This window comes from Amphibalanus amphitrite, unplaced genomic scaffold (assembly GCF_019059575.1).
Source record: "Amphibalanus amphitrite isolate SeventyFive unplaced genomic scaffold, NRLGWU_Aamphi_draft 001770F_arrow, whole genome shotgun sequence".
NCBI classification, from domain to species: domain Eukaryota; kingdom Metazoa; phylum Arthropoda; class Thecostraca; order Balanomorpha; family Balanidae; genus Amphibalanus; species Amphibalanus amphitrite.
In genome coordinates this window covers 1-108,197 of record NW_024883263.1, presented here as the reverse complement: position 1 = coordinate 108,197, position 108,197 = coordinate 1, and the positions used below count along the sequence as shown (strand labels likewise).

Genomic DNA, 108,197 nt, shown 5'->3' with positions numbered 1-108,197 from the left:
TGTGTGTGTGTGGTGTGTGTGTGTGTGTGTGTGTGTGTGTGTGTGTGTGTGTGTGTGTGTGTGTGTGTGTGTGTGTGTGTGTGTGTGTGTGTGTGTGTGTGTGTGTGTGTGTGTGTGTGTGTGTGTGTGTGTGTGTGTGTGTGTGTGTGTGTGTGTGTGTGTGTGTGTGTGTGTGTGTGTGTGTGTGTGTGTGTGTGTGTGTGTGTGTGTGTGTGTGTGTGTGTGTGTGTGTGTGTGTGTGTGTGTGTGTGTGTGTGTGTGTGTGTGTGGTAGGCAGCCTGGAAATGTTATACATGAGACGGACTTGTGACAGGATTTATTTTCTGCAAGAATATCTTCTTTTTACTTTGATTTTCACTGAATTGCCTACCACAGCGCCCGTTCGCGCATCCCACAGTCTGATCCGACTGCCTTCATCTGACCGACCCATTTCCTCGCCTCTCGCAGGCGCTGCACCGTTCCGCCGCCCTGGAGAACCAGCTGAACGTGCTGTCCGAACAGCTGAACGACCCGCAGCTCTCCAGCAAGGAGCTCGTCAGGCGCATAGTGGAGCTGACCGACGAGATCTCACAGGCCACCATCCAGCAGTGGAAGAAGGTGGGAATCGGCTACAATTGAGATGGGGAGGGTGAACTGACACAAGTTTAACTGAGAAGTCTGGAGACTAGAGTGACCACACCGATTCCTTACAGTGGGTTAATGTATTGTTAGGAGCAGACAGGCTTGTTTTCTCACTCAGCATTCCTGTGCTTTACAGCTTCACCCAACTATCGCTTATTAGCTGCTTTGTATCCCACTTTTTACTATCAATTTATGATCGGATCAATACTCTACTTATTTGACTGCGGCTTATTAAAATCTTCCACCAACGTGTGTACTTGTACTGCTCAAATTCGTAAGATAAACATCAAGTAGACGTTTCGCTCACCAACAACATTTACGACTCCAACGCTCCACAAAAGTGTTTTGTTTTTCGACCCAACCCGGTACCGGCTGCTACTGGATACAGTAATGTGCGCCCTGACGACTGTCTTTCCTCCGCTACAGGATCAGCTGCGCGCCGAGCTGACCAAGATGAAGAAGCAGTTGGACGACAAGGACAAGGCGAGGAAGGCGGCCGTCATGACCTCGGTGGTGGAGGAGACGAAGGCGTTCGTCACCGCCAATAAGGAGCTGCCCTGGATCGTGCGCCGGCTGGAGGCCTACTCAAACACAAAGGTGAGCACAACAGACACTGGTCTGCTCTGCTAGCTATGTTGCTTAGCTAGTTAGATGTTCACTTGTTGGACTCAGGCAGGGTTGTACTGAGACTTGTGTTATGTTTCAAGCTGATTGGCCGTCAGCGTCGCACTTGTTCCGTCGAGGCTAGCTCAAAAGCCTCTGCGCCAGTTCTTCGTACGCCGCTCGCCGGTCGTCGTTACCGGGACAAAGAGTCCTCCCCTGACGTGACCTTTTTGTGCCCTTAGGCGCTGGATGCTGCCCTGAAGCAGGTCAAGGCCATCGCGCCTCAGATGTCGGCTCTGTTCCTCTCCGTGGACGAGGATGCCGGAAAGATCGTCTGTCTGAGCGCTGTGTCAAAGGTAGGATCCTGTGGGTTGTGAGCTATGGTCGTAGTGCGATCTAGTGCTGAAAATATAAGGTTTTAGGGGTGAGTCACCTTGGATCTGTGTGATTATTGCCTTACCTGCTAAGATATTTTATCCCGCTGAGCTTCAAATTGATTTGAATACTCTTGGTGGTAAGGCTGTTCTTTGTCCTACAGGGTATTCCTGTGTTAGTCGTATTCCGAAGTTCGCTGTCATGCTTGTGTCCTGTTCTGTCCTGTCATCCCTTGCTCAGTGGTGACGCTGCCCGCCCGCCCCACAGCCGGCGCTGGCGGCCGGTCTGAAGGCCAACGAGTGGGTGACAAAGCTGACCGAGCTGATGGGCGGCCGAGGAGGCGGGAAGTCCGAGTCAGCTCAGGCGGCCGGCACCAACGTCACCGCCGCCAAGGCCTGTCTGGAGGCGGCCAGGCAGCACGCGCGCACCACGCTCGGACAGGACAGCCAGCCCGTCGAAGTCCAGGTGAGACCGGTTGGATAGGCTATTGAGCATAGGACGTAAGGCGGGAGGTAGAGGGACTGTTTGGTCGAGGGAGACGGACAGAAAGGGCTGATGGGTACAGGTCAAGCGGGGCAGATGGGATGTGTGAGGTCGGAACGGATGAGATGTTGAGGTGTGAATATGGTGGTTATAACTACAGACGCATTGCTGAGATCCGTTCGTGTCGGAAGTGGAGTGAGGAATGGGAACGATCTGTGATGTTTTTTTTTTGTAAAGAATTGACTGCAGATACGTTGACTATGTTACCTTGCTACCGTTTTACATGTACTTCCAGCTCAAGACCTATTAATGCTCTTGTATTTGAAGGTTCCTCGTGTGTGACGATAAGTTGTTCCGCTCTTCGCAGGTACCCACCGCCAGTAACGCTGCCCCGTCGCCAGCCTCCAAGACTGCCAAACCCTCCAAGGCGAGTGCCAAGTCTTCCTCCAAACCGCCGGCCGCCAGTTCCGCGGTGCCCAGCTCAGGCCCGGTACTGTTCTGCGGCTCGGGCGACCCGCGCGCGCTGCTCTGTCGTATCGCCGCCGGCTACTCGGGCCTCTCTCTGCCGGTGACGGAGGCGCCGGCGCCGGACGCGGTCCCGCTGGGTCGCCGTCCGACGCTGCGCACCGCCGACGGCACGCTGATCTGGGACGCCGCGGCGGCCGCGCTGCACCTGGCGCCGGTTCAGCTGCGCGGAGGCGCCGACCCGGCCTCGGAGGCGGCCGTGCTGGCCGCGCTCTTCCAGGCGGACGAGCTGCGCCAGCTGGTAGCCGGCTGGCTGGCGGCGGGCGCGCCGGCGCAGCAGTCCGCCGCCAGCCGCCAGGCGGTCGTACACTGGCTGGAGCGGCTGGACGCTGTACTGCGAGACCGCACCTACCTGGTGGGCGAGCGGGTGACGCTGGCAGACCTGGCGCTCTGCTGCGCGCTGCTGCCCGCCTTCACTGGAGGTCTGGACGGCCGGCAGCGCGCGCGGCTCGTCTGTGTCACCCGCTGGTTCCGCACCGTGGTCCACCAGCCGCCGGCCGCCGCTGTACTCGGCGAGGTGAAACTCCGCGAGTAGGCCCGACCGCCCGGCCGCGCCGCCCGGCCGCTCACCGGTGGGTTATTTATTGTTTCGGCCGGTGAGAGGCCGTTCGGGATGGTCAGCTGCCCAGCGCTGCGGTAGGTGGACCGCCCGGTCCCCTCTCGTTGCCCATACGCTCAGAGCGCACTATGGTGGGCCTGTCTAAAGGTGATAGCATTGCGTCCCGGTTTTGGAAAATGAATTTTGAACGACATGCTTGTGGCCTGGTAGTTCGTTACGTGGGGAGCGAAGGTGGTGGATGTCCCGGATGCTTTACGAGCGGTGATGTTATCTGGTATTAAGACACTAAGTGCAATTAATTATTTGCGTATGCCTTAGTGATGAACGCCGAAATGGCTCAAAGTTCAGTATTGTGGAGGGAACAAATGCTGCCTACGCCTATAAATTGTCAATATAGCGGAATGCAGTTACATAACTCTGGTTTCCACTCAGTTGCTTATATATGCTACATTTTGCAACAACAATTTAATACTCCGTTGCTATCTGATCTGGTATGTATAGGGCCTATGTTACCACTTGCATCGCTACAAGATTTTGTTCAAGTTGATATTTTCATCGGCAGGGATTTTCATTGATCTGAAAAATACATATTGCAAGTCGCTGAATGAAGGGAAGCTTCAGAGCAGGATTGACACGCGTACGACGAGGCGGTGCCTTTGGCTCACAAAGGGTCTGGCAGGGTAAACAAAAAATTGAAGGGCATACGAAGGCGACGCTGGTATAATTTGGATGTTTCAGCAACGCACCCGAGGCGAGAGATGTGCACGCTGCGTTGCAATGAAGAATTGATCATAATTATGCCGAGTGTGGTGAGAGAAATAGTCAGGGCCCACCCGGATCGAGGGGTGTGCTCCGTCACATGGGAGGGCTTGTAATCAGAGGTAGAGGGGCGTGTCGTGTTTACTTTGGACATCGACATTGGTTTGTAGGGGTAGTGACTTGTTTCGCTGGTTAGCTAGGTTCTAGCCTTATCAACACCCGCAGGATGAGGAAGGGTGTCGCCAGGAGCGAAGGTCGCGCCGAGGCACGAAGTAGCAGCCGCAGTGTCAGCCCAGGTTTTTGTGCAGGTGACTCCTTGATCCTGGGTGTGGGGGACGAATTTCAACCATCTCTCATTTCAGAGGTCCTCGCTTGGTGCCCGGCTTCGTCCATACCAGTGCCCAGTCTCTCATGAACGGGGACCGCTACCATTCAAACCGACACAGCCATCCTTTCACCATGGTGCTTCTTCTACAGCGATCAATAATTGTATATCGACCAGAACGTTGATGAATGAAAAAGAGTTGTATTGTAATATGTACAGTATGGAATTGAACATGGAACAACAGTGAAACTCGCCGCTTAGCACCGGAAATAAGCACGATAATGGCTATCGGCATACAACGCAATATCACAAGCTGAGGCCGGTCACCCCTGCCGGAACAGTGCGTCAAGTCTAGTAAAATTGAAAACTTGTAACATGAATTCTAAGTGCTATAAAGGCATGGCAATACCAAATGTCTGTTTTCGCCTGAATACACTAAAACATACTACGGCGGCACCCGCGGCCCGGCCGATAACGAAAACGGTGTCGCTTAGTATATATCCGTTATCTATGAGTGCACTAATGCCCGGGAGTGTGCGGATGTGCGATCCTCCATCCCCGGTGCAGAGTGGGCCGACGGCGACGGTCGGCGCTGCTTGAAACGCAGCCTGGCCGCCGCCGCCGCTGAAGCGTGGGTGCGCGGTCGAGTCGCCGCTGGAATGTGCCGCCGCCCGGCCGGGCAGCTTTCTGCCTATGTTGAGCGTCGGCGCGCGGTCGGCGCCGCGCCACGCCGCGCGCGCTATTGCTGCACCGCGCCCGGAGCGCGCCCGCGCCGCAGTATCACAAGCGGCGCGTCCGGCAGCCAGCCGTATCACCAGTGGCGCCGGCGGCCGTCACACGCGTCACGTGCCGCGTGACGGACCACCAACACGGGTGTAACAAGTATATAACACTTCCACCGCGACGGGCGGCGCGGTGGGAGACCGCAGTCCGGTCGGTCGGCGCCGCCAGCTCCGAGCCGCCGGCCGGCCGGCCGGCCGACTACTCTCTCACTAGGGGACCGGGCGCGGCGGAGGACCGGCCGAGTCGGCAGAGCAGTGACACGCGTACAAAACTGTGAGGGGAGATTGAGCGGTGTGTTGCCGTCGGAGCGCCGGGCCTGCACTGGGGAACACCCGGAGCACCGGAGCACCCGGAACACGGCACGTCGGAGCACGACCCAACACTTGAGGACACCGACAGCCGACCGCCAGTTCGTTGTCAACACCGGGCCTGAAACAGAAGAGAAGAGGCTGTTAGAATGAGCGAGAACGGTCGAGCTGCTGGATGCAGACGTGGGCCGATGTTATTGTGTGAATGAAATCACAGAGGTCGAGACAGCACCAAATTGCAAAATTTATTGATGCGGTACTTTTGAATCAATGAACCGTATCAATAATTGCAAACAAGCCAGGGTGGCCAACTGAGCGCCGTCCGTCTGCTGAAAACGGTTCAGGGTAGGCCGGTTTGATCGTTAGCCGATCGCGGTCCGTATCTCTGCGGCCGCTATTTTATAGAGCCATTTCGGATTTTCCGGGAAGGCCGGCCTATAAACCGCAGAGTCGATCCGGGGTATGAGGAGTTTTGGGCTCGGCAGTCCGGAAACTCATTCTCGCGGCCTGGGACCGAGGCGACAGCCGAAGCTGGTCGTCTGTGTAGAGACTAGAGAAGGTCCAGGCCATCTCCCAAACTTGCAGGCGGGCTCTGAGTCGTTTCGCCGCCTTATGTCAGCTAGAGTGTTATGCTATCACTAAGAATGCTCGAGTAGGTTCGTGTACATTGTGCGATGTGCATTGTGCATGATGTATCCTGTGTTGGTGACGTTCACATAGCCCGGAACGCCAACGGGGTGGTCTTTGGATTAGGTTCGTTGACCTACGGTAGGTAGTGGAGGCAAATTTAAATGTTACCGGAGAAAACTTTTCCAAACGGGCGACTCCATGGAATCCGAATACAAACGCAGTTCCGACGTGAATTCCACGATAGTCTGTAAAATGGATTTAACGTGAGATACTTTTCACGTTTTACTATCACAAAAAGATGGCCCACGATGAAGAGTTTGACGCTTAGGTCAAAGGGTTCAAGGAAGCAGGAAGGGTACCTACCTAGCCACTGCCCCTCTGGGCGTTCTGAGAATGCCGGCCGGAACATCGACTGACACGAGGTACGAGTGTTACTGACGAACTGAGAACGGTTGGAACGGCCGGCTTCACGGAATTTATACGACAGTAGGCGTCATGTCCGGTTGAGGTGTGCATTCACAGGTGTTCAGATTACGTGCCGGGACAGATTCTAAAGACAATGGAAATTGTGTTCGCCGACGTAAAAATGCAAATGTCATAAAACAGAACTAAATGGAAACGGAGGAAAGCTTTGAACTCAAACTGAGAACAAAGTTTTCTTGGCCGCTGACATTCTGCTTCAGTTATAGGTGTCTAAGAAGAACCACGGATGCGCGAGAGCCATGCTTTAGTTACCATCGGTAACCACTATCAGACCTACCCATCGGTTGGTAACCAGTCTCAGGAGCGGGTAACCACCGGTAACCACCGGACTACCACCGGCACTGAACTCCCGCCGGCTCCGATAATCCCATCTCCAGTGAGACTGTCGGACAGTACCTATCCCGTAATAGGGATTGATTACGGCCGCTCCAATCGATACGCCGCAAGGTCAGCCGGAAACAAAGGACGTTGCAGGGCGAAACGGTGGTGGGCAAAGCGAGCTATCGTGCAGTGTAGCCGTCCCACATATTCATACGCGCGATGAGCAGGCAAAGGCAGAACGAGGAACCATTGCGATCGTTCATTTCCGTGCGAATGCTTCTTCGTCCTTTTCCATCCATTTTCACTTCTCGTCAGCAGTGCTTTACAGCCGCCCTTTCTAAACGAACTGCCGGTCCCATATTGTTCATGCACGTAGCACATGACCCGACCGGGAGTTTACTGCTCCAGCCCGTCAGTCTCCGCCATAGCGTATATAGGGCCTTGGCCTCAGGCAACCCTGGCACTGGCACGGCTCTGCCGAGCGCCTTTGGCGCGGCCTTCATTGGCACATGCCCGGCCCGGGTGCGCGACAACCGGCGCAAAAAGCCGGAACATGGCATCTGGGTCAGTGGGCCGCCGACGGCCTCCGAGGCAGATCCTCACCGACACAGGCCGATACGGAAGGAAAAACACGACGATATGTCACCATTTACACGCCGGCCAGACCCATTCGCTAGATCTGGCGCTCGTGTCGGCACGGCCGCGGATAACTTCATCTGGCAGCCGCGCGGCGACGCCGGTGACGGCTGCCAGACGGGCCTGTTGCGTGTTGACTGTTTATCTCCGGCAGGCGCGGAGGGACGATGGAGCGTGAACGGTGCCGGGGTGTAGGTAAGGGGAGCCCGCGGCGTAACCGAGTCGCCGCCTGGGGGAAAGACGAGACAGTGAGGAGAGCGGCCTCTGAGGGGATACGTGAGACGGGAGGGGGAGTCGCTCCACGCTCAGCGACCTGTCGGCAGATAGACGTAGAATAGATAGGCTAAAAACGGAACGAAGATGTTACAATGTAGACGGATAACAGCGCTCGCTACAGCGGACGGCGCTCGGGAAGGCCTACGGTCCTCATGAGCATAAGAACACTGAACAATAAACTACAGGTTACCCAACCAGTTGCATTCTCAGTGACGCAGCTCAGCACTCGTGGATCAAGTATGCACGCATCTTGCAGTTCATGAGACTATTATCACGACAGTCAGACCAACTAGTGAGGAGCCAGGACCATTGACGACTGAATAGCTAGGAGAGAAATGACAGCTGTTCCGCACCATTACGCCACGCGGAGGAGCGCCAATCGATTTGTCACTATAATTCACACATCGTCTGATGCTATGTACGGATCCATTATGGTGAGTTTTATCGGCCTCGCAGCTACTCTTCAGTAGCCACCTATTGCGAAAGTGATCGCTGTATGCAGTTTTGAGATTATGCCGCCCTGCTTGTTGCATGCAAGTCCCTTTTGCCGTTTTACTAGCTACAGGTAACAGCATTTGTATGATGTGTTCGTTCATGGAGAAGGCCATTCATTCATTCAATCATTCGTTCGTTCGTTCCGCAAGACAAAATCCTCTAGGATTGTTGCCGCATAGAAGCAGCACATTCACTACATTTCTGTCGCTAGATGGCAGGAGTGACAGGCGCCGTAAGATAGGCTGTCCCGCAATACTTCAATATCTCGCTCACAGATGGCGTTGCTATAAAGCGCCTGAACATACGCTGTGCCGCACGGCAGAGTTACGTTTTGCCCGACATAGCTGGGGCTTGCATCCTTTGTCGAGTTACAGTCGGAGTTTTGTTTCGAACTATAAGTTAGGTATGACACCTATACCTATCATGGAAATATAGGGTAAATGTCAATGCTACGTTATCTATGCATATGACAATCATTTGGTCCGATAAGCAGCAGGACACTGAATCCTTATGCCTATGGTCTACATAGATCGTTCAAGAGCGCCTAATATTAACTTGAACCCTTCCGATGGAATTGGATGCATCAGAAGTCAAGACGTCCAATCAAATGCTGGAAACAAATTTAACATGCATTACGCCAGGGACAGCACAAGGTTGTGATGCAAGGGGACTTACCTACTGAACTGCAGCTTAACTTAGTTCCCCATGGTAGTTTACCCGTTACTTCTGAAGCACGTTGGGTAACCTCGCCCTATAGCTAAACTAAATTTGTATTGTTTCACAATTCTTTTCAACGGTTTATTATCATGCATCTCTTTCGGGCGGCCCTGCTCGCCACCAGTCGCTTTGAGCCCAGTCTTCTCTCCGTGTCGGCCATCTTGGCCCTAACCGAGCTCCAGCAGCACGGCGCGGGCGGCGGGGTGGCCGCTCTCTCGGCTCTGCCTCTGAGGTCAGGCACCATCGGTCAGCGTCGCCGGCGCCGGCGGCGGCCCGGCTGCAATATCGCCGACTGCTCCACAGCGCGCGGCGTATCGATGGCCGACGGCTGAAATTTATCGCCGAAGACGGCCGGCCAATAGCCGAGAGTGAGTGGCGCCCTGAAAGAAGCGTCCGCCGCCCCCGCCGGCGGCCGTTGCTCGTTTGGGGTGGCTCCGAGTGGAGGGCAGTGACGCCGGGGCCGGCGGCGACCCCTCCCGCGGCCGTCGGCCGTAGGGAGAGAGTGGTGAGCCCGGGCTTTGAGGACCCAGCGAGCAGACCTCGTGGCTCGTCTGAGGGATCGTGTTGTCGCTCGACCTTGACCCTGTCGGTGCGGTCGGCCTCGACGGGTCACGGACGGTGGGAAGCGGTGATCATGCGACGCTAGCATCCGCTCTTCCCAACCCACCCCGACCTAGGCTGGCGGACAGTGTGAGTGGCGGAGACATCTGATCACTGGTTCCTGGGTACCGGTCATGGCCCTCAGCCGACACACTGCAGGTCACGCTCACAATCTGAACAGTGCATTCATCATTGAAAGCTGTATCGTGAATTGAGCCCGGTCGATATACAGTTGCCATGGCAACCGGGTGCCGTGAGGATCAATGTGGAGACGCGCGCAGTCGGCCGGTCGGCGAGCGGCCGCCGGCCGCGTGCGTCCCACTTTGGACGTGGCTTCTCTGACGTGCCGGCACTGCAGTGACATTGGCAGGCGGGCATATTTGGCGCCGGTCGGCCGCCAGCGGCCACCCCTTCCCGCGAAGGTCACTGGGACTGTGACGTGGATTGGCGGCGTCGCCAGCTGCCGAGGCAGTCTGACAGACATCGACAGCAAATCCATTGACCCGGACAACGGGTCACCGGGGATGAATGGCAAACCCCTGTCCGGATTACTTCCCTTTACTGCCGCGACAAATATAAACGACTAATGAGACTAGTCCGGATAAGATGGAACTAAAGTTTCGAAGTCCTAACGTAGGTGCATGATGTTAAGAATGACTTTTAAATGACGTCTTGGGTTAAGTGATGATCCAAATGAACTGTGTCATAGTTCACTACCAAACAAACTTACTCCAGAGTCCAGACATGAATATGAACGGCGTTCGCCATTATTTATTACTACTTGGCTCTCGAATTTGACAGGCCATCTATAACTGGATCCTATTTAACGCATCTGAAGTCACCGAAGCGAGTGGATTCCCCAAATCCTAAGGCGTGCCTTTAACACCCATGAAATTGTCCTATGTAATTTGGAAATTAGTCTCTGAATAATTGGCCGCCAGCCAAATGCCGTCGTGGTATCTGCCCTCAGCCATTCAACCAGTTGTAGCTTCAGTTTGTCACGCAGAAGCGACGGAACGCATAAGTGAACCGGGCCATCTCACGATGACACTAATGCTGATTTTTGTAGGCTATCGGGTAAGGTAACCAGCGTCCAACCAGCGTCCAGCTACAAACCTTTTTTAAATCGTGATGATCATCTGTGCCATGCCTACATAAGTCTTTACCAAATTAGCCAATAGCCAGCCTAAAAAAAATGCGGATACGCGATGTCTGTACTTGGCCATTGGTAACGCGTTAACTTCCACACCACGTTCCATTGGATGTCATGCCACACTGAGCGTCTCATCTCTCGGTTGTGAAGAGTGAGCCGCCACCCTGCCCTATGTCCATGTGGGTCAGTAACACTAGCGTCGGCAGGGCAACGTTAATCGATGAGGGCACCATCCGCCGGCTTCAGCCCTCCGCGGCCTCTCCCTCACGCACCAGAGCGGAGATGGTAGTCGCGAACGTTGCACGCACGTGCGTTCAATGAATGGAGTGCTGGCTGCTCAGTCAGGCGCGAGAGTTAGAGAGTTGCATCAGGCGCGGGAGTGAGAGAGTTGCATCACAAAGTGTACGCCTCGATAGAAGCTAGGAAGTGGTTCAATCTGAGACGAGTAGCCAGCGCGGTGAATTATTTCACTCGGCCGAGGCTCTGTCCACTCCTGGAGCTTTGTCACACACTACAGTGATGTCGGTAATTCTGTCAAAGCGGAGTCATTGTGCAGAAATACTACTGGCTCCGTCATATCCGAGCCCTTCTCATGACATTCCTCTGGTCTTTTCAGTTGGAGTCCGAATACTTCACAGACGCTCCTATTTTCTCCGACTGTCAGCCGTTCCTTTCGCCGGGACTGTCGAAATGGCCGCCATTCCGTCACGACTGCGATGATTTTGCCGGAATGCCGGTGGCTCCCGTGCTCTACCCACAGGGGAGGGAAGAGCAGGAGGGGAGCCATGTTCGGGTCGGATACCCGTCGGCTTCATTAGCGGCCGCGGTGCTCGAGGGTGTTTGCCCACCCAGGTAGCTCAAGTGGGCACCGTCGATAGGGGACGCCGCCGGGCTGCCGAGCCATAGCGGGCCGTACTTCCGCCATCGGAGCCGGCAGACACACTGACCCCGCTGGGCTTATAGGAGAGAAACACTGGTAGGTGACTGCTGCCGTTGCAGAGCACCTCACATGCTTCTGTTGAAAAGCCGAAGCTTAGTAGAAACAACTGTTTCACAGCTGGATGTTTACGCAAGGCTTTGCACCACGGGTCTCTGGACTGTGTAACAAATTTAAGCGAGCAAAATGCACTTCTAGTCGCATTTAAATTTTAGGGTCACATACTGCCTTCGATATTCAATGCAAGTCGCCACTGCAGGGTGGACCAAAAAGGATGGAAACATTTCGAACTCGCATAAAACATGCATTATTGCATGCATGTGACTGGAAATGGTACCAAACGAGAGTACATTTCGTGGAAATTCATAATGGAATCACTCTCATCTGCTTTCTCTCGTTTTCAGTCTCTCACAGCAAATGTTCGAAGAGACCACTTTCGCGAGACAGGCACAGAGCGGCCGGTCTGGTGGCTGACGCGATAGCCCGACGACACATGTTCGCTGGTACGGCTCACACAGTCTTGATGATCGCTCTCTTCAGGTCACAGAGACCTTCCTTGTAGACCTGGCCCTTGAGATGAGATGATAAAGAAGTCACTGCACAGCAGCAAGGTCACCAAAATGGTGTGCCTTCCATAGAGTGCCTTCAGCGGAAAGGGAATCGTGGGTCCACTTTGGTTCGAGGAAGGGAGCGGCGACACCGTGACCGTCAACCAACAGCGCATACCAGGCGGCGCTGAGGAAGTTCTGAGAGCGAGTCCAAACGAAGCATGGCAGCCGTGGTTCCAGCAAGACGGTGCGCCTCCTTACATCGCAAAAACAACGCTCAAGTGCATCGAAAACCACTTCGGTGACCGGCTGATATCCCGCGGTGCCAGTCGGAACTGGCCTACCTGCTCATCCGACCTGACCCCTATGGATGTTTTACTGTGGGGTCATCTCAAGGGCCAGGTCTACAAGGAAGGCCCAGAAAGCCTCTGAACTGAAGAGAGCGATCAGCAAGGCTGTGTGAGCCATACAAGCAGGCTATCGTGTCAGCAGCCAGGCAGGTCGCTCTGTGCCTGTCTCGCGAAGGTGGTCACTTCGAACATCTGCTGTGAGAGACTGAAAACGAGAGAAAGCGTATGAGAGTGATGCCATTATGAATTTCCACGAAATGTACTCTTGTTTGGTATCATTCCCAGTCACATGCATACAATGATACATGTTTTATACGAGTTAAAAATGTTACCATCCTTTTTGGTCCACCCTGTATGCAAGTAAAGTAACTGTAAGTCATAAAGAGTGCCCAGGAATGCTGAAGTATGCACATTCCACATCGCTCATGGCCAGTGAGTAACCGGGCCACCGTTGCTACGTGTCATACCACTTCAGCATCCATCTCCATTAGCTGCCCTTGACGTATCAAAATAGCAGAATGCGTACTTCTGACACCCTTTATAAATATGACAATGGTAAAAGTAAAGATAAATATGACACGTGGCAATGCTGTGAAACCATGGACCACTGACTAGAAACTCATGGACGCATTGTTCTGCATCGCCTTCTCAAAGATCCGATCATGTTGACCCATGGAAAGACGCAGGCCCCTCAGATCTTGGTCGGCCCGCTGCAGCCGGTCCGATGGCGGCGGCTGCAGCTGGCTGGGGCAGCTCAGACCGTGGGGCGGGGCGGGGCTCCCGGGAGGGGCTCCAGTGACGTCATAGGACGGTAACGATCCGGCGTGTCGGCTCGCAGTGCCCCCCCCCCCCCACCCACCCGCCGACCCCCGGCGAGCCGGCGGCAGCAGCCGTAAACATTGTACACCGCCGACCAATTAGCGATGGAGCTGTACCGGTATCAGCGGTACACGCCGGGACAGGAGCCGCCTACAGCCGCCAGCCAGAGAGCAGCCCGATAACTTGCTATGCACAGTCAAAGAGGGGGCGACGAACCGACAGAAAGGCAACATGGAGGAAGCGAGCCATCGAGCCAGCCAGCACGTTCTTACATTCAAAGACAACGGAATGCCGTCTCCATGCGAAAGAAAGCTAGCTTATAGCTATACCTACTGCTAGAAGGAAATCAATCTTGCTACCTAAAGTAATGAAACGGAATATCCATTGAACTATTCGAGGATACATCCATATCAAGATGTTCCTTTAAAATCTGATGAACCACCAAAGTAACGAACACTGCACCCTTGTCGCCGACGCAATGCGTTCGGCGGGCCGGGCAATTGCATCTATACGCAGCAGAACGGGTCGCTGGGGCTGCGCGCGCGCCACCGCTCGATAGCACTGGCGAATATTGCCACAGGACAATCGCCGGCCAGACAGTGCATGAAGCGGCCGACCGGCGGCCGTCCATGGAATATTTATCGGCCGCCGCTGGCCGCCGGTTACGGTCGGTGCTCCAAAGCCGCGCGCCGACGCCCGGCGGTCGTGACTGGGACATGGCACAGGCCTCGCCGCGCGCCGGGCCAGGGTGGCACGGAAATAATGAAGGAAAGCGCAGAAAACCGGAGAACGTGTCACACGCGAGAAAAGGATAAAAGGTGATGCATTCGCTTTTTATGCTGCGATTATGCAACAAAAATATTTCATTATTTTAGCTGTCATTGATCTTTTTATGATTACAACTTGTCGAGGTCGACTAACTAGTGATGGAGCTGCCTCGCTCTAAAAGTGGTTGATCATGTGCATGGGTTCGCTGTGTCAAATAATTCTTGAAAGTGTGAGGCTGTTTTGTCCTTTCTGTTGAATGTTCTTTATCGTGGCGCAACGGCTTGCGACAGTGAGAATACTGCACCGCCCGACAGTAGTGTAATGCGGCACAGCATCAAAACCGCTGCGGTGACTCGCATCTAAGTTTTACCGGCACACTCTGATTTGCTCCAGCAAAGTCTATCGTGATTAATCGTTTCACGTTCTCCGGACTCCTCTCAATGAACGAGGTACTCAAGATTGACCACGGGCCCTCCCCACTCCCCCTGTCGTGGTGTTTCACCCACCTGGGGCGGACGGAGGCCGCTGTTAGGAGCTGCTCTGTCGCGGGGGCGGACGGTGCTGCAGCAGCGTGGTCTCCTCATCCGGCGACGACTCGGCGCTGCGCGAGCTGGGCGCGTGGTTGGCGGCGCCGCGCACCATCTGCGCGCCGCACAAACACACCTCGCCGTGCGCCGGTGAGAGCAGCGCCACCGTGTTGTACAGACAGCCGGCGTTGGCGCAGCGCAGCGCGCCGGGCCGCCGCCGCGCCGAGTCCGTCTCGGCGCGGCAGCAGTCGGCGCGGCGCGGCGCCGCTGCCGGGGGCGACGCGTCGGCCTCCACTCCGCTGTCGGTCACCAGGGTGGCGTCCAGCAGCTTCTCCGTCTCCGGGTCGGCGCGCACCTCCGTCTTCTTCAGGATGGATTTCTTCTTCTCGGGGCTGCGGTGCCGGGTGTCGGCGACGTCGCCGGAGAGGGAGCTGCGACTGCCGTACTTTCCTGCGGCGCAGAGGGTGGCTGTCAGTGGCGCTGGTTCACTATACGGGCTCTGAGGAACGGCAGTGACAGTGAATAGAGGCGAGGCAGCGCCGGACAGTTGGCACGTCGATTGCCTAAAAAAAATACTTGAAGTGGGCCTGAATTCAGTTGCTGTTAACGCATGCAGATATTTCAATTATCACTCAGGACTCAGCACTTGTGATTCACTTGTTACTTGGCATACTTGATTGATTAACGACAGATAAATAGCCTATATAACACATCTGAATATCTAGATGTTATCTAAAGCCAATCGGCTTCAACTTCCCAAGATTTACCATCGAATAAGCAATACCTTCCGTTTCCGCTACTTACATGAACATGCACATCAATATTTTCACAAACTATAAAAATGGGGCATTTGAGTGACGAATAGGGCCATCCAATGTCCATATCTGTGATTCTAGCTGCATCTATCTTACACTTCAGTGTGAATGAGTCTAGAAATACATTTCATTAAACTACCTAGCCATAAATACGATGGCTTCTTGGTCTAACACCAAGAACCGTTCTATATCTATCTCTATTCTTTGATATCGGCTTAAAGTAGAGAACACCGTTACTATAGCTATTGCTAGCGTTCGGTATGCCTCTGTGTATGCTCTACGTTACAGTAACTAATAGCCTACTATCAGATACCTATATTGGCTATATAATATATCTATTAATGGATATCATTCATCAGAAATTTCTAATCCGATGACTAGAAAACTAAAAAATGAACTACATAGGTAAGTATTGTAAATTCTACAATGGTCACAAGGATGAAGCAAACAGAAGAATGACCTTTACGAAGATCTTTTGTATAACATACGAGCAGAACTGTGGTGGCATCTTATCGACTCACTACAGTCGTTAATCGCTCATTCCATACAGCTATGGTTTATCCGTTCTACAATTATGTTTGCTAGAAACATTCTTTCTAAACGTCTGGATACCAGTAAAATACTTACATTCCTCATAACCACAGGTAAAATACTGAGAATGATTATGTGTTAGTAGAACTTTCTTGTAATCACACTTCAATCCTAGGTATTTTTTCTTCTTTCCAACAAAGTCATGCTAGCATGGTATCCATCTTATTACAATCCACACAACTGTGTGTCATCACTGCATTGTTTTCAGTGAGCCGCCTTACACACACCAGGCAACTTTTACATTTATGTACCGTTTATATTGCAAGCTACCTGATAAAGAACGCACTTGATAGAGGTCGAACCCCAACTACTGACCTACGTTTTCCTAATTTTGATCCATTGCCGTCAAGTGGGCTTAATTCAAATTACCCGAATGTAGCTCGCAGCGTTCAAACTTCTGCAAATTTGCAATAATACCTTTTTGAAAACGGCAGTGTCTTTCTTTGCCGGAAACATGCCAATGACAATTATATAGGTAGTTCGACTTAAATAAATTTCACTTCATCTGGCGAAAAAAACACTGCTTAAACATACAAACATCTGAATGGCGTAAGCGAGCAGGTGTTACGCTAATGCGTATAATTATAGTATTATAACCTAGACTGTATCATTAGATGAATGATTTTCAGTCGCGCACCACATAGCACACATACATTATTAACACGCAATTCTACACACCGGTTTTCTAGTGACGAGCGACATAATAACAACAATCATTCACAAACATTCAGGACAGTGATCATCCATCAGGAACTACGAACAAGCACGACACACTACTACTGATACAGAAACGAGTTGGCCAAACTGAAAATACACATATAGAATATGCGTAGAATGCGAGGCAGCATGCAGGAAGCATGAACGGGTGCGAAGGAAGGTATTCGACTACAAACTCGGTAACAAATGAAACCAAGGGAGCTGCTCACAGCTGGGCTGTTTCATCGTCTTAGCGAGGCGAGACAGTCAGCTGTCACTGCGCAGCGAACGTCGACACGGCGCCAAGTTTGCCAATAACTTATGCTCCGTTCGTATACAAGTTGAAGTAAATAAAGAAGCTGTCTGGACACAAAGAGACGGTTGCTAAACCCAGATTTCCATGCATTCTAGCGACCAGTATAGCGCCTTTTGGGGCGACTAACGGAGCGAGCGAAGGGGTGAATCTTGCACGTGCGAAATTTCGAGGGGGTACCTCCAACTGACTTGTGCACGGCACCCTAATGACCGGTTTCTAGCGATGTGCCAAATTTGAGCACAATCGGCCCAGCCGTTCTCGAGATCTGGAAGCGGCACCCTGCACGTGCGCACGTGCAAAATGGGTCCCAACTGACTTTTGCACGGCACCCTACTAACCGGTCCCTAGCCATGTACCAAATTTGAGCGCCATCGGTCCAGCCGTTCTCGAGATCTGGAATCGACCCCTGCACGTGCGCACGTGCAGCAGCACCCCAACTCTGGCACATGGATATGCAGTGCCTAGTGGGTGCCTACCTACATGCCAACTTTCAGCGCAATCGGCCAAGTAGTTACCGAGATATTGCAACAATTACAAAACGGACACCTCTTCGTTTTGCACGTGGCACGTGCATAAGGGGTCACCCACATGCATCGGGAATAGTCCAATACTTGGTAGAAGGAATGAAGCTACCCTACAAAAATTACCGCATGTAAATCGGTCAAGTGGTTGCTGAGATATAAGCCTCGCAAAAGCGTGACCACGGCTGGCCGGCCGGCCGGCCGGCCGCTCATACTCAGAAATTTCCGTTAAAGGGACCCTCCCACCTTCAAAAAAGTTTATGAATTGGCATGAAAGTGATGTCGCTCGGTTCAGAAAGAACGAAAACGAATATCTACCAAATTTCACCGAAAAATATTCACCGGTTTTCAAGATATTAGACGTTTTACTTTTGTTTACTTTTTTGGGACCTCCGCTGTTTCTAGCGACTTTATTTTAGAAGTGCGGCGTTTGCGGCAGATGTTGCGCGCAAATAGCATATACCACCGCGTGCTACAAAACGTTTTAGTCAAACATTTAAAAATCGTTTGATATTTGCGCTGACGTCACACATTCAGAGGGGTATTCCTAAGCATTAGCCCCTCTGAATCAAAATGCTGCAATTTTGAAATTCAATATTTCCGATTTAAGGCATTTCTCGATGTTGTGGGTGCCGAAACCGGTAATTGTGAGCCAGGGACCCCATTTTGGCTATCTCAACTCAAATCTAATGTTAAGGTGGGAGAGTCCCTTTAATCTAAGGAAAGACTACGCTCGCTTCGCTCGCTCCGTAATAACTTTGATTCCGTAACAAATTTAATAAACAGAAAGCTAGCTGCAGTTATAATAGAAAAGAACACTAATTATACATAAAACGAAAGTTGACGAAGCATCAAGCTCCGCAACAACCGTTAGGCAAGCTTCTTTCAGAGTTTCTTATTTCATTTAGCCACATTTCAATGGTCAGGAGGTGAAATAAATAGAATCAATTGACTTTTTTAAGACGATCTTAACCACAATCCAAGCATTTTTAACATCTCTGAATGAAGCTTTGCCGAAGGCAAAACATAGTTTTGAAAGGCGTAGTACAAAACAGGCTCAATAAGAGGAAAGATTCCCTGGGCTTAGTCCTCTATGTGGGTTCCACATAGTCCACGGACGCCATCGATGATACAGCGAACGAAATGAGCTCGTAAAACTGAACGGTAAACAAACGATCGGAATATCTGCCACAGGACGGATGGCTGTGTGATCAATGCGTTGGCTCTACTTCACCAAAAATAACCGGCACAAATAAAATGACTCAGAGCTGCGGCTTCTCTGCAGCAAAATAAGGAAATACTGCCCATAAGTGGATGGTAGATATCTTTGAACGATTCCAGCTTGCTTGTCGCATTTTTCACCTATCAGAAATTGCTTAGGTTTCCTTACAAATAGGTATACTCTGATAGTTTATGCTTAAAACTCCTGCAATTTAGTAAACTTTTTAAAACATGTATCGCAAAACATTGTACCAAACAAAGTGTTTGCATACTTAGGAGGTGTATAAGCTGACCGGTCGGTGTCATCCTGGAAGCAGTCGGCATATCAGAGGCAGTCGGTGAGTGAGTAAGATATGAGGTGAGTGAAAAGGTGAGTGAGTGAGTGAGTGAGTGAGCTGTGCGTGTCCGGGCGGACGGCGGCCACCCGGCGCGTGGGCAGACGGCGGTGGGGCGGACAGCGCCACAGAGCCAAAAAAGCCAGAGACAAGAGAGAAAAAGAGAGAAGTCGAGACCAACAGAACGAGAGCAGAGGCGCGCGCGGCCGCCAGCCCCGGCTGGCGGACAGACTGTGGTGAAGGGCCGCGGTGAACACAATAAACCAAACGGAGCTGCGCGCGCGGCGACCGCAGATAGCCGATCAGATAGCCAACCAAGGCCGCAGGAGCGGGCACCAACGCACCAACACAGGAAAACGGCGCACGCGCGCGCGCGGAGCCAGTCCGAGCAAAGCCCAAGGAACCTCTCCTTACCGGCGCGGGCCAGGCGGGCGGACGTGCCCAACAGTTTGATGGCAGAGGAAATACCTCGGGCGGCCGAGATGTGCGGCTTTCGCCAGCGTTCGGCCGTCTCCGGGTCCCGCCGAGCGCCGAGCACGCCGGCTACGGCCACCTTGGGGTCCGGCTGGTAGAGAGGTCACAGCGGTTAGTCGGCGTTAGATGTGCAGGCATTGGAGCGGCGAGTGGGCGGTAGAAGCGAGGCAGAGTCATGGAGATTAGTGATGACGAGAAGGGAAGCCGGGAAAGGAGGCGAACCAGGCAGGTTGGATGGTAGTGGTGTCAAGGAAGTAAGCAAGAGATAGTCACCTTCATGATGGCTGTGAACATTCATGGGCGAGATGGAATAACGATTAGCTTTAGCCAGGTTTGCCTGAGAACCTTACAGTTCAAAATATATGAAAACAAAAATCGAGCTAATGTTCAATGTTCAATGTTCAATTGAATGTTCAATTGGATGTTCAATGCTGTTTTTAAACGCTCACACTAAATCCAGTATATCAACGCCCATATACCTTCCGTACAGATTTAATCAGCATACGCATTCATAAATTCACATACACACATACATGTCCCGTAACTAATGCAGCATATGCATTCCAGAGCGTCGGCTTATGGAGGGCCGGGGTGCGCTGTTCGGGGGTCAGCGGCGAGGTCAGTCGATACGACCGGCCGGGGGGTGGAGGACCGCCACTTGGGACCGCCCGCAGCCGGGAATTGGCCCGAATAATTAATGCAGTTGGGTTATTCGACCCAGGCGGCGCGTGACTGCGACGTTCGAGCACCGGCGGCGGCCGCCCACTGAGGACGGATACAGCGGGGCAGCAGCGGCAGGAGCCGGAAGGCACAGACACAACGCGGAGGAACTGAGGAGCGCGAAAGGGCTCCACCGACGGCTAAGTAATTCATCTGGAAAGAAAATTTAAGAGGTTAAGGGCTTTGTGAGACTGCAGTGACACGTTATCCAACATATTACTATTCACAAGGGAAGGTAATTTTGCAGGCGAGCCATTTAGCGTTTGGAAGTCGCCTTAGCCTTTTGGACACTAGTCGGGAGCAAGGTGAATGATTTGGCCCTGTCAGCCAAGTAAAACTGATTAGGATTAACGAGGTGTTAATGGTTGGCACGAGACGGAAGGCAAATACTCACTTGTCGAAGACAATTGTGAAACAGAAGAACAATGGTGCTCCTAATTTTGTTCAAACAATAAGTCCTTGATTCTTTGATTTTGTTAACGACTTTAGCATGAACTGCTTCAGATATCTACGCTTCTTTTTCACAACTTCTGATAAATAAGTAGCAATCGGAATGTGTAACGTACGAATGTGTAACGTACAAATAATATTAGACAAGTTATTTTCACAACGAAATCGTCAACTTTCTTTGAAAAAAGTAGCTACTAGATACACCAGGGCCCATTGCTTATAAGCCACTTGCATTGTATCCATGTGACCAGTGATATATTTAGAGCAGTCCATCGCCACCGCCCGTGGGTCATTAACTTCCATCAGTACGCAATGTGCTGTGTGGCCTTCCTAATAAGCCACATGGACTCGTCCTAAGGCCGAGCGCGCACACGCACGGCCTAATTGCTGGCATGGCCGGCCATCGGCGAGGCGCATGGCACCATGGTCCGACATCAAATATGGATGTCGCTCCTATTAATCGTCCAAGGCTAGAGTGTGGATCCGGCGGAGGGCCAGGAACGTCGAATTTGAAGGAGTGAGGAAAAGGAAACCGCCATTGGGTGCGTAAAACCTTCCTGCTTCGGTATAGAGGTGTTTGAGGTCACTGGCGGAGTCACACGCGGCGCTCGAAATCGACAAAAATGTTGCGGTTTTTCGAGAATAAAAGTAAAAACGATTAAATTATTAGTAAAAAATGCTTTTAACTGTTCAGCAGGGCGTTAGAAAACGAAACCTGGAGAGTTTTGGGACATTGGAAAAGCTTTCTGGGGGTATGTCCCCTCCTCGCAGCGTCCAAGACCGCCTTTCTGGATCCGCCAGTGCTTGGGGTTGACTTTCTCAGTGGTGGTCTCGCATGATGAACTGCTGATTTCATGAGTTGCTAGCATGGGATTATTTACGTGTCATTCGGTTAGTCGCTATGATAAGGGGTTACTATTCAGCCTCATATTTGTTTTGCAGGGTTGAATACAACAGGGGTTTAGTCAAGGGAACAAGCTTGACGATCACCAATCCAAACAGTGCAGTTGCACCTGTCTAAAAAGGTCAGTCTCAAGTCTCAACTGTTTACTTCGTCACGTAACGGCTCTAGACAAAATACCAAACAACGGTAGGACTAATATCGTGTCAACACGAGCACGGGGGGCCAGGGGCACGCACAGATATAACAACATATTATGTAGATGTCTTTGGAGGGTGCCTATCAGAAAAAAACGTCAAATCGCATGCACATTTCACCTCGCTCATCAATCCTCAATCCCTTTCTACGCCCCCCCCCCCCCCCGTTCAGCCGTGACAAACCTCCTGGAAGCGGGCGCGCCGGTGTTTGAGCAGCGGCGAGCCCTGCTGGCTGACTCCACTCTCGGCCGGGTCGCCGGCGCTGGCGATGCGCGGTCGGCGCCGCGGCGAGGCGCGCGGGCTGTCGCGGCGCACATCGCCGTCCAGCGGGTTGACGTAGAGGTTGCTGTCGGCCGTCAGGTCGCCCTCCGAGGGGAACGGGTGCGTGGGGCAGCTGGTGAAGGTGTCACTGCTCTCCAGACTGAGCAGGTCCAGGTTGGTTTGTGAGAGCGCCTGGAGCTCGATGGGTGCGGCGGCGGCTCGGCTCGGCTCGGAGCTCTGGCGGCGTGGACCGCCGAGCGGCTCCAGGAAATCCTGTGGTGGGACGGCGGTCAGCGACTCGCACAGGTCACCGAGGGCACGGGTCAAACGACAGGCCACCAAGGTCACGGTAGGGGTCAAAAGGGCACACATATATCACCAAGGTCACAGGTCACGCGCACAGGTCACCGAGGTCACAATAGGGGCCAGAGGGCACGCGCAAGTCACGAAAGTCACGGGTCGGGGACAGAGCGGCACACATATGTCAAATGTCGTTACAGAAAGGCGCGCAAAGGTCACCACAGTCACATGTTGGGGTCGAGGATAACAAAAACATCAAACAGCAAGAAATCGAAGAAGTGGCCGATACGATCTTAGTAAAAGTAACAGAGATGACCTAAGAAATACGATGAAGCAGAAGTCACATGTGCGGGATGGGAAATGATCGGGAGAAGGATTACTTGTCGGTTCAGCATGTGTGACGATACCTACCTCTAACTTTCCCGCAGTCTAAGCTAAAAGGCAGCCTGATTACCCCTCTCATTAATGTTTCTTCTTCTTCTTCCTCCTCTGGTATTTGATGATAGGCCGATTACGGTTAACTTGGATGAGGCATCATATATTTTCTACGCCATATAGGGATGCATGTTTTACGTGAATGCATGCCATTTTGTGAGAATTTGTGGTGTAAGATCTGTCTTTTTTACGTGGCTCATACTTCAAGAAATGTAAAATTTACGGGTCTTGGAAAATTTCAACTGCTTATAATCTGCGAGTAAAATATCTTGATTTAGGTACTCTGCTGCCTATCACCATCCGAGATACAAGCTACTTGATTCAGGAAGCTCCCTACTTGATTCAGGAAGCTCCGTGTTCCGGATGTACTATTCACCGGGCTGGATCCGGGTCGTTCCCGGAAGCAGCTCCTTCAGCTGACGGTATCTCGGCCCGCTAGACGCCTCAGTGCGCTCGCCGCCCGTTCCAATCAACAGCTAATAGATGGGCCGCGATAAAGCTCTGGCTGGAGGCTCGCCACACCACCAAAGACCAAAGCACTTGCACAGGTCCGGGATAGTAAGACACTGCCGTATGATTCCGACTGTAGTTCTTTCCACGTGAGGAAAGCGGTAATAATTCCGCCAATTCCGGTCACTGCTTGGGAGAAACAAATTCTCCCAATGTCCTGCCCTCTCCCTTGAGCCCGCTAGTGAACGATAAGACAATGAATTTCGGCGGGGAAAGTGACGTCGATTCATTTGGCACGTCATCTTTATGACATCTCTGTAAGTGCCTGGCTGGCCCTCCTGCCCGGAACTGCCATTTCGACTTTGGCAGAGAGTCACTCGCAAATCACCACTCGCCTGACACTAATGCTTAGTGAATTAACAACGTATCAGCGAGACATGAAATATATGAAATCCTGATGTCTCAGCCGCATTTGTGGCAAAAAGTAAGCGTGCCCCGGCCACAGTTTCCAAAAAGAAAATGGCATTTAGGCACCTGTCACACAGAAAACGAACATGTCCGCTAATTCCTGCATTGTTTGCTCTTTTGTTTCATGCAAGAATATTGAGCTGAAGAGCTGCACTTAAATACTATAATCACAAAGTTCATGGTTTGTCAAAGTGAATAATATTTTGGAAGCTGCTTATCTGGTAATTTCTACGAACAGCACTACCTTTAGATAAACTTATTGGAGAATGAGAGTGTAATGCCCACTATTTTCGACAATGATGATGCTCTTTTTGCGTATTTACGACAACTTCTTGCAATCGTAAAGTCGCAACCCTTATATAGACGTGGAATGTTCATTCATTGCCGCCCACCCTGGCGACCTACGCAATCAAAGAAGACGCACGTCCGCCCACTGACATCGTATTTAAACAGATAGCAGTCAGTGACAGCGGCCGCCGTCCTCCCGCGCCCCACCCACCGAGGAAGCCCCTCCCCTCCCCCCCCCCGACCCCGTGTCGACAGCGACGATCTGTCAGGCGACACGCCCACACCGCGCCGGGGTCTCCGGCAGGCGGCGCCACCGGCGTGCTCATCCGTCACCGGCCCGTGTGCCGCCGAATATCGGCCATTAATTCCGTGTCGGCCCGTCACGGCACTCCATTGATTGTCTGACGGAGGCGGCACTGTCCGGAGGGAGGCTCTGTCCGGCCTGTCACATGACCAGCGGGCTGTCCGGCCGGACAGGCTCACGGCAGGGGCAGCTCGGACCAGACAGTGGACAGTCTCAGGAGTCATGGACTGTCGGCCGAAAATCTGACAGCAAGGGCAGCAGGGTCAGGGATATGGGAAACTAAAGCTCTCCCCTCTGCTTCAAGGCTCATGTTCATCCCCATTATCAACAGTAGCCGATTCCTGTGACAGAAATCGTTATCCGTTTCATACGGTCACGTACTAATTAAACACAACCCCAATATCTTATTTCGGTGAACTGAGCCAAGCCACCCTATCATGGCGGTGCACTTGCGAAATTAATAACCACTTAAATTTAGGAGGCCGGCGACAAAGGCTGCACCACACTGTCGTAGGACAGGCCATTTTCCGCCGCGTCCAGCTCTGTTGTCTGTGAGCAAACCGATACCGACCGAGTAACGCCGGGGCGTGAACAAACCTTTCACGGCGTGTCGGGCACATGTCTGTTGGGGGGCACACGCGATATCGCGGCGACACTTTCGTCATACCACTCCGACATTTGAAGAGAATCATATTTCTGGGTGACGTAACGATCCATAGCATCGCCATCCACAAAGAGAAAATTTAATCAACTCTGACACGAAGTTCATTTGATCAGTGGGAATAGTACTGGCCCTAATAATTGCACCCATACTGTAGGCACACTTACCATGGGATGATTAATTAGGCATCTTCTAATAACAACCTCACCATTTACCGCCTGCGACATTTAGTCTCGAAAAAAGCGAACAGTTAAGAATGGGCATTCCAAAAATATCATGGAATAAGGCACCACGATGTTTTATTATTTAAATCTGCATTGCACTGTTCTTCTTATGCAAACAAAACATTTTTAAGACCGAAAATACATTGTAGATCTACGTCTTGATAGTTATACATTTTATTGGAATAACTCTTATTCGAGATTGCTACTTAAAGGTGACATGCCATCTCTGATAACAGGTATTTAACCCGCGCCCCACTGGGGGGCTATTTATAGCCCCCCCTCCAGTTTTTCTGCAATAACTTCCAAACCGCTTGACGTATCAACGCCAAACTTTCAGTACCTTTGGCTGCATCAATTTGACACCTTGTGTCAAAATTTTATGTTCGTAGCTGCCATAGGTCGGCCGGAAATGACGTCAGAGTGACGTCATGTTCGGCCGATTTCGACGCAAAACATTGAACCACGGCAATCGCTCCCAAGAGCTCAGTTTTTAAGCTAGATCCAATTTCTTTGCATGAGAGGACTCAGAATAGACTGCGCTATCAAACTGCTATCTCGGATTTTCGAAATTTTGAAAATTTCGAAAATTTGATATAATAAAATCCAAAATTTATATTTTTACATTTTTTTTCAAAAAGTTTTTGACTTTTCGAAAAAAAACGGAATATATGTGATAAAACGCATTATCATGACTAACTCTAGCAAGTTTTAGCTAAATATCTTCAAAAATGGCCAAGTTTTACGCATTATTGCAAAAAATTCACAATTATTAATTTTTCAAATCAATTTTTTAGCACGTATTTGACATCGTACGCCAATATAAATAGCACCATCGTGTTCCTGAGCTCAAACTGCATCCAATAGACACCTTTTTTGTTGAAAAATTTCAACTTCAAAATTTGACCTTTTTTGACCTGAAAGTGACCTGACCTAAGCTAAATTCGACTCAAAATGACCTCGAATGACACAGACGACATCACATTCGAAATCTCTGGACTAAATGGACCATAAAACATGTGTCACGTGACCGACGCATGATATAATATTTTCGTGACCTGTGATGACCTGACCTTGACCTGAAAATCAAAGTACAAGTTTGGTACCCTCGGGGTATCTAGAGCATCTGTTCACGAGTGTGTGATCCAAAAATGAGCCTGATCTGCCTTGTAAGACGGCGGCCAGAGCCCAAAACGTGAACAAGCAAAATGCTAATAATTTTTACTTTGACCTGACCTGTGACGTCATCGGTGACCTCGAGGTCAATGAAATTAGGTTTCGCTCGACAGTTTTTCCGGGGCTATCAGACGCCGTTTGAATTTTGACGATCGGCCCAGTAGTTTCGGAGTTAGAAGGGGGGGCCTTGAATAGCCCCCCCCCCCCCCAGTAGGGCGTGTTATACGCAGACCCCAGTGGGGCGCGGGTTAACAATCTATTACCAAAATATCAACCATTCACTCATGCAGAATGCGCATGGTCGGTGCCGAATCATGTTTAAACAGTACCTATACCCACATACATGTCTTTATGGGACCAATGCAATTTATGCCGCCCAGATAAGCTTGAACTAACTCAGTTATGTATATAATCACTCGACAGTTAATGCCCAGAGCAGAACATCTTGTTCGTTAATGGCCCATTTAAATGTTATGTGAATCCCTACGAAGACCCATCCGCGCAAATCCTCGAGTGCCTGGCTTTAGCTATGCGGGACAGTATAACTTCAGGCGCTCACTACCAGTGCCATCTATTGGCAGCAATGGAAGCGATACTAACGGTGTCTTTCTAGGTGGACTGGCTTGGCTGAGCAAGGAAAGGACACGGGAAGAGACCGTTTTTCAATGAGAATTACAAAGAGTCAGGCACACCGTCACACTAAATACACTATAGGTACGGGGCGGTCTGGGAAAGACTAACAAGAATGGTGCGGACAAGCAATTAGTGAGATCTATCACCGGCCGACTAATGACGTCATCAGCACGGCGTCTTACCGTAATGACGTCATCAGCACAGTGGCTTACCGTCTGAGCGTCTGGCCCTCTTGGCCGGGAGCGCCTGTGTGCACCGTCGTCGTCCTTCGAACTTACTGAGTTGCGTGACTACGCTTACCTGAGACGAAGGTGAATATCAAAATATTGAGCATTTATTCGGTTTTCTGTTGCAGAGGGATCTGCTCGCCGTTGTGGGCGGCCGCGCTGTCTGCCACGTGACGAGCCTGCAGCGCCTGCCAGCAGCACGGGGTCGGCTCCTGTCGGCTCCTGAGCGCACCCAGACCGCTAACCGATTGCACGAGATCCGAGCCAGAGAAAGAGAGGGAGTCGGGCGGGCGGGCCGCCACCGCGACCGCCAGTTAGTAGTCGTGGACACACACCAACTAAGCGGCAGAGATAGAGGAGAGAGGAGGGGAGCGAGAGAGAGAGCGCCGGAGTGGTCTCGGCCGGCGGTGCGCCGTGGAGCCGCCCGAGCGGATGCCATGCAACGGGTTAGCCGCACAGGAGCAGACAGGTCCCGACCGCGCGCCGCTGCCGCCGCCCTGGCGGTGACCCCCGCAACCAGCCTCGGGCCGGCGACCGGCCAACGCCCGAGGCGCAGGCCCGAGGGGTTCGTTTAGAAGTGATGGCAGTGACGGAGAGTGATAACGAAAGCAGCAGGCAGATGGTAAACATATGTCAAATATGTGATTAACATGCAACTGATCAAAATGGTCACGCAGTTATTTATATAAACAAACCATTATAAATCATGAGGAGTTATTTATAATCAACGTAAAAAATGAAACCATTTGAAATTAATGTTTACCTCGTAAATCAAAGCTCAAACGACATAATACACAACAACGTATTTAAATCAAAATACCATAGAAAATAACTAAGCCCAGAAATCTGTGTGTGAACCCTCCACCAATGTACCGTGTCCCGGCATCCACAGTGAGTAACTGGCACGTCTCTGTGATATCTTCCTCGCCCTGTGACCACCGGAGGAGTTGCGGGGCGTGGCCAAAGTCCTCGGGGGCGTGGCCAGAGTGAGGGAGGACACGCTACTGACCGTAACAGGCGACGTCCGACTCGGCCGGCAAGGCTGGAGATGACCCGACGATGACGACTGGTTCCAAGAGAGAAAGAGAGAGAAGAGAGGGTGGGCAGAGCGAGAGGAGGGAGACAAACAGGGGTCAAGCTGTGAAATACATGCAGGAAGACCAGGCAGAGAGGCGGCAGAGCGGGTGCATGCAGCCAGCGGCTAACTGGGCGACGGTGGCGGGCGTGCGTGCGAGGCAACTCTACTCTCGTGCGGGACGGAAGCAGTCGTCTGGCTCGGATCTAACGCGTCTCATGCTGTCTCATGACTGTCTATCGGGCGGCAGTGACGTCGCTCGCTAGTATACGCTCTAGTTACTCGCTAGTACGCTACACTCGGTGCCATCTCTCCCTCCCGCCCTCCTCTTCCCGATGGACGGACCCCTACCGTGCTGCGCTTTCTAACCTCGCGGGCGCCGCGTCACCTACAAGACGCTCCGGCGCGCGCTTACAGTTGACTGAGAGCCTCAGTCCATGCCAGCTAGGTAGACCGACTCCAGCACATACTAGTCAATCTATTTATATCGTTCGCTCTCGACTACGACACCATCTGAGCTGCGTCCGATACACGACGGCGGGCGGTCCGCGCTGGTCTACAGCGCGGAGCCCGAGACATGCCGGGAGGCGGATTTACAATCGACCGTGCCTCTCCCTCCCATTAGCTGCACGGACCGATCGGGGGCTTCTAACAGCAGCGGCTGCGACAGGCACCCTCTGGACCCCGGCGACTGTCGGGGCGGCGCGCACACTGTTCTCCAATCAGGCAGAGTACACTCAGTCACAGCGACCCGGCGGCTAACACGGAACGTTACAACGGCAGCAGCAACAACGGCCAAACGACAGAGACGCGCCGGCCCGGTACCTTGCCGCAGGTGCAAAAGCAACACTCTACGGACACGCGCTTGGCCGTCCGTCGCTCCTTGCTAGGCCTGTCCTTGGACAATCGTGTCCAATTTCGCAGCGTGACCGCCTAGGAAAAAGACGCAAAGTGGTCCCAGTTGGAGTGGAAACCTCCTTCAGACAGTATTGAACAAGCCAGGCGCTGTGTAAAAATCGATATGAAAGCTTAAGATAGCCTGAGAATGTGACATGCTCAGTCGTGATTTGAAAAAGTTGCGTTTCACAGCCAAGGAAGGCTTGCCGCAGCGAAGAATTTCTGGCGGAAGCTATCGAGTAAAAAGTTTTCAAAGCAAGATGAGCCTAAACAAATATGATGTCTTACAAAGTTAACACACAGAGATAAAATTTCATCATTTCTGAGCATCCGTGCCGACACATTTTATAGATGCGTCACTGACTGGCCCCATCATCTTTTCTCCAACCCTAAACACCCTCACCTCCGAATTACAATCCCCCCCCCCCGCCATCGATCATCGAACACCTGTCTGCCCGGACGGGTGCCCGGAACGCGTGCCCCCCTTTCCCGACGACCCTGGCCGCCTCACTCACCGCTGGGCGGGGGGTGTTGAGCGCGTTGGCCGCACCATCGGCCGCCGTCTCTGCAGGCTCGGTACTCAGCTCCGCCGCATGCGGCGTGCCGGGCGTCACCAGCGCGCCCTGACTGTTCTTCCTGTAACACGGTCACATCAAACGACCCAATGAGAAAGGGAAGATGGGCAGAGGCGTCACTAGCGATCCCTGGCTACTCTTCCTGCAACACGGCCAGGGCAAATGACCCAATCAGAAAGGAAAGACACAGGCAGAAAGACGGTGGTGTCACTAGCGATCCCTGGCTGTTCTTCCTGCAACATTTAGAGCAAATGGCCGCTTCAGACAAAAGACATGCACATGCGCGTCGTCAGTATTTTTGGCTGTTCTTCATGTAACAATGTCGGACCAAACGACCTTCTCAGACAAGCAAAAATAAAGCAATACTTTTCGCGAGAAAAGAAATAACTGATAATGTGTGCATCGATACATTACTTTATGCAATGCATTAGATCTATTCCGATGGTGACAGAAGCGCAGGTAGGTAAAACAAAATAAAAGCGTAAGTAACAAGTATCCCCAAAAGAAATGAATGCAGTTTCCTATAGCAGAAGTAACCTCGAATAATACCTACAGCCTTCGATGATCAGCAATTCACATAAGCCAAAATGCATGGTACAGCATCGTAAGCATTCGTTATTGACTTCGATGGAATTGCTTAGTGTATCAACTCGACACCAAAGCACGTCAGCCTACATCGTAACCATCAATTGATATTCTGCATTCTATATAGGGTGACGATCTGCAAACTCCTGAGTACCTATGGTCCAGCTGACTCCAGCCGAGTATTGACATACAGTCGTCACATGGCTGACCAGAGCTGCTCGGAGACCTTTCCAAACAGGATGTCAATTCGTATCAACAAATACTGCGCTCTCAGACGAGGGAACCAGCTGGCGGGTCCATGGGTTACGGATGACTGACCAACGACGAACTGTTCCGCATACTCGTATAGCTGCCAGTGTGGTGATACGGCGCACCGCACCTGTGGCTAATTTGTGGTGTAATTAGAATGCAGATGGTGCAGCAAGGTAACTAAGGGAAACAACAGTAGCAAATAGAAACTGTAACTACGAATTTGTAGATTGATAATTTGCAAATTCGGACCGAAGTAATAAGGAGCAGTTACAATGTAGAGGGACGGTTACAACTAGGAGCGGGACAACAGCAACTTTAGCCTGGGTAACTGTGTTCCGCGGACGGGGTAACTGCGGTCCGTGGACGGGGTAACTACAGACACGGACGGGGTAACTGCAGTCCGTGGACGGGGTAACTGTGTTCCGCGGATGGGGTAACTGTGTTCCGCGGACGGGGTAACTGTGTTCCGCGGATGGGGTAACTGTGTTCCGCGGACGGGGTAACTACAGCCACGGACGGGGTAACTGCAGTCCGTGGACGGGTAACTGTGTTCCGCGGATGGGGTAACTGTGTTCCACGGGCGGGGTAACTGTGTTCCGCGGACGGGGTAACTACAGCCGCAGATAGGGTAACTGTGTTACGCGGATGGGGTAACTGTGTTCCGCGGACGGGGTAACTGTGTTCCGCGGATGGGGTAACTGTGTTCCGCGTATGGGGTAACTGCGGTCCATGGATGGGGTAACTGTGTTCCGCGGATGGGGTAACTGTGTTCCGCGGACGGGGTAACTGTGTTCCGCGGATGGGGTAACTGTGTTCCGCGGACGGGGTAACTGTGTTCCGCGGACGGGGTAACTGTGTTCCGCGGACGGGGTAACTGTGGCCAGAGACACGGTCGCTCGATGGGCCAGTCGGCTCACCGACGCTCGCTATAGGAATTCGATAGCGGGCCGCCAGCTACAGCCGCCGCCGGCGGGCTGACGGACTGGGTACGATGCGCACATACACGGCCGTTCGCCGCCCATTCGCGGGCGGGTGAGACGTCAAGGAACGTCTGATGTGCTAGATCTGACGCAGAAGACTGCAGGGGGAAGGGTTGCTATGGCTCCTCATGGATCGAGGGGAAGGTCAAGGGACAATGGACAGTTGGACACTGCAGCAAGTGCAGATCGGATAGTATTCACAAGAAGAGCGATCTATGACAGTCCCGTGTTCGCATGGTTTAAAAATAGAGATGAATGGGAATTAGCAGGTGCAAAATTTGTTGTTGGAAAGACGGAACAAATGGCTTAGGTAGGTCGGGATTGTCTTACAATAGTTATTTTCTGACAACGGAGCTGTCCGTAACAGAAAAATAAATGATTATTCAGCCAAATGTGCCGGCGGAACTAAAGCAAACCTGGGTGACATCAGCTCCGGCCTCCGGATACAGATTGCATAAACGGTGTGTGAGCAGGACAGACAGATCACATTGCAAGACTCACACCAGCCAGCACGACTCATACACAAGAGGCATGACAATCGTCCACGGGTCAGCAGGGCTGCGGAGTCGATGGATTTACGGCGACTCCGACTCCGACTCCGACTCCGGCTTTCAAAAACCAACTCCGACTCCGACTCCGACTCCGGGCAGAAATGTCGACTCCGATCGACTCCAACTCCCGACTCCGACTCCGCACACCTGGCAGGGCTGCGGAGTCGACAGATTTTCGGTGACTCCGACTCCGACTCCGGCTGGGGTTTCCAATATCGACTCCGACTCCGACTCCGACTCCGGTCACAACTGTCGACTCCGACCGACTCCGACTCCGACTCCGACTCCGACTCCGCAGCCCTGCGGGTCAGTATCACCACCTCCAGCTGGCACAGGAGACAGAGGACGGCACAGAGGACAGAGGACGGGATGAGCGGGCCAGGAGTCGGGCCGGCTGCCAGGCCACCCAGCTGTCGGGTCATTCCAGTATGGCGCCCGCCGCTGACGGCGCGGCCTTGGAGCTCTCCCCAGCTCGTCGTCGAGCCATCTCAGTCGGTCTCTCTAACAAACTGCAGACACAGCCGACAGACAGAAAATGGGGCCGGCCGAGGACACCGCGGCAGTAAAGTGAGAGCGACGAGACGAGCTCACTTGGCCGGCTATATATAGACAGGGTACGGAGCATGTGAAGTCGTGGGATGTGAAAGACATCACGTCCGATTCCCCTTTTATACAGCTAAAAGCTTATCATTCACAGGCCACAAACGCATATTTAGCCATGTTTCGTCATCCCGTCTGGCATTAAACGAAGGCGTATTTTTCTTACTTCGCATATGCAATACGCAACTGCAGCATGCTGTGGTGTTCAGTGAAGAATAGCCTGACGGTAACCCTGTGTTTATATCCAGACTGACAGATGACTGTAGTGGCCTGTGGGCGGCTCACCATCAGCTAAATTACTGATAATAGCTGACCTCAGGGGGTTTCATCGCCCTGACAAAGTGGCTACCAACTACCATTACCTGCATTAGACGATGACTAATAATGAAGCGTGAGGCGCAAAGGATATTTACTGACGGACGGTTACAATTGGGTAACAATCTGTTCAATAGCAGAATAAGGAGAGGTGCTTTTCGTCTCTGGGTATTTCGTTAGTGGACAGACATAAGCTGAAGTATATTCTCTACGTATGTGTATCACGTTGTTCAATAGCTGACAAGCGTCCGTTAGCTCAAGCCCCGGCCGTTTCTCTGTAGGTGTTGCGACCCTCACCTTGCCGTCAATTTGTTGATGACGTGCTCGTGGTTGCGGAAGCAGCCGGTGCCTGTGTCACCCTTGGTGCTGTTGGTGACGCTTCCTTCACCGATGCTCATGTTGTGCCCTGAAGGTAACAGATCAAGGTCAGGTTGGTGACAGCCTAGCAACGCAGAATTACAAGTGCTCCTGAGAACACTACTCAGCACCAAACGGATTGAGGTCAACAAACATGGCTGACGTACGACTGGTCGCTATTTTTAAACACTGGGCTTCCTCGTGACCATTATCCTTGATCGTAACGTTTATTGAAGACGTGGTTCTGGCAATATACTTCAGACCCTCAAAAACTTCTCTGGCGAAGAAGACCAATTCAGACGGATTCGATTTCAGGACTGGAGCCGTTCGGCCGATGGTTTTGTGGTTTCGTCTGCGGAAACTGCTGTGGATGACATAGCGACTCGACATCAATTTACGAGGAGGACCGAGTCGAACTGTTCTGTATGGCCAACTCGTTCCAGCCATGGCTGATGGCTCTCTGCCTGAACAGATATCACTTGAATAAACGACGGCAATACATTAACTGGATGGGATTATGTCAAACGAGAAACAAGCATCACTCGATACAATGAGTGTTAATTGCATATATCAACCATTAATCTCAATTTATGACATTTATAAGAAATTAATCACTTCGCAAATGAGGTACTGCTCTCAGCAAAACAGGCGAAGGAAAAGCCAAAAGGTACGGACTCAGTTGGATCGAACACGTTATGATTGCAATGACATGAATGGGCAAATTGCAAAAGCCACATATGTTCATTGAAGAGACATTAATGGGATATGCATGAATAAATGATTATGAAGTAACATATCAAATTGTAAAATGATAAAAATGGTAGGCGAGAGTGGGGTATAAGGCGGACCGCTGGGCAAAGCGAACCACCCCTTCTGAAACCCCAATAAATGGCCCCTTTCAAAAACAAAGATAGCTATTAACAATGCCTTATGTTGGCACGTTTCTTGTCACAGTGGCTCGGCTCTAGGAATAAAAGTTTTCAACCCAGGGCCAGAAATGTGTTATTTTCAATTCCCCTTCTAATTTTAGCATGGAATGTATACCAAAATTAAGTTTAGATACGGAGCTAAGTCAACATCCGCACTACCGTCACAGAAGCAAAATGCATTTCAAATGCATTTCAAATGCAAAATGCAAGCATTTCGGTTTGGCACGAACCCGAAATGGCTCAGCACACTGTGCTGTCGGCAATGCCTACTCAAATGCAGAATTTGAGAGTAAGGTAAAGTGGACCATTAATAAACACACTCGCCCCTTTATCGGAAAGTTCAAAAAAGCGATACGCTAAAATCGAATTCGTTGTAGCTAGCAGTTGAATTAAGCGGACGTAAAAAATGTTTTGGAAGTAAGTGGCTCTTGAGGGAGAAAGAAAAATTGCGGTGGTACACTTTGCCCCACTAGTTTTTTCGAACTCAAAATGTGTCGTAACGGAGTGAGCGAAGCGAGCGGAGTCTTTCGTATAGATTAACGGAAATTTCTGATGAGCGGCCGGCCGGCCGTGCGGAGGCTTTTGCGAGGCTTACATATATCTCAGCAACCACTTGACCGATTTACATGCGGCAATTTTTGTAGGGTAGCTTCATTCCTTCTACCAAGTATTGGACTATTCCCGATACATGTGGGTGACCCCTTATGCACGTGCCACGTGCAAAACGAAGAGGTGCCAGTTTTGTAACAATTGCAATATCTCAGGAACTACTAGGCCGATTGAGCTTGAAGTTGGGATGTAGGTAGGCACAAGTTCGCACGTGCAAGGCCCACCCTCTCGCTCGCTCCGTTAGTCGCCCCCAAAGGCGTTATAATGGTGGCAATGTTCCACGAAGAATTAAACCACTTTGCCAAGTATCTAGACAAAGCTCGCCTACATGGAAGTTTGTGCTGAAAGATTAAGCTTACACGTAGGCTGTTTAAACTAACATTTTCACTACCCCTTAGCAGCTATCTGACGCTGTTTCTTAGCTAGTCCGCTTTACCCCACTCTCCCCTAAAATGGTGAAAAGTGGTCAGAATGAAATGGTAAAAAAGATGTGACAGCACGCGGGTAACCATGATAGGATTGATAGAACCAAGGAGATAGCCGGTTTGAAGACTTAACGGACTCATATGATCATAGGATACTGACACATTCGTAGGCCATACAACATTATGATGCGGATTGAACATGCGCTTTTCTTATCAATTTAATTTTCTCTATACAGTGCTTTCAAAAATCGAGTTGAGTGCTAGTTTGTAAAGCACGCTCAGTTTTTCTTTGTTCCATGTATGCAAATAAATCCCATAAAAAGACGCATTGTCGTGAGATTGTTCGTGTTAACAGAAATTTATAGCCGTCCCTTTCAGACTTTGTCATTAAATATCTAAGCACTCACGCCGTTGTTCATCAGCGTAGTTACACATTCACGATGGATACCTACTAGCCGTTTTCACGACGGGCTATCCAGCGAATGCACCTGATTTGACCAAATCTGCACCTAATTTCTTTTACAGCAAATATTTTCATTTTATGAATTTATTTCAGTGTTTTAATCGATGATACTCTCTGATAATATGACAAAGCAGCCGTATAAGCAAATAGTGCAGCCCTAGCTGCACCAGATGTGCACCAAATGTGTACCAGATGGCTGTCGTGAAAACGGCTAATATGTAGAATAATATTTAAGGCAATCTCACACTAGGTGCACTTTCTCAATCATGTGCAATGTACAATAGTGTACATCATTCTTCATTCCTTTGTAAGTACTTCTTCCTCGCATATCAACCCTTATAAGGTGGACACCTTCGCCAGCAGTATACAGTGGCCGACAGTGATTCTCCAAACACCACCACTCGTTCGCGGAACAGACGGCCTGTTCTGTGAACACTGTCAGCAACGTCTACTTGCATTGATCGACAGAGTAACTATGTCGGCCGGCGTGCCAGTACGACGCTTAGCCGATTTTTAATGGTACGCCGACTGACACTGCGTCCGGGACCGGGCACACGGTTGTCATGGCAACCGGCTGACGGCTCGTACACAGAACTCGAACGTGCTCGAACGCCGCCCAGAAAACCCTGGAGACACGACCGCATATAGGCCTGGAGACAAGCCGGAGCTATGGAGGAGACGCTGCTAGCGCTTTGACTTTGAACGGTGTGGACATATGGTAACATTCCACCAAATGGACTGGGAGAGAAACGTCTACTCGTAGCGCATAGCCCAGCTCTACACGTGTCCATTGCAGCATTTTACGACTTGCTTTATTGCCCGGAAATCAACGGATGCTCCGGTAAAGTTGACTAACTATAGAATATTTTTTACTAATCATCCAATCAGTGACTTATTAGCATTAATTTACTCAAGACAAGCCATAACTTAGCCAGTAGTGGTAGATATGGGCTTTTGGTTGCACCGAAACATTACATTCCTTACATTTGATTGATTGGATGGATGATTTGCTACTAAATTATCTGCAGAATGACGAATTTGACCCCTGGATCCTCAATAGCTGATTAACCTGAATAAAAATAAAATAAAAAGATAATCCATGTCTTATGTTCTACAGCACTGGCGGATCCAGGGGTATTTAGGTCGAATCCCCCCCCCCTCCGTGCAGCACCCAAAATCGATGAAAATTTGCGGTTTGTCGACAATAAAAAGATAATTTAACAACTTTTATGAGGAAAAGTGTGTTAAGCACTGCACAGCAGTGCGTAAGTAACCGAAATCCGATGAATTTTTGGAACATGGAGAAACTTTTTGGGGTATCCCGCACCCCCCCCCCCCCATAGCGTCCAAGACCGCCTTTCTGGATCCGCCAGTGTCCCATAACATTACGTTGGGAAAAAGCTGGCTGTAATATACCGCCTGGTGCACAATACATTGCTTTGGCCTTCAACATTTCGGGCATGGGAAACATCTTGCACTGTTTTTGTCCGTAGATAACTTTACGATTAACACGCTGACTGCAGCAAATCACGTAAAAGAAATTAAGTGAGTGCATGCGTCTAAAAACGCAGAGCATAACGAGCATAACAGTCATCCCTCACATGTTTTAAATCAAGCTCTTATCAGATTAGTTGGTATCGATTTCAGCTAGTGCTTGATAACAACAACAACAACAACAAAACACATTTATTAGACATAAAATGGAAATAAGCAAATAGTCCAGGTGGTGGTGCAAAAGCAGATGCTTAAATCGAGGCACCACCACCTGGTAACGTAAACAGAATAAATGAATATGGTACAATCCAGGGCCGCGGAGAGTCAGGTCGGCTGCCGCGACAGTTTGTATTGATAAGCGGTGATAGCGGGCCGGCGCCAGTCCACCGAGACGGGGCTATATCAGTCTGGAGGTGTTTTTGAGGAAGGATTGAAAGGCAAGGAGAACCTGAGGTGCGTTTTGCTTTGTCGTGTTGTGTCCGTGTAGAAGTGTGTCTAATTTCATGGTGTCTGATTGGTTGTTGAAATCAATGTTGAGGTGTGTGGATACTTGTGCAAATAGTGTAGACCTCGTCAGTGCGTAGTGTGGGCAGTGAAGGATGAAGTGTTTTGTGTTTTCTTGTGTGTAGCCACAGGCGCACTCGGGGCTTGTTACTTTTTGTATAGAGTACTGGTGTGCGTTTAACTTGGACATCCCCAGTCTGATTTGTGTGTGCAAAGTGTTCCCAACCTTAGTTCCTAGTGCGTTGTAGTGTGGGGGCTGTGGTGTGCCGAGTAGTAGTTTAATGCTTTGTTTGAATTTTTTCATCTCTTGGCAGTTACGTATGTGTGTAGGCAATTGGTTCCAGTGCAGAGATGTTTTGGGAATTAAGGATCTCTGGTAGCAGGATTTTGTAGTTCTCGGGACTGTGTGGTGGTTTTGATTTCTGAGATTTCGTCCTGCTGTGCGCCCTCTCTCCTCTGGGATCATGTTTGTAATGTAGTTTGGTATGCGAGGTGTATTGTCTATGACCTTTTTGTATAGAAAAAGCCTGTGGATTTTTCGTCTCGTCTTCAAACTGTCCCAACCGAGTTCGTCTCTAAGTTTGTCTGTGGATGTCCGATGTAGTGTGTTCGTCACGAGTCTAGCGGATCTGTTTTGTAGTCTTTCCAGTCTTAATTCGTCGTGTGCAGTGATGTGTCCGTCGTAAATGCAGTCACAATAGTCGAAGTATGGTCGCACGTAGGTCTTGTATATGGTGTTTAGTGTCTGTCGTGGAAGGAATTTTGCAATTGGGTAGAGGGGGCTGAGGGCGATGTTTATTTTTTGAATGATTGTGGTAACGTGGGCCTTGAAACGCAGGTCTTCTGATAGAGTTAATCCCAGATGCTTATGAGTGTCCGTTTTTGATATTAGTTGCCCATTGAATTGAAGTTGAGGTGAAGTATAGTTATTTCTTGTGCTGAATGTCTGAGTTATGGTTTTTGATGAACTAAAAGTAATGGCCCATTGCCGTGCGTACTGCTCAATTGTGTTAAGGTCTTCTTGAAGTGAAAGTTGTGCTTGTGTCATGTTGTCGGGTGTGTATGATGCGTATAATGATATGTCGTCAGCGTAAAATAGGGCGGTGTTTTTCAGTTGTCCAGGGAGTCCGTCAAGGTACAGGAGGGCAAGAAGTGGACCTAAAATTGAGCCTTGCGGGCATCCAGAGTTTAAAGTCATTGTCGTTGAGTATGAGTTCCCTATTCTTACTTTCTGTCTTCGGTCAGTTAGGTATGATTTCAGCCAGTCAAGAAGAGAGCCAGTGATAGAGAAGTCGTTTTCGCACTTGAACAGGAGACCTTTATGCCAAATCTTGTCGAAATATTTTGTCACGTCTAAGTAAACAGCAGTAAAGTCTTGTCCTTTGTCCAGTGATTTGTAGAGGCTGTCAGTCATGTAGGCTAGTTGTAGTTGCGTGCTGTGGTGAGGCCTGTACCCGCTTTGATTGTCAGAAAGAAGCGAATTTTCAATGAGGTGGTCGTAAATATGTTTGAATATGATTTTTTCTAAAATTTTAGAGCAGCAACATAGAAGGCTAATGGGTCTGTAATTCTGCGGGTCAGCTGCCGATCCTTTACGTTTGAAAATTGGTGTGACATTGGCTTCCTTCCAAAGATTAGGAAATTTTGAAGTTCTGAGAGACATATTAAATAATTTTGCTAATGGTTCTGCTATGAGAATTGCTATCATTTTTAATATTTTCGTGGGGAGTTGATCAGGGCCAGTAGATTTGTGTGGGTCGAGAGGGTCAGAGGTGATTAAAGGTCGGAGTTCGGGGGCAGTGGTCAATAGCAGAGTAGGTGCTGACCCAAAGTGCACTTTCGTAGAAAATGATTTTATTGCAACTAAGGGCAATGAGCTCACATCCTCATTCATTCAGTATATGAGCTGAGTATATGTGTTCGTCGTGTGCGTGAGTCGCTATGACAGTTACATTGTCTCTTTATAATAACATGCATGCCTGATCATTAACCCGCGCCCCACTGGGGTCTGCGTATAACACGCCGTACTGGGGGGGGGGGGGGCTCTCCATAGCCCCCCCCCTCCTAACTCCGAAACTACTGGGCCAATCATCAAAATTCAAACGGCGTCTGATAGCCCCGGAAAAACTGTCGAGCGAAACCTAATTTCATTGACCTCAAGGTCACCGATGACGTCACAGGTCAGGTCAAAGTAAAAATTACCAGTAAAACGCCTTTTGGGCGAAGAACGAGCGAGCGAGATAGTGAGCCCTGCACGTGCGGAAGGGCGAGAGGGTGCTTCCAACGGGCTTGCGCAAAGCACCCTTCTAACCGGTCGCTAGCGGTGTACCAAATTTGAACGCAATCGGCCCAGCCGTTCCTGAGATCTGAAAGCGGCACTCTGCACGTGCGCACGTGCAAACGGGGTCCAAACTGACTTTTGCACGGCACCCTACTAACTGGTCCCCAACCGTGTACCAAATTTGAGCGCAATCGGCCCAGCCGTTCTCGAGATCTAGAAGCGCCCCCTGCACGTGCGCACGTGCAGTAGCACCTTAACCGCAACACATGGGAATGCATTGCCTGGATGGGTGCCTACCTGTATGCCGTTTCAGCGAAATCGCCCCAGTAATTACCGAGTTATTAAAATGGGAACAAATTTGACACCTCTTATTGTTGTATTTTGCACGTGCACTGGGGATGACCCACATGCATCGAGAGTATCCTATTTTTGGTAGAAGGGATGCTGCTACCCTACAAAAATTACCGCAAGTCAATCGCCTAAGCGGCTGCTGAGATATGAGCCTCTAAAAATCACTACTTTTGAAAAACAGCTTGAACACCCTTGACTTTTCACGTGGCACGTGCCACGACGGTCACTGAGGTGTATCAAAAGTAGTCAATTACGGGGTAAAAGGGATGGGGCTACCCAGCAAAAAAGACCGCAGGCCAATCGGTCCAGCGGTTGCTGAGATATAAGCCTCTCAAAAGCGTTACAGGCCGGGCCGGGCCGGGCCGCTCATATTGAGATTTTTCCGTTATATTGAAAAGATATTGAAAAGACTCGCTTCGCTCGCTGCGCTCGCTCGCTCGTAATAAGCATTTTGGCTTGTTCATATTTTGGGCTCTGGCCGCCGTCTTACAAGCCAGATCAGGCTAATTTTTGGTTTACACACTCGTGAACAGATGCTCTAGATACCTTGAGGGTACCAAACTTGTACTTTGCTTTTCAGGTCAGGGTCAGGTCATCACAGGTCACGGAAATATTATATCATGCTTCGGTCACGTGACACATGTTTTATGGTCCATTTAGGCCATAGATTTCGAATCTGATGTCGTCTGTGTCATTCGAGGTCCTTTTGAGTCGAATTTAGCTTAGGTCAGGACAGGTCACTTTCAGGTCAAAAAAGGTCAAATTTTGAAGTTTAAATTTTTCAACAAAAAAGGTATCTATTGGATGCAGTTTGAGCTCAGGAACACGATGGTGCTATTCATATTGGTGTACAATGTCAAATACGTACTGAAAAATTGATTTGAAAAATTAATAATTGTGAATTTTTTGCAATAATGCGTATAACTTGGCCATTTTTGAAGACATTTAGCTAAAACTTGCTAGAGTTAGTCATAAGGATGCATTCTATCACATATATTCCGGTTTTTTTTCGAAAACCCAAAAACTTTTTGAAAAAATATAAATTTCGAATATTATTATATACAATTTTCGAAATTTTAAAAATTTTGAAAATCCGAGATGGCAGTTTGATAGCGCAGTCAATTCGAAGTTCTTTCATGCAAAGAAATTGGATCTAGCTTAAAAACTGAGCTCTTGAGAGCGATTGCTGTGGTTCAATGTTTTGCGTCGAAATCGGCCGAACATGACGTCACTCTGACGTCATTTCCGGCCGACCTATGGTAGCTACGAAGTTCAAATTTTATCACAAGGAGTCAAATTGATGCAGCCGAAGGTACTGAAAGTTTGGCGTCGATACGTCGAGTGGTTTGGAAGTTATTGCAGAAAAATGGGAGGGGGCTATGAATAGCCCCCCCCCCCCCCCAGTGCAGTGGGGCGCGGGTTACCCAATTATATCGCTCCGCATAAACCTGCCTGCTTTCTATCGACTCTGTGCCTATTTGCTGCTTCATAAGCCGCAGCAGTTTATTCTTTTAGATGTATAATCGTAGAATAAAACAAAACAGAGGGCTTTGTTCCAAGCAGGAAGCTTTGATCTTGCAAGTTGTGTTTATTTGTGCTGCTATTGCGCTCGCGGTCAGCTGCCGACGAATGACCTCTGCAATAAACCATGCCGCCTGATATTGCCCAAACAAGACTCTTAACGCGAACTTTTACGACAGAAGCCGCGCATATATTACATTGAAGCGGTTTTTACTTTTTGACCCGAGATGACTCATTTCGAATGGTAGCAAAACCAAGTTCCGAGTGAAGGAAAGGTTAGATGCCGTATATAGAACAGATACAATAGAATGGTATAGGAGCTGTGCCTTAAGCTCGGGTTTCCAATAGGATTTTTCTACAGACATTTTAGGTCTACGCAACACGGGTTGTCCTTCATGCAGTTACAATAATATATAAACAAAAATTTCAATACAATGGATTATACATAGGTACAAGAATGAATGAACGGAGTTGCATTTTTTGAGCTCATCCGGGTGTGTATTTGTCTTATCGTAGGTGCCATCTGCACACATAATGAGCACAACAAAGCCTTCCAGCATATATCACAGAACACTGAGAGCAACCGTTTCCTGGAACATCCAGCCCCAGACCTACTGACGCTGACCAGTCCGGTCTCAGGGCAGCCGGCCAGCCCGTGGATACAGGCCATGAGCATTCGGATAAGCCGGACAAAGTCTCCATAGAATCTATCATTTCACTATACCAAAAATATTCTAGGTTTACACAATTATCTCGTCTGCCAATGGGATCTCTCAACGACTGTAATAAGTAAATATAAGTGTTAATTAAGAAAAATAGCCTTGAGGCGGCCAGCTGGACCATCTGGTCTCCAAGATCACCGGCACAGACCAGACCAGTTGCTATTCACATGGCTACCCGTATGAAACTCTTATCATTCTGACCAGTAAAACACTACGGGTCAACCAGGCCAGCCCAGACGTTGCTCCAGCTAACCAGACTGCGAAACGGCTGGTCCATGATCCTCTAGATAGGTTCCTGAGTCATTCCACACCAGCCTCTCAGCAAGCCCCAGTACATACACCTGACAAACTCCAGCGCCAAGTCGTCTCCATTTCTGCGCACTGTCACCGCTCACTGGACGAGCTCCGTATGTGCGCACTACACCCATCTCCTGCCAGCGCGACGGTGTCTGGCTCGCCGCACCCACCCGTCTGACGCGCTCCGTGCGCGCGTGACCGGAGCCCGACGCGCCCTGTGTCATCTCACGCCGCGCCGGCCGGCGGTCACAGAGCCGCTGCTGGGGTGGTGTTTGCGCGTCTGTCTGTTTGTTTTTGCTACGGCCAGTCGCCGGACCGAGCCGACCGGATGTCGAAACGCCCGCTCTCGGCTGGACGCGTCGTTACACAGAGCAGGGCGTCGGCATCGGGCATAAAATATGAAATTTGAGAACAGGATCTTTGTTGACCGAAGAGAAATGTGCTGAGCTTGCACTTACTTTGGCGTGCAGCTCAGTCGCTCTACATTCACACTTATAGTTGTCTGAAAACCAAACAACGTAGTGAATAAAGACCCTATCTACAGCCTTTGCTTTGGGAGCCTCTGTTTCCGCTTGTTTGTGCCGAATGTTTCATTGAATGGTCTTCTGTCGTAACACCATTATGGTGCGATAATGTTTCCGGTGTCAAAGTCTACCTATGAATTGAATACTGCACTATTTTCCAATAGAAAACAAACGACCGCTGTCATTTTCAAAAGCAAATTTACCTTTCGAACGCCTGTCTCATAGTGACAAAGTTACTGCCAGTATTCAGTGTGTAGAGTGAGCTTACAAAGTGGTCTTTTCTCTTTCAGTTTGAATTATTCTTTCAATTCTCTTCACCACAATAGACAAATGAATGGAACGCGCGGCATACGCGCAAACTTCCATTAGCTCAATTTCCATTCGATTTCAAAAACTGCGGAAGGCGCCGCCCTCCACAGAGACAAACAAGCGTTCAATTGACAAACACCGCATTGGGCGTCGCCTCCAAAACGCACCTAGTGCCGTCCTAGGGTACTGCCATTATCGTATCACCCCACCAATGGCTCCGTTACTCGGCCCCCGTCCCTCATCACACCACACACGGACCCGGCGACCGGTTCCACTCCGCTATTGAACGCTCCACTGCCACAATGCGCCTCTGAAAAGGCATCCGGTCCTTTGGGTGGCGGCCACGCGGCATTGGCCACCCGAGGACCTCCGTGCTGGGGTCTGAGCGGCGCCAGCGACCGTGACCCCCTGGGCGGCGCGGGGTTTGTCGCCGCTCTGGTGCGGTGCCAGCTCACGGACCGCTGCGGCGGAGCCAGCGGATCGCGCCGCTCGGACGCTGTTGCTCCGCCGCGCTGCCGGCCCGCCGCCGGTGACGGGAGGATGAGCCAAGACGCGGCGGCGTCTACAGAACGCAACAGTTCGATCCAGATCGAGCGACAGATAGGCGAGAAGGAGATAGCCTCCGACCCCGCGCGACGGCTCGGTGCCAAATGGTGCGAAAAGGCCCGCTACCCAACGGAGATGCATGCTCTTTCGAAGAAGATGTGATATTCTCGAACTGGGAGATGATCTATTGGCGCGCCCAAGATAGAATCCTATTTCTGTCCACATAAATAAACATCACGACATCGATAAAGAAGAACCGAAATAGGCTTGATTGTTGCTCAGCTGGTTTGAGAATTTCCAAACGCGTCGCCCCGGAATCGGAACAGTGCTATGACTGTCGGAAAAGATATGGCAGATTGTACTGAGTATGTAATAGCCGTTTTCACGACGGGCTATCCGGCGAATGCACCTAATTTGACCAAATCTGCACCTAATCTCTTTTACAGCAAATATCTTTATTTTATGAATTTATTTCAGTGTTCTAATCGATGATGATCTCTAATAATACGACAAAGCAGGCATATAAGCAATTAGTGTAACCCTAGCTGATAGCTACTAAGAGACACACTGAACCTGATTTAACCAAATCTGCACCTGATCTGCACCAGATGTGCACCAAATGTGTACCAGATGGCCGTCGTGAAAACGGCTAATGCCACCAGTATCACCAAAAACGTAAACACCGCTCTGATAAGGTCGTGCCTCTCTCGTATTTTACAATTTTGTTAATTTTTCTGAAGTGCTAACCGCCAATTGTTAAATCAATCCTTTTGGACGAACATTTTTACATTTGGACTAATTTATACCGGAGAGAAAAGAATAAGGAGACGAATATAAAAAGGAAAGCATAGAAGCCAAGCTATGCGATAGTCAAGGAACCGTCAGTTAGACTTTCCATTCGTATTTCAGTTAGATTGCCTACTGGAAGTTGGTGGAGAACACCGAATTCTTTGTGATGGTCATGGATGAGGGCTTTGGAAGGTTTACTTGTTTTGCAAGATAAAAGGACCAATTCAGCAACACTCAACGTTATGCAGCAATCAAAATGAGGCCATTCTTAACGTTTCTAGACCTTTTAGCTGACAGAATAGTCAGCTGAAATACAACCAACACTGCATAAAATGCTCTTAAATACAAGCTTTACTTCTAAGAAAGCATGAAATGTTTATGGATGCTCTGATCATTGATTATGCGTATAGCTTTTTGTGCATTGGGTGATATGTATTGGAAAGAATATTCACATAAAAACAGTGCATTTTATGCGAAATATAAAATGGACACAAAGGTGTGCATTGTGTTTACTTCTTTCGTAACATGAAACCATGTTTCACGCAAAAAATAGCCGTCGAAGAAAAATTGGATGAAACCGGCCAACTAGCTGGGCATTATTTCCAATTTTATACGCATATTCAATGTCTGTATGAGGTCCTTCTTCAAAAACGTGCTTGTGGTTTTATTATGTTAGCAAAACAATATTTTTTTAGGGGACAAAAAAATCACACACAACATTAGGTATAGTAAAAAATTGTTAAGGTATTTGGTAGACGAAAGTCACGACACGTCCTGGCGCCACCATTCATCCAATTATTTCTGAGCTGCTTAAAGGGACCCTCCCACCTTCAAAAAAGTTTATGAATTGGCATGAAAGTGATGTCGCTCGGTTCAGAAACAGCGAAAACGAATACCTACCAAATATCACCGAAAATATTCACCGGTTTTCAAGATATTAGACTTTTACTTTTGTTTACTTTTTGGGATCTCCGCTGTTCCTAGCGACTTTATTTGGAAGCAATAGTTTGGCAGCTGAAAGTGCGGCACTTGTTGCGCGCAAAGCAGCATATACCACCGCGTGCTACAAAACGTTTTAGTCAAACATTTAAAAATCGTTAGATATCTGCGCTGACGTCACACATTCAGAGGGGTATTCCTATGCATTAGCCCCTCTGAATCAAAATGCTGCAATTTTGAAATTCAATATTTCCGATTTTTTTTTGATTTTTTTTAAAGGATATAAATTTAGTCCGAACCTTTTGATGGGAAGGATTCACAAGGACAGAGCCACCGCTAAGCGAAGCTTGTTGCGATGACCCTGCCCTCTACCCTCCGATCGCGCAATTCCGATTCTATGGCAGAATTTAGAGTCCAAAGTTTAACGTGCGCACAAAGCCGCGCACGGACGGTCCCCTCGCTGACTTCGCCTGGCTACGGCCAGGATTTACAAAGCATTCTCGATGTTGTGAGTGCCGAAACCGGTAATTGTGAGCCAGGGACCCCATTTTGGCTATCTCAACTCAAATCTAATGTTAAGGTGGGAGGGTCCCTTTAAAGGAACAGTTCACTTCCCGAAATTGTTTTTTTTTGCAATAGATTTATGGTTTCTTATGCTCAAAATGATCAGCAAAGAAAATAAAACCTTTTTATAAAAATATTATTTCCTATAAATATTTCAATAAAGGAAAAACTATATTATATACAAAATATTGCTTGCCCCAAAAGCTTATTACGCGTTGACCAATCATATTGTGCAGTACAAACCCATTTACTGTAAGCAGCATGGTGATTGGCTGACGATGACGTTTCTGCATTCCTCAGCAGGCACTTATTCCTCTGCAAGTCACCCTTTTCGGAACGAGAAATGAAATATCTTCGTCTAGGGGGTTCGTTGGGCCGTAAAAGATTCTGATTCCATGTTAAAAGTGAATTAATACATTTAATCTAAAAACTTTATGGCACCCAATCCTCGCACAAGCTTACAGTCCTGTCATAGGCGGCAGACTGTGCCCCGTATTTAGCTCCGTACCTATAGAGAATGTTCTCTCTGATTCAGGACTATGGTAGGCGCTGGGACCCGCCATGATTCGTCAGTTATTCAGTAGCACTCACCTGTATCTACAATGACATCGATGATGTCCATCGACTTGGCGAAGGCGTCCCTCAGGTTGACGTCGTGGAAGCTGACGATGCTGCCCTCCCGCTTAGCGCGTTCGAGCGCCTCGCGTCGCTTCATGGCCTTCTCGCGACGCATCTGGTTCTTGTAGAACTCGGCGAAGTTGTTGACGATGATGGGGATGGGCAGGGCAATGACCAGCACGCCGCAGATGGCACATACGGCGCCGATCATCTTGCCGAGAGGGGTGACGGGGTGCATATCACCGTAGCCCACGGTGGTCATTGTGATGATGGCCCACCAGAACGTCTCCGGGATGCTCGTATAGAGCGTCTTATCCGCCTCCTTCTCGGCAAAGTAGCACAGGCTCGAGAATATCAGGACAGTGATAGCTAGAAACATGAGCAGGAGACCGAGCTCCTTATACGAGTTGCGCAGGGTGAAGCCCAAGCTCTGCAAGCCCGTCGAGTGGCGAGCTAGCTTGAGGATTCGCAGTATCCTCATAATGCGAAAAATTTGTACGACTCGCCTCACGTCATCAAACTGCGAGTCCTTCTTGTTCGAGTTCGAGACGAGGAAGAGAGACACATAGAACGGCATAATGGCCAACAAGTCTATGATGTTCATGGCACCTTTGAAAAACTGCCATTTGTTTGGAGAGGCAGCGAAGCGCAATAGATACTCCAGAGTGAACCAGGTAATACACACGATCTCCACTTGACTGAGGTACCGGTTATCGTTGCCCCCTTCTTCTTGGAGCGTTGGTATGGTATTCAACACGAGCGCGGTGGTTGAGAGAACGATGAAAAGTATGGATATAATGGCCAGTATCTGGAAAAGACCAGGTGTCTCGGTCACCGCTGCGGCGACGGACAATGAAAGTTGGGACGGAGAGAATACACAACTGAGAACAACGATAACTAAAGTCAAAGTGAAGGCAGAGAAGAAGAGTGAGAGAAAGACAGAGCAGGGATAGATCGCGCCGGAAGGAAGTTGCCTGTCGGGGCGCGCGGGTCCCCCCGTGCCCGTGGCCAGAGCAACAACCATCGGCACACACCGATACAACCAAACAGAACGTGAGACAACATAGGCGGCGAGAGCAGCCACATTGCCAGCTCGGCTACATGACAGCAAACAGCGAACAGCGAAGGCGTGCGCGCGGCGGGGCGGCGGCGGCGGCGGCGGGCGGATCGGGGCGGGGGCGGGGGCGGCCCGTCTCGGCCAGTGAGCGTCGCCCGCCGGCGCCGCGCCGTCGTCGTCGCCATGGCGGCGGCGGCGGCGGCGCGGCGCCGGCGGTAGCGGCGCGCTGGTGCGTTGCATCTGCCCATCCTCAACATCGTCACCCACGCCGAGCATGCTGCCACCTCCTGCGCTAGCGACAGACGCTAAAGAACGTTAGTACATTCAGGCAACGAGCGAGCGGCCGGGTGTCCGAGCTCTGTGGCTCGCCTCTCGGTCAGGCCGACGGCGGCGCTCGGTCCCACTCATTCTCACACGCAAACACACATACAGTAGTGTACACTGGCAGTTGGATGCACGTCAGTTTGTCGGAGGACGGTATGACGTCCCGCATCATTGATTTATCAGGCGGTGAGCGGCGCGTTTATTCGTAACTTATTAACGTGCATGGTGCCGGGTGCAGTGACATGATATGGCTGGCCTCGTTTGGCGATGTGGGCGTGAATGTAAGCTCGCTGATGTCATGTTCGAGTTTTTACCACTATGTGCCTTCTGTTCATGTTTGCTCGTCCCTGTTTTGAGTGTCGGTGCCCTCTCTCCCAGAAGATCTAGATAGGGGAGTCGCGTAAGGCTCCTTCAGTTGGTTGCCCGCCGTCCCTGTAGTGTATGTCAGTACCAGTGACCCCCTCTCCCAGCAGCCGAGGGAGGGGTGGCGCGGCTCGTCGTCGGTCGGACGCGCCGCCCACCCGTCCGGACGGTCAAATTGATTTGTCGGCCGCGTGGTGCCGTCATTAGGGAGCGATCTGGATTGGCCCACCGCTCGATTGACGGATCACTGTCGCCGAAACTGGACCCCTAGCGGGCCAGCGGACGCACCCCTGGCCGGGTCAACCCTGGTGCGGCGTCTCCAACCCTGGGTGGAGCTGTTGTACCCCGAAGGTCAGTGCTCCAGCGTGAGACTGTGACCCGTTGATCAGGGAATGTACCTGACGTGTCCAGAGCTGTACAGTGTATCGTGAGGAGAGGACGAGCAGACAGCCATTCTGGGGTCACGGGGTCACCCAGAGGTCATCAGGAGCGTTCAGTGTCAGTGTGGGTGGGTTCAGAGGGCTGACACGAGGACACGACCGAGGGTCGCCGCTGGTTAGAGCTAATGCGGATGGCTATAGCTAGCAGGCTCGCAGGGAAGGAGGTTAGCGTTTAGTGTTGGGATTGGTAACGGATGCATGTACTATTAAGTGTTGGTTAGTATTTAGTAGCTATATTGTAAATCTTTGCTAGTTGCAAGGCTGCATCAAGGCTGCATATTTACATACAAATTTAGCGGATGACCTCCTGACGACTTATAAATAGTAACCGTCTCGATTCAGCCCTGTATTGTTTTTATACGGCGATTTATGGGCCATTAACAGCGCCCTTGGTGACGGCTGGGCCTGTATTGCAGGTGTGCACGCCACCTGGTGAGCCAATAAAACCAGCACGGACGATGAATACCGAGCAATGAGCTGCAATCTATTAGACTCTAATTCGCCTATGAATGGTAGCACGAATGCATTTAGCAGAGTAATAAAACAAACTGAATAAAATGGTATAATATCATAATGCAATTTTCTGCTATATAGCATGATTTCTTATGTCTACATTTTTATCCCTTTGAAGTTTTTTACTGATAAAAATAATGAATGTTTATTCAAAAATCGTAACACAGCATCTGACAAATATTTGCATTTGCTTTTAAAGACAAAAGCAACGAATTTCTAACACATCGGATAGGTATCAATGCATTAAGAACTCGCCGAGATAATGCTTTGAACAATGCTGGTAAGGCTATGAGTTTGATTTGTTTCTAAAAATATTTGTCCGTCCTACAATACAGCTGTGCATTACATTTTACATCTGAACTATCATCTGAATCAAATACTTCTCTATATATAGAGAAGTTTGTGTCTGAATGCATCAGAAAGCTGAAGGCTCGTTTAAAAAAATAAGTATTGACTTTTTAACAATTTTTTTCCAGGCAACCAATGCATACCTACAACTTACGAAATTATGAAAACTAAACGCTTTAGGTGAAAGACTAATGGATGTTTGCCGAATGTTTGTTCAGCTGGTTTGCTTATAGTGTGTTTGTTGTCCGGTCCACATTGTGAAATTGTGCGACATAGTTTTTGTGACAGCGAACATTGTGCTTAGGTGCGATTCATTCAGGTGCACAACATCCTAACAATCATCTTAGATGTCTAACATCAACCATTGAATCATTCACGTGTGGGCGGTCACATGTCATTTATATCATGTCCCACGCAAAGCATAGACGGAACGGTGAAGCATAGCCTTCAGCGAAGCCCTCGCCCCTCCCTGTACATTGAAAAGCCCAACAGCCCAGCGCAAGCCGGCTCGCTCAGCCCACGCTGTCCCACAGAAGCCCGAGCTGAAGCCCGCCAAGCCCCAAGCCCCCGGCGACTTACCCGCGCGCCCAGCGACGTGGTGGGCTTCTCCATGAGGTCCCAGAGGAACTTTTGGTACTGGGCGCACCGGCCCGTGCCAAAGTCCTCCTCCTCTCGCGTCTTCAGCGAGTCGGCCTCCTTACGCATCTCGTCATGCACGTGCTCGCGCCGCTGGTGGTACTTGTGCTGGCAGCAGGACTCCAGGTACAGCTCGTCAATGCCCCAGTAATCGAGGTCCTCGCTAAACGCCATCACACACATCTCCTCCACCAGGTGAAGCTTGCCAGTGCGGTAAAAGTTCAGAATGCTACTGAATGAACGCGGGTGCCGGTCGAAAAAGTACTCGTTATCGACCAAAGAGTATTCGTCACAGATCTCCATGATCGATTCGTGCGTGTTTCGGTCCTTGAGGCGGCCGAGGCGCGTGTGGGGCAGTCGCTCCAGGGTTGACCACAGCACCTCGTGGCGCATGCCGCCCACGTTAATGATGACGCGCGTGTTGAGTGCCTTGCTGCGCATGATGGTGTACGGCTCCGGCGGCAGCGAGGTCATGGATCGCGACTGGTGACGAAGTGCCGCCGAGCCGGCCGTCGCCGCCGCCGCCGCCGCCGCCGCCGCCGCCTCGCCGGCCTCGCTGGGCGCCCGCTCGCGCGCGCCCCGCGTCTGGCTGCCATCGCCGCCGGCCGCGCCCGAGTCGCCGGGATTCTTGCTCATCTCCGTGGCCGGGTCGGCGCCTTTCTGTGGATCAGAGATGGGCCGTTAGCGCCGTGAATGGCGGAACAGTGGGCGGTGGTCTGCTTCATATTCCCCTCTGAGCCGACAGAGAGGTGCTCGGAAACGGCCGGTCAGTCCGATCAATGGCCGATACCGCGCGATCGGTGAGGATACCGAGTTAGTATTCAGGCTAGGTACGAAACCAAGCAAAAGCGCCTTAGACTAAACCACTTCAGGAACCAGCTGTGTGATGTTACTCCCGAAGACTGGCTGATAAAATCAACTGAATAATGAGGCTTTTAGTTGGTGTGCATACAAATGTTCTTCCCTTATAACAGCGTCATCGTTCCTACCAATTCATGCCTAATTAGACATTACAGTGCTTCGAACGTTTCTCGTTTTTGCCTATCAAAGAAGTCATGTAAGTTCTGTTTTCTTTAGTCGGAGCAAATATATCCGTTAGGTATCATAGTTTTCAGTAAGATAATCGAAATTGATCAAACGATATCGAATCGAAGCAGTTAGCAGCACTCGTGTGCACATCAACAACACACATTATGCGCATTTTAGTACGCAGAATGATAGGAAATTCATATTGAATGCTACTGAAATGTGACAAGTATCTATATTTACCCATATCTGTATCGAACAACATTTTTTAACATAAACAGAAAAATAAAAACGCATAAGGTTGCGTGAATATTAGCGAGCCAAATATTATGTTATAACATTGCGAAGACAATTTTTTCTGTTAAGGATCCGGCCCGTGTCCCGTCTCCCATGGCGCACGTACTCTGAAGAGTCGTCGAGCGGCACTAGCCGCGCTGCGCACTGGCTCCATGACGCTTCTCGAGGTGGCACGTCGGCGCCTGGCACGTGCCACGGGGCGCGTGGGAGCGTTACTGACGGCGGCGGCCGGCTGGCCCGTGCCAACGTCCCACTCGGCGGCGCCCTCCCACTCCACGGCGACGGCTCTGGACAGCGGCCGACCTCAGCGGTGCCTCGACCTCCCGCGCGCCCGGCCTGTGTCACACTGCCGCCCGCGCCGCGGCGCGCGGCCTCCGCACCGCCAGAGCCCGGTCCAGGCGCCTCTCTCGGCCACTCACAGGTCCCGCCGCAGCCTCCGCGCTTTCCGGCCCGCTGACGTCCACTAAGCGGTCTCCATAGCCGGGCGGGGCGCCGGGGGCGTCGGCACGCTAATCACAACACCACGCCACGCCGCCTCTCCATTACCCGGAAACGGCCCTTACGCGGAGCGCGCCGATGCGAAACGGCGTGCGCCGTGCGGCGCAGCCTCCAGGGCCGGCGTGAGGTGCGCTGCACGTGCGAGCGGCAGACGTGCTCCGACGAGCGCGAGACAACGTGCGCCAGAAACACCTCGCCAAAACGTGAATGAGCTGCCGGTCGGCGTGACGGCGACGCACTCGCCGCGCACACTGTACCGAACGGTGACCGACGAGCGGCGGCGCCGGCGGGCCGCCGCGCTACCACGGAAACGACTGACAACAGAGCTCGCGCCGCCGAGCCACACGTGCCGCCGGACGTCACGGAAACAGCCGTCAACAGTGCACGTGCACACCTCGGCGGTGCACGGACGGCGCGCACGACCCGTGGCATCGACGGCGGCCGCAAGGACGGCCGGCCGGCGATCGATGCCAAAGTTACATCGGAGCAGTGTGCTCACCGGGGCCGGTCCGTATTGAGCCGGAGCTGCAGGCCGTCTTTCCGGCCGGTTAGTGGGTAATTATGGGCCTGGTGGTGTACTAAATGAACGGGCCGAGGCCGAGTCGGTGTATCGCCAGAGTGGATGAATCGACTGCGTAGTGTATTGATGGCCAAAAAGAACCGGCGCACCACGGCTGGCCGATATCAATTTGATTCATATATAAAAAAATAATCATAAAGGGGCAGTGCTACGAAGCATGACGATTGTAAATTGGATCGAATGACTTAATTACTCTTCCGTGCATGCTATTTTTGTATATGATAAACAAACATAGTAACAAATTTGTTTTTAATTACCATAATGTCGGATAGATTTAAGCACCAATGTCCATATCCTTACCAGTGAAGGGATAGAAACGGCAAAACCGCAGAATGCCAAATGAATAAGCTCGGCAGGGGAACTTAGATCATTACAAATGCAGTCATTACGTAAGACATCCATCAATCTAGACCTGATTTATCAACATATCTGCTTAGGTACTGCACGGATTTCCATGGATTAAATAAATATGTGCGGATATGTGCAAAGTAGCGCCTAGATTCTATAGTTTATCAATAAACCAATTAGCTCAAAATGCTTAACGCATTAAAAGGCATGAAGCACATGCTGACAGCACGTATCCGATACCTTACTCAGTCGGGGAAATATGAAGTCAACAATTATGCAAATGCTCCTCAATACTCGAGTTTATTTCACAACACGGAAGATATGCGGATGGTACCGCGGTCGTTCTATACCCCAGCCTGGCAACCGCAGACGGCAGCGGGCGGTGGCCAGTCGCCAGCTGGCCTCAGGCAGCGGCCCGGCCGCACATGAAAACACTAATTCTGGGTCACCGGAGTAGCAAGTGTCGTGCTGTTGTCGACCCGTCCCCAGTGGTCGCCCCGCTGCGCCGGAGGAGCGACTGGATCAAACCGGCTTCAACCGACGGAGGACGACGGACGCCAGGACAAGGGAACGGTGTGGATCTTTACGATGATGCATGCGAAATGACTTACTTTTTCCGAGGCGTGAAACTTATCCCTGGAGTGCCTCCGATATCAATGTCTGGTGTCACCCGTCACGTTGCTCCCTTCGGGCTCCTCCCTTTATGTCCTCCTTGCTATCACCGTCTGGTATGCCTCTCTGGCCGGTGTCTCGATCCCTGAAGTCTCTGTCCGGTGTCACCACCCGTGTCACCCTCTTACCATCGCTCCCTTATGACACTGTAGTGTTCTGGTGACCCCGTCCCAGTAACCGGAGCCGGCGCGTGTTGACACCACACCGAGCCACAGCGAGAGGTCACGCGAGTAACCGGAGACAGTTGCCGAGGAGGCACGTGCCGCTCCACCAGAGGCGGAAGGCGCTGCCCGGTCACGGCTGGATGACACCCACTATAAGGACGCGCCAGGCTCTCCTCCGTTCTAGGACGAGGTATGTGAGATGGCGTGCTCTGTCGGAAGCCATTGTATGGATATGATACATGCCACGCCGCCGGCTGTGATGAGGGCAGATGGAAGACCGGCACGGAAACATGGGTGGTTTTTTGTATGGTGATGAGGAACACACTACACATAATCATGATGCTTATGATAGATACAGACTATTTATATTTTCTTTAATGATATTTGAAAGATTGATCAAATTCCAGGGACAAACTCAACTCCGAATAAAAATAATACAAAAAACGTGTATTGTAAATGTTGGGTTAATCCTTATCATTAACGTTCTACCTAAAATGCAAATATCAAAATGGGTATATGAATTTTCACGGTGGCAATTTCGGAAATTAGAGGACCACAGAAATTTAATAGCAAGCGCCCAAATTCGTTCCCCCATGTCTGCCCGGATAAACGGCATGTCCTTTTGAGCGCACAAGCTAAATTACCAGTATGGTGCTACAACTTTTAAAAGTTCATAGGTCCATGCCTATTGTCTATATGAATTGCGGTAGTCACGTGACAGGCGTCGAATAACGTCCAATGATGTTGTCGCTCACCAACACTAGGAAACGGTGACAGCGTGCGCCATGTCAGCACAAAGTATGACTGACATCCTGTAAACAGGTCTGTCACCCTGCGGTACGACACCTCTGTCACGCCGCAGTCTCAACCATCCTTTCCCAACCAGACAACCCCAGAAGAGATCGTTCTCTTCCCCGGGGACCGCCCACAACAGTCACCCTCCTCTCGCTCTAAACAGTGCGTCCGCTCGCTCAGTTCTGGTCCTCTTCAACCGGTACTGCCGCGTGACCGCCATCCGACCGGCCGTGGCCCCCTCTCACTGGCGCACAGCCAGCTGCATATTTGATGCGTCGTCGGGCGTCGGGCGAGGACGGCCGATTGGTCGTCTCTGGTCAGCCGAGAGAGCGTCATCCCCCTCCCCCCTCGCCGAGACACCGCCCTCCGCCGTCCACCGCCGCGTCACCGTCGCATACTCGTGTGAACGAGTTGTTGATATTGGCACATCACGCCGGCACACGAACCTTCGCATCGCATCGGCCGCCAGCTGCATAGGAAATGTTCCAGTATGTATCGCGGAAGAATCTACGTAGTGGCTCTTCCCGCCTCGTCGGTGGGGGAGGGGGAGGAGGGGAGCGCAGCATCGCCGGCGGCGCGGCGTGGGGGGGGGGGGGGGTGGGGAGGGGAGAGGGAGAGTGAGAGATGGTCCGGAGACGATGTAATCGATGATGGGAGTGAGCCGCGCGGCCCAGACAACGGCTGCGAAAGATATGGTGTGGAGGCGAGCGAGAGAGGGCAACAGGTCAGATTGAGATGCAGAGCCAGCGGCCGGAAACGGCTTACTAGGCAGCGATAGCGTCTTCACGGCTCATCTGATACCAGTGATACATGTGCCCGGATCTTTTCCTTAGCGTAGGAAAAGGTGCAGTCATGCTTATCAAGTAACGTAGGAATGTAACTCATACTAGAAACATTTGATTAGGGTTATGTGAAAATGGCAATATCTTATCGTTGAATACGATAAGGTTTACCGTAAGCGTCTAGCAGCTTTTCCAAATGCCTTTTTAATATCTGGAACTACCACGAACCGCATCAACGCAACCGCAACAATCACCACAGACACAGCAGCCACCGCCATCACGATGGCACCAACCTTCCATCGCAATGGCACCGCCCACCGCCCGCCATGGCACCGCCTACCTCCGCTCCTCCGCCCCGCTCCTCCGGCCGTACCGGGCGGTGCCGTCTACGCCCGCCGCTCGTGCCCGTGACGCCCGTGCGTGACGCGCGACCTCCGCTCGGCAGACACGGTCTCGCGGCCGGTCGACCCCGGAGGCGGTGGCGTGCGCGGCACGGCACGCGTGCACGCCCACCGTCGACCGACTGGCGCCAGATTTGGCCCACTGTGCAGAGGCGGCCGTGGGCGAGCGAACCCTGTGTCCGCTATCGTGGAACGAACGATTGCGGCCAATCCCTCGACGGAGGCATTGGCAGCGTGGCGACATTCTTGGTGCCTTTGTTTGCAGTTATTTTGCCAACCTGCACTTCTACATTAGCTGGAGAGAAAATAGTAACGACTTCATGAGTGCCATGTCTGCTGCATCAACATCTGGCATAGCATATGCAATGGCTCTTTTTTATCCCCAGCTCTTCTCCTTTTTCATTCTCTATCACATTGCACCCCCTCCACCCATCCCCCACCATTCCGTCGGCCGCGGCGCTCGCCTGCGGCCATCCCAGCGCTCTATGAGTCCCTGTCGGAGCGACGGACCGCCTCGGGGCCTGCCCGGCTCGACAGCTCGACGGCCGAGCGGCGCCGCCGTCGAGGGCGGCCGCTCGATACGAACGGGCGCGGCGACACCGACCGACCGTCGGTGACGGCGACACCCCCGCCGCGCCCGAGCGGACGCGGCACGGACACGACCGAGCGACGGCCGTTGTGGCCGGCAAATGCGGCTAGTGGCGCGTACGCAGCTGAGATGGAAGTCATTGGGTCGTTGGGGAAGGACGGATAGAGGGAGACCCAATACTCATGGGGTTGGTATAGATCGACGGAGGGAGACTCGGCCAGTAGGGCAAGCATTGATCGAGAGGAGAGACTGTGCCACAAGGTAAAGACGGTGAAGGGGAGATATATTAGCGTAATGGAGGAGAAAGATGAAAGGAGGGGAGAGGGATTAGGGGAGCCAGCAGACGCACGTGGAGCATATTTTCTGGGTAGTTGGCGACTCGTGCAGACAATTGATTTCACAATTAGACTCGTGCAGAAAAATGGTTTCACAATCAGTGGAATGCCACTTTGTGTGACGGTTATCAACAACCGACAGCGCATAAGAAAAGTAAGTGTGCACTGCAATTAATTTAACTGTCGTAACTGCATCCATTCTCATCGGAGGGTTCTATATATGCTCTCCCGAGAAGATATCCTCTTCAAGCACGCTCGATTTTCGAATATCAGCAGGCTCGCGCTGACAGTGGCCACCAAACTCGACACTCCGTCACCGAGTGGTGGGCATAGACACTAGTCAGGTCTCGCTGACTGGTGGACGTCGGCAGGTCACGGCCATCGCTCAGTCCGACGACAGCGACAACCCAAATCTGCCCGACAAATTCTCGGACAACAGGTTACACAGGGTCGCCCGAGCCAGCACAGTGTCTCAGAGCTTTGAGTGGGTTCGGAATGGAACGTGGCGATAAGGCCAATTCTAAAACCAAGACCAGCGTTTTAGCCTCTCAGTCTTCAGAACCGAGGTTCCTTCCACTATCCCATCCCATCCCATTTCATCCCATCCCATCCCATCCCAGTTACTCCCATCACATCCCATCTCATCCCAGCTGGGCCCTCCAAAATGCACGAGCGCGTGGTGCAATCGCCGCTCGGACTGGCAACAAATGTGCCACCGCGGGCCGGTCCGCCGGCGACGGCGGCCGTCGATCGAGCGGCTCGGCGCGCCGCCGCCTCCCATTGGTCGACGCCGGCTGACGCTAGCCGCCGCCGCCGTCGCGTCGAACACTGTCTGGGGTCGCGGCCGTGGCGTGGGCTGCTGGCGCGCTGTTCGGCACATTTTACGGCCGTACAACGGGCCTGATTAAGATTGGAGTGCGCAAGGGCGCGCCCTGGTGATAGCGATCGGTGGTCATCCGCAAATTGAGCCGCTGAAAAGAGGTCACCCGCGGCAATGGCAAGTCTCCGCTGAGAGATTAGGTAACATGGTTGACCTGACAGCCATTCTGTGAGGCTTAGTAAGCGCGTAAATATTGGCAGACACGAGCATTTTGTTATAACAGCCGAACCTAGACAATTTCAAGCGACATTGTAAACTACCTTCTTTATTTTTTTTTGCACCGAATATCTGTATCAATTATACAAATATAGACACGAAACGCTAGTGTACGACTCCCATCCCGCATAAGATTCCGTTGAATCCACAATTTGGCCGGCCACAGACGCGGGGCTGGCGTTTTTGTTTGTCCGAAGATGGAGTGCTCGCCGCCCTGGCCCGGATGACAGTCACCGGCCCGGACTATCTGTCTTCACAGAGGGAAACGCGCACGGGGAGCTCGGCGAAACCCGCTGCCGGCGGGCAGATTCAGATATATGCGTGCGCCGGTAGGAATCGAACACTGCGAGACAGCGCTGCAATTGAGGGGAAGGGATGGAAAGATTGGCTATTCCAGTAGACACGAGAGGATGGAAGGTGGATACGAATATAAGTGGCCCCATAATATTAAGGGGATATGACTATAAATATTCGTGCATGCTTCCCGCAGGGCTATAAAAAGCGAGTTGATATTTTCTGTGGGAGGTTATATGCAATCCCAATGCACCTTTGGCGGCCACCGAAATGTCAGCGATGCTGAGCTTTTCCGCGACAAGGCACCCCTCCATGTTTCGACGCCGGTTGAAGAAGAATGTGTTCCGAATGGACGGGGACCCACCCACCAAGAAAACGAATGGCTCGAACCGAGCGCCGATACTTTTGTTCCCCGAGAGCAGCGGGCGCGGACAAAGAAATCCTTCGAAGGCTGACCTACTTCACGACCACGTTTCTTGTTTTGCGGTTGAAACATGGACACATCGAGTAGAGTTTCTGCGACCGCAAACTCGCATTCAATCGGAAAGCAAGAAACAATTCGTTCCTAAGGATTGCTTCAGTTTGTCGCTCTTCTCACACTGCCATCTATGGCGCCAGCTCCATCCCTCTTCCACCATCCGTGACGTAGGCTCCATTTCTCCCATACCTCCGCTCGCAAGCGCGTGCGTCGCGCCGTCGTGGCTCTGTTGTGAGCGGGCGCGGAGCCGGCCGGAGCGGCCTCTGTTGTTCGGCGGTGAGGCGGACGACGACGCCCCAGGCCCTCCTTACCTCCGCCGTGAAAGGTCAGAAGTCACCCCGGGATCGATGCCGACCGGCAGGGAAAAAAATGCCACAAACTCTCTGCGTGACCAAAAGGTTTTCCGTTTACTGTAGAACAGCAAGATTGGCGACTTGCTCTCGAACCGCTTGAAACAAGTTCGGCTAATAATTCAGTCACTCAAATAGTTATCGTCTTAGTTTTGTCCTACAAATGGAAACCGGAACTCCGCTGTGAAGTGGATGAGTTTTTAACTATTTTTCCTTCCGGCGAATGCTGCCATATTTCTGGACGGCTGGAGGGTCGCAGTGCCTGCCTGCTGCCCTCGGGCGATATCTGTGATAGCTGAACTCGGCGCGAGGGCGACAGCAGGACGCGAGCACACGCAGAGCTCTTTGGAAGTGCTTCGATCAAAAGCAAAGCACGAACTGTATATATTTTCGTTGGGATGGGAGGGAAGGAAAAATTGTAGAGGAGCAAAAGATTGAAAATAATAAGTCTTGGGCGCTGTTGGGATGCCAGCTTTGAAAGTAGGCCGACAGAGACAAAGCGGCTTCGATTTTGTTTACGGGCTTTGAGAAGTTGCCGGCAACGGTTGGATGGCTTTCTGGGATGCTACGTTATTGGTCAAGTTTATATCAGCTCTCCAGCTATCCTGACGGCTGTGGTCGAAACTGAGATGCAGCATGGGATGAGCTGGGACAGAACTGACAGCTTAAATGTACCATACATCCAGTAAACATGAGTTATAACATAAAATATCCACCTCTAGAACAACAAAATGTTTCTAATTTCATAGTCCTGCATCAGCGATAGTAGGGAGTTTCAGAGAAGAAAGACAACTGCAGCTTTCTTTTATAGCTGGGAATGAAATTTTTGTTTGATTCGGGTATACTGATTGATTTGGGTGAATATATTTGTAACTATAGCCTTGGGACTTCCCAACATCACTTTCTATCCTACAATACAGTCACCTTAGTTGATTCCCAAACTTAGTGACATGAGTAGCTATCACGTCAGCCAAGGCCAAACGTTTTTTATAGTTCATAAGCGATCATTCACACAATTTAGGGTGACCGGTTTTGCAAAAAGTTTCGAAAAGTTTTGCTCCCCAGGTCTAATCTAACGTATTTGGGGGTGCTGATCACGAATCCGGCGGAAAAAATATAAAATTCGAATTTTTTTTGACCGCCCCGGCTCTTTGAATATTTCCGGTTTTCTCAATTTTTGCATGTTTTTGAATAATATGATGAATGTAATGAAAATTTATTAACAATGTATCGCTAAATGCATGTACCAGTCGATTCGGCATACAGCGGCGTCGAAATCGGCACGCCGCCTGCTTCACCGGCCTCGCAGGAAAGCATAAGGCTCGGCAGGTTTGCGTTAGTTACCCTATTCTCTCCATAGATGGCGCTGGCGTAGCCGCCCGCCGGCCGGTCGTTGCCGTGCCGTTCACAGCCCCGGCGGTCACTTGCGACCGTCGTGGTCGTTATGCTACGTCTATCAAAGCACGACAGAAATGTTCACTTCATTTTTATGTTACTTCAGACATATTTTAGACCTAATGTTGAATTGGATAAATGACTATCGTGAATTGGCGAAATAGTGGAGTGCGCTCGGGAGCCATTTACAATAGCGAGGAACGTAGGTGGATTGATCTGAGTAACATATGACACTGCGTTCACTGTTGATATGAAGTTTATTCACACTATGAAGTCGGGTGACATGAGAACAAAGTGACTAACATACCTTGTGTACGACAGGCGACACATGGATGAAGCTAATGCTACTTTTTCATTTTGTTTCGGTAGGCCCGTTTGTTCAGAGCGTAGCCGTCCTGTCGGTCTGCGCCTGTTACAGCTGTGACTGATTCGGTGGTCAGCTTTACAGCCCTTTCGGTGGATTGGGTATGGCAGGGGACCTCCTTTTTAAGGGGAGTCTGTAGAAAGTCGTGCAACTCATCCTCGCTCATGTGTCGTACACAAGGGGGCTCAATGTCTCGGCCCTCGTCAACCGCTCGCTGCACGTTAACCAGTTCCATATAGTTGTTCGCTTGGACGTTAATTTCCGGCAGCCGGAAGTGCCGAATGGGCTGCTGCTGTGGCGGTGGGGGTGGCAGCTTTGGCGGCGGTCGTGGCGGCGGTGGTGGTGGTGGTGGTGGTGGTGGTGATGGCCGCCGCCTCTGTCGCCGCTGCTCCTGCTGTGGCGGGGGCGGGAACGGCGGCTGCTCCTGTCGCTGCCTTTTTTGACGAATGCTCTGGATTATGCGGACTGCATCTGCCCTAATGCCATGCCCCCGCCACAGCAGAAGCAGCGGCGACAGAGGCGGCGGCCACCGCCACCACCACCACCGCCACCGCCGCCACCGCCACAACAGCAGCAGCGGCGTCTGAAACGGCGGCGGCCATCACCACCACCACCACCACCACCACCACCACCACCACCACCACCACCACCACCACCACCACCACCACCACCACCACCACCACCACCACCACCGCCGCCGCCGGCACCGCCGCCACGACCGCCGCCAAAGCTGCCACCCCCACCGCCACAGCAGCAGCCCATTCGGCACTTCCGGCTGCCGGAAATTAACGTTCAAGCGAACAGCTATATGGAACTGGTTAACGTGCAGCGAGCGGTTGACAAGGGCCGAGACATTGAGCCCCCTTGTGTACGGCACATGAGCGAGGATGAGTTGCGCGACCTTCTACAGACTCCCCTTAAAACGGGGGTCCCCTGCCATACCCAATCCACCGAAAGGGCTGTAAAGCTGACCACCGAATCAGTCACAGCTGTAACAGGCGCAGACCGACAGGACGGCTACGCTCTGAACAAACGGGCCTACCGAAACAAAATGAAAAAGTAGCATTAGCTTCATCCATGTGTCGCCTGTCGTACACAAGGTATGTTAGTCACTTTGTTCTCACGTCACCCGACTACATAGTGTGAATAAACTTCATATCAACCGTGAACGCAGTGTCATATGTTACTCAGATCAATCCACCTACGTTCCTCGCTATTGTAAATGGCTCCCGAGCGCACTCCACTATTTCGCCAATTCACGATAGTCATTTATCCAATTCAACATTAGGTCTAACTAAATGTGTCTGAAGTAACATAAAAATGAAGTGAACATTTCTGTCGTGCTTTGATAGACGTAGCATAACGACCACGACGGTCGCAAGTGACTGCCGGGGCTGTGAACGGCACGGCAACGACCGGCCGGCGGGCGGCTACGCCAGCGCCATCTATGGAGAGAATAGGGTAACTAACGCAAACCTGCCGAGCCTTATGCTTTCCTGCGAGGCCGGTGAAGCAGGCGGCGTGCCGATTTCGACGCTGCTGTATGCCGAATCGACTGGTACATGCATTTAGCGATACATTGTTAATAAATGTTCATTACATTCATCATATTATTCAAAAACATGCAAAAATTGAGAAAACCGGAAATATTCAAAGAGCCGGGGCGGTCAAAAAAAATTCGAATTTTATATTTTTCCGCCGGATTCGTGATCAGCACCCCCAAATACGTTAGATTAGACCTGGGGAGCAAAACTTTTCGAAACTTTTTGCAAAACCGGTCACCCTATTCACACATCTCCAATAAGGGAAGAAATAATATTTCTGTAAATCAATATTTCTGTAAGGAACAACCATTATATATGGTTATTGTAAGGCCATGCTAAAAGCCTTTATCCTTTTCGCACTACCGAAAGTACCGCGGGCTCTTTGTCTTTGTGATCCGTCCATCCGCGCAGGGCTGCTCCGAAACGCACGACACGCAGATCATCACCATTTCTAGTCTCTCAACAACCTGTTCAATATCCCGACGCTACTAACACCGCTCAATTCAGATTCAGCGGCCGGCGCGGCCCATCACACGCAGCCCGGACAGTCTGTCCGTGCTGCCCCGTGGCGAGCGGGACAGCCCAGAGACAGTCCACCCTCCGGGACGGCGGCCGGCCCGACCCGACCTCCACTGGATGCGCATTAGGCGGCCCGGACGCCCGCCGGAAAGAACCCACGCTGCGAAGCGCCGGGCCCGCCGCGCATCCCATCTATCTAATCTAGGAGAATGGCCGGGCGCGTCTCCTGAGGGCAGGGGGGGGGGGGAACCGGTGGCCAGGGATGCAGCGGTCAGATTCCAGATAAAGACGATGGCCAGAATGACCTAGATAAGTTCCGTATCCATTATGTTTTAGAGCACAATTTAGCGGGGAAGGAAGCGTGCCAGGAAATTCGTGAAGAACGAATTACTAATTGTTAATTCCAGACGCAGTTATGCATGGCATACATTGAAAATCTTCATTTCTCCACTGCCATAAGCTCATGTACCCATTACTGCTAAAAAGTGCAGCTATTGCCCTTGTTACACATCATCGGACAAAGACCCTTCACCGAGATAAACTGGCTGAGATGACTGATAGTTCCGAGCATGGCGGGTCACTTCTCACGCCTTGGGTACCACGTGACCTCAAGGGCGTCTGATTTTGAACGGCGTCCAAGACCAGCGGGGGTGCGTCATCGCTATGGGCTGTGCCGCCGGCCACCGCCACCCGCCGTCCCGTCTGGATAAACCGTTCGCCACCCACCGTCCGCCTCCATCCGCCCGCTGTCGTTCAGCTTGTTGCACCGAGTCGCCGCGCCCGCGTCACCGGGATGCTGTTGATACCGTCCCACTTTTCCTTCACCCTTCTGCCGGTGTCGACTGCGACGGCCGCGACTCAGACTCCGGCCGGTGGTCGCGTCCACCGCGGTGGTCCGAGCCGAGGGGCGGCGGCGAGGGCGCGCAGAAGCCGGCCGGCGGCTTGGCCGGCTGCCCGGGCCGCTGGCACGCCGGCGCGCGGCCGCTGGCCCCCAGTCGCCTCACGCTCGGTCATGCCTGCCGCTGCGAGCGAGCGAGCCGGGCCGGGTGCCGTCAGCGCGCGGCGGCGCCGATCCATCAGCGAACGGAGCCGGCCGGGCTGAACTGGGGCCGCCGCCCGTCTGGGGCGGCGCGAACCGGCCTACGGCCTTTGTTATAGCGCGGGCGTTATACGCTGTCTTGCCATTTAATTGATGTTTCATAACACATTAAACTGTCTTAATTATGTGCGTGTTTGGATCTTATTTGTAAATTATCGGACATGGCTTCCCTATAGCGCCCAATGAATGAGTTGTAGGAAAGACACGTTCGTCCTTATTTGGCGGCTGTAGGCTATATGTAGAGTATGCCAACCATAAATAAATAAAATTCCGATACCAGCCTCATTTCGATTCGATTTCAGCTCCGCTTAGCGCTTCTACTAGTCATTGTTTTCCAATCCCCGCAGTGCAGTTCAGGCCAGAGTCCATTGTTTCCCTGCGCGTCGCTGATACTGTGCCGCATTACATCTCTGTCGTGCGGTACAGTCTACCATCGCAGGCATCGAACGAGAACCCGCCACTCGTCGGCGACGCGGCGGCGGCTGCAGGTCCTTTGAGCTGCGGCACTACTCGATGCTCATACTGGAGAAGCACAATTCATTTTCTTTTCTTTGTGGCAAGTCGCCTACTAGTGATATAGGTAACTGGTCGTGAACACTATACTGTGATCGGTCTTTGGTCGATGGTCGGTGGTCGGAGGTCGGTGGTCGGCAGGTATGGTTCGGTGTTCGGTGGGGGGTCGGTGGCCAGTGGTCAGGGGTCGGTGGTTGATGGTCGGTGGTCGGTGTTCGGTCCGTAGGTCGGTGGTCGCTGGACGTTTGTCCTTGGTCGGCGGTCGGTGGTCGGTGGTCGGTGTTCAGTCCGTAGGTCGGTGGTCGGCGGTCGGTGTTCGGTCCGGCGGTCGGTGGTCGTTGGTCGTTTGTCCTTGGTCGGCGGTCGGCGGTCGGTGGTCGCTGGTCGGTGGTCGGCGGTCGGCCAGGCGGCGCGATAACCGGGCGGCGCGACTGACGGACGGCTGTTTATGTCGGCTCGGTAAACTGTTTGCCGGACGCCGCTCCGTGCCAATGGCATCGCGAATGGGGCGTGACCGACGCTGCACAATCTTGACAATTGGCCAGCATGCAGCCCTGGCAGATTTGGCAAAACAGACATGAGCTCAGGAAGACCTTGGGCGGATGCGGAACTGGAACTGAAATTGCTCCTGGAATTATTTTCCTTGAAATTATCAAAATAAGACTATGGTTTGGTTTTCGTTGCACAAAGCTCACAGCCTGAATTTAAATTGTTTGGAATTGAAAAACAGCATTTCACCCATGACTGATACAAAAATTGATTCCGAACCCTTCATTGGCCGTTTCATGAATGCCAGTCTCACATTTTACCGTTTTCTGGCCGCTGCATAATCGTTAAAGGGACCCTCCCACCTTCAAAAAAGTTAATGACTTGGCATGAAAGTGATGTCGCTCGGTTCAGAAAGAGCAAAAACGAATATCTACCAAATTTCATCGAAAAATATTCACCGGTTTTCAAGATATTAGACTTTTACTTTTGTTTACTTTTTGGGATCTCCGCTGTTCCTAGCGACTTTATTTGAAAATGCGGCATTTGTTGCGCGCAAAGCAGCATATACCACCGCGTGCTACAAAACGTTTTAGTCAAACATTTAACGGACGTTCGAAAGCCTGATGACGTCATCAGATTCCCGTAATGGTTAAGAGATAGGGACCACGCTGGTCCCACCCTGCAAGTAAAGGGAAGAAATTTCTTGAACACCATAAAGCTGCGGGGGTTGCGACCAGGCCATAAATGGTGGTTTCTGAGCCTGGCCGCAAACCTGGCTATCTCAACTCAAAACTAATGTTAAGGTGGGAGGGTCCCTTTAAGTAGATAATACATTCGGTTCCGCGAACATTGCTGCTCAGAACCAAGACCCCGGCACCTCTGCAATCCACCAGATTAGCTGCTTGGGGAGGGGTGGCTCCCGGCCAGGAGATATGTCAGCGATTCGGTTTAGTGGGGCTGCCCAGTGCCGGCTGGCACTGTCACGGTCACAGCGATTGTTCCTGTGCCACCTTTGTCACAAATACCGCAACCCCACCATCACCAATGTCACTATTATTACCACAATCACCAGCATGAGCGACGTCACCATCGCTAACGCTGTTGCATCTCCTGTCCGGCTGCCAAGAACTGGCGGAGCATCTGACTGATATGCGGTCTGAGTGCAGTAAGACGGCGACGGCGAGATTCATCAGGGTGTGGACAGTCAGAAGTCAGCAAGTAACCCGTCGGAATGATACCATGACGGGTAGAAAGTGTCTCCAGTCCCCTTTGATAGATTCTCTTTACTTTAGAGGAGTATCAGTTAAAGGGACCCTCCCACCTTAACATTAGTTTTGAGTTGAGATAGCCAAATTGGTGGCCATGGCCTGCAAATACCGGTTTGGGCACTCACAACATCGAGAAATGCTTTAATTCGAAGATATGGAATTTCAAACTTGCAGTTTTCGGATTCTAAGGGGCTAATGCATTGGTATGCCCCCTTAGAATTTGTGACGTCAGCGGAGATCTAACGATTTTTAAATCTTAGACTAAAACCATCGTTAACACGTGGTGGTATACGCTGCTTTGCGCGCAACGTCTGCCGCACTTTAAGGCTGCCAAATTATTGCTTCCAAATAAAGTCGCTAGTAACAGGGAGATCCCAAAAAGTAAACAAAAGTAAAAGCCTAATATCTTGAAAACCAGTGAATATTTTTCGGTGAAATTTGGTAGATATTCGTTTTCGCTCTTTCTGAACCAAGGGACATCACTTTCATGCCAATTCATTAACTTTTTTGAAGGTGGGAGGGTCCCTTTAACACTGACTTCCGCATTGCTGATATTTTGCAAACTATACCGAGAAGATTTTTGCCGAATATGCCAAGTCATTGCGATATGTAAACAGTTCGGCCGCCGTTTCTGACGTCACGGATGTCCTGATCTTGTCAGCCATCCATCACTGCTGACGGAATTTCACATGACTATCACATGACCCGGCGCCTACACATATCTGAACGGTGGCACGTGGCGCTCTCACGGCTGACCGGGCGGCCGGCGTTTCTGGCGAACTCATTATCAGCGGCGCCGGTTAGTCGTCAGCTGTGGACCTACCGGACGATCTGTGGCGCTCCACAGCCGGCGCGACGCGGCTAATTGAGCGCACTTGCGCCTCCGGTACTGACCCAGAGCCGGGCCGGCACCCCGAGTGGCCGCCGGCGCCCCAGCTGGTCGATATGTGATTATCACCAGACACCAGTCCGCTGCGATTGCGGAGCGCCGCTGGAGGGTCAGAGACAGGCGCTTTGGACTCATCAACGAAGTTACTAATTCCTCACTTCTCACTTATGGGTAACATGTAATTATTCCTGAAAATGTGAGACCATTCCGAACAATTTCAAGTTCAACATAAGACGCCAAACTACACCACTAGGATTGTTTTCAGTGCATCGTAAGTACTGAAGACCGACAAGGCAACTAAGCCAGCAATCCGTACATGCACCCTATATTTAGCCACCATAAATCCTGACCATGTTTGTGAGAACGTGTGTATGTATAATGAAGGAGGTAGAACGCCTCGATTTATAGCACAATGACATTGTACAATTGTGCGGCTATCAAACGACGTGCGCCCCGTGGCTAGCCTGCGCCGTGCACAGGCTCGCGACCATGCACCCCGTGGCGAGCGTCACGTGTCCCATGAGCCACGCGGCCCGGACACGTCAGTGTGTGGTCTGTTGGCAAGACAACAGCCTTCACCCGCGCTATCCAAAGGCCGACTAACATTTGTGACCTGCGTCCTGCTGAGGTAATGGCGAACAGCTGGAGAAACTAATGAAAAAAGGTTTCCCTCAGGCCATGACTACCTAGGACGGCCCAACAGCATTCCCCTAAAATGGCTGTAAGCAAGTTTCCGAATATTTTCTGCGATGTAGTACTTCTTCTCCTTGTTGACCAGACAAGAAGGCATTAGTGTTGTCAGGCCGCTCCGATATGTAATGCATTGTGCGTGAGAACCTCTCATGGAAATAGTGAGAAACGTGAGAACTTTGCGCTGCACAAGTGATTAAATTGCAGCATGGGCATGTTAGCAGGCCACACTTTTGTAAAGTCACTGGACTTTGTCTATAAATTTTAGTCTCCCACACACATCGAACAAACCTTCAAGGGATACAAATTATGTGTTTACTGTACAAATTATGTGTTGACATGCCAGAGTAGAATTTATTTGTTCTAGATTTTAGTCACATATCTTTTACCAAAAACACCCAAAGTAAAAATCATGGGATGGGACTGTTCCAACCACTACCCTCCAAGCTTAAATGCCAATCTAGCGAGCTTTCAGTTAAAACAAAAGGAAAAAAAGAATATCTATCTGGCGCGACCTGCAGTGGAGCAGCTGTTTAGCTGACGCCTCCCAAGTGGACACCGCTGCACGTGCCAGGACCGTGACCACAAAGGGTGCCACTGGCGACACCATGGGAGCGTCGTAGGTGTTACATTGACACTCTCCAAATGTCTCATTAAACACTACAGTGTTCGACAAAGAGGGGGGGGGGACGAAAGGTAAGGGCGCACTGTGGTACTCGCCATCGGACTGAATGGGTTTGTCTGGCACTGTGGCCTATGGGTCGAATCGGGTTAGATAGGGGATAAAATGGGGACCGGGACGGGTTTCTGATATACGTAGAAGTGAAACTGTATGACTGGAAATGTAAATGAATGGTCACCAAGACAAGACAGTAAAGCCGTGACTCCTAGATTAGACGGTGTTATCACGAAATGAGCGACAGAACATTCAAGAAAAGATTGCCGAACCGTTAGAAAGTATTGTTATAAGTCTTTGCCTCTTCATATTAAACTTTAATTGTAAACTAAAAATTTTCTCAACATGAAACCCATTTAAGCATTGCAGACCATTTTTTCAATAACCCATTTATTTTAGACGGCTTGCTGCTATGCACCCTGGCTTGAAACATCTGAGTAGGCAGATTATGATGCAGCCAGTCACTAATCCAGCTCAAACCGGGAAACACCCAATCCAAAATGCAGTATTTCCGTGCTGGAAACGGCGGCCGCTCCCGTTCTCCCGGTATTTTCTCTACCGCGGCGCTATAAGCGGTGGGCAGCCAGCGAGTGAAGCGATTTATCAGCCAGGGACTGCCATTTAGATTACGTGCTCTGCATGTTCGGCGCGCCACAAACGCGGCAGTCGCCCCACGAGCGCCGCGCGCCGCTCACCAGATGGTTTATGTCACTGGGACAGAAATTCACCAGTGGAGGCATGTGTAACGCGTGCTGGAGCGGCTGGGGCCGAATGTGACTCAAATACGGATAAATATCTAAATTTATAAACCTTGACCCGGCTATGGAATTACAATAGCTACATATTCAGATTTCAGTGCATCCAATCTTCCGGACCAATTTACGGGTTTCCACACACTAATGCATTGGTACTTAGGTATTGGTGGGCCGTAGCCTGTGAAGGATTATTTCCTGTACTGAGGGACAAATTTTGAAGAAAAAGATAACGTCTGCCGTCTCCGGCATTAAGATCAACGAAAAAAGTGGGACACGGCTGAATTTCATGGACGAGGGTTGCGAAACAGAATCAACCAAACTACAGCGATAAATTCCACTGCACAAAAACGTTCAGTAAACCGCCGCCATTTACTTGCGCTGACATCCTACGATCTTTTCTATTTCTCAAACCGTCTTCCAGACTCGGTTCGTCTGGCGATGGTAGGTCTGTCGATCCAGTTTTATGACGCCAGCCGGCCGCTGCCAGCCGCGGCCTGCAGACGGACAACACTGGTACGTGCATTCACTGATCAATAGCAGCGCCACAGAGCCGGTGACGTCACTGGTCGCCGGTGAACTGCTGACGTCACTGGGACGGCGCCCCGGGAGCCGGCAGGGGCTCACCGCGGGGAAGTCGTCCCTGGTAATGTCGCACGGCCGTCTGGAGGCGTGAAAAGGTCGCCCGACGGAGGCGGCAGTCGGCCTGCGGCCAGGTTGCAGCCGCGAAGAATGTGGCAGAATAGCTGGGCGGATGTTTAAAGGGCAGCAAAGGATGTGTTCTAAATCGGACAGGGACATTTGGGTGCCTCTGTCAGAGGGAGGGGGAGGAGGTGGGGCAAGGGTATTATGGAATCACATTTTATCCAAAGCATATAATTTGTTGCAGCTGAAGTGCTTTGTTCTTCCAAGTTACTGGGAAAAGTTCGCGTAGCAACCGCGCTCCAACACATATTAAAAGGAGAAATGCTAATCACATTCCCCACATTTCCAATAATTGAAGGAGGTACGGGATCACGACCTTAATGGGACCATGCGGAAAAATAATAAGCATTGATCAGGGCCGGTTTCTACCACAGCGCGTAATTCCTAGCCTGTTTCACCCTCGGGGTCCAGCATGCGTCTATTTTCGGCAGCTCGCTGAGATCAATTTGTTCATTAATTATCTCATCTTTGGCATGCTTAAGGTCAGCGAGTTTATAACTCAGCAGCATCGATTTGGCTGCATCTGGTGGTGCCTGCAATCTAGCACTCTAATAACGTCAGGTGGGACGCGTGTTTGACGCCAGTGGATCAGCTGAACCACTCTGATAATGACCTTCGACGACCGGCGATCTATACTACACATAGTTCATGGACTGAGAGCTCTCGAACGATGCATACGATAAGACACGGCCATCAGTCTGCGCCTCATTTGTAGAAGACATCCAGAGGGAAGCGCACAAGCAAATCCTGATCTGTACGCAGCCAAGATATTTGGTGACTTGATTTATTCAGTTATGAATATGTCGTTACTTGTTACGAAGTAGACGTAGCCTTAACTTAAAAAGACCTATGAGCAATCATAACACATTACAACTTAAAGGGACTATCCCACCTTTAACATGGGGTTTGGGTTGAGATAGCCAAGTTTGCGGCGAGGTTCAGAAACCACTATCTATCTAGGTTGCAACCCCCGCGGCCTCTTGGTGTTGAAGAAATTCGTTCCCTTCATTTGAAAATGGGCCTTGTGCAAGGCCCTATCTTCAACATGGAGCGACCGTTAGTGTGACGTCACCTCGTTTAGTCATTCTGATTTAAATGGGTTTGTTCGTTGAAAAATCGCTTAAACCTTGGTCTGAACTTTGTTGTGGTGCCTACAGGGTAAAAAGAATCAGCTTTATGACAGTAATGTGGCCTGGGGAAGGAGGTAATTTTGGGCTGTGACGTCACATATTTGAAAGTTTGTGTTTGGAATATGGGAAGCCTAAGATGTTAAATGAAAAATAAATGCCAGAACCGTGTTCCTGGTCATTCAATCTATAAAGTCGGGCACAATTTAACTGGTTTTAACAACATTTTAGAAGGTGGGATAGTCCCTTTAACAACAAGGAACGAAGAGTACACCAGAATAAGATCTGATCTAAATAATATAGCTCGATATTCATGACGCAAATAAAACTATTATGAAGAAAACACCAACATTAAAACTACATGTTGATACAAATTTATCGTCACACGTGCCAATGCGCTTGATCGACAGGGATATTTCGTTCAAGACCCAGCGCTATCAGACATTTGTAACTCTGATGTAAACTGAATTCATCAGAAAATCCAAACAAATGGCCCGATATCCTTTACAGAGAGACGGAGAACGATGTCAGTAAAGCGTGATATATTTTTGGCTCGTCAAATAGATCCAGCCGGTTGCCAATCGAGGAAAGGGGTTTGCTCGAGCAGTGAACACTTTGCCTCATTGATTGGTGCAGAGTTACGTCAAAACAATGAGCACGGCACCCCAGCATGGTCGGGTGAAAGTGGTAGGTGTCAAGCATGGAACGGAACGATGAAATACTTTGTTCTGATTGCTACAAAAATACTTAAAAGACAACTAGCTGGATTACGTGCGTATTCATTGAATATCTATTATGAAATATACACAAAACATCAGGTATCGTACCAGTTATAGGCAATGGCCTTATTGTTACCGGACTCATAGGCCCAAATTTGTTTCGACAAAGTCGATCGCAAGAAATCAGGTGCCGCCCTCAGACGTTGTTTACGAGTATGTCACGTTGTTCACTACTTCCCAGCATTGTTGTCGTTTTCCTTTGTCGCATGTGCCGAACTTCGATCTTTGGCAGAGCGAACATGATCGAAATAATTAAGCTATGCAATAACCGTGTAACGATTTCGTTAGGGTGAACGATTTCATTGGGATGACAATATTAGCTGTTGAGCAATATCAGTTTATGTGAAATATTTTGATAGGACATTGGTAAGTGGACCATCGAATCCTTTGTGCATGACCACACTTGTAAATAAGCGAAGTCTAGATGGCATATGCCTCTTGTTAGCGGCAAAACGTTGGAGTGCTTGCCAAAATAAATGCGTCTTTGGCTGATCAAATAATTAATCAGAATATGCAGGTAATCGGCATGACCTGACTTCCGTTTGACTCCAGCAATTTAACCATTTCAGTTATCCAGACTAAAGAGCAGGAAAAAATCAAAAATAAGGTTTCCCTCGCGTACTCTACACATTCCTCCTTCCTTCGCCGCGCACATCGCCGCATAGCACGCGATCAATACACTCGGTACGGCGCCGCCAGTGATATTGGGTCGCGCTGGTATGCAAGCCTAATCCGCACTGTTTATATTCGTTCTGCGCCGTGCCCGCTAGATTCCAAGGCAACCAAGTAGCCCATCGGGTAAACAAATACGCCGACCGCGGCTCCGAAATAGCCCAGTCTCAGGACGGGACGGGCAGCGCCGCGGTGGCGCTCGGAAGTCATCAGTATGACTTCATCGTGCGTGTGAACGACGCCCTGGCTCCCCGCGAGGGACGACGGGTTGTTAACACGCTTCCAGGGATCACCGGCCGGTATAATGGGCCGCCTGTAGCTCGACACGGTCGGCCGCGGCCCCTGGCGCCGGTCCGACCAGCCGGGAGGGTCAGAGGGGTCCCGGGGTGCCGAGGAGGGCGCCGAGAGGCCGGCGGCGCCGGACTGACCTGGTCTCGGCGGTCGGCAGCAGGGCTAGCGCGGCCTCCATCCTGACATGGCACTCCCGTCGGCCGTCTCGACACTGAGCCGGCTCGGAGGAGCTGAGCTCCAGCAGTCGATCGTCGGGCGACGGTCCGCCGGCCGCGGCTGAGGCTGCCATCTGGCGGATGGTGGTAAACTGCGAGTGTCCGCGCCGGCCGCAGCGGGTGGCAGGGTGCCACCGGTACCTCTCCGGCGCCCTCTGGGACGGCCGAACTGTTCTCCGAACACCACCGGAGCTGCACCGCTAGAGGTGGCGGCAGCAGACGAGCCTGACTTGAGCAGAGGGCGGGAGAGCTTTAGTCGCGGCAGCGTGGCTCGCTGCGCATCGAATGAGCTCAGAACCGCCAGCATTGAAACGGGGCCAGGGAAACAGAAAGCAAAAATGGAAACGGTTTTACCTACCTACGAGCAAGGTGGACTCAATTCTCGTTATTACTACAAGACTGGCAAAGTAAATGGCACACCGTTCCGTGCTTCTATCCTCAGGATACTGAAATCCTTCTCCTCCACGCCGCAACCCCCTCCGGACTGGACAGGCAGTTCTTTATCTCATGCGGGCTGCTCCCTTGGAGCGGCACCGCTGCTCCCGAGGGAGCGCACCCCGTAGCCGGGTGCAGTGAGTGCCTTGGGGCTGGGTGGCCTGTCCTCTGGACGGGCTCAGTCCCGGCGACTCACTAGGGTGCCTGCCCAGACCAATGTCTCCCCCTATATCCTATCATCCTCCCGGCTCTGAAATGGTCTCATTGGACCGAAAGGGCCTAACCCAACAAAACAAAAACAAACAAAGTAAATGGCTTAGGATGGCCGCACCGCATATCACGTTCTCATAAATAAATAATAGGTATCCTTGGTCCGTACATGTTCACTCGCTCTCGCACATACCACACGTAAATAAATACACACCGCACACCATAGCTAGCAGCTAAAGAAACCAATCATTCCTAAGGATCGGAGATCTAATAGCGGGGTATGTAAATACCAGCCGACCTCATCGAAGTCAGTTAAACTGGTCTGGCTTCACCACACACCACAGGTTGTGGCAGGTTTGAGGAATTTTGGGGCAGAAGCAAGGAAATCTGGGGCAGAAGTTGAAAGCTTGTCACAGCATTGATTCGTTTCGCTTCTAATACTTATTAAATGATGCACTTCATCATTATATCATTTTCATCATATTCATGAGGGGCCCTCATGAAAAGAATTGGGTTGCCCAGGTCTCGGCATTCCGCTTGGGGCAATGTTTTGACTGTCCCAAACATCTTGTCACGGATTGAGCTCCCTGCCACACTTTGAAGACTGGGAAATTGGTGCTGGAATGGAAACACTATCAGATTCATGACAATTTTTCCAATACCACAGGTATTTGTTATTCAAATAGCATTTGTCTCAACTTAGTCTATCACTATTCATATAAACCTGGAAATAGTCTAGCTTTTAATATCACATGCCAAAATACATGTATATATATATATATATATATATATATATATATATATATATATATATATATATATATATATATATATATATATATACCTATCTATCAGATGAATCAGAATTGGAATATTTTAAGATATAGATAACATAAATCATTAAAACAGGCAATTCCAAAAGCGTAAACACGACATACATAACCAAAGCAAGGATCATTGTATATTTAAATTGTAACATGCGCGCCGTTTATGGCGACAAAACCCGCTTCCATATCTTATGACCTTGAAGTCTAGTGATGTGTCAACATTGTCGCTAGACATTAACCGATTGATAATTTATGATAATCGATAATTTTTTTACGCGATTCACGTGATGATAGCTTGCCAGGTGAATTCTAAAATTTCGTTTTATCCAGGGAAAAAATCATGGGCCGATCTGAGAAAACTTTTTGAAGGTGGCAGTCTTCCTTTAAGTGTTTTAAAACAAGGCAAAGAACTTTGAAAGAGCGACACCAAAACACGAATTTTCTAATTGGATAATGACACTGTCGCTCGATGATTAGTATTCAAAACAATATTTACGGCGTTCAGTGTTTAAGTGTTCTGTTGTGTTCTCTTCTTGTTTTGAAATAATCGGGAACGAGCCATGATTATATACGTTGTAGACGTTCCCTCAATAACTACTGGGCTATATCGGCTTAATGATGTCTTATCACTAACCGCGACTGAAGCACTGGTGTCATTATCACCACGTCGCACATAAAAGTCGAGTTTCTGTGTGTGCGATCCCACTCGATCGCTGCAGTCCACCGGATCCGATCCTGTGTTCGTTCAACCCCGAACGATGAAGCCGGGGGCGGCGACACTCGTGCTGAGACTGGTGTGGTTGCTGGTGGGCACGATTTGTCAGTGGAGCAGTGCTAGCCTCACCGGCGGTACAGGGCTCTCACTCAACATCTCCGTGCCCCGGTTCGGCCACTGGGCAGTGGATGAACAGCATGTGCTCGCAGAGAAGACATCTACGCAAGAGTGTGAGTGGCCACAGTCGTCTGTCCTTTTTGCTCGCCTTGGGTTTCCAAAATGCTTCTTTATTTGCTTATTTCTCAAATGTGACCAACATGCATGGGCCCAAGCGAAATAAAAAACTCACACAGCAAAGTTCACCAACATATTTCAAATTCTATTGCTTATAAGTCAATCGACGGGCTAAATCATAGTAAAGCAAATAACTAATAGGACAGTTCAACATGATTTCTGTCGCTAAGGTAGGCTACAAACATTCATAAATGTGCCACAGCTTTACGCATCCAGTACCCACCTACATATTTATGCGCGTGTAACACGTTTGTTCAACAGGTGCCTGCTTCAACGGTTGTCTGGCCAGTCCGGCATGCTGGTCTGCGGTTTTTACACCGTCTGCGAGCAAATGTCAGCATCTTTCCAGCTTCCTGAACACAAACACGTCCATTACTAAAGCTGATGGCCTAAAGACAGACAGCGATGTCGTGCAGATCGGAATAAATCGACTCCGTAAGTATGTTCGCAAGAATTTCATAAAATGCAAACCGCCGATAAATGGGTAGATAGACCAGATGCACTTGCTGTTTGCTATTCAACACAATAGGCTCCAATAGACTTCCCATAGACCGAATTCCTTGTTTTCGGATCGTATTCCGTGTTGCTTGCACGTTCATTTGCATCGTTAAATAAAGACTTGACATCTGTGATAGACACGAAACGTATTATATTGTATTTGATTGCATTTTTGTTTAATGTTACAACCCAATTAACTTTATCCAGGAATAAATGTAAGCGAAATACAAACACCAGTGGTATGTGGTGTACAAAAGAACGCAACGCTTATCATATTATAGAACGATGCTAATTTGAACAAAAACGTTTGCATGAATGGACCTCTCCCCAAAATAGCTTGTTTGCCATCGGTTTGCCTATCTCATACATCTTTAAAGTTGCCGAAAAGCTTACGTTTTCTTGAATAATTATATATTCTCAAATCTCACAGTACATGCTAAAAGCAATGAGCCCTTATGCTACTCCGACATCTAATTTGTATTTGAGAGATGCACAAAGCCCCACACAGACATCCATCGGTGCTATCGACCAGAGCCCACCAGGTGACACCCAGCTGTGCCGTGTCCCTCTGCTTCCAGCGGTGGCCGAGACCCTCTGTTCGAACTGCTCAGACAGAATCGGGACTCTCAAAGGAGAGGCGCATCTGTGCCTGGTCGGCTTCACCGTCAGCACGGACGGGTGCCTGGTCCTGCCGACAGCCGGCGGGTTCGTGGCCCGCTCCGCGGACCTGCTCCGCTGGTATCACGGTCTCTGGGTGGGCACCTCGGACGTAATGGACGTCACCCTTCCCTGCGAAAAGCGCTGTCTCATGACCGCCGCCTGCCTGGCGTACGTCATCGAGCCCGGGCGTCATCCGGACGAGGTGAGATGCCGGCTGATGACGCCCTCCGATGACGTGGTTACGACCACCCCAGCTCCGCAGGGCACCGTGTACGAGTTTGCCTTCAGGGACCCGCTGCCTATACCAGGCGTGAACTACGAGCTCACCCAGTACATCCTGATTTCGTCTGAGTCCAAAACCAGAGCGGCCAAGTGCGCCGAGCTGGGAGGCATTCTTCTGCCGCAGTCAACGACTGATATCGCCCATAATTTCGCGCACTCAATTGGCGCCAACTCGCTGTGGGCTGCGTATGTTGGCGCCAACGATGGCCTCACGAAGGGCACCTACATCGGCTCGAACGGCGAGGTGTGGCACAGCGCAGAGCTTCGATTGATGTCACTGCACATGAGTGCCGCACGCTGCGTCGCCTTCGAGATGGCGTCGAGCAGCTTCGTCAGGGTTCCGTGCAACCTTCGCCTGGAGGCTATCTGCGAGGTGGTGGGACCTGTGGCCCACATCACCAGCATGGAGTTCTCCGATGTTTCTGCTGCGACGACGATGGGCGTCACGACAGACAGCCCAGACACATCAGCCTCGGCGGACAGCGAGCTCAAGAGGAGCGACGGCAACAATGCCGTTTTGTTTTTCGACAGAACCACCCAACACACCCAACAACCAACCAGCCACCCAACCCAACACAGTGCCACGTCTGCGTCCACAGCCAGTCCCTCGTTTTTCGGAGGCGTGAACTTATTGCATTCTTTTTCGGAAATCCCTCTGCATAACCATAAAAGCCTCCCCGATACCACTCCCGAATCTGATGCCTTTTCAGACGCCCGCACCTCGACAGGTATAGCCTACGGAGAGACTGAGAGCCCTCTGTTTATCACTAGCACGTCGTCGTCGCCGCTGTCGGGCTCAGAACCGCTCGTCGTGCACGTCCTACTGAGACTGGCAGGCCTGCATCAAGTGCACGGCCTATGGCTCCTGGCACCCATCTCTAACGCCACCCGTCTGCGCGCCAGCGTGCTTCCCCAACGTCACGGCTCCCTGGACCAGCTGGCTACCGCCGCTGGCGAGGGAGACGCCCGACCCTGCCTCGACAGGAGCATGCCCGTGTTTGCTGTCGACTTCGGCGGCCTGTTGCGCTGCTCGGAGCCCGCAGTTGGCCACCACGTGCTGCTGGAGCTGGAGTTGGACAGCATAACGATCAGCCTGATGCCCCAGAACAAAACAGTATCCGTGATGGGTGTGAAGCTAGGGGACTAGCGAGTAGAAGCTGAGAACGGATGACGCTGAAGATGACTAAAGCGAAGACAACTGATGGCTAGAAGGAGACGAATCAGAAAAAAGAAGGAAAAAAGACGAAGAAGAAAAAGAAGAACAAGAAAAAGAAGAAGAAAAAAAGCAGAAGAAGAAGAAGAAAAATAAGAAGAAGAAGAAGAAGAAGAAGAAGAAGAAGAAGAAGAAGAAGAAGAAGATGAAGAAGAAGAAGAAGAAGAAGAAGAAGAAGAAGAAGATGAAGAAGAAGAAGAAGTAGAAGAAGAAGAAGAAGAAGAAGAAGAAGAAGAAGAAGAAGAAGAAAAAGAAGAAGAGAGCAATAATAACAACTGAGTAAAACACCAACAATTAGGGAGAAATAAAAAGGGTAAGTAATACCAGATTCATTACTAACTGCCTCAATAGCCTGAAGCTTCGTTAGAAGCGTTGAAACTGCCCCAAACCCCCATAAAAGCTGTTAGTCACATGGCCAATAGCTTCTACCTCTCATCAGGTATGGTGCTGCTTGCGATACAACGCCATAAAATTTCACAGATGAGCAGTAGCACAATTGCCTAAAATTAGTCGTCAATCTTTTTTTTTGTGTTACATTGCTCGAAAGTAGCTATCTCGCTAGACGTTATCGACTATTTTTCACTCCTTATGGTGCAACACATTTCTTTGCTTATTGTCTAGTACCCAAATTAATTTTGGTTCCAATTCCCAACCAGTGCTAACGATTAATTTAACTTTTGCTGATGAACTTACCGTGTCTCTATGTGTCAGTGACGTCGTGTCATAATTTTCAGTGTCATTAGTGTCACCCAATGACAATCACGAATATGTATTCACTAGCATTCTGGGTCAGTTTATGTCGCACAGTCTCGGTGTCAAGAGTGTCATTCATTTTAAGTGTCAAACATGTCACTTAATGTCATTCTTTGACACTTATAGATCGGTGTCATGTGTGTCAGTGTCAGCCGGTTTCCGTCGGCCCCTCTGGCTCCGTGCCAGTCTGTGTCAGTTGCTGTCAGTCAGTGTCACGAGTGTCAGCTTCCGCGTCATGCAGTTCCTCTCCGTGTCAGAGGCTTCAACTGTCAGTCACTGTCGTTCAATGATTCTGCCCGCATTTCGTTGTGGCTCGAGCATGCCAACGGAGGCTAAAGAGCCTGGAGTCTGGACACCGCGGTGACGTGATCTAATGCATGCTGGGCCGAAGTATGACTTACCTAATTGTACGTTTGACTATCGCTCACTGCTAGTTATCAAAAAGTGTTTTTAGGTAGGTAATTTTCATTCGCTTTTTTGTCGACCGCACGCATATTCCTGTTTGTCGCAAGCGTTTTGCAAAAATTATCTGGAGTTATCTACGTTGTATAATGAATAAGTTGTGACGGATAACAATGATTGTAAGACTGATGTCAATATTTATCTCCAAGTGTTGATTTTGTTTTGATGATGTGGTAAATACATATTAATCGGCATCATCGTTTTATGAATAAGACCATCGTGAGCGCTTATAACAGCTTGAAGCATTTCAAAGTACCGAGAACAAGAGCGTAAAACATTGTCTATGTTATCAGGCAGTTTCTCACGTCTTTCCTATGCAGTCGATCGGCATTTCCTGCTGGGAGTGTGCCTCCCACCACCTGCAGTGATGGGGGGTCAGTGCGGCTCAGAATGGGTACTGGCTGCCGTGCCAGGGGCGGTATTTGGGTCGGTCGGCCGCGCGCGGAGGACTGGGGAAGCGGACCCGACATTCCCCCTGCCCGGCGGCCTGCGGTGCGCCCCTCACCCTCCCCCGGTACCGACCGGCGGCCGACGGCTGGCCAGCGGCCAAAATCAGATCGGCGACGGCCGAAATCGCCGCGACGTGCTGACATCGGCCCACCTAATGGTGTGTTCAGAGCGGCGCGACACCCGCGGCTTCAGCCGACCGCAGGTGGCTCATGAGGAACACAGACAGCTCGGCTTCCAGCGGAGTTTATAGAAGGAATCCCCGCGTCAACATTTATCAACCAGCATCAGGGTAGCGACAAATTCTGTCAGGATAGAAGCTTGTAAATTACATAAAGCATGCTATCGGTGAATGTTGTTCCTCAAGAAAACATCAGATGACCATCAGAAATCGCAAAAAAGGTTAAATACATTTTCTACAGAATGCAGGAGAACTAAGAGATAATTTTAAACATTTGAAAATATATTTAACGAATTACGAATATGTTTCATTTCTGGTTTTAGCAAAACAGGAATTAGCCACCAAGAGAATTGATAATGCGCGAATGCGCTGTTGGCATTAACAATAACTCAAATGTCCTAAAAATGCGCACAGAGTAGCCATTTCACACCATATCACAGCTTGAGGCCAGTCACGCACCACGCAAAAGCTCGCTGCTCGTATGTGCACCTTACTTGATAATCTTATCATCCTGCAGTAATGGTAAGCTGTCTGCGTGTAAGCGTTTTTAACCCTAGAACGCCTAGGGGGGGGGGTTGTATCACCCCCCCTGAGGTTTTTTCGAAGTGCACGCTAAACGGCTTGTCGTAGCGGGCTGAAATTTTCAATACCCTCTGGGGCAACCTTTGCGCATCTTTTGCCGAAAAAAATTGATCGGGTCATGTCAGGTCACGGAGTTATGACGTCATAAGAGGTACAGCCTCCGGCCGACAGTTACCAAACGTGTGCGCCGAATCCCTAGGTTTTCTGCCGGTGATACCCACATTGTTTGATGGATCATGATGAAACTTCCCATGCATGTTGGGGCAAGCATTGGCTATCGTGTGGTGCAAGAAAATTGACCGGGTCAGGTCAGGTCACGGAGCTATGACGTCACAAGAGGAACAGCGTCCGGTACTATTTTTGAAAAGCGCCCGAACCACTATTTTGCTAATTCTTGTCACCTCAATGGGAATATGCAGCAATATTAGCTTCTATAGGGAGCAAATGGACCTCCCAAATCCAAAAATACAATCAGATTTCAAAAATTTAAATTTTGATTTTTCGAATTTCTGCCGCCGACTGTGACCTTGCCGACTTCCGGCGCTCCCAACGCGCCATTTTTAGAGCTAGGGAAACGAAATGCATACCAAACGATAGAGAATTGATCAAGGAATACGATAGTGAAGGTTTCAAGTCGATATCTCCCACCGTTTTGCCGCAATCGCCGCGGAAAGTTGAAAAAGTTTGATTTTTTCGGAAAATTTGACTTTTGACCGGTCATAAGTAGGTCAAATGTTGACCTAGGACCAAAAAATATACCACCAATCGCGAGATCTCGTTGAGAGCAATCCGTTGTTTTTTCCGCTAAGCTCTACGACCTTCCGTTTCGAAACGCCAGGGGGGGTCGTAACAACCCCCCCCCCCCTGGTCGTTCGTGTTATGAGAAATGGCCTGGTCGTGCGAGGGTTAACAGTACATCAATGTACTCGGAAGAATTACGAATAAGTTGAGTTGAGTAGGTTAGAGTTGAGTAAAATAAGGATAAGACTTCAATTCGTAGAAGAATGCTTAGCAGACTTGGGAGACCTTAGAGCTCACCGTTTAAACTTTTTTATGATAGCGAATAATGCACAAAAGTCGACTCATGATAAATAAGTCTGAAAACATTTTATGGGACTCACTGTATCTAAATGAGGAAAATATTCCTCTGTTGGCAAATTTATGCTTTTACAACCTACCCTTTCATCATGTTTAAAGCGTCTTCTCCATTGCAGCGGAACGATTGCCGTATTGGCGTAAAACCTTATATTTGATGATATGCTAATTGCTAATATAAGAACCACCAGCATTTCTTCATAGTTTCTGTAATTATTGTAATCTTGTCCCAGCACCCTCTTCTCCGTTATCATTCAAAAGCAAACTTCCGTTACTGTAACACCACCAGCAACATCAACTATTGATCACCGTAATATCATTACCATAACATCATCATCGGAACAGCGTCAACCCCAACCCATGTTTCCGTCACCGTCAACCCTAGCACGACGTCACCGTCACGGCGTTGCCGCCACCACTGTCAACGTCACGTCATCGTCGCGGCGTCACTTCGCCATCGCGCCACCACCTTCTACAATCACGTCATCCCCACCTTCACCGCTACCCCCCATCACGGCGTCATCACGGCATCACTCGCCCTACATCGCGACGTCAGTCCACCGTTACCGTCACTCGCCTCTCCCATCACCTCCGCCACGGCATTGCCCTCAACCCACCACCACCCTAACCGTCACCCCACCGACGTCACTACCGTCGCCACCGACGCGACGTCACGTCAGCGCCGTCGGCCGGGGCGGCACGGTCAGTTCGTCGCTGGTGGTCGTGGCGGCAGGACCGGCGGCCAACTCACTCACCTCGCCTCACCCACCCAACATGGCCGACAAGGACGGTACGTGACCACGGCGGAACGGTTTACGTGTTTGTTGATTTGTTTGCTAGTTTGTTCATTTACTTGCTTGTTGGTTTGCTTGTTGGGGCTTCAGTGCATGCCGACTGCATCGGTCGTTTAGCACTCAATGGTGGAAAGCGAATGGAAAGGTCGATAACGGCTTTTGTGTTACATCTTACTGCGTTTATACTTTCTGTCGGCACCTTCTTTTAAACCTGTCATATGTTTATTAAGCCTATCCTTGCGATATGTCATGCTAAAATGAGACGATTCCTGAAATGAAATGAAACGCGACTTACCGCAGGAAAATGCGTACTGTACACTGCCCATTCTTGAAAATGTCCTTTCAGCTAAAATACGACTGAACAGTGAACACATAGCCCAGCCCAATGCGTACGATCTGCAGTCATTCTGCCTCAGCAGAAACTGTTTTTCTTCGGAGTCACCTACTTGGACATATTTCGGTTCGTTATAGCATCATGTAACTCTGTTTTCGTTTTTTCCCTCGGCCCGGGGGTTACGTTCTCAGGTGGATGAACTGTGGATCCTACATCGATCCACATATTTCTTGTAACATGTTGGTCTCGTTAATTTCCTCTTCTGAAAGCTCTAAAAAAAACCGGCACACCTTAGCAATTATATAGTATAAACGTACCTTGTCATTTGAACTCCGGTGATGATCACTAATATTGCATGCATCTAAAATGAGTCATCGTTTCGTCAAACGCTCGGCACTGGATCAAAGTTTACACGACCAGTCGCGAAGAGGACGGCACTGTTCCATTTCTGTCAGGCTGTCCGATCTCCAGCCAACCCTTTGGCCGTAAGCACAGACGGACCATTGTCCGTCCATCCGGCTCCGCTGTCCCGTCCCCAGATGTCGAGAGGAACGGATTGGCATCTGAGGGTGCGGAGAAACGCTGGACTGTTCACTTGCACGGCTGAGAAATGATTCCACATCCGGCGTAGAGAATCTGGCTGGAAACCTCACTGACTGCCAACAAATTCACTAATTGCGGTTGGGACTTGGGCTTAACCTAATGATGTTTGGCAGCCTGCTATTTCTGGCTCTAGGTAAATCTTACTGAAAATTGAGGTAACTGGCCGGGGAAGTCAGCATAAATCATACGATGTCAACGAAGCTGGTAGATATATAGCACGTACCAACTGCATGCTATAGTAAGCATAAGCATAGCTAAAGCTCTCACTCTTAATATTTACTATCCTGCATAGTGCATATAGTAGTTACTGTCGCAATGTGATTGCTTCTTTTTCTCATGGCATCTCCCTTACGGGAAATATACGAAATCTTGGTAACTTCAGATCTACTGGATTGGCCGATTAGTCAGAGCCCTCGCTTAGCAGAACTTATATTGATGCCACGATCTTTATGATAGGCGACTTCAGCTGACGCCGCAAACCCGTTTCGTGTTCACAGAGAAGAAAAAGAAGAAGAAGAGCAAGAAGAAGGAAGTAGTTGAGGAGGCGCCCGCGCCGGAGCCCGAGCCTGCCGCCCCCGCCCCCGAGCCCGCCGAGGAGGAATGGCCGCCGAAAATCTCCGATGGTAAGCAAACGACTTATCAATTCAAAAATCTTATCTATAAACAATTAGGTTTTCATCAAATGTCTTTGCGACATACGCTGCTATATCACATGTGTTGACATTAAAAAACATTTGGTAACTTTTTTTTCAAATATGATTTAAGCTTAAAATTTCAAAAATCGTTGCAATTTATTAATCATTGATTATCTTATCCTCTGTCAGAGCCGGCGGCACCCGCGGAGGGCGAGGCGCCCGCTCCCGCTGAGGGCGAGCAGGCCCCCGTCGAGGGTGGCGAGGGTGTCCCTCTGGAAGAGGACCAGCTCGAGCCCATGCCTATCGAGAAGAAAAAGTCACCCTACCCCGTCTTCTGGAACCGGCCCAAGGCCAAGATGTACGGCATGAACTTCGACTACGGCGAGAATTACTACCGCAGCATGGTCAACTACCTGGATCACAAGACCCGATGTGAGTACCTAAGGACCTACCGTGATCACGGTGGCTCTGCATGAATCGTGAATTTTATGTCACTCGGCCAGGAAGTCGTTAACCGTCGTCACTTTGAAGCTATGTACTAGGATATGGCATTGGAGAGCATTAATTTTCAGAATTATCATAAATATCATTGGCATTTAAAAAGTGGAGTTGATAGGCATTGGATTGCTTGGAGTTCCACCAGCACAGGAAATTCAATTACGTAGCTCTAACTTGAGCCAACTTGTAAACGGCTTATTCGTCACGCATGTCCCCCATTGGCCGTCTTCCCGGTCCCAAGTTGTGTGTAGCTGGCAGTAACGTAACCGTCACTTAGACGTCACCGACTCGAGGGACAAATTAAAGCTGTTGAAGTTGATAAAGGATGATGAGGGCTCTTACGAACAAGGCCAAATGACACAACAAAAATAGTCCTCTATTCAGCGCCCAGCCAACCCAAACATATTAAAGTTAACCCTCAAGACACTAGCGTGGCACTGTGCCTATCATGCACTTCATTTCCGCTTATACCTCAAGCAAATGAGGTGAGTGGTGACTGACGCTGGCGCAATAAACAAATGACATCACGGATCGATTACTTATTCCTTTGATAAGCCATAATTTCCTTAACAGCATTTGTTGTCATTGATGTCACGATTAATAATTTGTAAGTGTCTCCGTATATTTCAGGAAGATTAACAAAGGTGAGGTAAAAAATCAGACATTCATGATTCAGCTGCTTATTATCTTGAAGTCATCAACACTCAATAAGCCCACCCATTGCAGCGAGATCTCCTCTTAAATTTTCTTCTTTCAAATATGAAGTTCCTTGGTGGTGCGTGCAAGTGTCAGGATTCTATATGCTTAAATGTTTTTTATGCTTGACGTCAATTTATTATTCAATGACCATAGGTCGCAAAAAATTATCTCTTACAGGTAGTAACTGTTTTATTCCAACCAGATTCAATAAATTGGTGATTTAATGCGACCCGGCAATGACAAACAATTAGCCCTAGACCTGTCTACGGTTTGGTGTGCCCAGTTTGTTGTCACCACCCAAAACTGAGAAACTGCAGCATCCGGGCCTCGTTTCATAAAGCGAGTCCGTAACTTACGAGTTACGGCGGTTTTTGGTCTTGTATTGCAAGTGCATGCAAAGCGATGATGTTAGTTTGAATCGTTGAATTTATTTATCTTGCGAGCAAGAACAGAAGGGAGAAGGGGAAATAAATTTATCGCTTTACATGCACTTGCAATAATAGACCAAAAACCGGCGTAAGTTACGGACTCGCTTTATGAAACGAGGCCCAGGAGGCACTATGGTTGTCACGACGGATTCCAGGGCTTCCACGCCGCGGCGCCACTGGAGTGGTAGGCTGACCCGCAGCGCACGGCTGCCGCGCGGGACAGTCTACCCACGCAGGCAGTGAACAGCCGCCGATCGACAGGCGGTTGGAGAGGTCGTTCATTGCATTGATTGGTTTGGGCGGCAGGACTCAAACAGCTAGGATAAGTAATTGCCATGAGATTGGCAAAGGAGATCAGTGATTATATCCATGTCCATTTTCGGCGGAAGGCATAATTGCTTGATGTAATTTACCTGCGCGCGCTACCATTCTACTCATATCGCCGCTCGACTGACTGCGTCAATGGCACGAACATCGAACATGATTGGTATTTGTCGGTCCCAAGGCGGGAGAGGGAGGGGCAATCGCCTCTCTAGTCTCTGGATAATGACGCTCGCTTTTTATGATCTGAACCTCTTGACGGCTGAACAAAAATGAGCGCACATATATGAATCGTTCTATTACATTGCAATAATGTAATAGAATGCATAAGTCACAATAATTATTGTGACTTATGCATCGCTCAAGTTCCCGTGTCACAAATGTCTCATGGCATCGAAAAATATTCCTCCGGCGCCGCTGAGAATAAATATCATTAGTGGTAGAGCTACCCGCCCATCAACTGCCAAATAAACACTGCATAATAGAACATAATGCAGCTTGTTACAACACTTCCCTGTTGGGGAAAAGGGGTTGCAGTTTTGCCTACCAAGCATCTTTTGTAGAAACCGGGACTCTCCTACTACCGCCGCCACCACCTCCGCTGAGTGGTGGAGTCGGTGGTTCGGCAGCGGTTTGGTGCCGTTGGTGCGGCGGCGGTGCCGGCAGGACAGGGGTCCGGGTGACACCGATGCCATGTCTGACAGCTGGGTCGTCGCCTGACCAGCGGCACTATATATAGTGGTCGGCGACCGGCCACCGTCCGCTACCGTCACCTCAGCGTGCTGAATAACTCGAATTGTTGGCCGCCGACGTTGGCAGTCGGGCGCACGGCGAGGACCGCCGGCCAGCCCCAGTCCCAGCTAACGCAATCCGCGCAGAACGAGGAACGGCCGGAGAGAGAGAGAGAGAGAGGGCGGGGGGGGAGAGAGGGGAGAGAGAAGTCTCCTCGGTCAGCGTCAGTTCGGACGGCGCGAGCCAGAGCAGCCGCCAAGAGCATGAGAGAGTGGTCGAAGAAGGACGCCTCGATCTTGGCTCTCCGCTGCTCTCCGGGGTGATATTTTCAGACCAGCAGACAGCTGCATTAAAATAGGTAACACTGACCTACGCCATATGACGACGGATATTCTTTCATGGAGACAGTACACATGCTGTTACTCGGTGAAAAATATATTGGCAAACATTCCATTGCTCTTACAATGTAACGTTTCCCGGCAGCTTGCCAATGCCTTGCTCAAAAACGTGGAATAAACACTATGATTTCCGGGATAAATAAACGTTCCACTTAAGATCGTTTTAGCCCTCGCCCGTATTGGTGGCGGACCCTTGCCGTTTCGCCCCTGATCGAGCTAGAGCTTTGCGGAAAAAACGAGCGTGTTGCCCGTGACGAGAGGAGGCCGATGACACCCAATTTTAAGGTTCAGTTCATTGGTTGACCTTCCAGGTCAGGTCAATGACCCAAAAGTCGGGAAAATCGGGACCTGTTGGAAAGTCGTTTAGTGCGGCTGCTATGAGGATTTTCGGTGTGCTGATCAGGAATGTCATGGCAGTTTTGATCACAGACGATGTCTTCATGCATTTAGGCCAGGTCGGGTCAGGTCAGGTCAGGCCAACCAGTAGTGGTCCCGCCGGGTTTTCGTAGTAGGTGTCAACCGCTTCTGACAGCTTCATAATAATTTACAAAGGCACCAAAACTACATTGTAAATGTTCAAATGGTTGCTAAATTCGAATTCAGCTCCAAAAACTAGCCTGGGAATATGAAAAAGTGAACCGAGGTCACAAAAGGTCAATGACTTGACCTGACCGTCAGATGACCTTAACAACCAATCTAATGCATGGGAGGAACATCATATCACATGTCTGAGCGCTTGAAACCACGAAAAGACTGCAAACGCGCGGCTAATGCGAGCCGACATACGCCGAATCGCGATTCCGGCCAAACATGGTCTCGGAAAGTAGGTCATTAGTCAAAGGTCATTTGGGTCAGGGTCATGAAATTTTCCCGGTAGGTGTAAAATGAACGCGAGGGTTTTGAAAGTGTTGTTGCAATCGGCCGCTTTTTACGTGAGTTATTCGCGAAAAACCGAGGGGGGGGAGTCCGTTCGACCCCCCTCCCCCCTATACGGGAGAGGGTTAAAATAGATCGACTTTTAATTCCTGGATCATAAACAACTTAAAACATACCTCAACATAATGCTATAACCTCAGACACCAAACATCGCGTGCCAATCTTGAAGCAGCATTGAGTAAAAAAACCCAAATATGCATTTTCAGCGTGCCCATTCGACGAATTTTAAGTCATTGCTGATTTTATATCTAAGACTCCTGAAAAGGCTTCAGCATGACCATGTACTGCCCTGTGCCGTTTCAGTGGGCGGCGCCGCGGCGCCCCGCGCCGAGTCGTGGGCGGAGCGGGCTCACAAGTCCGCCAGCTCGCGCTACAGCAAACAGGAGGCCGACCTCAGCGAACTGCTCAACACCGTGCGGTCAAACATCCGGGGCTACGACATGCACCACAAGGAGTACACCACGCGCGTACAGAGCGCCTACGGCCCCAAGGCGTACTGAGCTCTGACCGGGGTCTCGCAGCGCGGCGGCGCGGCGCTCCGGGTCACGGCGGGCCCGGCGCCGCCCAGCGGCAGCACCCAGAGATTGTAGTGTGGTGGCGTGCCGATAGGCGGCGCGGGCGACCGAGCGAGGCCAGCCGCTGCCGCTGCCGCGCCCGTGCCAAGTGATTCAGGCGAGACGGGAGCTGTCACCGTCCCCTGTGTCGTCTGCCATTTGTTGTCTGCTGCCAAAAGGTGGAACGTGTCCGCCTTTGACTGTAATACTGCCACCATCGATAGCGTTTTCGGGCTCGCGGTCCGATGATGCTCCTTAAGACATCTCCAGGCAGCACCTGCCTACATATTGGGGTTAACTGTGGTGCCATCGCCAATGATCATCAGAAAAAAAACGTTAAAACGGGAACGATGTTAAATTGCAATTGCGGCTACAAAGGACTACATCCATGTCTTTAGTTGTATACCAGTCAGTCTCGTTTGAATAATAAGCACATATTTGCGCTGCGTCAGACTGTGCCAAAATACAACTTTCTGGGAGCGCGTTTATATTCGATAGCTCACTAGCTCAGATTCCCGTCTCGAGAGGCATCGAGCACATGGATATGACATTAGATAGTTCTAGGAACGTATATTTGACGTCATATACCATTCGAGAAAATGGAGACTGCACGATGCCGGGTAAGGTCATGAACATGCCACTTTCCTGAACCACTTATTCCTGTCTTTCTCCTGACAGCTCAGGCGAGTAGCGCCGTAAGACTGGACAGAGCAGAAGTCGATGTCCTGGAGCGCAAACCATCTTTTTTTGGACAATTTTAAAAGCCGTCCAAATTTAACGACTGAACAGTGAACAACAAATTTCAAAAGCCGTCCAAATTTAACCACTGAACAGTGAACAACAAATTTCAAAAGCCGTCCAAATTTAACTACTGAACAGTGAACAAGAATCAGTTCTGATCAGGCATTTGGTTTGTTCAAAGAGACATGTTATTTGCATTTTATTTTGACAATAACACGATACAAAATAAAACTAGAGACAATCACAAAGATAGCGAAAGGAAGAGTGCCTATCAAACTACTGTTTTCCACATTGAATAAAAAACAATACTACGATTTTGTGCTAAGCAGACATTGTAATCGGCGAGAAGAATCCATACTTGTGCATTCAGTGAAGCTTCTTACTCAAAACTTAGCCCACAATGACGAACCAGAACCACCAAAACGAGCTAGTGACCCGCTGTCAGTACAACGCGCCACGTATCCTAGAAATCCCCAAACGTTTTGGCCTCAGTATAAGCTCCTACTCGGGTGATAGTTAAAAACCAGACAAGCTAGAATCAAACACTCAGTCGGAGATATCTACAGGAGCTGGCAGTGACAAATGAGTAGCAACTATTAGAACTAAGACAAATAGAGAGCATGAAAAGAGAACATTTTGAGTAGCATCTCCGAAATCGGTCGAGAATCATCAAGCACCTGATGACAGTCGCAATCGACCACGTTCGACTCGTCCCCACAGCACGAAGTATCGAATAGCCCAGACATTTGACGATTCACCCGAGATATGAAAACGGTAGCCCACCACCATCGAGAGTAAATACTGGGACTGTGTGAAGGACGACCCAATTCACACAGCAGTGCAAGGAGCACGAGTCCGAGCCCGATCAATCTAGTCTAAATGTGCGATCGCTCAAACTGCCCTGGTGCGCCCACAGTTCATCGCTCGCCGCAGTACGTCGAACTGCAGCTCGCAGCATCACTGGTCCCACTAGGTAAAACACCCGTCACACTCACACGTTCACACTGGTTCGCCTAGTGTGCCGTCCGCGGCGGCGCACGACCCCTCAGCGCGACTTCTGCTGCTGTACCACGGCCACCCCGCACCGACGGCAGCTAGCAACTCATCCACGCGACTTTCCACTATACGCTATACCGGCTTTCCAGCCACACGTCCCCTCTCGCCCGCCGCATTCCACTACCTTACTGTCTCATTAGCGGACCCCACTGTCTCATCCGTAGGCTTCCTGCCTTATTCACGGGACTCTTGCCTCATCCGCAGGCCTCACTGCCTCAAACCGCGTGGCAGGGAATGCATTCCAGCGATCCATTCATTCCAAGCCTCGGCTAGGCCGACTCACCTCGGCTTGACCAATCCTTATCCCTCCCTTCTCCGCGTGTTTCTGAGAGGCTCAGGCGCCGTGCGATCAGCGGTAGGATCCGTGCCGAGAGGCGGTGCGCGTGCGGACGCCGCCCGAGCGCAGCGGGGTGGCCTGAGCGTCACCGCCTGGGTACAGGTACTGCTCCTGAGAGGAGGTCTCCACAATCTTGGTCCAGTAGTCGGCAGACAGGCCCAGCAGCTTCTCCATCACCTGAGGAGGAGAATGGTAGGGAGTTATAGGGAAGTCATCGATGGATAGGTAGATAGAGGTAGACGCAAAGTGAAACTAGGAGGTTCCATAGCGATTACGTTAGACAGATGACTTTATTGTAGGCGGCATGCAACTTTACACTACACCATCAACGTAATGCTCTAGCACACCGTTCCCAAAGCTCATTGAACCATCATTGACCCGACCCAACAACATCAACGTAAGGACGAGAGGCACGAGACCATAACTGACCGTCTGCTGCTGTCGCGTCTCGGTCAGCAGCGCTCCCGGCTCCAAGTCAGACGACGAGTAGCCCACCAGGGTGGGACCGTACACCTTGGCCAGACTAGAGACAGACATCTTGTTGTCCGGCACCTCAGCCACACTGGCGAAGGGAAGAAAGACAGCATCAGACGAAATCAACAACCCCCGGTGATGTGGACAAACATTGTCAGCAGGTAAAATCTCTGGGCAGCCTCCACATACCGTTGCATGTCCAGAACAGAAACGGACGACCTCATCATGATGGCTTTGGGTTTTCGACACAATGGAATAACAATCTTGCGTCAACGAACGGACTGTTACGAACGGAAACGATTTCTGTCAAACAAGCAGAGAAGACTTAAGGTTGCAAGACTACTCAAGGCTGCACAATTCTCAGCACTTAGCTGTAATTAAAAATAGAAGGCTGCACCCCACGCTCATTCTTGATGAAGCAGCGTGTCCCCCCCCCCCGTGTCTCCCTTATCCATCCTATACTCATCCCTCCGGCCTCCCACCGAACCACTCACCGCTGCAGGTGCAGGATAACGAACGCCAGCGTGTCCCTGTTGGGCTGCGGCAGCTCGGAGATGGCCTGGTACAGGTCGGCCGTGTTATCCGACGTGGCCGCGCGCACAAAGTCCTGCCACAGCGTGTGGGTCACCACCGGCTCCTGCAGCATCCGCAGGAAGTCCTTGATGCAGCCGCAGATGACGTGGATGTCCGCCTGGTCCAGCCGAGGGATGCCCTTGCCGCGCAGGAACCGGGCCTGTTGGCGACGGTACGGGTGGGGTGGGGTCAGAGACGGGATTACAAAGCAAGACAACGCGAGACGGAGCGACGGTGATCCTTAATAAGCTCAAATAATATTTGTTTCTGATGTCTACGGTGAATCAGCATTGGCATTTCTGAAACGCCAAGGCTATCGAACATTATTCGAAGTCAATCGCCAATCTCCAATGGGCACCACAAGAAACCAAACATGAAATATAACAGACCTCTCGCCATCTCATCTTAGCTGCCACGGCACAAACACTGCTGCAGCTCCGCGGAGTTGACCCCCTCCCCTCCCTTTCACCGTCCCTCACCTTCAGCTCCTTGACATCGCGCTCCGCTCCTGGCACTCTGTAGATGCCGACCTCGTTCATGCCCCGCTGCTCCACCTCGTTGATGCAGTGCTGCACCAGTCCGGGCACCATGAGGCCGCGCAGCGGAGTGAAGTCGGCCAGCTGTCCGGCCTGGTGTCCGCGCGAGGTCGGCGTCAGGGCCGACGGCACACACGGTACCGGCACCTGGTCGCGGCACTGAGGGTGGCACACTGCGCGGCACTCGCGGCACCGCAGCGCCGTCTTGCCGAAACGCACACGCTTGCCGCATGGCTGACACGACTCGGGTTTGATGACGGTCTTCTCGTAGAACGTGTGACATGGTCCACCCAGCCCTGCGCGGTTAAACCGGGGAGGGGTTGTCAACCACTCGCTGAGACAGCAGGGAGGTAAACTAGAGAGACATCAGCTGAGGTCTTAGAGAGATGAAAACGAATACCTAACATTTTCATAATGAGGCAATGCTTTCAATATAGGTACTAAGATAAAAACGATAAACGCTGTACAGTGCGAATTGAACGTACAGCATATCATAACCACTAGGTAACCGGTTTCACTGGCGTAATCAATATTCTTCATTAATATTCTTACATGACTATCGCCCCGTAACACCGTACCAGTTTCAGTCGGTGGCTCAGCACCGTCCCTCTACTCACCCTTTCCGGCCGAGTTGAAGTGCCTGAGACCGGGGGAGAACGGAGTCTCGGGCGTGCGGTACGGGTTGCGCTGGGCCGTACCGCCCGGCGTACGTCCCATGTCCCAGGCACTGCCGCCCAGACCGTCTGTGGCGGGGTAGCAAGCGTCAGGCGAGATAGGCGGCAATGATGCTGACGATGATGGTGATTGTGATGAGGATAATGATGATGATGATGTGAATAACTACGTCTGGCAATCGATAGCAAAGAGCGTTGATCATGGTTATGATTCCCTCTTCAAAGGACTTCGCAAACACATTGGATGAAAATGCCCGGCATCGTATTAAAAAGTAGACAGCGACGATTGTTTCTTCAAGATAAAACATAAACATAGCTAGCAAGAGATAAGAGAGTAGAATAAGAAGTGCTAATCCTGATAACGCAGCTATATCTATGAGATTGGTGGCATTAAGACAAACTAAAAGACGAAAAAAGCGGACAAAAGATACACAAAGCCAAGCTCCTCCCAAAGGAGGATAAGCGGTTATAGACAAGTGATTACGTGGGGGGAGGGGGGGGGAGAAACTGCTAGCTGAGCTGCCTACTAATGTAAAAAATTAAACTCCCGTTTCACTGACCGCAGAAGCAGCAAGTAAAGACATTTTGAGCAGCGTCTGCTACGAAACAGAGTAGGCCGGACAGCAAACGACACAGGGAGGTTGAGATAGGGACAGAGTGCGGCGATGGCAAGCGCACATGGCCTACGCGGACAGAGCACTGGTGCGACACGGATGGTTCTGAGTTCTGACACGGCGGGGGACAAAGAACGGTCGTGTACCAGTGAAGGACGGAGACATGTCCGTGTGCAGACGGGCCAGGTTGGAGCGCCACCACGGCTGGGAGATCGCTGGCGGACGGCGGGGACAGGGTGGGGCGGTCAGTCAGGGCGCGGATATCGCACAGTGCGCCACAGAGCTGAGGAGAGTCAGTCTGGCCAGGCGGGGTGACGCTCAGACTGAGGCAAACAGCTAATTCATATTTAATTGGCTTATAAGTTAGCATACAAAAACGTGCAACGGGTTTTCATACCAGTGCGTCACAATTGCATTGTATTATTATAGTCACATTGGACTACTTAAAACAAATAAGATCTCATTCTCCTGCGTCTAATTCTGCGTTTGACCCTGCCTCCCCTCTCAATTCCTAGATTACTCTCTCCTCTCTCTATCCCTAACACTCACTGGAGGGCGTGCGGACCAGGGTCGGGTTGGCCGGGGCCGGCGTGCGCTGCAGGGGCGGCGGCTCGCTGTACGACCGCTCCAGGGACTTGTGCGCGCCGCCGGCGCTGCTGCGGCTGCGGCGCTGCGCCGGCGACGGGGAGCGGGCGCGCAGCTGGCTGGTGGCAGTGACGGCGCCCGACAGCGGTACCGTCACAGTGGTGGTGGCTACCAGCGCCTCGCCGCGCGCCGCAATCGTCGCCGCCTGGTCCGAGCTTGAGCCCGTGTCGGGCGCGGCGGCGGCCGGGGCTGGCGACGGTGACGCCTGCCTGTTGCGGCGCTGGAAGGGGGCGGGGGAGGGAGGTCAGGGAACCGACGGGCGAATAAGCGGGAAAGAAGCGGATAGCCTACATAAGGAGTCCCCGGTGAGAGCCATCGGCAATCGTGTGCCTAATCTTTTACGAAAACAGCGTCAATGCGGCCCTCCTCATGAACATCCAAAAAGCAACACACATGCTGAGACTCGGTCAATAAAATAGCAAAGCAATCCTTCATCTCATGAATTCCTAAAACGACAAATTAGCATTCCAAAGTCCAGTTTACTCTCTGATCTTGGCCAAAATGCCGAAAACGACATTGCTAAAGACGCTCCGAGCTCTCACCTTGGCCTTCCTGGTGCGGCGTCGCGCCCGTGTGGCTCCCGTGCCGTCATCCTCCTCAGTATCAACGTCCGAGGTGCGCTTCTGTCCGCGAGAGCGCTGGATGACGCGTCCGGAGCGCAGGTGCGACACGTCCAGATCTTCCTCGGTGTAATCCAGAGACAGGTCGTCGGCAGACAGCAGCGATCCTGGTGGCAGGGTCGGGAGTTATAGGTAGGCGACGGCAGAGGACGCAGTAGAAACGGTTGAGAGATGACCCTTGGGCAGATACGAAAGTGGGACACTGATACAGTCGCATGTGGGCGTGTAGTCGTCTTGTTGACCGACTTTCTGGTCTGAATCCGTGTTGTTTCATCTTTTCTACAACTATCTAGCAAAAGTACGCTAAAAACAGGATAGGTATGCGAGCTTTGCGTCATAAACGCAATTGTTAAAATGTCAACTATAGATCAAATAATTTCACGTTTACTTCGGATCTCACATGGTTATGCGTTCAGTTCAGCTTGCGCCCCAAACCCCAAGCACCGTCTGCCCGCTCCTCCCGTCGTCAACTAACCGACGCTCTCGCTGATGGTGCCCAGCCGGTTCGAGGAGCGCCGCTCGCGCGGCCGCGCCGCCGCCACCGACTGACTCAGCTGCAGCATCTTCTCGCGCGTCTCATTGTTGACCGCGTGCGGCTCGTTAAACATGAGCTCGCGGATCAGGTTTAGCTGGCGCTCCTGTGTGGAGGGGAGAGGGAGGGGCAGTGGTCAGTGGGGGACAGTACGATAGGTGTATGTGTGTGTGTGGGGGGGGGAGGGGCTGAGAGGGGACTTGGCAGCTTACAAATTCGTGAAAGCTTCGTCAAAACTACTCTAGACATTTCTATCGACAAATAACAATCACTCACGTAAGCCTCACGGTCCTGTTCCACCAGAAAGCGACGTTTCTTCTCATTGTCTAGTAGATTCTTGGCCTGGAATGAGGAGATAATATAGCGATTAGGTACTTAGCAAAAACAGCTGTAAAGCAAATAAACACCAGAGTAAACGAGTAAGTGTACCCGTCACAGGCTCAATGAGGACAATTAGCGCAGCATGCATGCGTTGTCTCTAAAAAAAGAAGCCCGAGTGGAGGCTGGCAGAAACAACGGAGTGAAGCTCCTCAAAGGGGGAAAGGCTTCACGCACATTGCGAACTCTGTTCAACACAATGCGTTCCTCGATCAAATATCTAGTTCAACGCGGATAGATGAGCTTGGACACGGACACTTTATAACGTAACACATGTTCTAAATCTTGCCCCTTACTTATCTCCCACATCATTGCTCCAGCATACCAAATAAAAATACACCTTTATTACCAGAACCAACCGGCTGATTCCCATGTCCACAATTCCGCGACCCGCCAACAACGAAACGCCCGGCGTGACCATCTTCGGACGTTTCGGCAGCACTCATTCACTCCGAGTCTGCCGGCCGTCGGCACGCCTCCAGCCGGATAGCCAGCCGGCCAGCGGCCCGCGCTCACCTGTTTCACGTTATAAACCGGGTAGCCGGCCGGCGGCTCACGCTCACCTGTTTGACGTTGTTCTCCAGCCGTGTGATCTCCGTATTGGCCTGTACCAGCTGGGCGTGCAGGCGCTGACACTCAGCCTCCGAGTTCACCCAGCGAAGCCGAAACGCCTCGATCATGTTGACAAACTCGAGAAACTCTGAGCACGGGATGGAGACGCAAGGTCAGAGGTGAGGGTTGGTCGCTACAAGCGGGCTTTGCAACGTGGGAGGTGTGCGGATGAGTCGGTGCTAAAAGATAAGACGCCAGAAATGAAACTAAAAGATAACTAAAAGCATGCTCTGTAGCTCAGTTGGTAGAGCCTTCGACTCCCGGCAGTGAGATCCCCGGTTCGATTCGCTCCGGCGTTCGATATTTGAGACTCCTGGCAAGGATGGCCTGCGGTTGAAGGGAGCGCCAGCTGAAGTCAGCTGAGTGGGACAGGCAGTGTCCGACTTTGAAGGGCATTTTGAACTTTGGCATCTAAATTCTCCCGTCACCCGGAATTGCGCGAAAGGACGGTAGGCGTCGGGGTATACGCAACAAGACGTGCACAGCGTGGGCTTCGGGTGTATCAATCCGTCCACTCAAACATTCGAGCTAAATTTACAAAAAGAGCTCTCCAAATATCCACCAAGTTAATGCACCACCTATAACCATGCCGAGTTTGTGGCAAGTGTAACAACACATATGGACAGCCATGGAATGAGTGTGCATGATGTGTGCTCCATAATTTGTGTAGATCCCTGGGACATGAATAAGCATTTGTTTAAAACTTGACAGTTGACTACAGCTACAAAATAGCTAGAGCCCTGTCAAGTGGGCTAATGACATTCACTTCACACTCAATCATCCATGCGAATAAGTGGATGTGATCTAGCTCTATTTTCACATAACTTACTTGATTCAGTGCCCTCTGTCATGACCTTTGTGTGCCGACAGAGGTCGTCGAAAGTCGCAACAAGCGACAGTCCGAAACCCGTCATGGTTTCAGCTTTCTTGCTCCTCCTGAAATAAATCATTTAGAGTTGGCATGGTGATAGATCAGGCTCATGTGGATCTCATTAGACATGTGAAGCAATAAAGTTTTTAAATTGACGATTTGGTTACCTACTCCATCACCATTTTGATCCACAGACTGCTAACTCACTTGAATTTTTTGGCTCATCATTTGTGCAATCTACATGTAACGCTAGGCATGAAAAGTCAAGTAATGTCATCAAGTAAAAAAAAAAAAAACGTATCAGGAATTCAGGACTACAGACAATATGCTGATAAAACAGCAACTGAACAAAGGCCAGTTATATCAAACAGAGAAATTGTCAGATATTATCATCTTTGAGTCCAGTCTGCACATTATGGCCACAGGTTAACGAGGCGCACCGGCACAAGTTTGAAGTTCAAAATCCGCAACGCTTCAAAAAGAGCCGGAAAATCCGCACCAAAGCAGCTGAAATTCCGGAAAATCGCACTGAACCCGCCAAAAGTGGCCAGTTAAAAACCACACTGACCTAAATTCAAATTATTGATATGAGCCACAACTCTGCCAGTGCCGTCTCAGTAGTATGGAAACGAAACGAGAAATACGCACTGCAAGACTAGAACAGAAAGCACGTCACGCCAATACAAGAACCCTATCTAGTAACTGTTCCTGGCGATTCTTCCAAGGTGATTATTGTGCCATGTACCATGGTTACCCTAATGGTGTCGACAGTCGACACTGCCATTTGTTTAGCTAAACGGCTTGACGACTTGTGAAGGCCCCAGTTACAAAAATAGACATATGAATGGCAAAAGTGGGCCCATCACATGCATGCATTTTCGGCATTTCTCGTTAGGTCATTAGCTGTATCGAACAACAAATCTGATGGGCAAGTCATTCACAGCAGATCGGGATTTGACTAAGCCGCAGCAAAGTGGTGGTCCTTAAGGCCTGCCATCAGCCATGCGCATCTGGCCCTACTTATATGGCCTAGGCCCTGCGTACCATCGAACGACAACGCCAAACCCTCTTATGAGCCAAGCGCATCTCGTTTACCAAAGCTGCAGTGCAGAATGTAACGAACTCAGCTTGTTTCAACGCAACCTATTGGCTGCGTCGCATGTACGAATAATTGTTTACCGATGAATTGTGAATTGTTGGCATTTGACTGCTTGAAGCGGCCAAGCGGTGACTTTATGGCCCTCCCACGGTGATTTTATGGCCCTCCCATCGGCCGTACAAATATTAAATCCCTCTCATCTCATCGGCCATGCTCATCTCTCTCACTCTACCGCCGGCGCCTCACACTTCACAGGACACAGAGCCAAGCGGTCTGTTTCAGGCGCGGATACAAGGGGGGGGGGGCCATGGGGGCCATGGCCCCCCCCTTGGCCGATTTTTTTCAAAAATAAAATAAAAAGTTAAAAAGCTGAAAAGGGGGCCTCCTGAAAATAAAGTGGCCGAAATCCGATGAGTTTTTTTTAACCTACCCACTTAGTTATTTCTTAGAAGACTAGCTGAGAAGACTTCTTTGTTAGAAGATTGGTAAAGCTTTTCATAACTTGGAGGTCTCTTATACTCACAGAGATGACCACTTTTACAGGGCCTCCTAACCTGCATAGAGGGCCTCCAAGCCTGCACAGATGTCCTAACAAACACAAAATCTCTTAGCCTACACAGAGGCCTCCACTCGCATCCGAACAAAGGGCCTCCTAGCCAACACAGAGGGCCTCCTAACTCACACAGAAGGTCTCCTATCCTGCACAGAGGGACTCCAAGCCTGCACAGATATCCTCTTCGCCAACACAGGACCTCTTAATCTCCACAGAGGGCCTCCACTCGCATCCACACAAAGGGTCTCCAAGTCTGTACTGAGGGCCTGCGCTCGCATCTGCACAGAGGGCCTCCTAGCTATCACAGAGGGCTTCCTAGTTCACATACAAGGCCTCCTAGCAGGGGCGGATCCAGGGGGGCGATAGGGACTATAGCGCCCCCCCGGGCAACTTTCTCATTTTCTTTTTTTTTTTGCAAAAAAAGCATGATAGGGGGCCCCCAAAAATAAAGTGGACGAAATCCAGGCTTAAACTTTTGGGGGTAGGTAGGGCCCCCATCGATGGGGGGCCCCCGATTCGGAATAGCCCCTCCCTTGGCAAAATGCTGGATCCGCCCCTGGTCTGTTTTGTGTTGTAACAGTGCAGAGTGCAAACTTGCGGGCGACCCACGTAATTCAAATTGATTGGACTACCAGCACTGGCAGTCCATTCTGACCACCGCACACTTATTTAGACTCGAGGGCCGAGAGCACACTGAATTGTGTGACGTCGAAGCTCCAATCCAACAATGTTTTTTCAATATTCTTCATCTACCCCATCTGGTCTGTCATGTCAGTCACTAGGCCAATTGCGCACCGTCCACACTTTACCAAATCCGCACTGCACCAGTCCAAATCCGCACCCGCCGAACAAGCCGGCACGGACAAGATCTCGTCGAGACTGTCATACTTAGCAGACTGGCTTCGAATAGCTCAAAACCTTCATGACCTGCATGACATATAACTGCTTACTTACTTACTTACTTACGATGTACGAGAATTTTGAAGGCCCTTAGGCCTGTGGGACTCTGACTTATCGAGCTCCATGACGATATCACTGCCTCAGTCATTGGAGTGGATGGTGTAGAGGAGGTGAGACCAGTGGCGGTCGAGCCTGGACTTGAATTCGTTCAGGGATCGCGCTTCCACCACATAAGCAGGAAGAGCATTCCAGTCATTGACGACCCGGACGCTGTACGCGTTTCGCCTCGATCGGGAAGACGCTCTCGGCTTCAACAGCTTCCAGGGGTGTCCTCTTGTAGTAGAGTCAGCCAACTCAAAGAATGACTCAGGATCGAGGTCAACACCCCCATGAAAAAGTTGGTACGTCATAATCATGTCGCCGCGGCGCCTTCGATAATAGAGTGACGGGAGTTTCAGCGAGCGTAGTCGTTGGTCATATGGTAGGCTCCTAAGTGATGGGATCATCTTCGTTGCTCGTCTCTGGACACGCTCCACCTTTTGCTGGTCAGCGCGATTGAAGGGGCCCCATACGATGTTGCAGTACTCGAGGTGCGGTCGTACCAGGGTCTTATACAGAAGCGGTAGCGTGGTGGCGTCGATGCGTTCGAAGGACTTGTGAATCACCGCGAGCATCTGGGAGGCTCTGGATACCGCTGCAGCGGCTTGTTCACGAAACTTGAGGTCCTGATCGATTTGGACGCCTAGATCACGCTCAACTTCAACCTCAGCAAGCTGGTAGTCTCCAATGGCATATGACTCATATGGAATGCGCTTTCCAACGTGGATAACCTTGCACTTTTGGGAGTTGAAACTGAGGCACCACTTGCTGGACCAGTCGACAGCCGTGGAGATATCCGCCTGGAGCAGAGCCGCATCAGAGGGGTTCTGAACAGGGCGGTAAATCTTCGTGTCGTCCGCGAACATCTGTATCCCGCCTTGCATAAGGCCTGGAAGATCGTTGACGAATAGGACGAACAGAAGGGGTCCCAGGACCGAGCCCTGAGGAACGCCGCTACTGACTGTGGCCCAGTCAGAAGATGAACCGTTCAGGACAACTCGTTGTTTTCTATTGCACAGGAAACTTGTTATCCATCTGAGCAGGTGTCCACCGATCCCATATGCCCTGAGTTTGTGGAGGAGTCTCTGGTGGGGCACAGTGTCGAATGCCTTAGAAAAGTCCAAATAGATAGCGTCCACTGTCTCGCCCCTCTCGATCGCCCTGCTCCAGTCCTCTAGAGTAGCTAGCAGCTGAGTTGCGCACGATCTTTTTGGACGGAAACCATGCTGAGCGTTGTGGAGCTGGCCAGTAGAGACCATATGGTTCATAATGAGGTCCCGAATGATGGACTCCAGTATTTTGCATGGAACAGCAGTCAAACTGACGGGCCTGTAATTTGTCGGCAGCTGTTTGTTCCCCTTCTTGTATATCGGGACAACTTCGCCCAGCTTCCATTCGGATGGAACCTCACCTGACGCTAAGGACATGTTGAACAGCCGTGCCAGAGAAGGGGCAATAGACTCGGCAGTCTCAGAGAGGATTCGTGGGTGGATGCCGTCGGGGCCCGGGGAGCTGGCAGGCTTGAGACCCTGAAGCTTGTTGATGACTGCCTCTGGGGTGATACTTACAGGCTCGAGTTCGGGACCAGAGTACCTCGCATGGAATGGAGGCATAGTGGAGTCTTCGACAGAGAAAACGCTGGAAAAGTACTGGTTAAGAACAGCTGCTTTGTCCCTGTCTTCAGTGGCGAGGGAGCCGTCCGCATGCAGCAGGTGCTCAACCTTGGACCTGGTCTTGGTTCGAGAGTGGACGTATCTCCAAAAGTGCTTGGGGTTCATTTTTATGTCACGCGCCAGTCTGGTTTCAAAGTCAAATCTCAAGTTTCTGGTCATCCGTCTGAGGTCGTTTCTGACTCGAACAAAACGGGCATGATCTATGGGGTCTTTGGTGTGCAGATATTGAAGCCACAAAGATCTTTTCTTCTTCTTCAGCTTGAGTGCCTCTTTGGTCATGTAAATGTTTTTCTTCACTATTCTCCGTGAGACACGAGGGACACACTTGCTGATGAGGTTCATGAGCAGACTCTTCCAGTGGTTGTACTGCTCCTCAAGAGGCTTGTCCTGTCCAATGTCCCAGTTGGCATTTCTAATCTGGTGATTCAGAAGACTGAAGTCGATTTGGTGGAGGTTAAGACGATTTGATCCTGACACGATTCTAACAGCATAGCATTCAAGATCGAATGAGATCATGGCATGGTCACTGCGGCCAAGGCCGTGGTGGTACGTGACATTTTGAACCATCCCTTCTTCGTTTGAAAAGATCAGATCAAGAGTGCTAGGCACCTCGCCAATTCTAAAGCGGGTGGGTTCTGAGACGTGCTGATGAAGAAAACAGTCCTGAATAACTTCAACAAAAGCATGAGAGATGTGGTTGGGTGGTGCTGATGAGATACCCATTTCCCAGTTGATTTGAGGCAGGTTGAAATCGCCAGCAAGCAGTATGTGAGAGTAGTTCAGTGATGTCACATGGTGGATGAGGTGATCAAGCATTTGCACAGAAGCTGTTGCATCACCTGAGGGACTGCGGTACAAGCAGCCAATGAGCAACTTGTCTGGTGCGGACAGAGCCAGGTCAATCCACAACTGCTCGCTGAAGGGGATATGACCAAAATTTATCTCAGTTGCCTGAAGGCTTTTGTGGACATATATACATATCCCTCTCATGCCGCTGCTGCCCAGGCTGCTGTCTTGAGGGTTGAAGTTGCAGTACATAGAGTAATCACTGAGTGCCAAAAGTGCTTCAGGGATTGGTTTTGATTGTGCCTTAGGTATGACCTCTGTCAACAGAATCAGATCCGGGCTCTTGTCAGCAATGAACATACTTAGGTCATCTCTCTTGTTGAGAAATTGATCAGAGTTTGTGTATAAAACCTTCAAGCTTTGGCGGACTTTCCTTTTCTTTTGTCCATCTTGAGATAGTCACTTTTCATCTGTAGTTGTACCTACCCCGGCTCCAGGGGAGTGCGGGCGGTTCTGATTTCCTGGTTGGTTGGCTGATGCAGACTGGGCTGCGGCTCCTGGGTCTCTTGGTCTCAGGGCAGGAGCAGGGTCATCGTGCCTAGAGGGAAGCTGGATGATTTTGCCTCTTCGGATAGCTACGTTGTTCTCACCAGCCTCTCGCCGTCGGAACAGCTCCTCACGAAGGCGCTTCCCTTCCTCCCTCTCTCTCCAAGTAAGGTCAGGGGTGATGTAGATGTTACTAAATGCAGATTGCCTCAGTTGGCGTGCCAGCTTGAGAATATCTACCTTGGCCTCCAGACTATCTAGGCTGACAATGAGAAGCCGGGGTTTGCTTTCAGACCTCTTTCCGACCCTGAATGCCTTTGTGACTTGGACATTGATCCTGAGTCCTGCTTTGATCATTTCCTGGAACTTCAGAATGTCCTGTCTGGCTACTTCACTGTGGTTCTCACCTTGGCTCTCATCCAGGTTATGCACAACTACATTCATTTTCCTCTTTTCCTTGTCAAGGAAATTGTCAAAGACACCGGATATTTCTTCTGCGGTGTTGACCCCCTGTTTGGGAAAAGACTGCTGGGGCAGGGCCTCTATCTTGGCTGTGACTTCCTTGATCATGTCATTGCAGGTGCCTTTGACTGCCTGGGCATATGAGACCTTTTGGTGCTCAACTGCTTGTTTGACCTGATCAAATTGTTTTGACTGGCCACTGACAACTTTGACTTGCTCAGACAGGGCCTGCTGAATTTTTTCCAGTTTAACATTCATCGCACTATCCAGTTGGATGATCTTTGTGTCTAGATCCGCAAGCTGTCTAGAAAACTGCTCGTCCTTATGTTTGTGGTTTGAACGGGATGCTTTGCATGTTGAGCAGATCCAGGACAAGATTTTGTGTCTTTGCAGTGCAGTGTAGGCACCCTTTGAAATAGATTGACACTCAGAGTGATACCATCGGAAGCATGTGTCACATCTTACGCCGAGCTCCCCTTCTTTGACCTGCGCATCACAAACCATTTTACCTGGGCCTCCTTTGCAGATGATGTCTTCGTCTTCACTACCCGAGTTGCTGTTTGACCTGGAGCGAGACCCCCACAGTTTGTACACATCGCTATCCAATCGTTTGATATTCCTCCCTGCTTGGTCCCCTGAACTCACCGATTTGTCTCCAGCTTCGCTTACTGTATCACAACCACTCTCGTCCACAGCTTTTCCAACATCTAGGGCAGTTTTGTCGATTTTGTCCAGAAATTCCATAGAAGACGTTGCAGCAGAGCTGGTGGTGTTCAAATCATCAACAGTGGGTGGCGCGGGTGAGGTGTTGGGCGCAGCCGACGCCGCCGACGCCAGCGACCCTGCGTGGATGTTTTTGCCTCTTCTCTTTGGAAGAGGTGTGTGTTGCAGTGCCATCAAGGCAACTTATAGTCACCAAGAAAATAATTTTTTATGAGAACGAAGTACGTACTGGATCAAAAACGGACAAGAAAAGGTTGCACAGCGGTGGCGCCCTCTTGCGGTGAGGAGGGTAAGGCTGGGTAAGGCAGGAGCTCGATAAGCACGACCGTCCCCGACAAGCGCCGAAAGAGAAAAACTGCTGCTGGTGATGTAAAAATATTTATTATTAGGCTCAAGACCTATCTGCTAGTGCCTAAGAAAACAGCCAGCAATTTGTTAATAATACTGAAAATCGCCTCAGTTCTTTGCAAGATCAGTGAATAGCCCACCCAAAGTACCTCACCTACTTTGCTCACCAAAGAAGCAAATATTTTGCATGGAACCGCGAAAGCTGAAATAACAGAATGTAAAATATATCAGCACAAAACTTCAGTGAAGCCAAGTTTACATTTACCTAACCGAAGGGTGGGTTCATTACAATTCATCTCTTCCTTTTCCCTCAGTTTCTAAGAATACGCAGAATAAAGCGATTATATTTTTAAGTGCCTCAATTTCGGTGCCAAAATAACCCAGCTGCAACAAAAGTTACCTTTGAATCCCTAATAACTATGTAACGGAAGTTAGCAGGGATTCAGCAGGGGTTCAGCAGGGATTCAGCAGGGATCGACGGCCCCTACGATTTCGCTGAAATTTGGTGGAGAGGTGCAGAATGGTGTCCTCTATCGAAAATCCTAGTGCCAAAATGCGGGGAATCCATCAGGGGGGCCACAAATCCCAAAAAACAGTATGCCCTCAGGGCACAATCGACGAACTTTGAAAACCCTACTTCTAGCCGTCAAAACAGCTAAAAATGCACGTCATTCGAAAGAGGACAAAATTTTACGTGCAACGGTACCAAATTTAGGGGGCTAGCGCCCCCCTGAACCGAACAAAACAGCTTCAAATATATGGGCCCGGGAGTATGCCCTCGGGGCATAAATAAACGTTTGCAACAATTTCAGGCCTATAACATCGACAAAATCCAGCAATATGCACATCATTGGAAAGAGCGTAATTTCCCAAACAAAAAACCCAAGTAACATTTTTCGATGGGGCCCACCTGGGGCCCACGGGACCCAATTGAAATTTGGGGCCCAATGGGGCGGCCCCTACGATTTTCTTCAAAATTTGCGCAGACACTCTCCTGGGCCCCCTCTTCAATCTGGCTGAAGAAACCTACCGGGGAATCCAAAGGAAGGGGCCCAAAGAGGGCCCCAAAGAGGCCCTTTCTAAGTATTGCCCCTAATTTCGCGACCAACCCCGGCAATATGCACATCATTGGAAAGAGCGTAATTTCCCAAACAAAAAACCCAAGTAACATTTTTCGATGGGGCCCACCTGGGGCCCACGGGACCCAATTGAAATTTGGGGCCCAATGGGGCGGCCCCTACGATTTTCTTCAAAATTTGCACAGACACTCTCCTGGGCCCCCTCTTTAATCTGGCTGAAGAAACCTACCGGGGAATCCAAAGGAAGGGGCCCAAAGAGGGCCCCAAAGAGGCCCTTTCTAAGTATTGCCCCTAATTTCGCGACCAACCCCGGCAATATGCACATCATTGGAAAGAGCGTAATTTCCCAAACAAAAAACCCAAGTAACATTTTTCGATGGGGCCCACCTGGGGCCCACGGGACCCAATTGAAATTTGGGGCCCAATGGGGCGGCCCCTACGATTTTCTTCAAAATTTGCACAGACACTCTCCTGGGCCCCCTCTTCAATCTGGCTGAAGAAAACTACCGGGGAATCCAAAGGAAGGGGCCCAAAGAGGGCCCCAAAGAGGCCCTTTCTAAGTATTGCCTCTAATTTCGCGACCAACCCCGGCAATATGCACATCATTGGAAAGAGCGTAATTTCCCAAACAAAAAACCCAAGTAACATTTTTCGATGGGGCCCACCTGGGGCCCACGGGACCCAATTGAAATTTGGGGCCCAATGGGGCGGCCCCTACGATTTTCTTCAAAATTTGCACAGACACTCTCCTGGGCCCCCTCTTCAATCTGGCTGAAGAAACCTACCGGGGAATCCAAAGGGAGTGGCCCAAAGAGGGCCCCAAAGAGGCCCTTTCTAAGTATTGCCCCTAATTTCGCGACCAACCCCGGCAATATGCACATCATTGGAAAGAGCGTAATTTCCCAAACAAAAAACCTAAGTAACATTTTTCGATGGGGCCCACCTGGGGCCCACGGGACCCAATTGAAATTTGGGGCCCAATGGGGCGGCCCCTACGATTTTCTTCAAAATTTGCACAGACACTCTCCTGGGCCCCCTCTTCAATCTGGCTGAAGAAACCTACCGGGGAATCCAAAGGAAGGGGCCCAAAGAGGGCCCCAAAGAGGCCCTTTCTAAGTATTGCCCCTAATTTCGCGACCAACCCCAGCAATATGCACATCATTGGAAAGAGCGTAATTTCCCAAACAAAAAACCCAAGTAACATTTTTCGATGGGGCCCACCTGGGGCCCACGGGACCCAATTGAAATTTGGGGCCCAATGGGGCGGCCCCTACGATTTTCTTCAAAATTTGCACAGACACTCTCCTGGGCCCCCTCTTCAATCTGGCTGAAGAAACCTACCGGGGAATCCAAAGGAAGGGGCCCAAAGAGGGCCCCAAAGAGGCCCTTTCTAAGTATTGCCCCTAATTTCGCGACCAACCCCGGCAATATGCACATCATTGGAAAGAGCGTAATTTCCCAAACAAAAAACCCAAGTAACATTTTTCGATGGGGCCCACCTGGGGCCCACGGGACCCAATTGAAATTTGGGGCCCAATGGGGCGGCCCCTACGATTTTCTTCAAAATTTGCGCAGACACTCTCCTGGGCCCCCTCTTCAATCTGGCTGAAGAAACCTACCGGGGAATCCAAAGGAAGGGGCCCAAAGAGGGCCCCAAAGAGGCCCTTTCTAAGTATTGCCCCTAATTTCGCGACCAACCCCGGCAATATGCACATCATTGGAAAGAGCGTAATTTCCCAAACAAAAAACCCAAGTAACATTTTTCGATGGGGCCCACCTGGGGCCCACGGGACCCAATTGAAATTTGGGGCCCAATGGGGCGGCCCCTACGATTTTCTTCAAAATTTGCAGCAGACACTCTCCTGGGCCCCCTCTTCAATCTGGCTGAAGAAACCTACCGGGGAATCCAAAGGAAGGGGCCCAAAGAGGGCCCCAAAGAGGCCCTTTCTAAGTATTGCCCCTAATTTCGCGAC

The 108,197-nt window shown here is 50.5% G+C and overlaps 4 protein-coding genes across 19 annotated transcripts; 2 read left to right on the top strand and 2 right to left on the bottom strand.

Annotated features, from left to right (window-relative positions):
• The first annotated feature begins 428 nt into the window (after positions 1–428).
• LOC122375083 lies at positions 429–3,587 on the top strand. Its single transcript, XM_043354253.1, has 5 exons — positions 429–597; positions 1,048–1,218; positions 1,467–1,580; positions 1,867–2,064; positions 2,450–3,587. Exons 2-5 carry the CDS (start codon positions 1,075–1,077, stop codon positions 3,140–3,142), a joined length of 1,149 nt encoding a protein of 382 aa, XP_043210188.1. The 5' UTR covers positions 429–597; positions 1,048–1,074; the 3' UTR covers positions 3,143–3,587.
• Positions 3,588–4,431: 844 nt separating this feature from the next.
• LOC122375081 (potassium voltage-gated channel protein Shab-like) lies at positions 4,432–73,712 on the bottom strand. 5 transcript variants are annotated; one of them, XM_043354251.1, is made up of 10 exons: positions 73,630–73,712; positions 50,959–51,675; positions 47,308–48,142; positions 33,390–33,498; positions 29,750–29,870; positions 29,163–29,270; positions 22,022–22,372; positions 19,511–19,661; positions 14,581–15,051; positions 4,432–5,462 (listed from the first exon to the last, which is right to left on the bottom strand). In XM_043354251.1, exons 2-9 carry the CDS (start codon positions 51,649–51,651, stop codon positions 14,603–14,605), a joined length of 2,817 nt encoding a protein of 938 aa, XP_043210186.1. In that variant the 5' UTR covers positions 51,652–51,675; positions 73,630–73,712; the 3' UTR covers positions 4,432–5,462; positions 14,581–14,602. The 5 variants fall into 5 exon arrangements, 4 of the variants coding, with proteins under 4 accessions (XP_043210186.1, XP_043210184.1, XP_043210185.1 ...); XM_043354249.1 differs by lacking the exon at positions 73,630–73,712 and adding an exon at positions 52,445–52,855; XM_043354250.1 differs by lacking the exon at positions 73,630–73,712 and adding an exon at positions 52,445–52,855 and having other exon boundaries at positions 19,565–19,661.
• A 9,335-nt stretch (positions 73,713–83,047) lies between these two features.
• On the top strand, positions 83,048–89,781 carry LOC122375080 (flightin-like). Its single transcript, XM_043354248.1, has 4 exons — positions 83,048–83,151; positions 84,590–84,715; positions 84,917–85,159; positions 89,043–89,781. The coding sequence occupies exons 1-4, from the start codon at positions 83,136–83,138 to the stop codon at positions 89,237–89,239; spliced, it is 582 nt and encodes a 193-aa protein (XP_043210183.1). The 5' UTR covers positions 83,048–83,135; the 3' UTR covers positions 89,240–89,781.
• Positions 89,782–90,220: 439 nt separating this feature from the next.
• Positions 90,221–105,699, bottom strand: LOC122375078 (rac GTPase-activating protein 1-like). 12 transcript variants are annotated; one of them, XM_043354239.1, is made up of 13 exons: positions 105,546–105,699; positions 97,915–98,021; positions 97,037–97,173; positions 96,372–96,437; positions 96,039–96,201; positions 95,486–95,670; positions 94,848–95,163; positions 94,445–94,513; positions 93,628–93,753; positions 92,954–93,306; positions 92,396–92,634; positions 91,857–91,989; positions 90,221–91,604 (listed from the first exon to the last, which is right to left on the bottom strand). In XM_043354239.1, the coding sequence occupies exons 2-13, from the start codon at positions 97,997–97,999 to the stop codon at positions 91,440–91,442; spliced, it is 2,037 nt and encodes a 678-aa protein (XP_043210174.1). In that variant the 5' UTR covers positions 98,000–98,021; positions 105,546–105,699; the 3' UTR covers positions 90,221–91,439. The 12 variants fall into 12 exon arrangements, with proteins under 12 accessions (XP_043210174.1, XP_043210170.1, XP_043210173.1 ...); XM_043354235.1 differs by having other exon boundaries at positions 105,411–105,556; XM_043354238.1 differs by lacking the exon at positions 105,546–105,699 and adding an exon at positions 105,503–105,544.
• Positions 105,700–108,197: the final 2,498 nt, after the last annotated feature.

Coding starts and splice junctions, on each gene's coding strand:
- LOC122375083 (XM_043354253.1), top strand. CDS start 1,075: ATGAAGAAGCAGTTGGACGACAAGGACAAGGCGAGGAAGGCGGCCGTC. Junction 1,581..1,866: donor GTCTGAGCGCTGTGTCAAAG/GTAGGATCCTGT, acceptor CCCGCCCCACAG/CCGGCGCTGGCGGCCGGTCT. Junction 2,065..2,449: donor GCCAGCCCGTCGAAGTCCAG/GTGAGACCGGTT, acceptor CGCTCTTCGCAG/GTACCCACCGCCAGTAACGC.
- LOC122375081 (XM_043354249.1), bottom strand. CDS start 52,492: ATGGAGCCAGTGCGCAGCGCGGCTAGTGCCGCTCGACGACTCTTCAGA. Junction 29,871..33,389: donor ATCAACAAATTGACGGCAAG/GTGAGGGTCGCA, acceptor ACCGTGTTACAG/GAAGAACAGTCAGGGCGCGC. Junction 15,052..19,510: donor CGCCCGCCTGGCCCGCGCCG/GTAAGGAGAGGT, acceptor TCTGCGCCGCAG/GAAAGTACGGCAGTCGCAGC.
- LOC122375080 (XM_043354248.1), top strand. Junction 84,716..84,916: donor GCCGCCGAAAATCTCCGATG/GTAAGCAAACGA, acceptor ATCCTCTGTCAG/AGCCGGCGGCACCCGCGGAG. Junction 85,160..89,042: donor CCTGGATCACAAGACCCGAT/GTGAGTACCTAA, acceptor GTGCCGTTTCAG/TGGGCGGCGCCGCGGCGCCC.
- LOC122375078 (XM_043354240.1), bottom strand. CDS start 105,334: ATGCAAAATATTTGCTTCTTTGGTGAGCAAAGTAG. Junction 96,202..96,371: donor AACAGGACCGTGAGGCTTAC/GTGAGTGATTGT, acceptor CCCTCCACACAG/GAGCGCCAGCTAAACCTGAT. Junction 93,307..93,627: donor CTTCAACTCGGCCGGAAAGG/GTGAGTAGAGGG, acceptor TTAACCGCGCAG/GGCTGGGTGGACCATGTCAC.